General features: G+C 38.6%; 4 protein-coding genes across 4 annotated transcripts; 1 reads left to right on the top strand and 3 right to left on the bottom strand.

Annotated features, from left to right (window-relative positions):
- Positions 1-3,412: 3,412 nt before the first annotated feature.
- Positions 3,413-13,824, bottom strand: LOC134804289 (phosphoglycerate kinase). Its single transcript, XM_063777289.1, has 10 exons — positions 13,648-13,824; positions 13,369-13,572; positions 12,988-13,214; positions 12,576-12,693; positions 12,264-12,402; positions 11,646-11,780; positions 10,699-10,820; positions 9,994-10,094; positions 4,284-4,382; positions 3,413-3,624 (listed from the first exon to the last, which is right to left on the bottom strand). Exons 1-10 carry the CDS (start codon positions 13,707-13,709, stop codon positions 3,584-3,586), a joined length of 1,248 nt encoding a protein of 415 aa, XP_063633359.1. The 5' UTR covers positions 13,710-13,824; the 3' UTR covers positions 3,413-3,583.
- A 1,356-nt stretch (positions 13,825-15,180) lies between these two features.
- LOC134804292 (WD repeat-containing protein 5) lies at positions 15,181-61,958 on the top strand. Its single transcript, XM_063777294.1, has 8 exons — positions 15,181-15,548; positions 15,677-15,773; positions 48,506-48,651; positions 50,244-50,388; positions 51,012-51,114; positions 59,398-59,629; positions 60,579-60,782; positions 61,623-61,958. The coding sequence occupies exons 1-7, from the start codon at positions 15,420-15,422 to the stop codon at positions 60,765-60,767; spliced, it is 1,041 nt and encodes a 346-aa protein (XP_063633364.1). The 5' UTR covers positions 15,181-15,419; the 3' UTR covers positions 60,768-60,782; positions 61,623-61,958.
- Positions 61,959-76,364: 14,406 nt separating this feature from the next.
- On the bottom strand, positions 76,365-78,281 carry LOC134804029 (sodium-dependent noradrenaline transporter-like). The gene has a single exon (XM_063776884.1). It carries the CDS (start codon positions 78,241-78,243, stop codon positions 76,456-76,458), a length of 1,788 nt encoding a protein of 595 aa, XP_063632954.1. The 5' UTR covers positions 78,244-78,281; the 3' UTR covers positions 76,365-76,455.
- A 23,482-nt stretch (positions 78,282-101,763) lies between these two features.
- LOC134805208 (potassium/sodium hyperpolarization-activated cyclic nucleotide-gated channel 3-like) lies at positions 101,764-116,472 on the bottom strand. The gene is made up of 10 exons (XM_063778517.1): positions 116,264-116,472; positions 115,738-115,888; positions 114,553-114,746; positions 110,126-110,254; positions 109,742-109,840; positions 106,093-106,166; positions 105,429-105,570; positions 103,070-103,188; positions 102,484-102,588; positions 101,764-101,901 (listed from the first exon to the last, which is right to left on the bottom strand). The coding sequence occupies exons 1-10, from the start codon at positions 116,439-116,441 to the stop codon at positions 101,770-101,772; spliced, it is 1,323 nt and encodes a 440-aa protein (XP_063634587.1). The 5' UTR covers positions 116,442-116,472; the 3' UTR covers positions 101,764-101,769.
- Positions 116,473-144,179: the final 27,707 nt, after the last annotated feature.

Raw genomic sequence — 144,179 nt, forward strand, 5'->3', positions numbered from 1 at the left:
CCGACACGACGGAAGGGAGGGGCCCAAGCGATATCTTAACGTACAAATAAAAAAATGCCATTTTTTGTGGGGGGAAAGGTGTACACAGTCGCACTTCTCACACACTTACATACAAAATCCTACCTGTAATGACGACACAAATACATAGAAAATGACACACGTCAAAGACAAATCTTGCAAACCTCGATCTCTTTTTGTGTACGGACGAGTCACAGGTGTCACAACACACACACTAACACATTTTCGTTGAAAATTTTTATTGTATTCTGAGAGATGAGAAGTCGGATTTGTCGCTCGACCGATCCGCAATTTGTACTGGGCGAGCAAAATCGATAAATCCAACAATTACATGAAACTAAAATGTAATAATTGTGTTTAAATGTAATTAAACGTATGATATGTAAAAAAAATATTACATGTGAAATGTAACACCTTCTTTTTGTAAATTTGATGTCTCCGACCTCTTTATACAACAAAAAACCGAGCAATTAGGCATTTTTTCTGCTGCTGTGTTCACGCGCGCGTCTGGACTCGGTCTAGTGAAAAATCCGAGCGCAACTAGTTTTATTACCCGCGCTAGATCAGTTGATCTTGTACCTAGGCAGAGGGGAAATAGTGCGAATGCCACCTTCCTTGTTGCTCGAAGTGGTACCCGAGTAGAAGTAGAGACCCGAGTCTCTTGTAGAGACTTGAGTCCTTTTCAGAGAACTCTCGATTTTTTTACAAACAATTTCGAAGTGCATTGTCTTTACTCGTATGTATTATTTGTGGATTAATTACATAAATTATACAATCTTCTTATCGTGTAAAGGTGATCCAATTTCCTAAATTATATTCGTCCAATGTTTTGCCACTTGTATTCCTCGGGGAGTTGCTTTAAGGAGATCGTCGGTAGTGCAGATGACAGGGCATAGACGGCACATTGTCATGTGCTGCATCGTCTGATACGATCCGCAAAAACATTCGGCATTTGAATTCTTGGGTAAGATTCCCCATTTTATGAGATTTTCCTTTGATCGACCGACTCCCACGCGTAAACGGTTCAAAGCCCGCCAAGTTTTCCACGTTTCAATTCCTCCAGGGGGTAAGCGTTTATTTGGAGTCATAAAAGCTGGCGAGCAACCGTGCCACTGGTTCCAGGCGGTGATTCTGGCTTCTTTTGGAGTTTGATTGTCGAGTGGTGGGTTGGTAACAAAGCTTTTCCTAGATTTTAGACGTCTCCGAACTGGACAGTGGGTGTGCAGCAGATGCCGTGCATCGTGAAGCTGTTTTTTTCCGTTCTATTGCAGTTGCCACTTCTCTCCTCACTGCCGGTGGAGCTATTCCTGCGAGGCAGTAAAGTTTCTTGATTGGGGTAGGTTTTAAACACCCAGTCACTAGACGACAGGTTTCATTTAGGGCAGTATCTACCTGGTGGGCGTGAACAGAGTTCTTCCAGGCAGGGCATGCATATTCTGCCGCCGACTAACAGAGCGCAAAGCCAGTTGTGCGTATATAGTGTGTGCGGGTTAGTACCCCATGTGCTACCAGTCATTCGTCGTAGGATGTTGTTCATGGCTGCTACCTTCTGCTTGGTATCCTCGCAGTGCTTCTTGAACGTGAGAGCCCTATCAATTGTTACTCCAAGGTACTTGGGTGTAAATGTGTGGCATAGGCGGTTGCCTTCCCATGTGATGTTTAACTCCCTCATCGCGTTCTTGTTTCGGATATGGAAGGCAGTGACTTGGGTTTTTGTGGGGTTTGGTTTTAATTGATTCTCAGCATAGTAAAGAGAAAGGTTTCCTAAAGCTTTAGACATGTTTTCCTCCACAATTTCAAATGATTTACCCTGTGAGGTTAACGCCAGGTCATCTGCAAATAGAAAGTGTCGGTGGTCCCCCAAGATAGGTTGGTCGTTTGTATAAACATTAAAGAGAATTGGGGCTAAGACACTGCCTTGAGGGAGACCATTTCTTTGATTACGCCATCTGCTTTTATGTCATTGAAAAGGCACGTAAAACCTTAGAGGATATAACCAACGGAGACGCCATGTCTATAATTTTCGGTACAAAATAGTCTGCCGTTTTTTGCGGGGGAGGGGCACATCAAATGTATAGGTACGTCATGTCAGATAAACGTCAGTCCATACATATGGTTGACATGTGGTTGACCATTGGCCGCCTATTTTCGACAGAGGGGAACGCCTGTTAATGGCGGCTCCATTGTTAATTACTCCGAGCGTAAAACCTACGATTCGACATGAGCTCGGGTACCAAGCTCGACAAACGGTAATCTTTTGTCATGCGGTATATAAATTATACAATAAGTCTAATTTCTTTACTGTTATTAAGGATAAACCTCTAAAATTGTTCACGGTGCCTTTGATTTTTTTTTGGCAGTACTTACTGATAAATTCCGCTACATGACGCTAGATGTCGACTACGTAATAACGCGCGTTTTGGTAAGAAAACTCATGTATGGAGATACCACTCTTTCTTTACTTATATTACTCTATGGCTACATCGAAATTATAAACTTCACATTTGCGCCTCGCGCCAAAAATCTGACGGCTCCTGTGCTGCCCCCTAGAGGTTCATGCACGCTCCCTATATAATTGTTTACCTCACTACGACAAAGCAAAAGGAATGTGGTTTGACCTGTTTTTTTGTAAAAACACTAACCCCCTTATTCATAAAACTTTAGATAGATAGATAAAAAATTTTTATTCGTGACGATCACAAAACATGTACGAACATGTACAGACAACAACAGCAAGAACAGAAGAGAACAATAAGTGTGCATCACGAAATGGACCCAACTCAGCATAATGCTAGCTATAAAGCCAGCGCTGGTCTTCCGTAGGGCCCATTCGGTGATGCCACGACAGATAACACAAAAAGATACATATTAAGACATTGTATCTTTACGGGCCCGGCCGCGTAGCCAAGATGTCAATCGCTTACGCTCCGTAGCGATCGAAACGCAACGGTCACTGTCACACTAATATGGAAGAGTGATAGAGATTAGAGAGACATAATGCTTTTCGTTGTCGAAGCGATAGCGATTGTAACCTTGGCTAGGCCGGCTGATTTAATTATATTTTATCCCTTTCTTACAAATACATAAGTCAAAATTACAGATAAAGGCAAACGATTATTAGCTAATTGAGGGTTGTAGCGCGTTTATGAATAAGGGCCAAGGCGGTAAGTCTACTAGTTAATATTGTCTTCGGTTAACGCGTTACTCATGATTCTCATGAAATAAAACTATGTAAACGGATTATGTCGCGAAGTCGCGATAATGAATATAAGTTACACGCAATTTTTTAAATATATGATACCTAACGTGACATACTCTGTTTACACAGTTTTATTTCACGAGTCTACTATTAAGTATTTAATTCTACTGGTGTGGGGCATAATATTAAAAATAATAATTTGTAGTGGAACTTTATTACTCAAAGTAACATATTATGCTATACAAACACGGCCTGCTATCACTTTTACATAACATACAATCAACAACTACTATAAACGTACATATGTATATAATTTCGAAGTGATTACAATACAACATTATATTAAATAATAAATAATTGTAAACTTTATGCGTCGGAGAGAGCGGCTACGCCCGGCAGTACTTTACCTGCAATCATGGAATGAATGAGTTAACTACACAATACACGACAGTTCTACATAATAGTCTACTCCGACCGCTGCCATCACAGACAAAACATCCTCCAGACTTAGCATAGTCGCGCTACCCCCTCTGCCACGCATAGGGTAAGTGTGACGTCCGTGAACTCGTACGTCGTTTGAACGGACCAATCACGGCACGGGACTTCGCTCACCTCGCCCCGCGCACCCCCGCATTTTTGGCATCATCGGTTGCATGAAATAATTGCTCTAAACTCGGTCTAGAGGATTCCTAGTCTATGGCTGCCATACATGAGACGAATGATTCATATGGACAAATGTGGATATCTCAAATGGGTCAACAAGGTTTCTGTGATACTATACAAAAACGGTTTTAGGAGCGGCTTATACCCAGTCACAGCGTCTACCTTCCCGCTTTCTTCTTTGGTCAAATAGGTCCTCATCTCACTTATTAGGGCCCTAGGGCCACAAAACGCGCGCACCAAACGTGCACGCTCACCGATACAGACCGCATACAGTATGCGGTGTCTGTACACCGACTGTCATACATTTGTTAAACCAATGTATATCGTTACGTGGCCTAACCGTTCCACTTCCTTTAGACCAGTGGGACCTCCCTCATTTGGTTATATGGATTTGCCAACTTACCCTCAAGCAGCTCCAGCGAAGCACCGCCACCAGTAGACACGTGGGAGACTTTGTCCTCGGTTCCCCACTTGGCGCAGCAGGTCGCCGTGTCACCTCCACCTTTGAACAAAACAGTTTTATTTATAAAAATACATGTCCATAATGAAAAATGTATAAGCCTGTACTTGAAACGAAGAGGCTTAATGACGTTGTCCAAATTTGATGTACGGAAATTCATCAAGCTAAACATAATAAACATATGGGGCATTATCTATGAAAGGGACCTATTTGCCTATAGCGCCTTCGCCGCACAGCGTTGCGCGGCGTTGTATATATATCGGAGCATCGTTAATAGTCACGTATGCGCCAGTGTATATTAGATACAGGATGGTCCAAACCTTGACGTCCAAAAATTTTTTAGCCCACGACGTGAGGAATCTAAAAAAATATTTTGGACGTCAAGGTTTGGACCACCACATGGGATATATTCTGATAGCCCACGACGTGAGGAATCAAAAAAAATTTTTGGACGTCATGGTTTGGACCACCCTGTATACACTTTCATATTCGATTTGGAACTTTTAGGAACTCTCTTAATTTGGATTACTTACCTGTAACACCGCGAAAATGCGACGAGTGGTACGAGTATATATTAGCATTTCAATGTAGCACTTACTCAATCATTAATAAGCTAGGCGTGTCATCATCAAGTTGTTATACCATATATAATCGATTCCTAGAATATGCAACAAGGTCAGTTCACTAACAATCATTTATCATAACATACCGAAGTATATCTTCAATGTAGGGAGAATGGAGTGTAATATGTTTTCGTTAATTTTTACAGTGCAGCCTAAACACATTGAAGGATTTTTACGCGTAAAGTCATGTTCAGATGAGACATGTAGGTAGTGTAGAGATATCGAGTCGCATTGAGCCTTACGAGGTTATAACGAATGCCGCTTGTTTAAGTAACAAGCTTTCTTAATAAGTTTTTGGCAAAAATTTCATTTTTGGTACAAGCTTTTATCGCTGACTGTACTTTTCTTACGACAGACAACTAATACTCATCGAGACAATTCTAAAAACCCCTAACACAATTAGGTTGCGTTGTTTCATCACGGAGTTCCTATGGCCACCTCCTGTCTCCATCATCAGATCAGTTCGATAGTACCATATTATTGTATTGTCATCAGAACTACATACAGCTGCCAATTTTCATGACGCTACGATCCTTGGAAGATGGTTAAATTAGTTACCTTAGATTCCATTACATGTTAGTTACATACAGGTCGACCTAATAAAAGCTTGTTTTTTTTTTTTTATGAAATAGGAGGCAAACGAGCAGACGGATCACCTGATGGTAAGCGATTACCGCCGCCCATGGACACCCGCAACACCAGAAGGGTTGCAAGCGCGTTGCCGGCCTTTAAGATGGGAGTACGCTCTTTTCTTGAAGGTTTGTAGGTCGTATCGGTCCGGAAATACCGCTGGCGACAGTTCATTCCACAGTTTGGCTGTGCGAGGCAGGAAGTTTCTGGAGAAACGCACAGTTGAGGACTGCCAACCATCCAAGTGATGAAGATGGTAATGTTGTCGCGTAGGGCGATGGCGAAAAGAAGCGGCAGGGATTAATCCGAACAATTCCTCGGAGCACTCCCCGTTATACATGCGATAGAAAATGCAGAGCGAGGCTACATCTCTACGCAGCGCCAAGGAGTCAAGCCGTTCCGAAAGACGCTGGCAGTCAACAATTCTGTTGTTTGTTAAAAAGAGGTCCCAGTTATCAGGTTCAGAATTACTTTTACACTTCAGCGCTTTTGCGAAACATTCATTTCCACCCCTAATTACCTGGCTCTTACCAAAGGCTACGTTTAACCTTAAGATACCTGTTGGACGGGAAATGAGCGCGCATTTTTCTGACTCTCCGAGACTTTCCACTAATAGGGAATATTACTGCAATGTTCTGCCGCCAGAGTGCAGCACTCAACATAGAGTAAAAGCATAGAGTAACTTATACATACTAGGCCTTAAACAGTTTTTTGACAAGTTTTCACTATGACATTGATGCATCAAGGCGGTTTGTTTACAGGTGGCCTACCGCGAAACCCGAAAATCGAAATTTCGTTATCTGCCTCTCTATCGATCGAATAAGCAAGAGTGATAGAGAGGCAGAAACCGAATTTTCGATTTTCGTGTTTTAGCGGTAGGGCCTGTGAGTATGCGAGTGACGCCCTCTACGCAGAGTTTTGCGTAATATTCCCTATTAAGTTGTGAAAGACAGTTTTAATTTAAATACCAACGAGTTTTTACCGCCTGTGGAACGGAGATGGTAGGTAGCTATATGTGTACTCTTTGTTGCATGTTTGTGTATACGAATATCAGCCATTATCTCCAAAACGGATCTAACGGAGTCGCCGTTTTCTGTAGAGTAGTTATTTTATATCAGTAGGCTTAGCACAGGTGCGCCGCGACAGTATCGCCCGCGAAATGTAACCGCCCGGGTAATCTATATCTCGGGCGAGATACTGTCGCGACGCTCCAGTGCTAAGCCAGCTCCGATGGTTCATACATAGGTTTTAACGCAACAGATGGCGTTAGTTATAATTAAATCGGGAGTTTTTTTTTTATTTTGAGCTATAGGTATAGGTTTACTACAAAAGCAGAACTTCTGTACTAAAATGTTTGCAGAAATACGTTTCTCGCAAAAATATTTGGAAATTTGTCATAGGCGGATACGAAGAATTATTAGAATTAATTATAAACCAATCATTTGGCCGATCTAAACCTGAGATTAAACGAGGTCCAAAATATGGGCTGTAACAGTTAAACTGCACCTATCTCAACATCAACTAAGGTAAGGAGGGGTAAGACTAGCATAGTTTATTTTGCTCGGGGCAAGACAAACAGTATGATAATTCCATCAGGATTCCATCCAAACATCAGTAAAAATGGGACAGTCTGACGGGTCTAAAGCATGCAAAGCTCTTTATGCAAGGAGTAGACTCCGGCTGGAGCAAAAAGCTTTGGAAACTTAGCAAAAGACAACCATTACCAACCAAACCATAACGGGGGTGTTTACTGGCCATCACGGGGTCAAAGGAATTCTGGCCAAGAATGGGGGGGAACTCTGACAACACCGATTGTCGTATGTGTGGCGAAGAGGAAGACAGTAAAACACTTAATGTGTGAATGTCACGCCCTCGCCAGACAAAGAATATATGGAGCAGGATATCTGGAACCAAAGGACTTTAAAACGCTACCCATGAGCTCCATCATCCGACACATGGACATGGTGGGAAAAGCTCTTGAGTAGTTGACGGATCTTCTCTAGGGGGTAATTGCACAAAAGATCCCTATGGGTCGAAGTGTATCCGCAAGGGCCCCCGAAAACAATAAGATAAGATAAGAAGATGATTCCATACATGTGATAATTTACCCCGGTGATAGTCTCACCCCACCTTACCTTACTTCGTAGTTTTTTAATTCTAAATTTATGGTCAGGGAGGTTTTTACGAGCGCTTCCAATAGCCAGTTAAAATAAAACATCGCCTGACGTGACCGACATTTATTACTTGCTGGGGTAAGATCCCAGAAGTTACCTACGAGTATTTATGTGCCCCTAAACACACGTGGAAATATAAAAAGCGAAAATAGAAGTTTGTAGCAACTTCTCAACTCGCAGCACTTCAAAATGTTAACTTTTAACTACTCTACGAGTAGTTGTTAGGGGTTTTTGATTTTCCATACTTTTTCCATGAAATCGCTTGACAGGATATCTTGTCGGTAACTTTTTTCGATAACGTGGTGAGTGGTTGAAAAGTTGTATTCGGTGATGATACCCGTACCTCACAACATATTCTATGCGCAATTTTTTAATGCAACTATTACTATACCTATTTATTGTTTGTTATTATTGCCACTTTGAGTTCAATAGTAAATCGACAGAACGATTATTGATCTTACTGTGGGACTGGGTCGATCTGTGTAGAATTGTTCTATATTATTCATATTTATTCAATATTATTAGATTATAGGTCAGGAGATTCGAGGAAATAAATAAAATCAATTACATATGTGTCATAAACATAACCCTGTATATACGCTGCGCGAATATTTGGGCTTTTTAAGTTAAGAGAACTGCGAAGAATACGAATGATGAACGATCGAAATCATACTAATAAATAGTACCTATAATACTTTGACATAGTCATGTGTGAGGCCTGTCTCCAGAGGGCCTACCGCGAACCACTTTGTTCGTTCGTTTATTTGCCTCTATCGCTTGAATAGACAAGAGTGATAGAGAGGCGGTAACGAAGTATCGATACTCGATTTTCACAGGCTAGTAAGTATTAGCATAGTCAGAGGGATTTTTGCATTGGTAGTAGGGCTCAATGTTAGGATTACGGGGTAAAATCAGGATGTGTAGAATAAATCACTTCAGCTTCCTCTTAACTCGCCTGACAAGCTAATAACATAAAATGAACTTCGGAAGAGGAGCGCGATGCTATGCCTCTATAACGATGTTACGAACTAATGTAATATTGGACGCGCCGTGATCGGAATTAAAAAAATTCCTGCGAATCGGTATATATTATGACAATATTATCGAATCAGAACAGAAACATTATGTGGACGAAAAATTGTAGACGAGAGTCAAATAAGAACCCGACATTTAACCCCTGGAACGCCGAACCGACAAACGTACTTGTACAGTCACCTGCAATAATATGTGAAACAACGAAGGCCGCAAAAATATCTGACACGATCTTGTTCGTAGAGCCATAAGAGCGTGTCACATATTTTTGCGGCCTTCGAAGAGGCACATATTATTGCAGGTGACTGTACCCGTCAGATGCCTAGTGCCGGATCCGTCCCATCCCCCTCAAATGCCGGATAGGCTCGCGTACAATTTTGAGATCTAAACACTTACAAATAGAGTTTTATATCATTTGCACTATAGCACTTGCATTTATCGCGGCAGTTGACGGGTGCACCTGCCGTGCAAGTGCAAATGATATAAAACTCTATTTGTAAGTGTTTAGATCTCAAAATTGTAAAAATATAATACAATAAATTTGGTGACTGATAAGGCACAAGGCAGTTGAGACAGTTTGTACAGATCTGGGACTAGGCAGTTGACGGGTACAAAAATTGAAGACCCTCCGGCAGTTGACAGGACTGGTACGGATATGGCACTAGGCGTCCCAAGGGTTAAAAGAAATGAAAAAAATTTATTTGACAACAATCTTAAGATTAACAGATATTAAATACCTATATGACATAGTTTTGTAACTTGTTGTCTCAAAGAGGATACCACTCAGTATGTGTCGGAGCACAATGCAACGACGCTGATTTTCAGTGGACCCTTAAGGTGGAAGGTTTTATGAGTGAGTCAGCCGCTTAAATTGAAATACCATAACATAATACACCTGTATCCAGAATAACATATAGTATAGAGTAACCTGAGAGAGGTTAAAGTAAATATTAAGTATAAAAAAATATAAATAAATATTCCTTCAATTTGCTTTATGTCACAATCTGAGTCTTAAACAGGTAGTACCTACCTCTATATACTGAATTCTTAGGGATTTTTGATCAAAATCGTTTCCAATTATTTTATTAAATCGAAACACCATCGACTCAGATTTTTTGCGCGAGATCTCGAATTGTGAACACCCTATACTAGACACGTGTGTAATGTGTGTATCTATTCTATGGCGGTACTTACCAATGATGGTGGTGGCACCATTGACGGTGGCGTTTACCACGCCGTCCATGATGGCTTTGGTGCCGCCGGCGAACTTCTCGAACTCGAACACGCCCGCGGGCCTGGCAACAAGTGTCCAAGTTTATTATCATTGCAAATATGGCGAGCAGTACCCTCAAGGGTTTATACAACGACTAGTCTGTTTTATGCGACGTTGACGAGATGGTCGCCTCATCATCAGGCGAGCCGTAAGCTAGATTGCCAACGAAGTGGTATAAATTCTAACCCCCTTAACCAATACGCTACAAGCCTCAATTAGCTAATAATCGTTTGTCTTTGTCTGTCATTTTGACTTACGTATTTGAAAGAAAGGGATAAAACATAATTTAACTAAATCAGGCCCGTAAAGTTTTATGAATAAGGGGGTAATACTTTTAGTGTGGTCCACGTAAGCACTATTTCGTATTAAAGATAGCGATCTGTGAGTACCACATATCCCAACAACTAAATAATAAAGTTTAAAAATCTCCATACAAAGTCGCATTAGTCGCATGTAATGCTGTATAGTGCAAATATGTGACGTTATCAACAAAAAGGGACCACATTGTCGGTTGTCGATAAGGTTGATTTCAAATTGAAGCTATACAGAAATAGCGCCTTAATGACAACCGACAATAAGTACCCTTTTGGTTGAGAATGACACATATATTCATATACACAACTCACCCGTTCCACACAATGACCTTGGCCCTAGCAATGGGCCCAGCGAAGAGCTCCCGGGACTGCGGGCCCACGTCCAGGCCCATCCAGCCGTCGGGAATACCTGATTCTACCGTGGCTGTACCAACCTAAAGGATAAATCAACAGGTTAAATCTGGAGCAATAAACATGCCCCATAAAAGCAGGAAAATAGGTCACTGGCATTATTACATTGCTGTACAGGTCGATTCACAAAAAAAAAGAAAAAAAAATCTAAAAAAGTAAATAGTATAATTTTTTTTGAAAACGCTCATATTTAAAATGAACTAAGACATTGTTAATGGTACCTACAAACTCAATCCTTAGATTTAAGAATATTGCCGTGCCCTACCAGGGCCCATGTGAGACAACTATTACCTATGTAACACCTGTGTACTTACTATGGATGCAATAAATATATGAATGAATGAAAGAGCTGGTACGAATGGAATGAGTGAATGAAAATATGTTTGTGTATCACATGAACCATTAAAATGGTGGATCTGACTGTAAATACCATACAGGTGTCACTCATACAATGAAAATTTCGGACATTCTATTCATGCCAGCTTTCGTGAATCAACCTGTACCTATAATATCTTGCACTACAATGCGCGCAAAAGACTATAATACTAATTATTTGTAAAGCTATCATTGCTATCACCAATAAGAGTCTATCGCGGAGCAGGCATGCAACATGTATATGCGGAACTCCGCATAACTATGCAACATACTTTATTGCGCTCGACTGCATTTTCTGATGACAGAATAAGGGCCGATTTAGACGGCGCGCGAACTCGCATGCGATTTTAGTTACATTGCGGACTGTTGGTTAAGTCCAATTCAACCGACCGATCAAAACCCGCAATGTAATAAAACTCGCATGTGAGTTCTCGCATCGTCTAAATGAGAACTAAAATAGAGCAATCACATACCTGGGCATTTTCGTCGAATTTGTCAGCAGTAATGAAGTCGACCGGCAGATGCACTTGCACGTTGTTCTTGGCGGCCTTCTCTAAGAGCTTGGTTACAATTTTCGCACCCTCAGCGTCGTACAGGGAATTTCCGATCTAAAAACAGTTTAGCTTGAGGTGAAAATTGCATAACATTGGTGCAAAATTAAAAGTACTTTTAAAAAACCAACAGCAACACACTACACTTGGACCGCTAAAGAAAGACTGCACTAGATTGTAAAATTGCAAACTTGAATCTATTACAATTAAGTAACGGTTTTTGTAACTAATAGCTCGTGGGTGGGTGGTGGTGGTGGGTACGTGGCATCCTGGGCTCCTTTGCATCTGGAGGGGCTCGGGACGAATTTTGTGAATAATTTTTGTGTTGTTAGTTTAGATTAAGATATTTGTAATTTTTTAAGTAGATTGTAAGATTTTAGAATTGTATATTTTGAAGGCTTATAAAATAAATGGAGTGCTAAAATGATTACTGATTAATACTTCTTGGCAGCTGCCAAGTTTGCAAATGAATGCTACTATGATATCCTTAAGAACTACAAGTATTTTTTTCTATATTTAAACACCTGTGTGCATACTTACAGTCATACCCTTGCTTTCCTTGAGGAAAGTGTAAGCCATGCCCCCACCAATGATCATCTCATTGACTTTGTCCAGGAGGTTCTCGATGAGCTGGATTTTGTCCGCAACTTTAGCTCCACCAAGGATAGCGAGGAAAGGCCTTAATTGAAAATACTTTTATTAGTATTTATGGATAAAACAGAGTCAATTGGCTAAAGTAAGGACATAAATTCTGACATAATTTTTTGCACCATATTAAAAATAGGTGTTTTACATATAATAACATCAATAATAAGACATGAAAATATTATTAGTGCATAATTGATGGATTACCTCTCAGGGTTGTCAAGAGCCTTAGCAAAGTATTGCAGTTCCTTCTTCAGGAGGAATCCAGAGGCGCGCTGTTCAAAGCCTTCACCCATCATAGAGCTGTGAGCTCGGTGAGCAGTTCCTGTCGTAAATAATGAGCAAATACATTTATTGGAAAAGGGACAAAAGATATTAACAGTCTATGTAGATCACAACTTCCAATGATCAAAGGCATTCTTACTTTTATGCAACATCTTCTTCTATCTAGCGTTATCCCAGCCTTTTATGCAACATATTACAACCAAAACAATTTGAAAAAAAAATTACTACAAATAAATTCTGCTGTCAAAAACTTATTGTATTCCAATTAGAAATCAAGGTATTTTTTTAAATTCTGAAATGTTCTACAGCCCTCAGATTATTAGTACCTACTCACCAAATGCATCATTGACATAGACATCACCAAGCTTCCTCAAGCTAGCCCGGAATGCTTTGACCTTCTCAGGGTCAGCCTTAGCCTTCGCCCCACTAGCGTCCAGACCCTTGCCCTCCTCCTCAATGTGGAACCGGAGATTTTCTAGCAAGATAACAGAGCCTGGTGCTGGGTCAGCACAGACATTCTCCACTTCAGGTCCCACACAGTCCTGGAGGAATGTAATTTCCCTATGGCATAACATTTGTTAATAACGAATTATGTAAAAGGAGATAGAAGCTCTTAGCCCAGCAACAACACACCAATGAGTTTTGAAATTATACAATCTAAGATAACAGTTGATACACAGGAGAGATTACTTTTATTTCAATAAGAAATGTTTACCTGTTTAAGAGCTTTTTAAGCTCCTCTGCTACCGGCTTCAGTGTGTATTTGAGGTTGGCCTGGCCATCTGGTCGACCCAAGTGTGACATAAGAACCACGGACTTAGAGCCCTTCTCGAGAGCATATTTGACTGTATCTAAGGCAGCCACAATGCGCTGATTATTGGTGATTATACCCTCCTTTAGCGGCACGTTGAAATCAACCCTAAAATTTCAATTTTATTGAGTACTTTTCAAGTAACTAGCCGGATTAGAATACATTGAGGAAATTGATAAATACCTGATCAAAACTCGTTTCCCTGCCAAATCGAGAGCATCAATACTAAGTTTCTTTAACGACATGATTTATGTGTACTATTTTATAGCGGGATACTATAAAAAATAATTAATTATTTTACTTTTCGGTGACTTCCACTAACAAATTTTAACCTTCAATAATGTCAAAGAGGTCAAAACTGTCAAATCGTTTTTTTTTTTAATTCAAATAAAGTGTTTTTCCCTATTCAACTCATTGTGATATTGCTAACCGTGCTACTTCGCTTGCTTAAAAGATAGGGTACATACTCACTAGAGAAAAAAGCATGGAGCTTAAAAAATTGCGTTTACTTCTATTAATATAAATCACACTGATACTAAAATAAGAGTAAAAATGTAATATGCTATTTACCCAATCATCCTGCTTTTGAACCAATTTTGTAGCCTACAAAAAACAAGGAGTTGTTTGCATTAAAATAAATTTCCGATTCATAATGAATGAAGTAAACCACACGTCACGTGGTACATAAGTAAGTACAGTCACACGTCATATGCACGCACAAACTACTAAGAAGATACTACGTATATGCACGTCATATCTTTTCTTATGCCGAGTACTTATGACCGTACTTCATAATGTACTAAAATTCGCACTATACTCCTTTACAAGAATACAAAATATAAAAGTAAGTATCCCCTTCAAACATGAACGGTAATCCCTTTAATCTTTATCGAATTCTTACAAACGCGTAAGTGTTTCATAAATTTAGCCGTAAGTACCAGTACTGTGGAGCCGCCATTAACAGGCGTTCCCCTCTGTCGAAAATAGGCGGCCAATGGTCAACCACATGTCAACCATATGTATGGACTGACGTTTATCTGACATGACGTACCTATACATTTGATGTGCCCCTCCCCCGCAAAAAACGGCAGACTATTTTGTACCGAAAATTTTAGACATGGCGTCTCCGTTGGTTATATCCTGTAAGGTACTACCAGTCTGTAGAAAATATTAGACCTTATTCCCACGTCACACAAGTCACCATGCCTGTCATTACAATTTATAAAATATTTTATTTATACAGAAAACCAAATATTTTGAATTATTAAGAAGTAATAATTTAAAAAATTCCCTAAAAAAATTTGCCTTACGCAAGAACTTAGGAGTTAGACCAAGAAGAGTCTGCAGCGATTTTGATGCCCACTCAGTGCAAGTGTTATTTTAAACGTCAAACTTCTATGAAAATATGACGTATAAATAACACTTGCACTGCGTGGGCTATCAAAATCGCTGCTGACTTTTTTGGTCTAACTTCTATGCGTATTTTGGTTTTCACTTTAAAATAATAAGAAGAACAAGTCCATCAAATGTGCAGTATATTTACGATAATTGTTAAATAAACATTAGAGCCATTTAATAAAATAATATTATAACCATGCTTGATCTTTAAAATATTCCCACATTTCCCACTCTAAAATCTTTTAGGTACGTGTATACCTTGCCTTACGCGTCCCACGCAGTAGGAGACGTATGTGGGTGGGTGGGTAGACATTTTGAATTTTATTAAGTTGGCACTACTGTTCGCTATTCGCGAAATGAACGCATTGAGACGCTCAGATATACAATTTTCTTTAAAAACTGGCGTGGAAAGAATTATTAAATTGCGATTCGGTAGTCAGCTAAATCGTGTACGTTTTCATAATTTCAAGTTCCGTGGTAATTCAGTGTTTAATAGTGATTGCATTAGGTGTCGAACAAAGAAAATCGTAGTGCGTTGAAAGTCAAGTCGTTGAAACATGGTGCCGCTAGGACCCGGGCCGGGGCATCCAGCTGCACATCAAGCCCACGGAGGGCCCTCTGCTAATCTTTCCGGTCCTAATTCGCTTTCTCAGAGCGCTCCACAGTCCAACAAGTCGTCGGTAGCAGTAAGTTCATCGCATTTCTTTGATTATTTCACGGCTTTGCGTCAGTTGCCGCTTGCACATGTTTATGTAACTCAACTTTTGTATCAGAGCACGTGCGATTTGGCGCTCATTTGTGCATCGGTTTTCAGAAGCCGAACTACACGCTCAAATTTACTCTCGCTGGACACACGAAGGCGGTGTCGTCCGTTAAATTCAGTCCAAATGGCGAATGGTTAGCCAGTTCTTGTAAGTATAATGCATATTAACACGGCATCCGTTATGATGACATTTTGTTGGAAAATTTATTGAGCACTACCCGTTTTATGTTCGTTAAAAAACCTTTTTGTCAACATTTTTGTCAATTACTGTTCTCAATTTAGTTATTCCTGCATTGTTTATGTTTCTTAGGGGTCACAGAACTAATGTTATCTCAAGTAATCCTATGCGCCCTAGTTTCTGATAAGACATTGTGCTACATCACCTATTTTGCAAATTAATATTAAAAACCATTTTTGGCTGATTGTTAAGTTACCCACTGAACATTTAATATTTTATAATGTGTACTACATATTGATTTGAATAATTCACGCATTGAATACAATTAGAATAATAATGTGCTAGGAAAACCATGCTCGTGAAGTTGACCACCCCATATCGTTTGCCCGCAAATGGCATAGCTATATCGTTTGTTCATCGTTAGTTCACGTTTGTTCAGTAGGTAAAATCGTAAGGACCCGATTCTAACATCATTTTTTTTTAAAAACAAAAGGGGGTGGCTGTCTTCACGCTAGCCACCCCAAATCACTTTTTGTAATTTTTTTTGGTCTAGATAGCAAGATATTCGTTAGTTCACGTTTGTTCAGGCATTAAAATCGTTAGGACCCGATTCCTTCATTTTTTTTTTTTTTTTCAAAGTGGGGTGGCTGTCTTCACGCTAGCCACCCCACCCCGAAATCAGCCAAACTAACCATGTGAAGTCATCGAGCGACGTTAGTTCACGTTTGTTCAGGCATTAAAATCGTTAGGATCTCATTAGATTTGCCATAAAAAAATAAAATCGAAAAATTCATATATATGGGACAGCGGAGCCAAGTAATGTGGTCTAGCAAGCAATCGACGCGGATACTAACGATTCTTTAGCTTGAATAAACTTATATGGACGATATTTAAGCGATAAATTATAGTGCCTTGCGGGGGTTCAAAACATAATAAGAGATATCCGTCGTTTTATATTTTTTTATACTATGGGGGTGGCTGTCTTCACACTAGCCACCCCAAATCACTTTTTGTAATTTTTTTTGGTCTAGATAGCAAGACATTCGTTAGTTCACGTTTGTTCAGGCATTTAAATCGTTAGGACCCGATTCCTTCATTTTTTTTTATTTTTTCAAAGTGGGGTGGCTGTCTTCACACTAGCCACCCCACCCCGAAATCAGCCAAACTAACCATGTGAAGTCATCGAGCGACGTTAGTTCACGTTTGTTCAGGCATTAAAATCGTTAGGATCTCATTAGATTTGCCATAAAAAAATAAAATCGAAAAAATCATATATATGGGCCAGCCGAGGCAAGTAATGTGCCTAAGTCGACGGCTGAAAAAAATACTCAGAATCGGGTCCTTACGATCCCACTTGCAGGACAACGTCAGCAGACTATACTGATTCAAGATAGATAGGTCATTTGCGGGCGATCAAAACAGATTTAACGGAAAAAAATAAAACTTGAAAATCTGGATTACTCAACTTACGCTCCTAAGTCGAACGCTGAAAAAAATACTCAGAATCGGGTCCTTACGATGCCACTTTCAGCACAACGTCAGCAGACTATACTGATTCAAGATAGATAGGTCATTTGACGGCGAACAAAACAGATTTAACGGAAAAAAATAAAACTTGAAAATCTGGATTACTCAACTTACGCTCCTAAGTCGAACGCTGAAAAAAATACTCAGATTCGGGTCCTTACGATGCCACTTGCAGGACAATGTCAGCAGACCATACCAATTCAAGATAGTTAGGTCATTTACGGGCGTTCGAAACAGATTTACCAGAAAAAAATAAAACTTGAAAATCTGAATTACTCAAATTATGCTACTAAGTCGCAGGCTGAAAAAAATATTCAGAATCGGGTCCTTACGATGCCACTTGCAGGACAATGTCAGCAGACCATACTGATTCAAGATAGATAGGTCATTTGCGGGCGTTCGAAACAGATTTACCGGAAAAAATTAAAACTTGAAAATCGGAATTACTCAAATTATGCTACTAAGTCGCTGGCTGAAAAAAATACTCAGACTCGGGTCCTTACGATGCCACTTGCAGGACAACGTCAGCAGACTATACTGATTCAAGATAGATAGGTCATTTGCGGACGATCAAAACAGATTTACCGGAAAAAATTAAAACTTGTAAATCGGAATTACTCAAAATATGCTCCTAAGTTGACGGCCGAAAAAAATACTCAGAATCGGGTCCTTACGATGCCCTTTGCAGGACGACGTCAGATGATTATGCTGATTCAAGATAGATAGGTCATTTGCGGGCGATCAAAACAGATTTACCGGAAAAAAATAAAACTTGTAAATCGGAATTACTCAAATTATGCTACTAAGTCGCAGGCTGAAAAAAATACTCTGAATCGGGTCCTTACGATGCCACTTGCAGGACAATGTCAGCAGACCATACCAATTCAAAATAGATAGGACATTTGCGGGCGTTCAAAACAGATTTGCCGGAAAAAATTAAAACATGAAAATCTGAATAACTCAACTTACGCTCCTAAGTCGACGGCTGACAAAAATACTCAGAATCTGGTCCTTACGATGCCACTTGCAGAACAATCTCTGCAGACCATACTGATTCAAGATAGATAGGTCATTTGCGGGCGATCAAAACAGATTTACCGGAAAAAATTAAAACTTGTAAATCGGAATTACTCAAAATATGCTCCTAAGTTGACGGCCGAAAAAAATACTCAGAATCGGGTCCTTACGATGCCCTTTGCAGGACGACGTCAGATGATTATGCTGATTCAAGATAGATAGGTCATTTGCGGGCGATCAAAACAGATTTACCGGAAAAAAATAAAACTTGTAAATCGGAATTACTCAAATTATGCTCCTAAGTTGACGGCCGAAAAAAATACTCAGAATCGGGTCCATACGATGCCCTTTGCAGGACAACGTCAGCAGACTATACTGATTCAAGATAGATAGGTCATTTGCGGGCGTTTGAAACAGATTTACCAGGAAAAAATTAAACTAGAAAATCTGAATTACTCAAATTATGCTCCTAAGTCGCACGCTGAAAAAAATACTCAGAATCGGGTCCTTACGATGCCACTTGCAGGACAACGTCAGCAGACCATACTGATTCAAGATAGATAGGTCATTTGCGGGCGTTCGAAACAGATTTGCCGGAAAAAATTAAAACTTGAAAACCTGAATAACTCAACTTACGCTCCTAAGTCGACGGCTGAAAAAAATAGTCAGAATCGGGTCCTTACGATGCCACTTGCAGGACAATCTCAGCAGACCATACTGATTCAAGACAGATAGGTCATTTGCGGGCGTTCGAAACAGATTTGCCGGAAAAAAGTAAAACTTGAAAATCTGAATAACTCAACTTACGATCCTAAGTCGACGGCTGAAAAAAATATTCACAATCGGGTCCTTACGATGCTACTTGCAAGACAACGTCAGCAGACTATACTGATTCAGGACAGATAGGTCATTTGCGGGCGTTCGAAACAGATTTGCTGGAAAATATTAAAACTTGAAAATCTGAATAACTCAACTTACGCTCCTAAGTCGACGGCTGAAAAAAATATTCAAAATCGGGTCCTTACGATGCCACTTGCAGGACAATCTCAGCAGACCATACTGATTCAAGATAGATAGGTCATTTGCAGGCGTTCGAAACAGATTTGCTGGAAAAAATTAAAACTTGAAAATCTGAATAACTCAACTTACGCTCCTAAGTCGACGGCTGAAAAAAATATTCAAAATCGGGTCCTTACGATGCCACTTGCAGGACAATCTCAGCAGACCATACTGATTCAAGATAGATAGGTCATTTGCAGGCGTTCGAAACAGATTTGCCGGAAAAAATTAAAACTTGAAAACCTGAATAACTCAACTTACGCTCCTAAGTCGACGGCTGAAAAAAATAGTCAGAATCGGGTCCTTACGATGCCACTTGCAGGACAATCTCAGCAGACCATACTGATTCAAGACAGATAGGTCATTTGCGGGCGTTCGAAACAGATTTGCCGGAAAAAAGTAAAACTTGAAAATCTGAATAACTCAACTTACGATCCTAAGTCGACGGCTGAAAAAAATATTCACAATCGGGTCCTTACGATGCTACTTGCAAGACAACGTCAGCAGACTATACTGATTCAGGACAGATAGGTCATTTGCGGGCGTTCGAAACAGATTTGCTGGAAAAAATTAAAACTTGAAAATCTGAATAACTCAACTTACGCTCCTAAGTCGACGGCTGAAAAAAATAGTCAGAATCGGGTCCTTACGATGCCACTTGCAGGACAATCTCACCAGACCATACTAATTCAAGATAGATAGGTTATTTGCGGGCGATCAAAACAGATTTATCGGAAAAAAATAAACTTGTAAATCGGAATTACTCAAATTATGCTCCTAAGTTGACGGCCGAAAAAAATACTCAGAAACGGGTCCTTACGGTGCCCTTTGCAGGACGACGTCAGATGATTATGCTGATTCAAGATAGACAGGTCATTTGCGGGCGATCAAAACAGATTTAACGTAAAAAAATAAAACTTGAAAATCTGAATTACTCAACTTGCGCTCCTAAGTCGCAGGCTGAAAAAAATACTCAGAATCGGGTCCTTACGATGCCACTTGCAGGACAATGTCAGCAGTCCATACTGATTCAAGATAAATAGGTCATTTGCGGGCGTTCGAAACAGATTTGCCGGAAAAAAGTAAAACTTGAAAATCTGAATAACTCAACTTACGATCCTAAGTCGACGGCTGAAAAAAATATTCACAATCGGGTCCTTACGATGCTACTTGCAAGACAACGTCAGCAGACTATACTGATTCAGGACAGATAGGTCATTTGCGGGCGTTCGAAACAGATTTGCTGGAAAATATTAAAACTTGAAAATCTGAATAACTCAACTTACGCTCCTAAGTCGACGGCTGAAAAAAATATTCAAAATCGGGTCCTTACGATGCCACTTGCAGGACAATCTCAGCAGACCATACTGATTCAAGATAGATAGGTCATTTGCAGGCGTTCGAAACAGATTTGCTGGAAAAAATTAAAACTTGAAAATCTGAATAACTCAACTTACGCTCCTAAGTCGACGGCTGAAAAAAATATTCAAAATCGGGTCCTTACGATGCCACTTGCAGGACAATCTCAGCAGACCATACTGATTCAAGATAGATAGGTCATTTGCAGGCGTTCGAAACAGATTTGCCGGAAAAAATTAAAACTTGAAAACCTGAATAACTCAACTTACGCTCCTAAGTCGACGGCTGAAAAAAATAGTCAGAATCGGGTCCTTACGATGCCACTTGCAGGACAATCTCAGCAGACCATACTGATTCAAGACAGATAGGTCATTTGCGGGCGTTCGAAACAGATTTGCCGGAAAAAAGTAAAACTTGAAAATCTGAATAACTCAACTTACGATCCTAAGTCGACGGCTGAAAAAAATATTCACAATCGGGTCCTTACGATGCTACTTGCAAGACAACGTCAGCAGACTATACTGATTCAGGACAGATAGGTCATTTGCGGGCGTTCGAAACAGATTTGCTGGAAAAAATTAAAACTTGAAAATCTGAATAACTCAACTTACGCTCCTAAGTCGACGGCTGAAAAAAATAGTCAGAATCGGGTCCTTACGATGCCACTTGCAGAACAATCTCTGCAGACCATACTGATTCAAGATAGATAGGTCATTTGCGGGCGATCAAAACAGATTTACCGGAAAAAATTAAAACTTGTAAATCGGAATTACTCAAAATATGCTCCTAAGTTGACGGCCGAAAAAAATACTCAGAATCGGGTCCTTACGATGCCCTTTGCAGGACGACGTCAGATGATTATGCTGATTCAAGATAGATAGGTCATTTGCGGGCGATCAAAACAGATTTACCGGAAAAAAATAAAACTTGTAAATCGGAATTACTCAAATTATGCTCCTAAGTTGACGGCCGAAAAAAATACTCAGAATCGGGTCCATACGATGCCCTTTGCAGGACAACGTCAGCAGACTATACTGATTCAAGATAGATAGGTCATTTGCGGGCGTTTGAAACAGATTTACCAGGAAAAAATTAAACTAGAAAATCTGAATTACTCAAATTATGCTCCTAAGTCGCACGCTGAAAAAAATACTCAGAATCGGGTCCTTACGATGCCACTTGCAGGACAACGTCAGCAGACCATACTGATTCAAGATAGATAGGTCATTTGCGGGCGTTCGAAACAGATTTGCCGGAAAAAATTAAAACTTGAAAACCTGAATAACTCAACTTACGCTCCTAAGTCGACGGCTGAAAAAAATAGTCAGAATCGGGTCCTTACGATGCCACTTGCAGGACAATCTCAGCAGACCATACTGATTCAAGACAGATAGGTCATTTGCGGGCGTTCGAAACAGATTTGCCGGAAAAAAGTAAAACTTGAAAATCTGAATAACTCAACTTACGATCCTAAGTCGACGGCTGAAAAAAATATTCACAATCGGGTCCTTACGATGCTACTTGCAAGACAACGTCAGCAGACTATACTGATTCAGGACAGATAGGTCATTTGCGGGCGTTCGAAACAGATTTGCTGGAAAATATTAAAACTTGAAAATCTGAATAACTCAACTTACGCTCCTAAGTCGACGGCTGAAAAAAATATTCAAAATCGGGTCCTTACGATGCCACTTGCAGGACAATCTCAGCAGACCATACTGATTCAAGATAGATAGGTCATTTGCGGGCGTTCGAAACAGATTTGCTGGAAAAAATTAAAACTTGAAAATCTGAATAACTCAACTTACGCTCCTAAGTCGACGGCTGAAAAAAATATTCAAAATCGGGTCCTTACGATGCCACTTGCAGGACAATCTCAGCAGACCATACTGATTCAAGATAGATAGGTCATTTGCAGGCGTTCGAAACAGATTTGCCGGAAAAAATTAAAACTTGAAAACCTGAATAACTCAACTTACGCTCCTAAGTCGACGGCTGAAAAAAATAGTCAGAATCGGGTCCTTACGATGCCACTTGCAGGACAATCTCAGCAGACCATACTGATTCAAGACAGATAGGTCATTTGCGGGCGTTCGAAACAGATTTGCCGGAAAAAAGTAAAACTTGAAAATCTGAATAACTCAACTTACGATCCTAAGTCGACGGCTGAAAAAAATATTCACAATCGGGTCCTTACGATGCTACTTGCAAGACAACGTCAGCAGACTATACTGATTCAGGACAGATAGGTCATTTGCGGGCGTTCGAAACAGATTTGCTGGAAAAAATTAAAACTTGAAAATCTGAATAACTCAACTTACGCTCCTAAGTCGACGGCTGAAAAAAATAGTCAGAATCGGGTCCTTACGATGCCACTTGCAGGACAATCTCACCAGACCATACTAATTCAAGATAGATAGGTTATTTGCGGGCGATCAAAACAGATTTATCGGAAAAAAATAAACTTGTAAATCGGAATTACTCAAATTATGCTCCTAAGTTGACGGCCGAAAAAAATACTCAGAAACGGGTCCTTACGGTGCCCTTTGCAGGACGACGTCAGATGATTATGCTGATTCAAGATAGACAGGTCATTTGCGGGCGATCAAAACAGATTTAACGTAAAAAAATAAAACTTGAAAATCTGAATTACTCAACTTGCGCTCCTAAGTCGCAGGCTGAAAAAAATACTCAGAATCGGGTCCTTACGATGCCACTTGCAGGACAATGTCAGCAGTCCATACTGATTCAAGATAAATAGGTCATTTGCGGGCGTTCGAAACAGATTTGCCGGAAAAAAGTAAAACTTGAAAATCTGAATAACTCAACTTACGATCCTAAGTCGACGGCTGAAAAAAATATTCACAATCGGGTCCTTACGATGCTACTTGCAAGACAACGTCAGCAGACTATACTGATTCAGGACAGATAGGTCATTTGCGGGCGTTCGAAACAGATTTGCTGGAAAATATTAAAACTTGAAAATCTGAATAACTCAACTTACGCTCCTAAGTCGACGGCTGAAAAAAATATTCAAAATCGGGTCCTTACGATGCCACTTGCAGGACAATCTCAGCAGACCATACTGATTCAAGATAGATAGGTCATTTGCAGGCGTTCGAAACAGATTTGCTGGAAAAAATTAAAACTTGAAAATCTGAATAACTCAACTTACGCTCCTAAGTCGACGGCTGAAAAAAATATTCAAAATCGGGTCCTTACGATGCCACTTGCAGGACAATCTCAGCAGACCATACTGATTCAAGATAGATAGGTCATTTGCAGGCGTTCGAAACAGATTTGCCGGAAAAAATTAAAACTTGAAAATCTGAATAACTCAACTTACGCTCCTAAGTCGACGGCTGAAAAAAATAGTCAGAATCGGGTCCTTACGATGCCACTTGCAGGACAATCTCAGCAGACCATACTGATTCAAGACAGATAGGTCATTTGCGGGCGTTCGAAACAGATTTGCCGGAAAAAAGTAAAACTTGAAAATCTGAATAACTCAACTTACGATCCTAAGTCGACGGCTGAAAAAAATATTCACAATCGGGTCCTTACGATGCTACTTGCAAGACAACGTCAGCAGACTATACTGATTCAGGACAGATAGGTCATTTGCGGGCGTTCGAAACAGATTTGCTGGAAAAAATTAAAACTTGAAAATCTGAATAACTCAACTTACGCTCCTAAGTCGACGGCTGAAAAAAATAGTCAGAATCGGGTCCTTACGATGCCACTTGCAGGACAATCTCACCAGACCATACTAATTCAAGATAGATAGGTTATTTGCGGGCGATCAAAACAGATTTATCGGAAAAAAATAAACTTGTAAATCGGAATTACTCAAATTATGCTCCTAAGTTGACGGCCGAAAAAAATACTCAGAAACGGGTCCTTACGATGCCCTTTGCAGGACGACGTCAGATGATTATGCTGATTCAAGATAGACAGGTCATTTGCGGGCGATCAAAACAGATTTAACGTAAAAAAATAAAACTTGAAAATCTGAATTACTCAACTTGCGCTCCTAAGTCGCAGGCTGAAAAAAATACTCAGAATCGGGTCCTTACGATGCCACTTGCAGGACAATCTCAACAGACCAGACTGATTCAAGATAGATAGGTCATTTGCGGGCGATCAAAACAGATTTATCGGAAAAAAATAAACTTGTAAATCGGAATTACTCAAATTATGCTCCTAAATTGACGGCCGAAAAAAATACTCAGAATCGGGTCCTTACGATGCCCTTTGCAGGACGACGTCAGATGATAATGCTGATTCAAGATAGACAGGTCATTTGCGGGCGATCAAAACAGATTTAACGTAAAAAAATAAAACTTGAAAATCTGAATTACTCAACTTGCGCTCCTAAGTCGCAGGCTGAAAAAAATACTCAGAATCGGGTCCTTACGATGCCACTTGCAGGACAATGTCAGCAGTCCATACTGATTCAAGATAAATAGGTAATTTGCGGGCGTTCGAAACAGATTTACCGGAAAAAATTAAAACTTGAAAATCTGAATTAAACAAATTATGCTACTAAGTCGCAGGCTGAAAAAAATACTCTGTATCGGGTCCTTACGATGCCACTTGCAGGACAACGTCAGTAGACCAACCTGATTGAAGATAGATAGGTCATTTGCGGGCGTTCAAAACAGATTTGCCGGAAAAAATTAAAACATGAAAATCTGAATAACTCAACTTACGCTCCTAAGTCGACGGCTGAAAAAAATACTCAGAATCGGGTCCTTACGATGCCACTTGCAGGACAATCTCAGCGGACCATACTGATTCAAGATAGATAGGTCATTTGCGGGCGTTCGAAACAGATTTGCTGGAAAAAATTAAAACTTGAAAATCTGAATAACTCAACTTACGCTCCTAAGTCGACGGCTGAAAAAAATAGTCAGAATCGGGTGTGTGCGATCAGAGAATTTCATCAGATTGCCGAAAAATTGTCTCATCTGGATACAACTAATGCGTGGCAGAGGGGGTAGACTATGCTCAGTCTGGAGGATGTTTTGCGTGCACGATCACAGATTAAGATAATGACTTGGAATTTTCACAACCCTAAATGGCTGAAAGGAATAGTGCCATACATTAGAAAGGGACAGAATGATTCGTCCGGTAGTGACCCTGCCTATGAAGCCGATGGTCCCGGGTTCGAATCCTGGTAAGGGCATTTATTTGTATGATTGATGATACAGATATTTGTTCCTGAGTCATGGTTGTATTCTATGTATTTAAGTATATATACATTATATATATCGTTGTCTGAGTACTCACAACACAAGCTTTCTTGAGCTTACCGTGGGGCTTAGTCAATTTTAATTTTTTCCGGTAAATCTGTTTTGATCGCCCGCAAATGACCTATCTATCTTGAATCAGTATAGTCTGCTGACGTTGTCCTGCAAGTGGCATCGTAAGGACCCGATTCTGAGTATTTTTTTCTGCCTGCGACTTAGGAGCGTAAGTTGAGTTATTCATATTTTCAAGTTTTATTTTTTTTCCGTTAAATCTGTTTCGAACGCCCGCAAATGACCTATCTGTCTTGAATCAGTATGGTCTGCTGACATTGTCCTGCAAGTAGCATCGTAAGGACCCGATTCTAAGTATTTTTTTCAGCTGTCGACCTAGGAGCATAATTTGAGTAATTCAGAATTTCAAGTTTTATTTTTTTCCGGTAAATCTGTTTTGATCGCCCGCAAATGACCTATCTATCTTGAATCAGGTTGGTCTACTGACGTTGTCCTGCAAGTGGCATCGTAAGGACCCGATTCTGAATATTTTTTTCAGCCGTCGACTTAGGAGCGTAAGTTGAGTTATTCAGATTTTAAGTTTTAATTTTTTCCAGCAAATCTGTTTAGAACGCCCGCAAAGGACCTATCTTTCCTGAATCAGTATGGTTTGCTGAGATTGTTCTGCAAGTGGCATCGTAAGGACCCGATTCTGAGTATTTTTTTCAGCCGTCGACTTAGGAGCGTAAGTTGAGTTATTCAGATTTTCAAGTTTTAATTTTTTCCGGCAAATCTGTTTCGAACGCCCGCAAATGACCTATCTATCTTGAATCAGTATGGTCTGCTGAGATTGTCCTGCAAGTGGCATCGTAAGGACCCGATTCTGACTATTTTTTTCAGCGTTTGACTTAGGAGCTTAAGTTGAGTAATCCAGATTTTCAAGTTTTATTTTTTCCGTTAAATCTGTTTTGATCGCCCGCAAAAGACCTATCTATCTTGAATCAGCATAATCATCTGACGTCGTCTTGCAAAGGGCATCGTAAGGACCCGATTCTGAGTATTTTTTTCGGCCGTCAACTTAGGAGCATAATTTGAGTTATTCCGATTTTCAAGTTTTATTTTTTTCCGGTTAATCTGTTTTGATCGCCCGCAAATGACCTATCAATCTTGAATTAGTATAGTCTGCTGACGTTGTCCTGCAAGTGGCATCGTAAGGACCCGATTCTGAGTATTTTTTTCAGCCTGCGACTTAGGAGCGTAAGTTGAGTTATTTATATTTTCAAGTTTTATTTTTTTCCGTTAAATCTGTTTTGATCGCCCGCAAATTACCTATCTATCTTGAATCAGCATGGTCAGCTGACATTGTCCTGCAAGGAGCATCGTTAGGACCCGATTCTGACTAATTTTCAGCCGTCGACTTAGGAGGGTAAGTTGAGTTATTCAGGTTTTCAAGTTTTAATTTTTTCCGGCAATTCTGTTTCGAACGCCCGCAAATGACCTATCTATCTTGAATCAGTATAGTCTGCTGACGTTGTCCTGCAAGTGCAATCGTAAGGACCCGATTCTGAGTATTTTTTTCAGCCGTCGACTTAGTAGCATAATTTGAGTAATTCTGATTTTCAAGTTTTATTTTTTCCCGGCAAATCTGTTTCGAACGCCCGCAAATGACCTATCTGTCTTGAATCAGTATAGTCTGCTGACGTTGTCTTGCAAGTAGCATCGTAAGGACCCGATTGTGAATATTTTTTTCAGCCGTCGACTTAGGATCGTAAGTTGAGTTATTCAGATTTTCAAGTTTTACTTTTTTCCGGCAAATCTGTTTCGAACGCCCGCAAATGACCTATCTGTCTTGAATCAGTATGGTCTGCTGACATTGTCCTGCAAGTGGCATCGTAAGGACCCGATTCTAAGTATTTTTTTCAGCCGTCGACCCAGGAGCATAATTTGAGTAATTCAGATTTTCAAGTTTTATTTTTTTACGTTAAATCTGTTTTGATCGCCCGCAAATGACCTGTCTATCTTGAATCAGCATAATCATCTGACGTCGTCCTGCAAAGGGCATCGTAAGGACCCGATTCTGAGTATTTTTTTCGGCTGTCAACTTAGGAGCATAATTTGAGTAATTCCGATTTACAAGTTTATTTTTTTCCGATAAATCTGTTTTGATCGCCCGCAAATGACCTATCTATCTTGAATCAGTTTGGTCTGGTGAGATTGTCCTGCAAGTGGCATCGTAAGGACCCGATTCTGACTATTTTTTTCAGCCGTCGACTTAGGAGCGTAAGTTGAGTTATTCAGATTTTCAAGTTTTAATTTTTTCCAGCAAATCTGTTTCGAACGCCCGCAAATGGCCTATCTATCTTGACTCAGTATGGTTTGCTGATATTGTCCTGCAAGTGGCATCGTAAGGACCCGATTCTGAGTATTTTTGTCAGCCGTCGACTTAGGAGCGTAAGTTGAGTTATTCAGATTTTCATGTTTTAAAATTTTCCGGCAAATCTGTTTTGAACGCCCGCAAATGACCTATCTATCTTGAATCAGTATAGTCTGCTGACGTTGTCCTGCAAGTGGCATCGTAAGGACCCGATTCTGTGTATTTTTTTCAGCCGTCGACTTAGTAGCATAATTTGAGTAATTCAGATTTTCAAGTTTTATTTTTTCTGGTAAATCTGTTTCGAACGCCCGCAAATGACCTATCTGTCCTGAATCAGTATAGTTTGCTGACATTGTCCTGCAAGTGGCATCGTAAGGACCCGATTCTAAGTATTTTTTTCAGCCGTCGACCCAGGAGCATAATTTGAGTAATTCAGAATTTCAAGTTTTATTTTTTTCCGGTAAATCTGTTTTGATCGCCCGCAAATGACCTATCTATCTTGAATCAGGTTGGTCTACTGACGTTGTCCTGCAAGTGGCATCGTAAGGACCCGATTCTGACTATTTTTTTCAGCCGTCGACTTAGGAGCGTAAGTTGAGTTATTCAGATTTTCAAGTTTTAATTTTTTCCAGCAAATCTGTTTCGAACGCCCGCAAATGACCTATCTATCTTGAATCAGTATGGTCTGCTGAGATTGTCCTGCAAGTGGCATCGTAAGGACCCGATTCTGAGTATTTTTTTCAGCCGTCGACTTAGGAGCGTAAGTTGAGTTATTCAGATTTTCATGTGTTAATTTTTTCCGGCAAATCTGTTTTGAACGCCCCCAAATGACCTATCTATCTTCAATCAGGTTGGTCTACTGACGTTGTCCTGCAAGTGGCATCGTAAGGACCCGATTCTATTTTTTTCAGCCGTCGACTAAGGAGCGTAAGTTGAGTTATTCAGATTTTCAAGTTTTATTTTTTTCCAGCAAATCTGTTTCGAACGCCTGCAAATGACCTATCTATCTTGAATCAGTATGGTCTGCTGAGATTGTCCTGCAAGTGGCATCGTAAGGACACGATTCTGAGTATTTTTTTCAGCCGTCGACTTAGTAGCATAATTTGAGTAATTCTGATTTTCAAGTTTTAATTTTTTCCGGCAAATCTGTTTTGAACGCCCGCAAATGACCTATCTATCTTCAATCAGGTTGGTCTACTGACGTTGTCCTGCAAGTGGCATCGTAAGGACCCGAATCTGACTATTTTCTTCAGCCGTCGACTTAAAAGCGTAAGTTGAGTTATTCAGATTTTCAAGTTTTAATTTTTCCAGCAAATCTGTTTCGAACGCCTGCAAATGACCTATCTATCTTGAATCAGTATGGTCTGCTGAGATTGTCCTGCAAGTGGCATCGTAAGGACCCGATTTTGAATATTTTTTTCAGCCGTCGACTTAGGAGCGTAAGTTGAGTTATTCAGATTTCCAAGTTTTAATTTTTTCCAGCAAATCTGTTTAGAACGCCCGCAAATGACCTATCTATCTTGAATCAGTATGGTCTGCTGAGATTGTCCTGCAAGTGGCATCGTAAGGACCCGATTCTGAGTATTTTTTTCAGCCGTCGACTTAGGAGCGTAAGTTGAGTTATTCAGATTTTCATGTTTTAATTTTTTCCGGCAAATCTGTTTTGAACGCCCGCAAATGACCTATCTATCTTCAATCAGGTTGATCTACTGACGTTGTCCTGCAAGTGGCATCGTAAGGACCCGATTCTGACTATTTTTTTCGCCCGTCGACTTAGGAGCGTAAGTTGAGTTATTCAGATTTTCAAGTTTTAATTTTTTCCAGCAAATCTGTTTCGAACGCCTGCAAATGACCTATATATCTTGAATCAGTATGGTCTGCTGAGATTGTCCTGCAAGTGGCATCGTAAGGACCCGATTTTGAATATTTTTTTCAGCCGTCGACTTAGGAGCGTAAGGTGAGTTATTCAGATTTTCAAGTTTTAATTTTTTCCAGCAAATCTGTTTCGAACGCCCGCAAATGACCTATCTATCTTGAATCAGTATGGTCTGCTGAGATTGTCCTGCAAGTGGTATCGTAAGGACCCGATTCTGACTATTTTTTTCAGCCGTCGACTTAGTAGCGTAAGTTGAGTTATTCAGGTTTTCAAGTTTTAATTTTTTCCGGCAAATCTGTTTCGAACGCCCGCAAATGACCTATCTATCTTGAATCAGTATGGTCTGCTGAGATTGTCCTGCAAGTGGCATCGTAAGGACCCGATTCTGACTATTTTTTTCAGCCGTCGACTTAGGAGCGTAAGTTGAGTTATTCAGGTTTTCAAGTTTTAATTTTTTCCAGCAAATCTGTTTAGAACGCCCGCAAATGACCTATCTATCTTGAATCAGTATGGTCTGCTGAGATTGTCCTGCAAGTGGCATCGTAAGGACCCGATTCTGAGTATTTTTTTCAGCCTGCGACTTAGTAGCATAATTTGAGTAATTCTGATTTTCAAGTTTTAATTTTTTCCGGTAAATCTGTTTCGAACGCCCGCAAATGACCTATCTATCTTGAATCAGTATGGTCTGCAGAGATTGTTCTGCAAGTGGCATCGTAAGGACCCGATTCTGAGTATTTTTGTCAGCCGTCGACTTAGGAGCGTAAGTTGAGTTATTCAGATTTTCATGTTTTAATTTTTTCCGGCAAATCTGTTTTGAACGCCCGCAAATGTCCTATCTATCTTGAATTGGTATGGTCTGCTGACATTGTCCTGCAAGTGGCATCGTAAGGACCCGATTCAGAGTATTTTTTTCAGCCTGCGACTTAGTAGCATAATTTGAGTAATTCAGATTTTCAAGTTTTAATTTTTTCTGGTAAATCTGTTTCGAACGCCCGCAAATGACCTATCTGTCCTGAATCAGTATAGTCTGCTGACGTTGTCTTGCAAGTAGCATCGTAAGGACCCGATTGTGAATATTTTTTTCAGCCGTCGACTTAGGAGCGTAAGTTGAGTTATTCAGATTTCCAAGTTTTAATTTTTTCCAGCAAATCTGTTTAGAACGCCCGCAAATGACCTATCTATCTTGAATCAGTATGGTCTGCTGAGATTGTCCTGCAAGTGGCATCGTAAGGACCCGATTCTGAGTATTTTTTTCAGCCGTCGACTTAGGAGCGTAAGTTGAGTTATTCAGATTTTCATGTTTTAATTTTTTCCGGCAAATCTGTTTTGAACGCCCGCAAATGACCTATCTATCTTCAATCAGGTTGATCTACTGACGTTGTCCTGCAAGTGGCATCGTAAGGACCCGATTCTGACTATTTTTTTCGCCCGTCGACTTAGGAGCGTAAGTTGAGTTATTCAGATTTCCAAATTTTAATTTTTTCCAGCAAATCTGTTTAGAACGCCCGCAAATGACCTATCTATCTTGAATCAGTATGGTCTGCTGAGATTGTCCTGCAAGTGGCATCGTAAGGACCCGATTCTGAGTATTTTTTTCAGCCGTCGACTTAGGAGCGTAAGTTGAGTTATTCAGATTTTCATGTTTTAATTTTTTCCGGCAAATCTGTTTTGAACGCCCGCAAATGACCTATCTATCTTCAATCAGGTTGATCTACTGACGTTGTCCTGCAAGTGGCATCGTAAGGACCCGATTCTGACTATTTTTTTCGCCCGTCGACTTAGGAGCGTAAGTTGAGTTATTCAGATTTTCAAGTTTTAATTTTTTCCAGCAAATCTGTTTCGAACGCCTGCAAATGACCTATATATCTTGAATCAGTATGGTCTGCTGAGATTGTCCTGCAAGTGGCATCGTAAGGACCCGATTTTGAATATTTTTTTCAGCCGTCGACTTAGGAGCGTAAGGTGAGTTATTCAGATTTTCAAGTTTTAATTTTTTCCAGCAAATCTGTTTCGAACGCCCGCAAATGACCTATCTATCTTGAATCAGTATGGTCTGCTGAGATTGTCCTGCAAGTGGTATCGTAAGGACCCGATTCTGACTATTTTTTTCAGCCGTCGACTTAGTAGCGTAAGTTGAGTTATTCAGGTTTTCAAGTTTTAATTTTTTCCGGCAAATCTGTTTCGAACGCCCGCAAATGACCTATCTATCTTGAATCAGTATGGTCTGCTGAGATTGTCCTGCAAGTGGCATCGTAAGGACCCGATTCTGACTATTTTTTTCAGCCGTCGACTTAGGAGCGTAAGTTGAGTTATTCAGGTTTTCAAGTTTTAATTTTTTCCAGCAAATCTGTTTAGAACGCCCGCAAATGACCTATCTATCTTGAATCAGTATGGTCTGCTGAGATTGTCCTGCAAGTGGCATCGTAAGGACCCGATTCTGAGTATTTTTTTCAGCCTGCGACTTAGTAGCATAATTTGAGTAATTCTGATTTTCAAGTTTTAATTTTTTCCGGTAAATCTGTTTCGAACGCCCGCAAATGACCTATCTATCTTGAATCAGTATGGTCTGCAGAGATTGTTCTGCAAGTGGCATCGTAAGGACCCGATTCTGAGTATTTTTGTCAGCCGTCGACTTAGGAGCGTAAGTTGAGTTATTCAGATTTTCATGTTTTAATTTTTTCCGGCAAATCTGTTTTGAACGCCCGCAAATGTCCTATCTATCTTGAATTGGTATGGTCTGCTGACATTGTCCTGCAAGTGGCATCGTAAGGACCCGATTCAGAGTATTTTTTTCAGCCTGCGACTTAGTAGCATAATTTGAGTAATTCAGATTTTCAAGTTTTAATTTTTTCCGGTAAATCTGTTTCAAACGCCCGCAAATGACCTATCTATCTTGAATCAGCATAATCATCTGACGTCGTCCTGCAAAGGGCATCGTAAGGACCCGATTCTGAGTATTTTTTTCAGCCGTCGACTTAGTAGCATAATTTGAGTAATTCTGATTTTCAAGTTTTATTTTTTCCCGGAAAATCTGTTTCGAACGCCCGCAAATGACCTATCTGTCTTGAATCAGTATAGTCTGCTGACGTTGTCTTGCAAGTAGCATCGTAAGGACCCGATTGTGAATATTTTTTTCAGCCGTCGACTTAGGATCGTAAGTTGAGTTATTCAGATTTTCAAGTTTTACTTTTTTCCGGCAAATCTGTTTCGAACGCCCGCAAATGACCTATCTATCTTGAATCAGTATGGTTTGCTGATATTGTCCTGCAAGTGGCATCGTAAGGACCCGATTCTGAGTATTTTTGTCAGCCGTCGACTTAGGAGCGTAAGTTGAGTTATTCAGATTTTCATGTTTTAATAATTTCCGGCAAATCTGTTTTGAACGCCCGCAAATGACCTATCTATCTTGAATCAGTATAGTCTGCTGACGTTGTCCTGCAAGTGGCATCGTAAGGACCCGATTCTGTGTATTTTTTTCAGCCGTCGACTTAGTAGCATAATTTGAGTAATTCAGATTTTCAAGTTTTATTTTTTCTGGTAAATCTGTTTCGAACGCCCGCAAATGACCTATCTGTCCTGAATCAGTATAGTCTGCTGACGTTGTCTTGCAAGTAGCATCGTAAGGACCCGATTGTGAATATTTTTTTCAGCCGTCGACTTAGGAGCGTAAGTTGAGTTATTCAGATTTCCAAGTTTTAATTTTTTCCAGCAAATCTGTTTAGAACGCCCGCAAATGACCTATCTATCTTGAATCAGTATGGTCTGCTGAGATTGTCCTGCAAGTGGCATCGTAAGGACCCGATTCTGAGTATTTTTTTCAGCCGTCGACTTAGGAGCGTAAGTTGAGTTATTCAGATTTTCATGTTTTAATTTTTTCCGGCAAATCTGTTTTGAACGCCCGCAAATGACCTATCTATCTTCAATCAGGTTGATCTACTGACGTTGTCCTGCAAGTGGCATCGTAAGGACCCGATTCTGACTATTTTTTTCGCCCGTCGACTTAGGAGCGTAAGTTGAGTTATTCAGATTTCCAAATTTTAATTTTTTCCAGCAAATCTGTTTAGAACGCCCGCAAATGACCTATCTATCTTGAATCAGTATGGTCTGCTGAGATTGTCCTGCAAGTGGCATCGTAAGGACCCGATTCTGAGTATTTTTTTCAGCCGTCGACTTAGGAGCGTAAGTTGAGTTATTCAGATTTTCATGTTTTAATTTTTTCCGGCAAATCTGTTTTGAACGCCCGCAAATGACCTATCTATCTTCAATCAGGTTGATCTACTGACGTTGTCCTGCAAGTGGCATCGTAAGGACCCGATTCTGACTATTTTTTTCGCCCGTCGACTTAGGAGCGTAAGTTGAGTTATTCAGATTTTCAAGTTTTAATTTTTTCCAGCAAATCTGTTTCGAACGCCTGCAAATGACCTATATATCTTGAATCAGTATGGTCTGCTGAGATTGTCCTGCAAGTGGCATCGTAAGGACCCGATTTTGAATATTTTTTTCAGCCGTCGACTTAGGAGCGTAAGGTGAGTTATTCAGATTTTCAAGTTTTAATTTTTTCCAGCAAATCTGTTTCGAACGCCCGCAAATGACCTATCTATCTTGAATCAGTATGGTCTGCTGAGATTGTCCTGCAAGTGGTATCGTAAGGACCCGATTCTGACTATTTTTTTCAGCCGTCGACTTAGTAGCGTAAGTTGAGTTATTCAGGTTTTCAAGTTTTAATTTTTTCCGGCAAATCTGTTTCGAACGCCCGCAAATGACCTATCTATCTTGAATCAGTATGGTCTGCTGAGATTGTCCTGCAAGTGGCATCGTAAGGACCCGATTCTGACTATTTTTTTCAGCCGTCGACTTAGGAGCGTAAGTTGAGTTATTCAGGTTTTCAAGTTTTAATTTTTTCCAGCAAATCTGTTTAGAACGCCCGCAAATGACCTATCTATCTTGAATCAGTATGGTCTGCTGAGATTGTCCTGCAAGTGGCATCGTAAGGACCCGATTCTGAGTATTTTTTTCAGCCTGCGACTTAGTAGCATAATTTGAGTAATTCTGATTTTCAAGTTTTAATTTTTTCCGGTAAATCTGTTTCGAACGCCCGCAAATGACCTATCTATCTTGAATCAGTATGGTCTGCAGAGATTGTTCTGCAAGTGGCATCGTAAGGACCCGATTCTGAGTATTTTTGTCAGCCGTCGACTTAGGAGCGTAAGTTGAGTTATTCAGATTTTCACGTTTTAATTTTTTCCGGCAAATCTGTTTTGAACGCCCGCAAATGTCCTATCTATCTTGAATTGGTATGGTCTGCTGACATTGTCCTGCAAGTGGCATCGTAAGGACCCGATTCAGAGTATTTTTTTCAGCCTGCGACTTAGTAGCATAATTTGAGTAATTCAGATTTTCAAGTTTTAATTTTTTCCGGTAAATCTGTTTCAAACGCCCGCAAATGACCTATCTATCTTGAATCAGCATAATCATCTGACGTCGTCCTGCAAAGGGCATCGTAAGGACCCGATTCTGAGTATTTTTTTCAGCCGTCGACTTAGTAGCATAATTTGAGTAATTCTGATTTTCAAGTTTTATTTTTTCCCGGAAAATCTGTTTCGAACGCCCGCAAATGACCTATCTGTCTTGAATCAGTATAGTCTGCTGACGTTGTCTTGCAAGTAGCATCGTAAGGACCCGATTGTGAATATTTTTTTCAGCCGTCGACTTAGGATCGTAAGTTGAGTTATTCAGATTTTCAAGTTTTACTTTTTTCCGGCAAATCTGTTTCGAACGCCCGCAAATGACCTATCTATCTTGAATCAGTATGGTTTGCTGATATTGTCCTGCAAGTGGCATCGTAAGGACCCGATTCTGAGTATTTTTGTCAGCCGTCGACTTAGGAGCGTAAGTTGAGTTATTCAGATTTTCATGTTTTAATAATTTCCGGCAAATCTTTTTTGAACGCCCGCAAATGACCTATCTATCTTGAATCAGTATAGTCTGCTGACGTTGTCCTGCAAGTGGCATCGTAAGGACCCGATTCTGTGTATTTTTTTCAGCCGTCGACTTAGTAGCATAATTTGAGTAATTCAGATTTTCAAGTTTTATTTTTTCTGGTAAATCTGTTTCGAACGCCCGCAAATGACCTATCTGTCCTGAATCAGTATAGTCTGCTGACGTTGTCTTGCAAGTAGCATCGTAAGGACCCGATTGTGAATATTTTTTTCAGCCGTCGACTTAGGATCGTAAGTTGAGTTATTCAGATTTTCAAGTTTTACTTTTTTCCGGCAAATCTGTTTCGAACGCCCGCAAATGACCTATCTGTCTTGAATCAGTATGGTCTGCTGACATTGTCCTGCAAGTGGCATCGTAAGGACCCGATTCTAAGTATTTTTTTCAGCCGTCGACCCAGGAGCATAATTTGAGTAATTCAGAATTTCAAGTTTTATTTTTTTCCGGTAAATCTGTTTTGATCGCCCGCAAATGACCTATCTATCTTGAATCAGGTTGGTCTACTGACGTTGTCCTGCAAGTGGCATCGTAAGGACCCGATTCTGACTATTTTTTTCAGCCGTCGACTTAGGAGCGTAAGTTGAGTTATTCAGATTTTCAAGTTTTAATTTTTTCCAGCAAATCTGTTTCGAACGCCCGCAAATGACCTATCTATCTTGAATCAGTATGGTCCGCTGAGATTGTCCTGCAAGTGGCATCGTAAGGACCCGATTCTGAGTATTTTTTTCAGCCGTCGACTTAGGAGCGTAAGTTGAGTTATTCAGATTTTCATGTTTTAATTTTTTCCGGCAAATCTGTTTTGAACGCCCGCAAAAGACCTATCTATCTTCAATCAGGTTGGTCTACTGACGTTGTCCTGCAAGTGGCATCGTAAGGACCCGATTCTATTTTTTTCAGCCGTCGACTTAGGAGCGTAAGTTGAGTTATTCAGATTTTCAAGTTTTAATTTTTTTCAGCAAATCTGTTTCGAACGCCTGCAAATGACCTATCTATCTTGAATCAGTATGGTCTGCTGAGATTGTCCTGCAAGTGGCATCGTAAGGACCCGATTCTGAGTATTTTTTTCAGCCGTCGACTTAGGAGCGTAAGTTGAGTTATTCAGATTTTCATGTGTTAATTTTTTCCGGCAAATCTGTTTTGAACGCCCCCAAATGACCTATCTATCTTCAATCAGGTTGGTCTACTGACGTTGTCCTGCAAGTGGCATCGTAAGGACCCGATTCTATTTTTTTCAGTCGTCGACTTAGGAGCGTAAGTTGAGTTATTCAGATTTTCAAGTTTTAATTTTTTCCAGCAAATCTGTTTCGAACGCCTGCAAATGACCTATCTATCTTGAATCAGTATGGTCTGCTGAGATTGTCCTGCAAGTGGCATCGTAAGGACACGATTCTGAGTATTTTTTTCAGCCGTCGACTTAGTAGCATAATTTGAGTAATTCTGATTTTCAAGTTTTAATTTTTTCCGGCAAATCTGTTTTGAACGCCCGCAAATGACCTATCTATCTTCAATCAAGTTGGTCTACTGACGTTGTCCTGCAAGTGGCATCGTAAGGACCCGAATCTGACTATTTTTTTCAGCCGTCGACTTAGGAGCGTAAGTTGAGTTATTCAGATTTTCAAGTTTTAATTTTTCCAGCAAATCTGTTTCGAACGCCTGCAAATGACCTATCTATCTTGAATCAGTATGGTCTGCTGAGATTGTCCTGCAAGTGGCATCGTAAGGACCCGATTTTGAATATTTTTTTCAGCCGTCGACTTAGGAGCGTAAGTTGAGTTATTCAGTTTTCCAAGTTTTAATTTTTTCCAGCAAATCTGTTTAGAACGCCCGCAAATGACCTATCTATCTTGAATCAGTATGGTCTGCTGAGATTGTCCTGCAAGTGGCATCGTAAGGACCCGATTCTGAGTATTTTTTTCAGCCGTCGACTTAGGAGCGTAAGTTGAGTTATTCAGATTTTCATGTTTTAATTTTTTCCGGCAAATCTGTTTTGAACGCCCGCAAATGACCTATCTATCTTCAATCAGGTTGATCTACTGACGTTGTCCTGCAAGTGGCATCGTAAGGACCCGATTCTGACTATTTTTTTCGCCCGTCGACTTAGGAGCGTAAGTTGAGTTATTCAGATTTTCAAGTTTTAATTTTTTCCAGCAAATCTGTTTCGAACGCCTGCAAATGACCTATCTATCTTGAATCAGTATGGTCTGCTGAGATTGTCCTGCAAGTGGCATCGTAAGGACCCGATTTTGAATATTTTTTTCAGCCGTCGACTTAGGAGCGTAAGGTGAGTTATTCAGATTTTCAAGTTTTAATTTTTTCCAGCAAATCTGTTTCGAACGCCCGCAAATGACCTATCTATCTTGAATCAGTATGGTCTGCTGAGATTGTCCTGCAAGTGGTATCGTAAGGACCCGATTCTGACTATTTTTTTCAGCCGTCGACTTAGTAGCGTAAGTTGAGTTATTCAGGTTTTCAAGTTTTAATTTTTTCCGGCAAATCTGTTTCGAACGCCCGCAAATGACCTATCTATCTTGAATCAGTATGGTCTGCTGAGATTGTCCTGCAAGTGGCATCGTAAGGACCCGATTCTGACTATTTTTTTCAGCCGTCGACTTAGGAGCGTAAGTTGAGTTATTCAGGTTTTCAAGTTTTAATTTTTTCCAGCAAATCTGTTTAGAACGCCCGCAAATGACCTATCTATCTTGAATCAGTATGGTCTGGTGAGATTGTCCTGCAAGTGGCATCGTAAGGTCCCGATTCTGACTATTTTTTTCAGCCGTCGACTTAGGAGCGTAAGTTGAGTTATTCAGATTTTCAAGTTTTAATTTTTTCCAGCAAATCTGTTTCGAACGCCCGCAAATGGCCTATCTATCTTGAATCAGTATGGTTTGCTGATATTGTCCTGCAAGTGGCATCGTAAGGACCCGATTCTGAGTATTTTTTTCGGCCGTCAACTTAGGAGCATAATTTGAGTAATTCCGATTTACAAGTTTTATTTTTTTCCGGTAAATCTGTTTTGATCGCCCGCAAATGACCTATCTATCTTGAATCAGCATAATCATCTGACGTCGTCCTGCAAAGGGCATCGTAAGGACCCGATTCTGAGTATTTTTTTCAGCCTGCGACTTAGTAGCATAATTTGAGTAATTCAGATTTTCAAGTTTTAATTTTTTCCGGTAAATCTGTTTCGAACGCCCGCAAATGACCTATCTATTTTGAATCAGTATGGACTGCTGACATTGTCCTGCAAGTGGCATCGTAAGGACCCGATTCTGAGTATTTTTTTCAGCCTGCGACTTAGGAGCGCAAGTTGAGTAATTCAGATTTTCAAGTTTTATTTTTTTACGTTAAATCTGTTTTGATCGCCCGCAAATGACCTATCTATCTTGAATCAGCATAATCATCTGACGTCGTCCTGCAAAGGGCATCGTAAGGACCCGATTCTGAGTATTTTTTTCGGCCGTCAACTTAGGAGCATAATTTGAGTAATTCCGATTTACAAGTTTATTTTTTTCCGATAAATCTGTTTTGATCGCCCGCAAATGACCTATCTATCTTGAATCAGTATGGTCTGGTGAGATTGTCCTGCAAGTGGCATCGTAAGGACCCGATTCTGACTATTTTTTTCAGCCGTCGACTTAGGAGCGTAAGTTGAGTTATTCAGGTTTTCAAGTTTTAATTTTTTCCGGCAAATCTGTTTCGAACGCCCGCAAATGACCTATCTATCTTGAATCAGTATGGTCTGCTGACGTTGTCCTGCAAGTGGCATCGTAAGGACCCGATTCTGAGTATTTTTTTCAGCGTGCGACTTAGGAGCATAATTTGAGTAATTCAGATTTTCTAGTTTTATTTTTTTCCGATAAATCTGTTTTGATCGCCCGCAAATGACCTATCTATCTTGAATCAGTATGGTCTGGTGAGATTGTCCTGCAAGTGGCATCGTAAGGACCCGATTCTGACTATTTTTTTCAGCCGTCGACTTAGGAGCGTAAGTTGAGTTATTCAGATTTTCAAGTTTTAATTTTTTCCAGCAAATCTGTGTCGAACGCCCGCAAATGACCTATCTATCTTGAATCAGTATGGTCTGCAGAGATTGTTCTGCAAGTGGCATCGTAAGGACCCGATTCTGAGTATTTTTGTCAGCCGTCGACTTAGGAGCGTAAGTTGAGTTATTCAGATTTTCATGTTTTAATTTTTTCCGGCAAATCTGTTTTGAACGCCCGCAAATGTCCTATCTATCTTGAATTGGTATGGTCTGCTGACATTGTCCTGCAAGTGGCATCGTAAGGACCCGATTCAGAGTATTTTTTTCAGCCTGCGACTTAGTAGCATAATTTGAGTAATTCAGATTTTCAAGTTTTAATTTTTTCCGGTAAATCTGTTTCGAACGCCCGCAAATGACCTATCTATCTTGAATCAGTATGGTCTGCTGAGATTGTCCTGCAAGTGGCATCGTAAGGACCCGATTCTGAGTATTTTTTTCAGCCTGCGACTTAGTAGCATAATTTGAGTAATTCTGATTTTCAAGTTTTAATTTTTTCCGGTAAATCTGTTTCGAACGCCCGCAAATGACCTATCTATCTTGAATCAGTATGGTCTGCAGAGATTGTTCTGCAAGTGGCATCGTAAGGACCCGATTCTGAGTATTTTTTTCGGCCGTCAACTTAGGAGCATAATTTGAGTAATTCCGATTTACAATTTTATTTTTTTCCGATAAATCTGTTTTGATCGCCCGCAAATGACCTATCTATCTTGAATCAGTATGGTCTGGTGAGATTGTCCTGCAAGTGGCATCGTAAGGACCCGATTCTGACTATTTTTTTCAGCCGTCGACTTAGGAGCGTAAGTTGAGTTATTCAGGTTTTCAAGTTTTAATTTTTTCCGGCAAATCTGTTTCGAACGCCCGCAAATGACCTATCTATCTTGAATCAGTATGGTCTGCTGACGTTGTCCTGCAAGTGGCATCGTAAGGACCCGATTCTGAGTATTTTTTTCAGCGTGCGACTTAGGAGCATAATTTGAGTAATTCAGATTTTCTAGTTTTATTTTTTTCCGATAAATCTGTTTTGATCGCCCGCAAATGACCTATCTATCTTGAATCAGTATGGTCTGGTGAGATTGTCCTGCAAGTGGCATCGTAAGGTCCCGATTCTGACTATTTTTTTCAGCCGTCTACTTAGGAGCGTAAGTTGAGTTATTCAGATTTTCAAGTTTTAATTTTTTCCAGCAAATCTGTTTCGAACGCCCGCAAATGGCCTATCTATCTTGAATCAGTATGGTTTGCTGATATTGTCCTGCAAGTGGCATCGTAAGGACCCGATTCTGAGTATTTTTTTCGGCCGTCAACTTAGGAGCATAATTTGAGTAATTCCGATTTACAAGTTTTATTTTTTTCCGGTAAATCTGTTTTGATCGCCCGCAAATGACCTATCTATCTTGAATCAGCATAATCATCTGACGTCGTCCTGCAAAGGGCATCGTAAGGACCCGATTCTGAGTATTTTTTTCGGCCGTCAACTTAGGAGCATATTTTGAGTAATTCCGATTTACAAGTTTTAATTTTTTCCGGCAAATCTATTTCGAACGCCCGCAAATGACCTATCTATCTTGAATCAGTATGGTCTGTTGACGTTGTCCTGCAAGTGGCATCGTAAGGACCCGATTCTGAGTATTTTTTGCAGCGTGCGACTTAGGAGCATAATTTGAGTAATTCAGATTTTCTAGTTTTATTTTTTTCTGGTAAATCTGTTTCGAACGCCCGCAAATGACCTATCTATCTTGAATCAGTATAGTCTGCTGACGTTGTCCTGCAAAGGGCATCGTAAGGACCCGATTCTGAGTATTTTTTTCGGCCGTCAACTTAGGAGCATAATTTGAGTAATTCCGATTTACAAGTTTTATTTTTTTCCGGTAAATCTGTTTTGATCGCCCGCAAATGACCTATCTATCTTGAATCAGCATAATCATCTGACGTCGTCCTGCAAAGGGCATCGTAAGGACCCGATTCTGAGTATTTTTTTCGGCCGTCAACTTAGGAGCATATTTTGAGTAATTCCGATTTACAAGTTTTAATTTTTTCCGGTAAATCTGTTTTGATCGTCCGCAAATGACCTATCTATCTTGAATCAGTATAGTCTGCTGACGTTGTCCTGCAAAGGGCATCGTAAGGACCCGATTCTGAGTATTTTTTTCGGCCGTCAACTTAGGAGCATAATTTGAGTAATTCCGATTTACAAGTTTTATTTTTTTCCGGTAAATCTGTTTTGATCGCCCGCAAATGACCTATCTATCTTGAATCAGCATAATCATCTGACGTCGTCCTGCAAAGGGCATCGTAAGGACCCGATTCTGAGTATTTTTTTCGGCCGTCAACTTAGGAGCATATTTTGAGTAATTCCGATTTACAAGTTTTAATTTTTTCCGGTAAATCTGTTTTGATCGCCCGCAAATGACCTATCTATCTTGAATCAGCATAATCATCTGACGTCGTCCTGCAAAGGGCATCGTAAGGACCCGATTCTGAGTATTTTTTTCGGCCGTCAACTTAGGAGCATATTTTGTGTAATTCCGATTTACAAGTTTTAATTTTTTCCGGTAAATCTGTTTTGATCGCCCAAAATGACCTATCTATCTTGAATCAGTATGGTCTGCAGAGATTGTTCTGCAAGTGGCATCGTAAGGACCAGATTCTGAGTATTTTTGTCAGCCGTCGACTTAGGAGCGTAAGTTGAGTTATTCAGATTTTCATGTTTTAATTTTTTCCGGCAAATCTGTTTTGAACGCCCGCAAATGTCCTATCTATTTTGAATTGGTATGGTCTGCTGACATTGTCCTGCAAGTGGCATCGTAAGGACCCGATTCAGAGTATTTTTTTCAGCCTGCGACTTAGTAGCATAATTTGAGTAATTCCGATTTACAAGTTTTATTTTTTTCCGGTAAATCTGTTTTGATCGCCCGCAAATGACCTATCTATCTTGAATCAGCATAATCATCTGACGTCGTCCTGCAAAGGGCATCGTAAGGACCCGATTCTGAGTATTTTTTTCGGCCGTCAACTTAGGAGCATATTTTGAGTAATTCCGATTTACAAGTTTTAATTTTTTCCGGTAAATCTGTTTTGATCGTCCGCAAATGACCTATCTATCTTGAATCAGTATAGTCTGCTGACGTTGTCCTGCAAGTGGCATCGTAAGGACCCGAGTCTGAGTATTTTTTTCAGCCAGCGACTTAGTAGCATAATTTGAGTAATTCCGATTTTCAAGTTTTAATTTTTTCCGGTAAATCTGTTTTGATCGCCCGCAAATGACCTATCTATCTTGAATCAGTATAGTCTGCTGACGTTGTCCTGCAAGTGGGATCGTAAGGACCCGATTCTGAGTATTTTTTTCAGCCGTCGACTTAGGCACATTACTTGCCTCGGCTGGCCCATATATATGATTTTTTCGATTTTATTTTTTTATGGCAAATCTATGAGATCCTAACGATTTTAATGCCTGAACAAACGTGAACTAACGTCGCTCGATGACTTCACATGGTTAGTTTGGCTGATTTCGGGGTGGGGTGGCTAGTGTGAAGACAGCCACCCCACTTTGAAAAAATAAAAAAAAATGAAGGAATCGGGTCCTAACGATTTAAATGCCTGAACAAACGTGAACTAACGAATGTCTTGCTATCTAGACCAAAAAAAATTACAAAAAGTGATTTGGGGTGGCTAGTGTGAAGACAGCCACCCCCATAGTATAAAAAAATATAAAACGACGGATATCTCTTATTATGTTTTGAACCCCCGCAAGGCACTATAATTTATCGCTTAAATATCGTCCATATAAGTTTATTCAAGCTAAAGAATCGTTAGTATCCGCGTCGATTGCTTGCTACACCACATTACTTGGCTCCGCTGTCCCATATATATGAATTTTTCGATTTTATTTTTTTATGGCAAATCTAATGAGATCCTAACGATTTTAATGCCTGAACAAACGTGAACTAACGTCGCTCGATGACTTCACATGGTTAGTTTGGCTGATTTCGGGGTGGGGTGGCTAGCGTGAAGACAGCCACCCCACTTTGAAAAAATAAAAAAAAATGAAGGAATCGGGTCCTAACGATTTTAATGCCTGAACAAACGTGAACTAACGAATATCTTGCTATCTAGCCCAAAAAAAATTACAAAAAGTCGTTTGGGGTGGCTAGCGTGAAGACAGCCACCCCCTTTTGTTTTAAAAAAAAAATGATGTTAGAATCGGGTCCTTACGATTTTACCTACTGAACAAACGTGAACTAACGATGAACAAACGATATAGCTATGCCATTTGCGGGCAAACGATATGGGGTGGTCAACTTCACGAGCATAGGAAAACCAACATTTTGCAACATGACATTGACATGAAGTGATCATCCAAGACTGGCCTTGGCTACGGTTTTGTTAACTAAACCTTCAATTTTATTAGCATAGATAAATATTGTGAGTAATTGTAGTAAAGGACCCCTTGTTTTTAATTTATTTAGTTACATGTAATTATTTTTATTAATATTTAATTTATTTTCTAATATCTAATTTGCCAAGAACAAGTATGGAACTGCATTTGAAATGTTCTTAAAATCTTTCAGTATTAATAGAGCTGTAAAATTGTATAGTTTGTTTTTAGTCTCTACCATGCCACACACTACTACATCTAGTACAAAACACATATTATACCTATTTTTAAATATGGTATTTTATCAATACTGTGTATCTGACAATATTAAATTTTACTGAAGCAGTTGCAACTGCTATATATGTTGCTTTTACACTTTAGTGCAAGTACTATATTTATTATTTAAAAGAACAGTAATTGATAATATCAGTTCACTTTGTTATTAATCTTGAAAAAAGTGCTCTATAAGATTTTTATTTAATGTACCTATTGATTGTTAGTTTTTTTTTCTGGTGAAATTTAATTTAAAGCTATATAAAAGTTAGTATTACACTTGTTGATATTTCTGTTATTTTGTCTACTATACTAAAGGGTCATTTATATGGTGACAGTACTAGGGGATCAGACTGACAGACCCCTTGATCATTAAAGAAAGGATGCTAAGCATGAGGAATTTTGTACATCAACCTCAGACGGTTCTATCTCTATTGCATGTGCATAGTTATATTGCTGTCTTATTGCATTGTGTCATTGAACGCCAGCATCATAGGTGGGATAGAGATAGGAACAGGCAGGTCAATGTACGCATTCCTTGTGCTAAGTGTTCTTTCTTTACACTGACAATTGCCACTTGACTATGACAATTTACCATTATTTGCTGGTCCAATAAGTAAAAGTTGGCACTAGGTACAAGTATCATAATTTCTTACTGATCGAAAAATGAATAGGAAATTCAGTAACAATTGTCAAATTTGTTAAGAGCGCTCTTACAAGAAAAGTCGAAATAACGCAAAATTGATGATACTAGTCGACGAAATTCAGGACTTTGTGCTCATTATTAGAAACAATGAGTACTTGTTCCAGTAAAAGCGTCTTCTTATCTTTTTAAATATCGTTGTAAATATTAGAAAAAGGACTTATTAAATTAGTAATGATTTTTTTTTCTGATGGTCGTTTCCGAAAAACCCCGTGAAGCACTGAATGGCAAGCTCTTATTTGGAAATGTTGAGAAGTTTACTCTACTAAACCTGGCTATTTTGTATTACTAATACCCTGTACTTTAGGCATATCAAACGATATTTTTCCTACACACCTTTGAGAAAGAGAAAATCAAAGTAAAACGAACTCAATTTTCTCTCCGAAACAAGTGTCAATTCCTACGAAAATCTACTTAATATCGAAGTCATTTTCATACTCAAGCAATCTGCAACGTTTGCTTATACTGTTGGTATACATTAGTGTTTATGAAATTCTACTATAATTTTTTGGCAATTTTTTGAAAACTACTCTATATTACCGATGACGCGCGCTGCGCCAGCTCAGTGCCGCGGCAGAGCTTGTAGAGGCAGGACGTGTGTCGGTCGGCTCCGCACATTTTCAACGGCGACAACGAGATTTTTTATCATTGTGTGCGGCGGGCGCCGTGTAAAACGCTATACTGTGTGCGTGTAAACCGCAACGAGAGACTTTGATCCTAGCACGGTTTTTATAGTATTATAATTTATAATGGTACAGTTTAATAAACTACCGGACAGGATTAAAAATATTTGAAACGACCTGACATTCTATATGTATTAATTTTGACTCAAGATAGTACTCAGGGTCTGATGATGGAGCCGGAAGGTGGTCACCGGTACCAATCAACCATGCAACTAAACCACTTCGTGTTTAGGCTCGTTTTATTCATCTCAACAAGATCTTTGACACAAGATAGTACTCAGGGTCTGATGATGGAGCCGGAAGGTGGTCACCGGTATCAATCAACCATGCAACTAAACCACTTCATGTTTGGGCTCGTTTGATTCGTCTCAACAAGATCTTTGACACAAGATAGTACTCAAGGTCTAATGATGGAGCCGGACTGTGGTCACCGGTACCAATCAACCATGCAACTAAACCACTTCGTGTTTGGGCTCGTTTGATTCGTCTCAACAAGATCTTTGACACAAGATAGTACTCAGGGTCTGATGATGGAGCCGGAAAGTGGTCACCGGTACCAATCAACCATGCAACTAAACCGCTTCGTGCTTGGGCTCGTTCGATTCGTCGCAACAAGATCTTTGACCAAAGTTAGTACTCAGAGTCTGATGATGGAGCTGGACTGTGGCCACGGGTACCAGTCTACCATGTAACTGAACCACTTCGTGTTTGGGCTCGTTTGATTCGTCGCAACAAGATCTTTGACACAAGATACTACTCAGGGTCTGATGATGGAGCTCGAAGGTGGCGACGGGTACCAGTCTATCACGTAACTGAACCACTTCGTGTTTGGGCTACGTGTTTGGGCTTCGTGTTTGGGCATCGTGTTTGGGCTTCGTGTTTGGTGTATCACCTAGTGTCAAAGATCTTGTTGAGACGAATCAAACGAGCCTAAACACGATGTGGTTTAGTTGCATGGTTGATTGGTAATGGTGACCACCTTCCAGCTCCATCATCAGACCCTGAGTACTGTCTTGTGTCAAAGATCTTGTTGAGACGAATCAAACGAGCCCAAACACGAAGTTGTTTAGTTACACGATAGACTGGTACCCGTGGCCACCTTCCAGCTCCATCATCAGACCCTGTGTATCTTCAGTGTCAAAGATCTTGTTGAGACGAATCAAACGAGCCCAAACACGAAGTGGTTTAGTTACATGATAGACTGGTACCCGTGGCCACCTTCCAGCTCCATCATCAGACCCTGTGTATCTTCAGTGGCAAAGATCTTGTTGAGACGAATCAAACGAGCCTAATCATGTTACTACATGGTTGATTGGTATCCGTGACCACCTTAATCATCATCATTATCGTCAGATCCTCAATACTAGTTCGTTTTTAAACCCTCGTTGATACAAACTTTACAACCTATAGGTACCAAATGCTATGACGAAACATGTAAATAAGCGAGTACCTATAATTTATTTCGAGTAATACTTATACCTTCATAAGTACGAGTATGGGGCTATTCATAAATTACGTCGTTTCAAATGGAAGGGGGGGGGTCTGGACATCGGATGATGGTAGTATGACGTAGGAGGCAACAGAGTCATCCGAAGCATTATTTTTGGATGATTTGAGGGGTGGGGGGGTCAAAAATCGTCAAAAATAGATGAAAAATTAATTTATGAACACTGCACACACTTACATTTGCACTGCATTTAGTATTTTCGTACTTACCAAATAACAGTTTTAGGACTTTAAAAGTTAAGCACAGTTAGTGTTGTTATGGTTGATTTCAATATGCTTCGCGAAGGATCAAGAATGTTTAATCCATCATTGTAGTGCGAGTGTGGTAGAAGGGATCGGCATACTGAGCTCGCACGGCCTGCCGCAGCGCGTAAAATACCTAAACTCGCTCAACGCCGAAATGTAATAGCGCTCTTAAATAGGCACTAGGTAAAAAAGTTCAATCAACTTCTAGTAAAATTATGTAAAAAATTCATCAGAATTATCTTATTATTATGATGGGAATGTCTTTTTTTTTTATTATATACTACATTAAGAATTTCTATATTTTTAAACATCAAGCTGGCAATGTCAATGTGAATGTGCAATAATATTACTTATTTATTTATCAATGACTTGATGGACACTATTTATTTGATGGTGTCTTCTGTTTATTACCATGTACTTTCCAGCTGCCGATAAAGTAATTAAAGTGTGGGGCGCCTACGATGGCAAGTTTGAGAAGACCATTTCGGGCCACAAGATGGGCATCAGTGATGTGGCATGGTCCTCAGACAGCCGGCTCATCGTCAGTGCTAGTGATGACAAGACTCTGAAGGTAACACTTACATTTACTTTGGAAACTTGGGGTCAGCATCCACCTAAAATGAGCAAAGTAGAGGCAGGATGTAAAAAAAATAAACCAATATTGCATTGCGTTCAACATTCTGCTATCTTGCTTATCTGTGTTGGATACTTATTCGCCCTTAAAGGCTGCTTTTGAACTGTTTGACAATCCACATCTAGTCTAACGTAGATTACTGTATTAAAAAAATACTCATTAATTTCATTATTCCATCATCATCATCATCCTCCTGGCGTTTGTCCCGTACCGTGACGGGGTCCGCTTTCCTACTTTTCTCCTTCCACTTCGCTCTATCCTGGACATCGGTTTCTGCTAACCCAGAGGCGTTTAAATCTTTGGCAGTACGTTACGCCACCGCTGCCTTGGTTTGCCCCTCCTGTTTGGGCCTGGTATTAATTTCATTTTTTAAACTAAAATACTTGGTTATACAAAAATACCTTATCCGAACGCAGCTCACTGAGCGCTGAGCAGACGGCTGGCTGCCGATTTGTTATTTTTAAATAAGTAGTTTTAACAAAAAAAATTGGTAACTTTTTTGCAAAAATATTTACAAATTTTTAATGGTGCGTTTTAGATGTTCGTGATTTTTGTTGTTGTTTAATCAGGTTGAGAACCGATTAAGTCACTAGAGAAAGGCCTTAAGATTGCTATTCATATTTTTTGGCAACCTTATTATGATTAATAAAGTGCTACGATTATTGAAAAACTTTGCTGGCTGAACCCACTAGACCTCAGCATCTCAGGTTTTACTAGTAGGTAGGTACCCATATTGAGATTGAGATATTCATTGATAAAATTATAGATATATAAAAGTATCATGGCATGAAATAAGTTCTAAAATCACGGACGGTGATAAGAAAGTTACGGGAGATGGGAGATAAGGCGATTCTCACGGTTGTCGACCTTTTATTATCACTTCTAAGGTAACATTCCATTTTACTTAAAATATAATAATAATACCACTCCTTAAGCTCAACGCCTAACTCAGTATTTGTATAATTTATAAGTTCTAATAATTGTAATGTTAGAAAAACTATTAACAATTACTTTTATTAAAGAGTTCGGCTTATCATTATTAGCTAGCTACAAACGGTTATGCAAAAATTATACGTAGTTTATAAAAAGTAAAAACTTTAATTAATAACTTTCTTATGCGAGAAAAGACCCACCTCACACCACGAGACCACAGGACCCCACGCAGCTAAATATAACTAAGTTTTTAAGTGACAACTTTGAGATCCCTAAAATATATACACACGCCAAAAGGATTTTTTTTGTCAACTTTCGACTGGAGTTTGCTAAGTATGAAGCGAGTTAAAATTATCTGTACCTAATAAAAGTAATGCCTACAAAATTTCATAAAATGTGTCGTTTTCAAACGAAAGGTTAAACTTATTGTTGGTAGTTAATATGTAGTAAGTTGGTAGTAAGAGACAGTTTTTTCCAAAAATGTATAATTGCCTAAAAACAGCGCGTTTAGTTATAATAAAAGAAATGTTTCATACGTGTTAAGAATGATAGTTGTTATTATTAAAATAACTACTTTCACTTTAATAACTTTGCAGGTGTGGGAGCTAAGTTCCGGCAAATGCCTTAAAACCCTGAAGGGCCACAGCAACTACGTGTTCTGCTGTAACTTCAACCCACAGAGCAATCTCATCGTGTCCGGCAGCTTTGACGAGAGCGTTCGGATATGGGACGTCAGGACGGGTGAGTACAAATTTATTTTAGATTATCTATAACTAACAAACGCCCCGGCTTCGCACGGGTTACATAAAACCTTAACAAATTATACACCTAAACCTTCCTCAAGAATACTCAAATCCGTTCGGTGGTTTGAGTTTATAGCGACATACACACAAACAGACAGACGTGGCGGGGGACTTTGTTTTATAAGGTAGGGATTTGGCTGATTGACGTCTGGACCAGTCTTGGGTAATATGATCCTTACGATACTGTATTTCTTACTGCTTTCAGAAGCTCACTTTACCTAATCAGAACATAACACTGTTTGCAAATAAGTACTAAGTATTTAACTATTTACCTATTCAAATTAGTTTTAAGCTGGAAACATCAACATTCAAATGCACGCTCACTACACAGGGCGCTGCTGCTTTAAGTGTTACTCGGCTTTCATGTTCTACTTTATTGTTTATCATCTCTATCATCATGTACTAAGTACACAGCTTAAGGCGCAACATTTGCGCTTTCAAAATTCACAAATACGAGTGTATGCAAGTTTCATAAAAAAAAAAACAACAAAATCCTCCATTGATATGGGAAAACCTTCTGTACTTGTAACTTGTGATTGATTAGTTTGATGTTTGTCAAAGGTAAATGCTTGAAGACGCTCCCAGCTCACTCGGACCCCGTCTCAGCAGTGCATTTCAACAGGGACGGCAGTCTCATTGTCTCCTCCAGCTACGACGGTCTATGGTGAGTTCTATTCTTATACAAGTTGGGCCCGCTAAGTTAATAGTGCCATTTTCATTCAGTTTTTTTTTCTAGAACAATTAATACATTTTGATGTTTTGTAAATAACAGCGTTAGCGCCCCGTGTACCGTCCCACTAACACGGGTGTGGAGTGTAGACTGTAGCTTTTCGTGATGGGGGTTCGTTGGGAGAAGCGTAGAAACTCGCCGCTGGAACGCGCTGGCCGCTGTGCTGTCTCGAAGTCCGCTATACCTCCATTTACCGGTATATGTGTTGTGTGAAATGAAAACACATATATTTGATTTATTTACTTGGAGAGTGTTCAGGCTGGTATGAGTGAAGCTCTCTTGATGTCTCTGATATCTCTGAATAAGCCACGAAACGGCTCTGCCTTATATAGTAAAACACAAGGCCGTTTGGTACCTTCTTCAACTAGTGGGTGTATCATGCAGAGTCAGTAATGTATATTTTTGCCAATCTCGTTAATTATAAGCACGTATGAAAGGAGCACGAATCCTAGACTTATAAATAGGTACAATATTAAGCACGTATGAAAGGAGCATGAATTTCTAGACTTATAACTAGGTATAAAACATTCCACGCAATTCATTTGACATAATATACGAGCACAAAGTAAAACATGATATACAAAAGTAAAAATAGTAACCTAAACGTAGAGACTAATTAAACACATACATGAACCCTAATAGCTATTTACGACAGTCTCCCCCACGTGTGCCAACACCGTCTTCATGCGCGGAGTAAATGGGGATAAGTCTAGAAACTGGGCGGCGGACGTCACCTGCGCGTGTGCGAACAATGGCCACTCTCACATGACCATCTGGGCCAGGAAATAGCTGGGCGATTACGCCTCTGGGCCACGTTCCTCGTGGCATGGAGCTATCCGCAATGATGACTACGTCACCTTCATGCAGTTTTCTCACGTTTTGATGAGCACCGGGCCTGGGGAGGAGGCTGGGTCGGTATTCCCGTTGCCAGCGCCTCCAAAATTGGTCGGCTAGCGTTTGCGCTGTTTTCCACGAAGAGAGCGACATAATTGCGTCTGTGAAAACACCCAGTGGCGACATGGCACTTGATCGACCGATTAGAAAGTGATTCGGCGTCAGGGCTTCGATGTCTAAATCTGGATTCACTGGTGTCAACGGTCTGGAATTGACTATGTGCTCTGATTCTAGCAGTAAAGTATGTAGAACTTCTTCGTGGGGTGCTCTTTCTTTCAGTACTACTTTTAATGCGGTTTTAACGCTGCCCACGAGCCGTTCCCAGGCACCGCCAGCGGAGGGGTTGCCGGGTGGAATTTTCTTCCATTTTATGGCTCGCTCGGTCAAGAAGGGCTTGAGACTGTCGGGCAGCGTGTTTTTGGCCTCTGCCAGTTCTCTTTCCGCGCCGTGGAAATTGGTGGCGTTGTCGGAATAGAGAACTGTAGGCGTGCCGCGTCGCGCTATCATTCGGCGTAGCGACAGTATCATGGAGGATGCCGAAAGTGAGGTGGCAAGCTCCAGATGTACAGCGCGAGTCGTGAGGCATGTGTATAATACACCCCACCTTTTCTCGCGGCGGCGGCCTATCGTTATGTGCATGGGGCCAAACAGGTCTACGGCTGCAGCGGTAAATGGCGGCTGATTCGCTTTTAGCCTTTCTGGCGGCAAGTCACCTATGGGAACTTTGATTGGCGTTCCCCTATAGGTTCTGCACCATTGGCATTTATGCGTTATATAGCGAATGCTACCGCGCAGCCCGATAATGTAGTACCTTTGTTTCAACTCGTTGATGACGGTCGCGTGGTTGCCGTGATTGTAGAGTGCATGAAAATGCTGTACTAATAACTTGACGAAATCTTCTTTCGCATGTAAAACAGGCATGTGCGTGTTTTTATCGATTCTAGCATTTAGTACGATGATTCCGTTTTTGTCAAGTTGTACAGCGATTTTGTATAGCGGAGATTTCTTCAGGAGTGGCCGCCCAGTTTCCAGAAGCTTGATTTCCTCCGGAAATGCAGCATGTTGACTCCGTCGGATTAGTAATATCTCTGCTAAATCTAAATGCCCCTTATTTATCTCTATGTCTGTTTTCTTAGCGAACAATGCGGCTTTGAAAACCTCGGCGGCAACCAGAATACTAGCGGTGGCGCGAACTAATCGTACGTTATTAATAATGAACGATCGCCACGCGGGTGCGAGTGAGACGGGTATAGGCGAGTCCCAATCGATCCCTGTCCACCAAACGAAACGTAACGTATCGCGATCTTGCTCAATTATTTCGATCTGTAAAGACTCTAACAGGTCGGGGCCAGCCAACAGCGCGCTGTTAAACGAACGTACGTAAGCTGTGGCTGCCGTGTCCCAAACTAATCGCGTTTTCCCGCTTTGCGGCTGAAAAGTTGGGAAGTGCGCCAGAGGCCACGTCCGGGGTGCCTCGGGGGGCGGCGGCGAGTCCATTCTCTCCGCGTAACCTTTGTCGAGCAAGTTGTTCATATGCTTTGCATATTCGGCTTTAAGTTTTGCATCGCGGTCTATCTTTCGTTCTAGACTGTACAGCCGTTTCAATGCTTGCGCTCGGTTATCGGGGAGTTTCTCGTCATCTGACCGCCAAAGTAAGCCCGAGCGATACCTTTGCTCCCCCGGTATCTTCTCGCAGGTGGCTTTTAACAAATCTAGCGCACGTTGGCCGGGGTCGGCCCGAGGTACCTTCTGCGAAACGCCTAATGATTCTGTTTCAGAATGTCGCTTCGCAAGTTGTAAGGCCTCGTCTTCCGCGGTATTAGGCTTTGCGTGCCCAACAAATTGTACCGCAGGTGCGATGCTGTCCGCAGTTTCGTGTATCGTCAAAGCCATTGCCGCGCCTTCGTCAAATAGCGCGAGGGTTTGGACGGTACCTAACGGTTCCGACACCTCTTCAGGAATGACTTTGAGACACGTCTGCGGCAGCCTAACATTGAGTACTGCAGGTGCCGCCGGGACACTATTACCGTTCGCGGATGCGGCCGCGCTTAATCCGTGTAATAGTTTATTATGTCCGGCTTCGCACTGACTCATGCCACACGCGACATATTTACATTTAAAACGCGCACGGTGACTCGCGCCTAAACATCTATAGCACAATCTAGTACCCTTCACTAAGTCCCATTGCTCAGATATAGTCGCGGCTAGAAATTTCGAACACTCGCTAACTTTGTGTTCTTTGCCGTTCTTACATATGGCGCACGCATCGCGCGAGACAGAGACAGACGATATCTCCCGCTGGGGCTTAGCTCCGGTTGACGCTGGCTTTTTTAAATTACCATCGCGGCGCTTTACTTGAGCTATAGTTGATTTACTAGTACGCGATCTATTTCCCGTATCATGTGTATATGACTCGCGGGAATCTGACTCCGAATCCGAAGTATAATCGCGAATGGACGCGGGGGCGCGGGACCCAGCGAGAGCGTGGCTCGATCGACTGGGCTCGCGCACAGAGGAAACCGCGTTTCGTTCATTTCGCGATCTATCATACGTATCACGGTAGAACGCGGGGTCGCGAGACCTAGAGAGAGCTTGGCTCGATCTTCTGGGTTCGCGCGCAGAGGAAACCGCGCTCACTGCATTCCGTGACCCGTTAGACGTATCACGCGTGTACGTTTCGTGGCAATCTGCCTCCGAATCAGAACTAACGTCGCGAGAGTACGCGGGGGCGCCGCCGCCGGACCCAGCGAGAGCGTTGCTCAATCGACTGGGTTCGCGCACAGCGTTTACCGCGTTTCGCGATCTATTAGACGTATCACGCGTGTACGTTTCGTGGTAATCTGACTCCGAATCCGAACTAACATCGCGAGAGTACGCGGGGGCGCCGGACCCAGCGAGAGCGTTGCTCGATCGACTGGGTTCGCGCACAGCGTTTACCGCGTTTCGCGATCTATTAGACGTATCACGGTAGAACGCGGGGGGACGAGACCCAGAGAGAGCTTGGCTCGATCTTCTCGGTTCGTGCACAAAGGAAACCGCATTCACTGCATTCCGTGATCGGTTAGACGGCTTATATCGGTTTATGCGCTTGGCCGCAGTACTAATTTCGTTAAGAAACTCGGAAATTGCTACTAACCCGGGTGATTCTACGTTAGACTGCCTGTATTTGGCCCATTCATAGCGCACTATCAGATTCAATTTATCCACGATTTTATTCACGAGCTCAGGCGCGTGCAAGTATTTCTCTTGACGCAAGGATCTAATGGTGGCGACGGCATTCGCTACATGCGCGGCGAATGAGGCTATATTCGAATTGTCTTCGGATAAACGCGGCATGCGTTTAACATTATGAATTTCCGTAAGAACAATCTCCTCAGGGTCGCCGAACTGCCGTTCCAGCGCTTCCATTATCTCGTACGGATCCTGAACTGTGTACATTATTGATTTTACGGCCGTCCGAGCTTCGCCCTTAAGTGCGCGCCTAATCCGACTGACGTTATTGACGGCACTAAACATGGGCGACGTATCTTCGAACTCTGCCCTAAATGATATCCACTCGGTGATATCTCCGCCGAATGCAGGTAATTCCGGCGGTTTATGGTACATTGGCGCGTAGGTACCGTGCGGTACCTCTAAAACGCGCGGGGGCGGTCTGCTAGCCCGGTCGGCGGCTGCACGCGGCGGCGGCTGCGCGGTCTTTTTCGGCGGCGGGAATTTAACGTTTTCTTTCGCGACCTCGTGCTGTAACCTAGCTTGTCGTTCTACCCAACTTCTAGTACGTTCTTCGACGGTCGCGTCACTGCTGCCGACAGACTGCGCCTTCAGTGGCGCAACCTGCGGCCGCAAATTTGCAGTGACGGACCCTGTCTTAGAAGCTTCGACGGTCGCGTCACTGCCGCCGCGAGACTGCGCCTTCAATTGCGCAATCTGCAGCCGTAAATTGGCAGTGTCGGACTCGGTCTTAGCAACGACTAGACGGGCTTTATGAACCTCGAGCTCGGCCATTAGCACGGACAATTCATTGTCGCGTTCCCTAACCGATTTGCGATTCTTTAATTCGCGATTAGACGGCGCCCGCGGCGCATCGGCGTCTTTATTCACTAGCGTATTCGACCTACTACGATTTACTACGGTGGCGTCTAACATCTCCGAGTGTACCGACTCGGTTCCACCGGTAGCATTCGGGTTGCCACTGGTGCCCTTGCTCCACGTATTAGTCTCGTTGGACGTAGTCTTACCAGACGAGGGGGTAGGGGTATCCATGTTCGGTGCGGGCGCAGGTGGGCCCTTGGTGCGTGGTCGTAGGCTCCTTGCTTCCTTTTCGGACATCTTTCTGGCTGGAACCACTTCACTTAACACACGCGGGGGGTCCCTAACTTGACCTGCCTATGCCTATGACTGACCGTTGCCGTGCGCAACGTCAGTGCCCTAAGCGTGGATCCCTCGTGGCACTGAATCTCCCGCAATGGCAAAGTGCTATGCCTAGAACGTTCGATAGCAGTGTGTGGGTATCAACCATGTGACACTTGCAACGAAAGTTGCCAGGACACGTGAGCGGAGGTGGTCCTACGACGCTGCACGGTCCGTCCGGCAAGCCGGTAAATGGGTTACGGAAAAGGTATAGGGTTTGGGTCTAAACCGAAGCGAACTTCTAGGCTCAGCGCGTCCTTTATTCTTTCTTGCCGTCTGAGTCAAGCAACGTTCGCTTAAAACTCAGCGCGTACTTGTTTCTTTCTTGCTGTCTGAGTTAAGCAATGTCGCTTGAAACTCAGCGCGTACGTTTTTCTATCTTGATGTCTGAGTTAAGCTATGTCGCTTGAAACTCAGCGCGTACGTTTTTCTATCTTCATCCGGCTTCAAAAGGACCAAACTGTGGAGTGTAGACTGTAGCTTTTCGTGATGGGGGTTCGTTGGGAGAAGCGTAGAAACTCGCCGCTGGAACGCGCTGGCCGCTGTGCTGTCTCGAAGTCCGCTATACCTCCATTTACCGGTATATGTGTTGTGTGAAATGAAAACACATATATTTGATTTATTTACTTGGAGAGTGTTCAGGCTGGTATGAGTGAAGCTCTCTTGATGTCTCTGATATCTCTGAATAAGCCACGAAACGGCTCTGCCTTATATAGTAAAACACAAGGCCGTTTGGTACCTTCTTCAACTAGTGGGTGTATCATGCAGAGTCAGTAATGTATATTTTTGCCAATCTCGTTAATTATAAGCACGTATGAAAGGAGCACGAATCCTAGACTTATAAATAGGTACAATATTAAGCACGTATGAAAGGAGCATGAATTTCTAGACTTATAACTAGGTATAAAACATTCCACGCAATTCATTTGACATAATATACGAGCACAAAGTAAAACATGATATACAAAAGTAAAAATAGTAACCTAAACGTAGAGACTAATTAAACACATACATGAACCCTAATAGCTATTTACGACAACGGGGTTAACCAGTTAATACTATAACCCAGGTGTCAAATTTTACTGGTAACCATGGTAACTCCAGGTTTAACCGGTTAACCTCGGGTTAGTGAATGGTGAGTGGGCCTTAGAATCAATTTAAGCTAACTTTGCACTGATTTGAATAGAACAAAGTGAGAGTGTCATTATAAACGTCATATTTTCATAGAAATTTTACATTAATGATGACACTTACCTTGGACCGACTCTATTTTCTCTGATTGATTATGCATTGGAGTCTTTGGAATTATTGAAACTCACGTTCACCGGTACATTGAAAGTAACTTACCAAAAAAAAAAAAACAATGAAGGCTGGTACGCTGGCAGCCGAGCGGCGAAGCGTGCAGCTTGCAAACAGGAACTTGTGAACCCCGTATTAGTTTATATAAACTTACGTACGATTTAAAATGTCAATGTCATTGGATATGCTCTTTGGTGAATAAAATCATAGCGAGGAAACCAGACTAATTACAATATTGCCTAGTATCACTATTTTGGTTGGAAGGTTAGATGGTAATCGTTTATTAGATAAAATAGTGCGTACGCCACTTGGGATGGGATTAGGTTTATAAGTAAGTGGATTCGGAAAAGCGCTAATATGAGAAGCTAAAGGGGCCCACTGATTAACAGTCCGCCGGACGGTATCGGCCTGTCAGTTGTTCGGAACTGTCAAAATTTTGTTCTAACTGACAGGCCGATACCGTCCGGCGGACTGTTAATCAGTGGGCCCCTTTACCATAGTAACGATACTTACCTCGATACCTGTTAGTTGTAATATAATAATAAACAAAAGGATACTTGATATAACTAATAATTTATATTCCCCTATTGTCACGAAACATACAGTATGATATTGGAACCATTAAATAAAACTTGACGCGTATATTCACTTTCCATGTAAGCGTAGGAGACAGATCTGCCTACGCGATTTCATGCTACGCTTATTCCGACATCTTAATCAATGCCTTCACAATCTACACATCTGGGGACTAGTTGGAAATATAAATCTATTTTCAGACGTGCTACAATGTAATGCTATTTGAGATTAGTTAGTATAGGTGTATTTTTTTGGTATTGTAGTGAGAATTCGGAACAAGTGGGCGTAATAAATTTATATTAGCATACTTTTTACATGTTATATGACTTATATTGTGACGTCCCATGGATAAAGGTACCTTATGGCGGTTGGCGCTTACGCTATTATTAACGCTGCTCCAACATTATTCCTCCATAAGCTATCTTTTCCCGTGGAACGTCAAATATGTTAGCAGTGTATGAATGTTTAATGGTGTTTTTGTGTCGTGTGTTCCGCCGTTACGTCAAAATACTAATCAATTTTAAGGGGCCCACTGATTAACAGTCCGCCGCACGGTATCAGCCTGTCAGTTGTTCGGAACTGTCAAAATTTTGTTCTAACTGACAGGCCGATACCGACCGGCGGACTGTTAATCAGTGGGCCCCTTTAGTAAATGAGATATCAACAGATTCGTTTTTATGACGAGGGTGACATAAGCTGCATTTTTAATCGACTCTGATAGGTACTTTTACGAAAAACCGTAGTCGGGTATAAGTTGCGTTTACTTCACTTAAAACGCGTTTGAGAGTGACATACAGCAGGTGCACCCAGAGTTTTATTTGATGTGAGCCCGATTTTTAGCAATTTTTGTACAGATTTTTATTCAAGACCATCACAAAACATGTACAGACAACAACAGCCTTTATTTTAGCAACATTACCTACTCTTATAAATGTAGCATTAAAATCCAGAGATAAATAAGCGGACAAAGTGAGGTATAGCAGTTCCCGAGGCCCCCATGGCATATAATCTAAAATGTCTTTGAAACTTTGTTTCCAGTCGGATCTGGGACACCGCCTCGGGCCAGTGCCTCAAGACCCTGATCGATGACGACAACCCGCCGGTGTCGTTCGTCAAGTTCTCGCCCAACGGGAAGTATATTCTGGCCGCGACGCTCGACAACACGCTCAAACTGTGGGACTACAGCCGGGGCAAGTGTCTCAAGACCTACACCGGACACAAGAACGAGAAGTACTGCATCTTTGCCAACTTCAGTGTTACCGGCGGAAAGGTATGATCTGTTTTATTTATTACATACCGAATGCAAGCATCGTTTACGTGCTTGCTTCTTACCCAAGGCTCTCGTGTAATGCCGGTTGTACACACTCGTCGAGACAGGCCGAGAACGAGTGTGTACATACTGTCCCCTTATCGTCTCGTCTCGCCCTTCTGCGATTGGATCGGAGACTCGGCGAGAGGCTCTCGACGAGTGTGTACAGCCGGCATCAAATATCCCGGCGGTGCCAGAGTGCACCTTAGGTACTTAGTACAGTACTTAGTTTGATATTTCTATACTGTGTAGGAGCTTTAAAACTCATTGTAATTTACTGCCAGGGACCTAGCTAACATGACAATATTACATCGACAAACGCTAAATGAAAAGAGTAAAATGTATCAGAATGACAGATTTTACGACAAGTCACGTGACTCATACATTATATAACAATTATTGCTAATTCCTTTGAAATATGTACAGTACCGGCCAAAAATATATCACCTTCAGGTTTTTACGGCATACTTTTTAGGGTTCTGTAATAGTCAACTAGGAACCCTGAAAAGGTTTGCCGTAAAAATCTGAAGGTGATATGTTTTTGGCCGGTACTGTAACTAATTTAAATTTCATTTCTTTCATATAAGACTCTGCTCGGTTGATAAAACTCATACATCTGTTTTTAACGGTTTGTTTTGTACTGTCTTCTACGCCATTTTGATGGATGTATCAGTTTCCGGATGCAAGCTTGGGCGTGCTTCTTGTGCAAACCAGAATTTCAATTTTTAGCTGAATATAATTTATCTCTTTTTTATGTTTAATTCTGCTCACAATTTAATGTAGAAAGACATGAAGAAATACGTAACGAAAACTATTCATTGAATAAATGAATCAATAGAATGGATGTAGACTAATTGACATCTATATAGCAAAAGTAACATACTATCACAGTTATTTTTTTCTTCCCCAGTGGATAGTATCCGGCTCAGAGGACAACCTAGTTTACATTTGGAATCTGCAATCAAAGGAGATCGTGCAGCGGCTCTCCGGCCACACGGACACCGTGCTCTGCACGACTTGCCACCCGACTGAGAACATCATCGCCTCCGCCGCGCTCGAGAACGACAAGACCATCAAGTTGTGGAAGAGTGACACTTAGATGCTTCCATTATCGGTGAGTGGAACAAACAACTGGACCACAAACGCCTCGGATAACGTCTTTTAGGGGGATCGAAACTCATTTATTAAATAATAAGTGTTATAAAATGAATATAAAACTAAAATTAACTACAATTAAGATAACTAAAGCTAAAAAATTCAAAATACCTATCAAAATTTTGCACCCTTGGTAGGGTGCCCATCACGTAGGCAGCGTTCCCGCGCTGGATTGCTATGGCCAATCTTTGCGCGAGGGTCACCTGTGGCCTGCCTTAGGCGTTTGCTGAGCGCCTTGTGGAGCCCCCAAAGCCCCCTACCCCACGGACCTAGTGTCTCGACGCCGAAAGCTACAAAAAAATGCGTCTTTTATGTTTACCATACAATAAGCACAGAATAAATAATAGTAGTACTACACAGAAAGGAAACTTCGTACAAAACCGAAGTTTGACAGCGGTTCAGGGTCGAATAATGCTGTCCCTTACTAATATATCCCTTTCGGCTATTTAGGGTTGTCAAAATTCAAGCCATTTCTTATCTGTGGTCGTGCACGCAATGGGACGTCAAGTCGTGTCAACCTTAATAATTGCTCGGAACAATGCTGAGCCGAACGGAGCCGAGTTTGCCCGAAGGGAAGAGTTTCGCACCCCTGCAATAAGGTAGAAAGGCCTAAGAAGGCCGACTCCATGTATGAGTGTGGACAATTTTCAATTACCTACTTTACCTAGTATGAAAATTTTGTCCCACAAAATTTTCTCTGTTTTACCATCCTGTAGTTGCCATCGCTTGTATTTCCCCCACCAAGCACTTCGCACAGTTACAGTTGTAGTAAGTAACCGATTCTTTTTTTTGTTCTCAGGCCAAATCGTCAATCAGCAGACAGTGATCTGTGCATCCGCGGCGTCGTGTGGTGATCAGAACCGCGGACTTGTGAATAAATTACATAATAAGATACCGACAGTTTGAGAGTACCTTTTACGTTATGCCGTATTTCGTTTTAGTACTAAGCAATCACAGTTGATATGTGCATTTTCGATCATACTAAGATTATTATTATACATATTTTTTTTAATCTGCGAAATGCATGCGTATGAATTGTTTAAGTGATTATTTAAAATTAAGGATTGAGTTTTTATAGGATTCCGCTTAAGAATAACTTGTTAGATGCGATTAAAATTAATTCTAGTTTTACGAATTATTTGTTTTATTGTTTTTGAATTTAAGACATCCACTACACCACTACTTTTATGTGCAGTCCACGTCATAGTTTACATTTTTGGGGCTTATTATATTTATTTAATTACACAAACGGGTCTACCGCGATATAATTTCATTGTTTTTACCTTTAATTCCGACGTTTCAGCTGAGTTGCACCAGCTGTGGTCACGGAAAGACTTACATTTTTTACATTTTTGACATTTGTTGGGACGGAATTAAAGGTAAAAACAATGAAATTATATCGCGGTAGACCCGTTTGTGTAATTAAATATGTGTACAAAACGCGAGAGTTTAAAGGGCTTATTATATTAGTAAGGAATAAGGTGCAAAACTAATCATATCTTTGACGTCGACTGTACCGATTGCGCCGCAGATTGTGCATTAAAATATAACAGGACTGTGCCAGGGTAGGTAGTTTGCGTTATCGCAAAATTGTACCTTTAACGTATTCTTTTTGGATTTTTGTGTAGTATCCAGGGTAAACTATCCAATGATCGGGGCCTTTTTTAAGTACTACTAAACTACGTAATTAAAAATGGACCAGAAATAATTGTAAATGAAGAAAATATATAAATTGGCCATGTTATCGTCTAGTGCTAATAATACGATGTGAGACTATGTTTCCCATCCTGTTTATGTGTAGACTGATAGAATAAATACTTGAGGCTTCACTTTTCCAATTTAAATTTTCACTGTACGTGTACTTATCCCCTTTCTGCCATATTATGAGAGGTCCTAAGGGTTGGTTGCACCAAACCTTCTGTCACCGTTAAAGCGTTCACTAAATGTTATTGTATGGGAAGTTTCATAGTTGACTGCTGCGTAACGTTGATCAGTCTGCTAAATGTGGTTGGTGCAACTGACCCTTAGCCTCCTAATTATAAGTATTCCTGTGGTTTGAACATTCAACTGGCGCAGAAACATCCGTAGTAAACTGTCATCGTAAATACTAGTCTTGTAAAATATAGGGCAGTGCCTCTACACGTGCTGTGAACGATTTTTTCCCTCCTGGTGTGGAGTGTCGTCGGGTAGGTATTTTTGGGGTTCCGTACCCAAAGGGTAAAACGGGACCCTATTACTAAGACTCCGCTGTCCGTCCGTCCGTCCGTCCGTCCGTCCGTCTGTCACCAGGCTGTATCTCACGAACCGTGATAGCTAGACAGTTGAAATTTTCACAGATGATTTATTTCTGTTGCCGCTATAACAACAAATACTAAAAACAAAATAAAATAAAGATTTAAGTGGGGCTCCCATACAACAAACGTGATTTTTGACCGAAGTTAAGCAACGTCGGGCGGGGTCAGTACTTGGATGGGTGACCGTTTTTTTTTGCCGTTTTTTGCATTATGGCACGGAACCCTTCGTGCGCGAGTCCGACTCGCACTTGCCCGGTTTTTTCTTTTTATCGTCGCTGCGTCCACTGAGACCGTGGCGTGGAACAATGGCTGTTTGATTAAACACCGTCCAAACAAGAAAACTGGGCTAGTAGGGGACAGTGGGGTACAGTAGATCACAGGCAACATTTGAGTAAATCTATTGAAAACACACCACTAATATAAGTATACGTCTTCACCCAAAGAGATGCCTTTTATTCTAAACTACATGACGAAAATACATGATGAAAAAACCTTAAAAAATCATAATGAACATATTTTAACGGCTAAAGTCGGGACTTTAGCCGTGACACTCTAGTTAGCCGTCATCGGGATCAATGTAGCACCCGGAAGACCCCGGAGAACATCTTGCTTCTCTTTTTTTTAAAGCCCCATTTTTTTATGTTACCTGGAATAAATCCCTTAAAGGGATAAGTTCGCCTTTGTACTGCCTATCCTGTGCCATAAATTTGTATTTTGTGTTTTGTACAATAAAGAGTTTATACATACCTACATACATACTTATTCCTAAGCTTCTTTACAGCAATTTTTGTTATTGGGCTTAAGACTTATTTATATATAGATACAGATACTTTATGTTTAGATAAGAAAACGATACAATTCGAAGTTCAAGTGCATGGTATAATAAAAAGGGATCCATTGGACCCCGCTCTCCCCTAATTAATCAGCTAAAGATACGTTTGCACCTTAGTCTACAGCAGCGGTCGGCAACCTTTTAGCAGCCAAGGGCCACATAGTAGTTAACGGAGGTGACGCGGGTCGTACTTTGTTAATATTTATGACTTTATGAGACATAGTCGTTTGTCACTATTACATACAAAATAAATAGCCAAGGCGCCTCTCGGGCCGCAAGTGACAGATTCGCGAGCCGCATGCGGCCCGCGGGCCGCAGGTTACCGACCGCTGGTCTACAGTAATAGGGAAGTAAACGTATACTTAGTTTTGTGGTCGACTGTGCCTACTTATAGTAATTACATTGTCCCTTTTCAACGTTTACGAAGCATTTGTCTAAGTGCGCGCACTTTTTACTTGAGCTGTTTTGAGCAAAGCAAGGAAGTTCACTACCATAAACCCTTAGAGTCTGTGCGGAAAGAGAAGAGTCGTGGCAGAAACGGGAACTAACATTTTAAATTTTATATGGCAATCAAACCTTTGACACCTGTCTTGTAAAAAGTAAACAAACTTCTGTCATTGTATATTTTTATTAACAGAAACCGCAAGTTTTATGTATAAAATATTTTCAAAACACGATAAAACCGTACATAAAACCACAAGGAAAATTATTTTTAACATTGTTCGGTTTTGTCAGCGGGAAGAAAACGGCTAAAAGCCGACTATCGACTTACAAAATGTCGCGGAACGTGTTTCCGCTATTCACGGGTATTGATGTTGTATTTAATATTAAATAATTACCTATTTAATAAGCCCCCTAAGTAACTTGTCTACGGTACATAATCGGTAAGTATATTCATTCAAAATATATTAATTTTCATAAATATGCAGGTCATTCATGATCTTTAAAATAACTGACAAATAGTCTTGATACTTGCCATTTTATGCATTTATATGTAATTTTTATTTCAGGATTGTGTAAAAGTACCTACGGTATCTCGAATAAAACACCGCTAAGTAGGTGATATGCAAGAATTCGTAATCTACGTGCCGGATTCAAGCACATCCAGTTCAGATGAAGATAGTTCTATGAGTGTCCCTGGTTGTTCTGAAGCTAGCTCAAACATAAGTGACATTGAATATTTTAATTCAGACTTCGATTACAAAGAATAAAACTTTTTCTAATAAAATATTTCTTTATTTGTAAGTTTGTTTACTAGGTTCTGAATAAAACTTTTTCTAATAAAATATTTCTTTATTTGTAAGTTCGTTAACTAGGTTCTGTTAGTTACGAAATTATATTTCATATTTAGCAGTGACTTTTCGGCAAAGTAAAATATTGTGAGATGAGAGAACCGGACATATCCCAATAAGGCCTACCTACTTATGCACTATTTTTATTCATATTCATATTTATTATTAATAATGTACACATACATTACAAGTCAAGTTTACAATGGGTGAAATATATCCCAGATAGTAAAATTACAGTTCTATTGCCCAATTTCTACCCGATCTACCCGGTTTTGTATAAAAATAACTGTAGTACTGCACAGATTAGGCAGTACATAAATGAGACTCTATCTTGTTTCGTACTAAAATTACAGTTGTATTAGGCAGATTCTTAACTAGTTTTAGCAGTTTTGTCACTTTTTAGTATCTGAGACATAAAAACAAGAATGTGTTTTAAAATGAAAACTTGTGCCTGCGCTCGTCAACTCAATCCTCTGATTAGCCGACGAGTAAATGAGCCGACACCACCACCAGGCTCCGTTTAGTAAGCCGTGGTAAAAAACCGGAACAAAAGGGATTCAAGTATCATGACCTTTAGTGTCGTATTATAATCACGTGACCAGTGTTGTCAGCATAGCAAAAAACATAAAATAGCACTGGCGCGCCCTCAAATCCCACGACTCTTCTCTTTCCGCACAGACTCTAAGAAAAACTAGTTTTAACTAGTGAAAACGTGTTTTAACGGGGACTATACACACAAACGTAACGTATGCGGAGTTTGTATATATAAAATATAAAAACACAAAAATCTAAATAAAAAATATGTCTTGTCAATGTAAAGCCAATATATCTGACAATCAGTTTGGTAAGTCTCATAAAGATTGGGTGTTTAATTTTGTAATTATGGTAAATCAACAAGAACGCCGTCGTCAAACAGTATGTAATTTCTATAGTAGCCATCCCCTATGGCCGAAATCAAAGGTGGTGGAACATTTTGTGCAAATGGGTGAGAGTCGAAGCACTATTTACAATATTCGTCCTTAATAGGCGTCCGTAATAGGCGTCCTTTGCCTTGAAGAAAACCACTGCTAGAAAGCCTGGTTCTGGAAACTATTCCAGCTTGAGCAAGGTTTCTGAGAGAGCTCGATTAAAGAAAATTACGGCCGGCCGTGTCGCAAAATCTTATAGAGAGCTCGGAAGAAAATTTAAAACTGACGGCAAAACTGTTACAAAATATCTTTAAGACATGGGCATCGATAAGCGATGTAGAAAAGTTAAGCCCGCTGTCTCTGAAAACCAAGAAATCACTCAGAAAGTACGGCTGTGTAAATTAACCCTTTATAAGGCAGAGACGATTTGGAAACCACTTAGTTAATAAACATTTACGGAGAAGAACATCCTCTTTATTATTTAACTATAATGGTATTATATAGCGAATATATCAGGCTTTCTTTCCTCGTTCATACTTTTTCGGTCAATATTTAATTTTTGTGTAATTAATTAATCTATAGTATGTGGTCAATTTATGCACTATGCCTGTCAAGGGAAGCAAGCTATCGTCATTGTTTCCATTATACTATTAAAAATATACACGTCGCTGTATCTAATAATTTGAATTATAGCTCTTGCAATTCACGATGGCGAGTAGCGAGACTCTTATTGGTATGATGACAAGGTCTAATTTTGATAAATCCACGCTCCATCGTGAATTGCAAGAGCTTATAATTTTTTCAGTGATATTCGTATATTAATCCTACCCACTACAAGATACACAATAATGTTCGATTTACCGTATGTAGTCAATTAAACGCCAGTCTGTACAGAGCACCTTATGTTTGTTATGTCAATGTCAATGAATAGGGGTATTGGAAACAGATCATCTGAAAACTCAAGTGCACTAACAGGCTGAGTGCATATATTGACCACATGTTTTTCTTAATGATTTCGTTTTTTTTTTGGCGTAGATGTGTTCCCCAGTGCATTAGAAACATGGTAGTGTATTTAACTTTCACGTAGCATATCTGTATAAATGGGGCCTTATAAAGGGTTAAGTCAAAGAAATATTTTACGCTAAAAACAATGTCACTTGCGTTATGGATGACGAGTCATATTTCACGTTAGATGGAAACGAGTGGCAAGGCAATTACTATTTTGAGAACACCAATGGTCCAACCGATGAGAACGTGAAATATGTTGAGCATACAAAATTTCCTAAAAAAGCTTTGCTATGCTTGCCATCAGTCGACGCGGAATGTCTAAGCCTGTATTCTTTGAGTCAGGTTTAGCTGTGAACGCCGACCGCTGCATAGAGCGTTGTTTGCCATTAGTGCGGGATTTCATAAATACGAGTCATAGAGGAGAAAATGTAGTGTTTTGGCCAGACTTAGCCTCAAGCCATTATTCCAAAAAAACCCTTAGCAAAATGGCGGAGTTAAACATCCCATACGTACCGAAGACATCAAATCCACCTAATGTTCCGCAACTTCGCCCTATAGAAGATTTTTGGGCAAATCTAAAGTGGGCAAAAAAATACTCGTATATTGCAATAATTTTCGTCCCAAAAATGTACAGTTTGATTCGAAAAATAAAATCAGAGCTGAATAAAATGCCGCCATCTGTGTTTTCGACAGCGATGGACAAAGAACCACAGAACTGCCGTAAAGCATCTCGCGCATGGGAGTAAACTATTTTTTACATTAAGCCTTGATATATACTTACATTATTATAAGAACATAATTATTTTAAAAAAGAATGGTGTTTTTTTATTTAAAACAATATTGAACTTTGTCCAAATTTCACTCCGCATACGTTACCTAGTGATTAAGTATATTCTCTTTGTATAGGTACACACTAGATTCGTATTTCCTTAGCAAAACAATTTGGTGGACGGCATGAGGATACGCAGGAGGTTGGTAATGTATGGTATTACAACTGACTAATAAAAAAAATCGGAGAGTTAGCGCAGGACATGAGTAGTTAGTATAAAAAAATAATGGAAAATCAGTAGGTAGGTATGACAAGTTTTTGGACAAGGAAAATTCCCTCAACGATTTCTTTCTAAGCATTGTAGCGAGACTCCTCATTTTTTGCATTTACAAAGCTTCGACATTCCGAAAGTAGCTATTATATTGTGAATACCCGTTTGAAGTATTATCGCTACGGTACACAAAGGGCCTATCGCAAAGTCCCAAATCCTTTTCATACGGCTTTAAAATGGACTTTATTTAGGGCTGTACCTGGGCTTATTTGAGTACTAGCTTTTGCCCGCGACTTCCTCTGCGTAGAGTTAGTAAATTGGATAGCTTATTTTTTATCCAATCTGCCTTTTATCGATCCCCCATACAAACTTCCAACCCCCTTTTCACCCCCTTAAAGGGGGATTAGGGGAGAGGGGGTATGACGGGGTACTTAAGGTTTCAAGTCCTATAAAACTGAAAATGCAACTATTTTTAAGGTTTTGTTATTTTTATTCTTTTCTTTGGTTATTAATATTATATTAGTCTTTCATACTCAACGCTTAGTAGGAACTCAAGTTCGTTAATAAAATTAAAAAAAATAAAAATGTCAAAAGGTCCCTTCCCTCCATCTTGTCCCCGGGTAAGATGGGGTACCCCTATGGGGCAAGATGGAGTTGTAGGAATGATTCATATAAGCAGTATCTTTAGGGCCTAAACAAAACTTCAATTGATGGCTATTGGAATCGTCGTCTAATAACTTCTCACGAACTGGTTTTACTTTTATTTCTTAGTCTTTTGCGGGACAGAAAATGTTTTTGCAGCTAAGATGTACCGCATCTTCCCTTCTATAACACCATCCACCGCTTTTTTCATGTCCTCCGCTGACCATTCTCCTCTATTTGACTTTCTTTTCATGCGTTTTCACCATTCTACGAGAGTAGAAATAAATACATTCAAATCTGCAATTTCATCACTTTAAAACTACGGGGGGGGGGGGGGGGGAATGTACCCCATCTTGCCCTCCTGTGGCTGATGAAATTTAATATTTCTTTTTGTAAAAAAGTCCTTAGTTGCTGGCGCGATTGCTAGTCCATAGGAATAAATTAACACTGTATTTGTGCTGGTGATATTAAGGCAACAAACACAAACCAAAAAAAACATTAAAATAACAAGGAATATGACAAAAACCGTTTTTTTGATAATACTAATTAACGACACCTTTTGTCTAGACGGTCACTGTGCGAACTGATTACCATGATGGCGACGCATCGTCATGCACTAACGGGATTCTGGTTGGTCAGTCGTATCGCCAAATAAAGCCCCTACCCCGTCTTACCCGCCACCCCGTCTTTCCCCGCTCTCCTAATAGTACGTATGGATTAAGCATTGTAAACATTTCGGTTATTACCTTTACAATCTATTACAATAAGCAATTAAAATATTTTTTATTCAAATTTATCTGCATTATTTATCTCTCGAAGAAAATAAATACCCATAAAGTGTCATTCTATGGAATTTGCTAACTATGTACCTAAACAAAATTCACTGGAACTATAGGTCTAATTGTATATCTACAAGTTTAAACATATTTGTATGTGACTGTTTGTTTCCTAAATAAAATTAAAAAATTAACTCGCTCCGGAATTTAACTTCTCAAGTTTACTTTATGTCAAGTTAGCTCAGTCTTCTCTAACTAATTTTATATAGCGTCATATAGCGTCCCGCCCCGGCTTCGCTCGGGTTACCCTTAACAAATTATACACCTAAACTTTCCTCAAGAATCACGCTATTGATTGGTGAAAACTGCATGAAAATCGGTTCAGTGGTTTTTAAGTTTATCGCGAACATAGGTACATACAGACAGACACGGCGGGGGACTTTGTTTTATAACATTTACCAATAGATACTCGTCGAGGCAGAGGGGAGGGAAAAAGTCCGTCACTTTAGTTTATAAGTTGCCAGAGACTTGATTTTATAGTCTCTTAAAAACTTTAATTACGTTTATTCTGAACGTTAGCGCCCTTTAAAGCGCCAAAGCAAAAAGAAGATAGACGATACGTTCATATTCTATTCAAAATCAAAGCTCAAAGGCATTAATTAAGTCCCTACAAAAAAAACTAAAATTACTTAGGTATTTATTTATTATAAGATAAGAGTTTGGCTGGTTAATGCCTATAAAGATGTAGGTATGTATATGTTGCAGTCAAAAGTGTGAACTGGTCAAAAGAACTTTTAATCGACAAAAACAGGCAAAACTGCTTTTGACTGAGCATGTTGGTCAAAAGTAGTTTTACCTGAAAATCATACCTATTTCTGGCAGCAGTTTCGTTTTTAGGGCGTAGCAAAAAAAATAACCCTAACCTACCTATATCTGGGAACAGTTTCGTTTTTAGGGCGTAGCAAAAAAAAAATAACCCTAACCTACCTATTTCTGCGAGTACTTTTGACTGATAGTAACAGTCACAATTACTATTAACCAATGATTTTCAGGTAAAACTACTTTTGACCAACATGCTCAGTCAAAAGCAGTTTTGCCTGTTTTTGTCGGTTAAAAGTTCTTTTGACCAGTTCACACTTTTGACTGCGACATATATATTTATCCATTAATGAGGTACCTATTATTAATATTTTATCAAAATATTTTTGAAAAAAAAATATTAGTAATTTTATAACCCAAAACTGATTAGGAAAGAAAATTACACGAATAAAAATGATTATTGTTCCAAAAACTTGTTATTTAACTGTACAGCGAATTAAAGAATTTAAATACATTAAAGTGACGTCACAAAGTCCCCCTCCCTCCTGTCACATTTTCTTGAAACCCCTCCCCCCCCTAAACGTGTGATGTAATTAATGGATGACCCCTTATATTGTTCCGTCATATCATTTAGCTTAGCGGCAAAGTGTTGGCAAGGCGTGGCGCCTGTGTCCTCTGTGTAAATAATTTTGAATCTTTGTCTCGCGCTGCCTAAGAGTTTGGGTCAGCAAATTAATGAGGTTTCCGCGTCATTAAGACGAATCGATGAATATCTCATTTATCAAAATCCGGCGCCTGATTCTGCCACCTATACCTTGTATTTCTCTATCGTCATTCGCTACACAATGAGCTCTTCGCTACTGTACTACAACGATAATGGAGATCATCTTACATCGGTACATCTTAGCTGCAAAAACATTTTCTGTCCCGCAAACGACTGAGAAATAAAAGTAAAACCAGTTCGTGAGAAGTTATTAGACGACGATTCCAATAGCCATCAATTGAAGTTTTGTTTAGGCCCTAAAGATACTGCTTATATGAATCATTCCTACAACCCCATCTTGCCCCATAGGGGTACCCCATCTTACCCGGGGACAAGATGGAGGGAAGGGACCTTTTGATATTTTTATTTTTTTTAATTTTATTAACAAACTAGAGTTCCTACTAAGTGTTGAGTATGAAATACTAATATAATATTAATAACCAAAGAACGGAATAAAAATAACAAAACCTTAAAAATAGTTGCATTTTCAGTTTTATAGGACTTGAAACCTTAAGTACCCCGTCATACCCCCCTCTCCCCTAATCCCCCTTTAAGGGGGTGAAAAGGGGGTTGGAAGTTTGTATGGGGGATCGATAAAAGGCAGATTGGATAAAAAATAAGCTATCCAATTTACTAACTCTACGCAGAGGAAGTCGCGGGCAAAAGCTAGTACTCAAATAAGCCCAGGTACAGCCCTAAATAAAGTCCATTTTAAAGCCGTATGAAAAGGATTTGGGACTTTGCGATAGGCCCTTTGTGTACTGTAGCGATAATACTTCAAACGGGTATTCACAATATAATAGCTACTTTCGGAATGTCGAAGCTTTGTAAATGCAAAAAATGAGGAGTCTCGCTACAATGCTTTATTAGAAAGAAATCGTTGAGGGAATTTTCGTTGTCCAAAAACTTGTCATCATGTCTATAATGATAATGAGTATGTAACGTTTGCCATCTCCGTTTTCGTTCTTGCTCAGTCTATAAATATAACCGAGATTAAATCCCTTATTATTCTTTACACGAGTTTGTAAAGTCTGCATAAAGTCTAGTTAAAAACATCTTTAAACTTGGAGGTTCAAATATTAATTTAATCAGATTACCTGTTTAACATTCAAGGTGAGACTAAGCTTGGCTCTCGTCGCGCGCCGTACTTTAATTGGATCGCTATAGGCTAAGGTGCACTCTGATGCACAATATGCACATCTTATTATGGCGTTAAAGCAATCAGGCGGAGATGCAATTAGGTCTCGTCTCCGTCTTGTGTCAAACGAGAGAAAATTTATTCTGAGGCGAGATATATGTCAACGTTTATTCGAACCGATTTAGGTACCTAGCTAGTCGCTACTATGTCTAACAAAAAGTACAGTCGCCATCAGAAATATCGGAGCGGCCGGAGTGGTCACAAATATCTGATCACGCCTCTATTGTCAAGGTGCTAGATTAGGTACTTGTTCAGATATTTTTGAATACTTCGGCCGCTCCGATATATCTGATGGTGGCTGTACGTGAAATCCTAAAAAAAATCATTCGGTGTGTTGTTTTTATCCGACTATCCTCTATACAAGTTGCAATTACTACTATAGTAACGTTTCTTATTAATCTTATTATAGGCACCTACTTAATTACTTATCATCATCATCATATATATAAAATCGAAAAACGAAATATAAAATCGAGAAACGGGATAAAAAACGAGCGAAGAAGCGAGATGGCGCCTTACAAATTTCTAAAAAAGTTTTTGACACGTATCTAGAATACGACGCACGTATGATAAGAAAAAACTGTTTAAATCTATTATCTAGACATGAGAATAGAACTAGAGCATAAAAACTATCGCTTTCGATGCGTATTTAATTTACAATAAGCAAAAGAAAATTTCATAACAATCTTCATTTTACGATGATCGACCATTTTCGGCAACTCTCGGTTAGTTTCGTTTCGGTGGTGGTACAGACAAAATTATTTGATGTGGTGCTACAGATGAGACATACCCAATGTTTATGTTTGTCATGTTGGTATACAGTTATTGCGGCGTTTTATTACACGAAGTAAAATAAAAAGTGCTGTCAACCTCAACCTTAGTCTATTTATAACCACACGAGTGACTTAATTGCCATAAATGACTTATCAATCAAATTAGTATTATCGTATGATTATCGTGTTAATAATTTGTATTTTATTATTTTAAATTTCTTTTTGAGTTATATTATTCAGATTGACTTTCACGGCTTCGGCAAACATTGCCATTCGTCCGGGGAACGGGCTGCCGAGATGGGCCAAAAATATCAGTTCAAGGGATGGTGCCCGTAATAATGTGTATGTGTGGTAATTATACTTTAATGACTTTACAGATATAACCAATTCGGGAACTGTTTTCTCGCGTAATACGATACGACTCGACCAGGTAGGATTTTTTCTTCTTGCTGAACAGTCCCCATCAGATATATCGGAACGGCCGAGGTATTCACAAATATCTGAACAATATAAATTATAATGTAGTTAAAGTGCATGCTCAGATATTTTGGAGCTCAAGGGTTGCTCAAGATCTGCTCAACCTCGGCCATGGTGACTGGCGAGAGCTATCGCAAGACCGGGAAGCGAATTTACAAAGCCTATACTGATAAGGTCCAGATGCGAACTGAATTGGATTAGCTTTTGTTTGGACAAAACTTGATCAAACCCTAATCCATTACAGTACAGAAATTTACTGAAATCGTATAGACTTTGTTGGCTAAATTAATATGGATATTGTTGCTACAAATGCTAGTTTGTTGCGATCTAAACTTGAATAATATTTTAGTAATGACTCCGATTGTATTATATTAATTACCGTTCGTGCTAATTACTTAAAAATGCCTAATTTTTTTTTCATTTAAGAACTAGATCAGTTGAGATTTCTTATTAGGACATGTTTAATGTGAAATCGTAATACAATTATAAGTCATACATAACGAAGTAGATGATTTATTTAAGGACCAAGATTTACTACGGTGTTCTGACTTTTCTCCGAAGTTTTATTGTCCGAATTTCACTTGCCAGACAACTTTTCGCAGATGATTTACTTTGGCAACCAACATTCGCCAAATTTTCATCATGACAACGTTTTACTTTATAGAATTATTGTTAAGTAGATTATTACTATGTGTACAACGTTTGGAGTACATTTCTTTGGTCAAATCATTCAACTTGCTAGATATTTATTAATACGATATCGTCTAGTCATTTGACAGATTTCACTGAGTCAAGATAGGTGAGACGACGAGCGAAGCGAGGAAGAGTGTGTTAGGTGAACTACGACCAAACAGCGAATCGACTTTTTTTTTACATAGAACGACTTTTCTGGCAACAGTACATTTTCCTGGGGGTTGCAGTTCTAACCTAACCTAAGCCACTTTTCTGGCAACAGTTTATTTTCTTGAGGGTCGCAGTTCTAACTTAACCTAACCCACATTTTTGGTAACAGTTCGTTTTCTTGGGGGTCGCAGTTCTAACCTAACCTAACCCACTTTTCCAGCAACATTTCGTTTTCTTGGAGGTTGCAGATCAAACTAACCTAAACTACTTTTTTGGCAATTTACATGAATACTAGGTGAAAAGTAATTTGGTAAAAAAATAATTGTTGAAATCAATATTCAGTGAACTTTATTGTCGTACAAATAATACTCGATGAATAATATTGAATAATTACGGCGAGACTCTGCTCGACTAGGTATTGTGAGAGCATTAATGTTTAAATATATCGCGACAAAATCTAAACCATTTGAGTAAATGAGTATTATTAAAATTTAGATATCACATTCAAACGTGCCTGAACTTACTAAACTCGACTAGGTTTTGGCGTGAATAATATTTGAAAATATGTATGCAAAAAGCTAATCCATTTCAGTGACTACTTTTTATCGAAACGGTATAGATATTGTCAAGTAATGTGCATAAACAAAAGCTCACCTATTAAAATCTGAGTCGTGACTGAAATAGTATAGCTTTTGTAAATTCGCGACCGGGAAACATGGCGTGATCTGGTGTCGGAAGCCAGGACTCATTTTCGGTCGTTGCGTCACCGTAGCCGTCGTAAGTAATATCAATATCCAGACTATTTACGTTTGTATGAAAATGCGATTTATGGGCGGTGGTCGTACATATTCGTCTTAAGGCGGAAATTAATCTAATGAACGTTTTTGCAATTGGGCTTATAAAAATAAATAATAATTTTGGGTTAGCATTTGAATCACGCATTATAGGGAGGGGCGGGGGGAAGGGTGGCATTTTATAGGGGTTGGTCACCCCTTTCAAACGACACCCGATTTGTGTCTAGGAGACGCGTAGTTTTTTTTATAAGTGTTTGAAATTACGTGTGACGGAAGTGACGGAACGAAATACAGTGCCAGAGTCACCGTTAGGTACGACGACGAGCGAAGCGAGGAGGAGTGTTAGGTATTTTGCGTTCACAACCGGGTGTGTTGTGAACGCAAACTCGCTGTCAAAAAGAAATACAGTGGTCAAAAACATGTATACGGACAAAGTGCTCAAAAACATGTGTACGGACAAAGTCCAAATTGGTTATCCTTTCGTACGCTTTGGTTGTTTTATTGAACATAACCTCAAAAAATAAAAAAAATGTTTTCGTGGTAACTATTGATTTCCTAACTTTGGGGATGGGTTCGGGGGGGTTCCTACTCCCTCCCCCCTGCCTATAATGCGTAATTCAAATGCAACCCCATAATTTTATGTTGAAACAAGTTTTAAATAAATTAATACCTAGGTAGATGAAAAAATACAATCTTGCCTTTTATCAAATCACATAATTTTTTGAGAAATTTGCGAATTAAGTTATCCAAATATCGGTTACAAATAAGAAGTCCCTATCACAGTTATAAACCCTGGCAGGGTTCAATACATAATAATATCGGTATTTAACTAAACATAAGACAAACTCTTTATTTCATTTACGCGAGCGGAGCTGCGGGCCCGTCTAGTCTAATAATAAAAGTCTGTTGAGTCGAGACCAATTTTGATAGTCTCATTTTTTCAGCTTGATTGACATGGACTACGTTTTATACCTATCAAAAATACCAGCTACTGCTAGTACTATGGTCCCAAAATAAGCTTGGTAATCAAACACATCATTTGACTTCCATGAAAATGTATAATCTCTTAAACATTATTTTTCATAATGTACCTACGACTTATTTGAACAAAAGTGAATACATATATAAAATGTATAAAGCGTTTAAACATATTTAAGGTATTATTTTCAGCTCTCAAATTTCAGTGTTAACAATACGTGTCCGGTTAGCCCTCTGCTGGCGAGCGAGTATGCCGGCTTGCAGATGGTACTGGCGGTAGAGGTACTCCTTGGTCATGGCCTGCGCAGTGAACATGGCGCGGCTGCGCTGCAGCAGCTCGCTCCGCGGCCGCCACGCCCCGCTCAGCCGCAGCGTCGCACTCGGCTGCTTTCTACACCATCCCACCAAAACATTTACCACCGCCAGACCCACTCCGTATAAAGCTACTACACAAAATATCGACACCCCTACAATAAACTCCACCGAACTCGAATAACATATAAGATCACTCAGTTCGTGAATGCAAACGTACAATAACAGGATACTTGACACGGTCCATGATAACTTCATCCAATTACTAGGGCGAAAGCCTTGCATAAAATGCACATCCTCGCAAAATCTTTCTAAACCGTAGCATATAATAAAAACAAAACATTCAATTGCAACAACTAGCATAGGTACCAGCTGAATGCAACGCCTGTATGATTTAGACATAAATATTTTTATCATGTTACCTAAAAAAGGCATCGTTACAACAAATAAAATAACACTAGCACCAAATGTCACTATGCCGGGATACTTTGCAGCATTCGAGAATTTTTTACTAAAAACTTCTAATAAGTTGTAGTAAATTACGATTGAGGTCCTTAATGACAAACAAGCGTAGGAACTGAACGCTATGATGGACCAAAAAGAATTATTGTCGTATTCCCGGAGCAATGCCGGGATTCGTTCAAATATATGTGCTAGTCGAAGGTTTGCTGTTCGTTCCGGAGTCATGGCATGTGCAAAAGAGAAAGGGCAGACCATCATAGCCATCGTGAGCACTACAACTAAGTGAAAGGCGATGTTAGCGGCCATGGTGATGATCGCATTCGAGTAGCAGGGGGCGCGAAAAGAGCAGCTCGCACCCACGTTCACGACCAGCCCCGTTCCCAACGACAGGGCGTAGATCGTCGTTGTTAGGACATCAATAAAACTAAATTTAGAGTTAAACTGTTCAAAAGTGATATCCATAGCATTTTCATATTGTAAAAGAATACCCTTCTGCACCATGGAGCCCAGCATGAGTAATACGAAACTAAATCCAGGGTAAAATGTAAGAATTCCTAAAAACCATTGCATAGAATATCTTCTCTTGAAACAGCTAAAGTATATCAATAAGCAGGATATCGCAGACGGCAGGCACAGGCGCCAGTCGACGCGGAGTTGGTTAAAGTGGGCTCCAACAATTTTTCCGTAATACTGAGTTTCCGGAAACGTCTTATACAGGTCATCACAATAGCCATACTTGGGGCCCGATCTTATGCAATCTTGATTGATCGTGAAGTTGGTAACCGTGATGCCGCAGCTGAGGTTCGCCCACGGTCCGCAGGTGTAGTACGGCTTAGGGTTTTCAAAAGACAAAAACAAATAGTGAATTACAAATGTGCAAGTTATGTGGTTAGTAATTAAAATCAATAATTGCCAGAATATGACTATGTGTCCCATGTGAGAGAGAAAAGGTCGAACCTTCCATATTTCGAGTGAGTTGAGAGCCGTGAATTGGCCGATAATCAATTCCATGTAAAGCAAAGGTATCCCCAGTACTATGCAGGTGACCACATGACAGATCACGCTGGCCAATGGGCCGCATTTTATAGCGTTTCTTGGAATAGTCGATGCCGCTGTTATACCAATAGTTTGACTTATTAGTATCATTAAATGAAAGTTTCGTGATTGAAAGTTAGGTTTTTCCTGAGATTCTATTGACATTTTTATCATTAAGATTTTGGTGCAAATCGAAATATGTCAAGTCACGACCATACTGATTACATCTGTGTAATGCTCGGTAAGTTCGAGGAGTGTAAGTATAATACTTAATATTTTATGACTCCAGTGTTTATTATGTAATAATACATCACCATTAATGTTGCTTTTAAAGACTTTTTAAAATATTTTTTTTAAGTACTCATCTGTTGACCTAAGGTTTGAATTAGAAAGTAGTAATACGTACCTACTTATTGTCTCCAAAAAGGTGTAGGTTCTTAATTTGTGGGAAGCTTCGATTTTTTATGTATATTTATTGGACCGATAAAAGTGGCGATGTATTGTGTGTGGAGGCAAACTCTCATTTTGGGTCACTGAGCCAACGAAGTGAATATGATTGTTTACCTATTTTACGAGGACGGTCGACAAGGTTTTTTTTTTGTTTATAATGATATTTCAGAGTTGGTGCAACTGCCACGACATTGGTACACCGAGACCTTCTTCGGGATCCCGGATAAATCAAGGGAAATCATCAAATATTATAGGCATAAATAATTTTACAATAACTCGAGAATCGCTCACCACGGTACTTAATACTTGTAGATTCCTTGGTTATTGATCGACAAAAATATTCAGCCGATAGATATTCGTAATATACCTACGATAGCGGTAAATAATCTATCATATTGTTCATGATACATTAATTTCTCAAAAATGGCTTCAGCGATTTCGATGAAATTTACAATAAAGGAGCGTACGAAAACGACATTTCGTTTCGATTACGCTAGGGTTAATTTTGAAAATAATTAGATTACCCGAATTTTCGCGGTAGCCCGGTGGGTACTAAATTGTAAGGTAATGATGCGATTTAAGTTTTAAACGAGGCAGAAACATCGATCCATCTAGGATGTATTGTTGGTAAGATTTGATTTTGATTGTTTTTTTAAATAATAAATACAATATTTATAAGTTTTATAAAATACCTAAATTAATTTGGGTGTGTAAAGTCCCCAATCCGCGTCGTGCTAACGTGGTTGCCCACGTTGCCATATGCACAGTGAGACGTAAGTACATAATATTCGTCGGGTGACAAGCAAAAGTCACTAACTAACACCATTGAAATTATTGGACAATAAACAGTGTTACAAGTGTAATAAAGTGCATTGTTACTTTAGTTTTTTGATAGTACTTAGTGAGTTTTACTTGTCACCCGACGAATTATATGGTCGCGATTATGATATAAGCATTATTTATATGATATATACATATAGTCTAATTTCATGAATTTGAGTGACTATAATAGTAGTAGGTATTATAGATGTTTAGCCCCTACTGTATTAATGAGACAGTATTTACTGTTTACCACTGTACGTAGACCGTAATTTAATAACGACATGACCATTAGTGATAAAACGTGGCACTATAATAATTTAGTCCAGGCAAAACAAATCATAGCAGCAACGCTCGTAAACGAAACACCATCGCCATAATTATGTACTAAACTAAGCTACGACATACGATACATTACATACGATAGTAAATATGTGACGCGGGAACGGTTTATACTCGGAAGGAGAAAAGGCGCCTGCGTTGAATGCGCCCAGAGAGGACAGGACATCTACGTTCTTTCTATGACACATGACACATGATCAGATATTTTAGAAATGTAGAACCTTTCATCATTAGAATAAATTCAAATAATCAGTGACCACACAAATTATTCAACACCTACAAAAATACTTACTCCATAATAGACTAGTAGGTAAGTAGTTCGCCTCGAAAAAGGCCACACATTAGACACTGCAATTTGACCCTAATGCCACTCCCTAACTCTAACCTAACTAAACAATATGTTTTTTTGAACTATGGTTTTGTCAAATTTCCTGATATTTGATATAAAGTGCTTTAAGGGCCGCCATACACGGACTGCTTTGAGCAGTTAGTGCCAACAGCTTCAAGCGGTCGCCGTTGGGTGATCTGCAGTTTCAATACAAAATCGTCATTCGCAATACACGAACCGCTCAAGCAGTTGAACTGCTTCGGGCGGTTGACTGCGCAGTGAAATATCATCATGCGGTCAAGCTGCAAAAGCAGTCCGTGTATGTTGATCACTGGGTTACTGCTCGAGCAGTCCGTGTATGGCCGCTCTAAAACCAAGGAAATTACAAACATGAAAAGTGCACCCCTGGTTGTTCTGAAAACCTTAATTTTGGTTCAAAAGACTTTACAAAACTATTTGGTAAAGATTGTAACCATTTATGGCCACACCCTTGTCCAAGCACTGGTCAATGTTATGGCCCCTGTACACAATGGGCCAGCGCCGGCCATTCCAAGGGACGCAGCCATGCGGTAGAATGAGATAGCAATATCACTTGCTCCCTCTAACGCATAAATGCGTCCCTTGGAGTGGCCGGCGCTGGCCCATTGTGTACAGGGGCCTTTACGGCTTTAAAGTCAGTAAAAAAAAGGAAATCACTAAAGTTGCAAAGAGACTGTTCTCTCTGACCTGTTGCTGAGAAACAGAAGTGCTTGGGGTTTTTATCGTCTTATAGCCCAGATACATATACGAGGGTAACACTTAACGGCAATTAACAACGATAAGTATGATTAATATACCTACGTCTGCAATATACATATCAATAAATAAATACATTTATGTCGCAGGAAAATGACTAAAACCGGAATGAAACTGCATACTTATCTACGATTGCCAAGAATACCAAGCTGGATCCGGATGAACCTATGCTCTATTTAAAATAGGCAGGTAATTCAAACTGTTCGGCATCGTCATGCATGACCTTTTGCGTTACATTACGAATGCATATTATACTTAGACTTTGAAAAGCATTAATCCTTCTAGTTGTTTTGTTAAACTCGTTCTTATCAATGGTAGATAGGAGCTAATATATTCTGCGTCATGCTTTTTATTTACGTGTCATTTTGCTTAGGCAAGGTGAGATGGAACGGTACACGTTGTGGTGTTTACACTTGACTCGTGTCGTCGTACGAGTACGGCCCCTAATAAATTATTCTGAAAGCCGGGATTATTTTGTTATTTAAATATATATGTGTCGCTTAACTTCAAACTCGGGTAAATCCATTCGACCCTCAGCAAATATCTACCCTATTACCTTTTCTTAATACCAAAATCGTATAATCTGACAGATGGATTTACCCGAGTTTGAAGTTAAGCGACTCATATGTAGGTAGTGTTTGCAACTAAGTGCCGTTTTATGTTCCAGGAAATATCTCTACGGCCAGTTACTATAAATTCGTCCTCTGTTTACCGGATTGCCGAAGGAAGGATTATGCTTTATGTATTGATTAGAAAATAAATTAATACAATAAATCACGTAACTTATGATATTAGGTACTGATTCTAACCTACCTGTAGACCTGTACCTATGATGTACCTTAAAAGGAAAAAAACGGAACCCTTATAGGATCACTCGTGCGTCTGTCTGTCTGTCCGACCATTCCCCCCCCCGCCCCCTTTATCTCCAAAACTACTGGGTCTACAATAAAAAAAAAATACACATAGTTCTTTACCTATAGATGACAGGAAAATCTATTAGAAATGTGCAGTCAAGCGTGAGTCGGACTTACATTGTTAAAAATTAGGTAATGCCGTAATGCACAGAACGCGAGTCCGACTCGCACTTGACCGGTTTTTAATAAAAGGTATTTAAGAAATGAGACTATCGATTATTAGCTACAAGCTTGCGTGAAACGGGCCCCTACCACCATCATCCACCATAATGTTATCGGTTGTAGGTACTTATATAAACTTGAATAATTTCACACTTATGTTATGTTTTTAGGGTCCTGTACTCGAGAGGCAATTATTCGGAACTCTGTTAAGTATGAAACTTACGCTGTTCGTTTGTTTGTCAGCGCCTCAGCGGGCTCTGTCTCAAGTACGGCTACCACCAGTTTGACGTTGACATAACGCTCACGTCTACGTAATTTACTTTCTGTACATCTCGCTTGCACTAATATGCCTGTACGAGCGAGATGCATAGAAAGTAAGTTACGTAGACGTGAGCGAATATGTCAATGTCAAAACTGGTGGTAGCCGTAAAGGTAAGCAATAATTTTAGTTGGTAGGTGTAGACAATTATACATAGGTACTCAATTTATTCCATTCCTAATGCTCCACAAGAATGATGAGCTGACTGACGACTTACTGTCAAGGTAGCTGTCACGCCGAAGTTAAATATCATCTATATTATACTGTTTTACATAAACTAAAGCAAACCTTTTACTACTCATATCTGTGTTAGTTCACTAAAGTTAAACAAATGTTTTATTACTATCTGAGGAACTAAAATATGAAGTGAGTTCTGATTTATTAATATCGAGTTCAGTAAGCGAGAAGTTGGAAAAGTGTATTTCATTTATTGTACCGCGGTATGCGCGGTTAAGTCCCTTTTTAGGGTTCCGTACCCAAAGGGTAAAACGGGACCCTATTACTAAGACTTCGCTGTCCGTCCGTCTGTCACCAGGCTGTATCTCACGAACCGTGATAGCTTGAATTGGATGAAAAATTTTCACAGATGATGTATTTCTGTTGCCGCTATAACAACAAATACTAAAAACAGAATAAAATAAAGATTTAAATGGGGCTCCCATACAACAAACGTGATTTTTGACCAAAGTTAAGCAACGTCGGGAGTGGTCAGTACTTGGATGGGTGACCGTTTTTTTTTGTTCGTTTTTTTTGCATTATGGTACGGAACCCTTCGTGCGCGAGTCCGACTCGCACTTGCCCGGTTTTTCGTAAATAATAATGTGTAAAAAATGGTGAAAGTTTAAATCTGTACTTTTAGACTAGTTTAGTTATCTATCTTACAATGCTAAAACCTTTCTGTTCTTCCTTTTTGCTAGGCTCGGTTTTGCGCTAGCCTTCGAGCAACACGGAAGGGAGGCGGCATTCGCACTATTTCCCCTCTGCCGAGGTACAAGATTAGCGCGTCAATCTAATCTAGCGCGGGTAATAAAACTAGTTGCACTTGGATTTTTCACTAGACCGAGTCCAGACGCGCGCGTGAACACTGCTTCACAAAAATGACTGTTTGCTCGGTTTTTTGTTATAAAAAGAGGTCGGGGACATCAAATTTACAAAAAGAAAGTGTTATATTTCACATGTAATATTTTTTTTACATATCATACGTTTAATTACATTCAAACACAATTATTATATTTTAGTCTCATGTAATTGTTGGATTTATCGATTTTGCTCGCTCAGTACAAATTGCGGATCGGTCGAGCGACAAATCCGACTTCTCATCTCTCAGAATACAATAACATACTTCAAAGAAAATGTGTTAGTGTGCGTGTTGTGACACTTGTCACTCGTCCGTACACAAAAAGAGATCGAGGTTTGCAAGATTTGTCTTCGACGCGTGTCATTTTCTATGTATTTGTGTCGTCATTACAGATTGGATTTTGTATGTAAGTGTGTGAGAAGTGCGACTGTGTGCACCTTTCCCCCCGCGAAAAATGGCAGAAAGATTTGTACGGTGAGATATCGCTTGGGCCCCTCCCTTCCGATGTGTCGGAAGCCGGTGTTGCTCGAAGGCGCTAGCCGAGTAAAAATAAAATACTAAAACGCGTTACCTAGGTTTTCTTTTCGCTCTAAGCTTTTCTGCGCTAGAAATTGATTTATACAGGGAGCTAGGATTGTTCATTTTTTTTTAATGTTCTATTTCGAAAACCATTTCGAGATATGAGGTTTTCAAACAGTTTCCGACATTTGCTGCGATATAATAATTGAGGATTGAAGATATTTCAACAAATATCCTTATGACCTTAGTTTGACCTTTCTCGTTGGCTGAATGTAAAGTCATCGCATAATAAAAGTTATCGGACCATAGTAAATCAATCCGTCACTCACGTAATTGTCAAAGTTATCATTGTCATAATGATATTTTTCAGTTAAACCGCTGCGCTGGTTTGTTATGATTTGATTTATAATTGATACCTAAACAGTAGTTTTCGTTGCTTAATATATCAAAGACCTTGTTCCTACGTGTGGGAATGATTCACAAAAATAATTGTTCGAATCCGCGAAGACCTACGACGTGAAACATGGTGCCGTGAATTGAACTTGGAATACCTACCTACTTACACACAGTATTGCTGTGAGGATCACGTCGATGTAAGTATAAAATACATATTATTTTACTACAATTATTTAAAAGCTCACTTTGTAGGTAGGGTCGCGGGGACCTATGTGTTTTCTGTGGTAATGTAGCCAGAGTATATAAAGGCAAACCGTTAAACAGAGATGGTGCCTACTAGAAAGAAACACTATACAAGAATACATAGTCATACTCAAAATTCAGCCTGAAACTGCTTTAAAAAGATATAATTTCTAATTTCCAGGTACATGTTGCAGTTCAAGCTGCTGATATCATGGTGGACAAGACTTAAGTTAATAGTTGTGAATAATAAAACATGTTTTTGTTTACCTACTTTTTTATTAATTTAGGAAATATATGTATATATGTTTCCCAAAAAAAAAGTAACTATACATATATGTATGTTCATCATGTTCTGCACGAGCAGCTGACAATGATGGCTTCTTGTTGACGAACCAGAAGAGAAGTGTATGGTTTGTTATTTACTCTGTTCCCAGGCATTATTTACTGTCGTAAAGTATTATGCCGATTAATATGACGTTCGTTTCGATACAAAATGCTCAACTTTGTTCAGGGCCCAAGTGCCTTAACAAAATCAATCTCCTTCGTACATTACGTATCCCACAGCCGTATCTAAATAGGAATCACATGATGACCTGAAATTATAGGATATAATTAGCAAAATTGGCATGTACCTAATATAGTACAATATGCAAACAATGGTGACAAGCCGGTAGAACCCACTGGGTGCTAAGCTACCTTATAACGATTTTATGAATCCAATCATCTTACGAATCGAATCAGTAAAAAAATATATGATGTAACTTAGATTTGTATTTTTGCTCCCCTGATTTCAGCCAAGTTATGGTTGGAGTTGGATGCTATATGGATACATACTCCAATAAAACTAAGTTATATTATATAACTGAGGCAGATTTCTGGAATCGGCTTTCACAAATTTATAGCGTAGGTATTTTGAAATTATTGATTTAGGGATTCAAAATAAACGAGTTTTCCAGACGATATTATTTATAGAAACGCGTGACACTGACATTGTAGACAGGTGACATTACAATCAATTGACAATTACAACTATTTTTTTAATGTTTGTTATTGCTTGTGCTTTATCAAATCAGCCACTACATGTAATTTACGAGAAGTCGTATCTCATATTTTCAATAAATTATAAATATTCAACCGAGCCGTGAATTAATAAATCATTCAAATTGGTATCTTAAATTAACCTATATTTTCAGAAAATAAAATAAAAATGGGGGTCTAAAAAAAATGAACAATCCTAATATGTAACCGAGAAAACCTTTTAGGAGTCGGCTTAAAATTATCAAAAGCAGTTTCATGCAAAAAAGAGTGAATCGTGGTCAAACTCCCATCGACAGTAGTCATTAATCATGGAGTAATCCGGAGCCCCACCTGGGGTCGAGTACTGACAGAGAAAAATGTGTTATAAAGACAGTTAATCTTCATAAAAAGTTTTGAATAAATTGTAAGAGGTGCACCGTAGACCACGAGGGACTGCCACGATTATGAATATTATGATATGCAATGGCGCGAGTTTCTGTGGCAAGGCCTGCAATCGTGTGGGTGGGACTGACGCGCTCTGAATGCGTTAAAGGGCCATGCTCCAGATTTGTGCCTGCGTCTAAACTCCGTCAAATCATACTAAATGTATGAAAAGTTTTATGGAGTTGAGGCTGACATATAATTTGAGATCGACCCTAAAACTAGCCCCGATGCAGTGGAGTTCATCTAGTCACCTAGTGAAAAACAAATATTTTCTACAATTTAATAAATTTGAGGCATGCAATGTACTCGCATTTATTTATTTGTGTTTTGTGAGTATTGGCAGAGCCGTGTCGTTGCTTTAGCCCTCTCTACCTATATTTATCTCTTACATTCCTATCCGAAATCATTTAAACAAGAAAATCGTTTTAATTCGCTCCGTACATTTGGTATTGTTTGACTAAGTTCTTATTTGTGGTTTTGTTTTTCATACATTTACCAATATCATACGTTTTAATAGATAATTCAGAGGAAAGGGAACTCTATTTATCCACCAAAACTTATCGAAATGACAAAAAAATGACAACAAAATAAAAATCGGCCCTACAAAGTTTATTTGTCTCTAGTTCCAATGTTCCAAATACCCTAGTAGATCCCGGGAAAAGACGTTTTTGAACTGGGAGTTAAGTCGGCTCCGAACATTTATGAACGGGTAAAACAACGTGGTTTTAAAGCAGCAATCGAACAAGTGTACCGAGTATCAGGCAATAAATGAGAATAAATAAGATTTCTTAAACTCTTTTAATACGAGAGGTAGTGTTGTTAAAAGACTAGTCTTGAAGACTTTTAAACCTTAAAGACTTGCAAACCTTGAAGGTTCAAGCTTTGAAGACTCAAGCGTTAAAAGTTTGAGCTCAGAAACGGTTCAGAACCTTAACCCTTTATAAGGCCCCAGTTATACAGATATGCTACGTGAAAGTTAAATACTCTACCATGTTTGTAATGCACTGGGGAACACATCTACGGCAAAAAAAAAACGAAATCATTAAGAAAAACATGTGGCCAATATATGCACTCAGCCTGTTAGTGCCCTTGAGTTTTCAGATGGATCTGTTTCCAATACACCTATTCATTGACATTGACATAACAAACATAAGGTGCTTTGTCATAACTGCCATGTACGTAATACCATGCTAAAAGTTCTAATTACAATACTTATTGATATAGCATGTAACCTTTTATAATTTTATTAATCTTAAGTGGCAAATGATACACTTTCCTGACACTACAAACAATAGTACAGTTATTGCAATTCACGACGGAGAGTGGATTTATCAAAATGAGACCTTGTCATCATACCAATAAGAGTCTCGCCACTCGCCATCGTGAATTGCAAGAGCTATAATTCAAATTATTAGATACAGCGACGTGTATATTTTTAATAGTATAATGGAAACAATGACGATAGCTTGCTTCCCTTGACAGGCATAGTGCATAAATTGACCACATACTATAGATTAATTAATTACACTAAAATTAAATACTGACCGAAAAAGTATGAATGAGGAAAGAAAGCCTGATATATTCGCTATATAATACCATTATAGTTAAATAAAAAAGAGGATGTTCTTCTCCGAAAATGTTTATTAACTAAGTGGTTTTCAAATCGTCTCTGCCTTATAAAGGGTTAACGACTCAAGCTTTTTATGAGCTCTTAAGAGTAAGTCTTTAAGAGTCGGGCTTCATAGAGAGCTCAAGCTTTAAAAATTCGGGTCTATTGAAAGCTCAAGCCCCCGAACCTCGAAAGCCTGAGTCAAGCGCTAAGAGCTCAAACAACGAGCGTTATAGGCAGAAAGTAGCCGGTGTCCGGTGTGGTGGTCTACCTAGTTTATAGGGTTCCGTACCCAAAGGGTATAAACGGGACTCTATTACTAAGACTCCGCTGTCCGTCCGTCCGTCCGTCACGTCACCAGGCTGTATCTCATGAACCGAAATAAATATAAATTAATATTTTAATAGATGAAATTTTAACAGATGATGTATTTCTTTTGTCGCTACAATAAAAAATACTAAAAAGTACGGAACCCTCAGTGGGCGAGTCCGACTCGCACTTGGCCGGTTTTTTTACTTCTAATGACCTCAGAATTATGCTGTTAAAATCTCTCGGGTTCCTCACGGGCACCCTGTATAACTATGAAATATGGCATAGATTAATCTAATTTATTAAAAGCTTTTAAGACTTAAATGCTACAAACCTTATAGACTTACCTTCAAAGCTTAGGAGGCTTTAAAGCTTGAGGCCTAAAAACTCGAGGTTTCTGTGCTCGTAAGCAGCAACGCGAACTTATTAAGTTGAGGCTTATATGGTCGAGGCTTTAAGGTTCGAGGCTTCTAGACTCAGAAGTCGCGACTCGATTCTTGTAGTTTACACCTCGAAGCTTCAATTCGCAACACTAACGAGAGGGCGTTGAGGAATGTTACACTCAAAGTGTCTTAGAGCAGGTTTTTTTAATTGAATTTAATTGTGTTATAACCTGTGTGTGTGTTTATACCTATAGAAATTGAAAGAAAAAACCTCAGTGTATATTTAATGGCAATTTATTCTAAGTAGGTATATTTATTAGAGCCTGTGCGGAAAGAGAATAGTCGTGGAATGTAAGGGAGCCCATAGGTACATTTCACAACTCTTCTCTTTCCGCACTCTATACGAAATTATGTTATTTTATGAATATAAATATATATCAAAGTTTTATTCACATCTTAATTGGATTCTATTCTATTGATAAGCGAATAAGAGAACTTTGATCCACTCCACTCAGCTACTTCTGCTGCTGACTGTACTTTATTGTATTGATTTTTAAATAAAATATAAGGAAGTTCGCTAAGAATGAAGCATTAAAAGTACGACGCTAAATAAAAAGAGAAATCGAGCCGGCTTACCTTATTCGGTTTCGATATAATGTGAGTTGTGTTTCCGCCAATTAAGCTTGTTTATGTAACTCGAACCAGACGAGTAAGTGTTTATTTACTTGTTTACTTGTATAATCGAACGAGCGAGCGAAGCGAACGAAGTTCTTATCGAACGAGCGAGCGAAGCGAACGAAGTTCTTATCGAACGAGCGAGCGAAGCGAACGAAGTTCTTATCGAACGAGCGAGCGAAGCGAACGAAGTTCTTACATTCGACTTGGGACTCGCGGCTGGCTAGGGGCACGTCCCGACATTTCAATGTTAATAGCTGAACTATCAGAGGATAGTTTGATACTCAAGAACTTAAGTAAATTTGTTCTAATTTAAATGAAATTGGGTAAACGTGTAGTGTATTTACGTGTATTTTAGTCATTAAATTATGAGCAGGCTCGATCAAGGGGTTATTGAGCTAGAAGAGCTTAGAAGGCTAAAAAGCGATTTGTGAGGGGTCTTGCTATTCTGGTCATCTTTTTGCAAGAAAGTATGGTCGAGTTTGGTATCAAATGAAAGTGCTCGGCTTGCACTTTTATAATATCGTTTTTAAATTTACCATTTTGAAATAATTAGCAAGATAAAAAATAAACATAAAATAGGTATTTGACATTTGACAGTAAATATTTCGGCTTACCACAGATACAGTATCAGTTAAGGGCTCCACAGACCCTGTAATATATCCACGCGATTTTTGATCCATTGCCGCCTATAGTGGGACATAAAATAGTAGAAATTAAATAAAATGGAACTCTAAAATTTCCATACTATAGTCGGTCAAACAAGTTTAATTGTCAGTAGAAAAAGGCGCGATATTCAAATTTTCTATGGGACGATAACCCTTCGCGCCTACATTTTTTAGCCGCTTTTTTCTACTGACGGAAATGGCTTGACAGACTATAAATTATTGCCATGTGTAAGCATTTTAGGTCAACAATGTGACAGCTACGTAGAAAGTGGCGCCCTCATTTATTAACCGACTTCCAAATCTCAAAAGGAGGAGATTCGATTGTGATTTTTAGGGTTCCGTACCCAAAGGGTAAACCGGGGGTCCCAAGTTACTAAGACTCCGCTGTCCGTCCGTCCGTCCGTCCGTCCGTCTGACACCAGGCTGTATCTCACGAACGGTGATAAATGAAATGATAATTTTGGTGCCGCTATAACAACAAATACTAAAAACAGAATAAAATAAAGATTTAAGTGGGGCTCCCATACAACAAACGTGTACTACTTACTATTTGTGTATAGAACCCTAATATGCATTAGGTAAGATTGCGAAAACAATTACTATTATACTGATGTTATTCAAAACTTGTTGTTCTAAAACCATTATTATCTAGCATGTAGCTTAGTAACGCGAATAATGTGAATGCTTATTCAGAAATTTAGCACAATAATAGCTGTGGCAGCAGCTTATATTCAGCACAGCCGGACGCCATTACGGTTGCTCATATTCTAACCTCTACAATTATATAGGAATTGAAAATGAACTAAAAATCCCATTTTTATTCATTTATAAAACTAGTTTTACCGTAGCATAACTTGTTAAAGTACATTTTCTATCACTAAAACATCTAAACACCGCAAAAAAATTACAAATTTAAAAGTGGAGTAGTAAATTTTCTATATTTACTTTTTAAACAGTGCATTATTTACGCGGCGCTTTAAAATTTTAATTAAAATGTATATATATATATTAACAGTAAAGTCGCATGCGCAATGAAATTGAAGTTATACGAGTAAGTAGGTGCAACAAAGTCAATCGCTCTATATAATTTTTGGCAAACCGCGAGTTCTCAGTTCGGGGCGAACTACTAGTTTTAAACTAATATACAGGATGATTCATGAGACGTGAGCAGGACTAATCCTGCACACTCAGTAACTGATAATTAATCGATCACCGTCGTATTTAGGTGAAACAACCACACTTTTCCCAATTTTTTAACTTTTTGGTGAGGGCAAATTTAATTCTCTACAATCATGTTCACCCTACAAGACCAACCTAAACATAAAACCTCTTTGACCGTAATGACAGCATTTTGATTACGAAATAAACTGTCAAACTTGAGTGAGATACGAGTTTTCAAAAGTAACCAGACCCATCTTTTTTTGCTATGGGTTACAGTGCTGAGTAAAAACGAGACAGATATATATTTATGTGTGTGCCGTCAAAATGGGTGCTATTTCTATTATATCTGTCTCGTTTTTACTCAGCACTGTAACCCATAGCAAAAAAAGATGACAGTATTTCAGTACGTACATAAAGTGTTCCATGAAAATACGTAAATACCTAATGCGGCCGAAAATCCGCCATGTTTAGTTCCCCAAATGTCATTGTCTGTCAGTTCAGCCGGTACTTGTCCTGTCAAAAAGTCGTGGTGAAAATTAAAATTATTAATTATCTTTCAATATTTTGCTTGTGATTGAAAATAATTGAAGCCAAATGTGAATAATTACGTCGCGAATATGCCAGTGTATAGTGTATTAGGGTGCGGCATAAGAAAACCACCAAATCAGCCATCTTTAACCTTACACAGGTACGCTATCATTTACATGAAAAATATTGGTTATTGTTAATGTTCCTGGGAAATGTAAGGATGTTTCACATTATAAATAGCAAGGTTCTTCTGTGCAGTTATAGATCATGAAGTGATTGGATTTATTTAACTATATTTTTACGCTTAAATAATGTAAACATTTCAGCTAGGGTTGTACTTTATTTATCGACTTTGATATCGATATATTATGATTGCCTATTTATATTTTCTTATTTTATCATGCTACCCCGCTTCAAACCAACTAAATTATCTTAATTTAATAATTAAATCATTTTTTATAGGTTACCAAGAAATGAACATAAAAAGAAAGTGTCTGGAGATGGAGATCCTGACCGACTCTCGGGAGCACTAGGGTAACTAGGGGCCGTGGGGTCGTTACTCCACAAGCTGCCCTGCGGGCTTTTTTATATCATTATTATATTTTTTGTATATAATTCGACATTAAGAGACCATATACTTACATATAGTTGTAATTTATAAAATGGTTAATGTATTGTTATTATTTTTGCTTGTATGTAAATTCAATGTTGACGTATAAAAATGCCCTTGTGGCCTATTTGCTGAATAAATGTTGAAGAAGTTGAAGAGCGGAAGTCATTCCTTATTTTTGTAATAAAAAAAATGTTCTGAAGGTGTTTTGTTTTTTTTTTCACCTGTCGCTTAATAAGCTTGAATTTTGTATCGCTCTCACTTATAGATACGGCGCACCAAGGTCGAGGTGCAGTGCGGTAGTGTGTTACAGACTTTAGGGTTAGCAACACAACAAAATTGATTGTAATGGAGAGGTAAAGTCCAAGAAAAACACGTACACTTATTCTGACATCCAAAACAGATGGCGCTGTACTGCGCCATGTGTTTTGCGGTCACTAAGTTGTCAAACGTCAACTTTTGAAAATCAGAGTTACCGCAAAAATCGCAATATGTATTGCGTAGTACAGCGTCATCTCGTTTACCTGTCAAATTTGAAGCACGAAATTGTCCTAGACTCCACACATCTTACTCAATCAAAGTATCTTTTCACATAACAATATACTAATAAAGAATTTTTATTTATTTACTTACTTCCTATTAAAACATAAACTCCACAAATAATACATACTTAGTATTTTAAATAAAATGAGCCGAGAACGTTAAAAAGTTATCGATGTATCGATAAAACCTAGTAACAGTAAAAATCTTCTGGGCAGCACTAAAACCGCCATGTTTAGTTCTAAGATGACGTCACAGTGGCACGCATTATTCGTTGACGTTTCACTTCCATAGGTTTCATATTTCAGTGCCAGACCGTGATGACAGTGATGACATTCAATTAGACACAGAATATCAGTAGTTTAGCATTCTAATTTTAGGGTGACCATGCATGTCGTTCATAAATTAATAACTTTTTTTTCAACACGATTAGAAAATTAACGTTAACCTCACTAATACTGATACGAAACAGTTGATTATAATTTACGAAATGCGCAGTGTTAGTCCTGCTCACGTCTCCCGAATCACCCTACCTACTTTTCAGGATTTCGTAACCCAAAGACTAAAAACGGGACCCTATTACTAAGACTCCACTGTCCGTCTGTCTGTCACCAGGCTGTATCTTATGAACCGAGCGGCAACAGAAATTTTCAACTGCCTGGCTATCACGGTTCATGAGATACAGCCTGGTGACAGACAGACAGACGGACAGCGGAATCTTAGTAATAGAGTCCCGTTTTTACCCTTTGGGTACGGAACCCTAAAAAGAACGGAACCCTCGGTGGACGAGTCCGACTAGCACTTGTCCGGTTTTTTTTGTTTAGTTTCCTCTTACGTCATGCAAGTGCAGACATATTCCATCAATCAAGAGGAATCTAAAGATACGTCGTTTGTAGAGATCCTTCTAGTAGGTATACTAGGATAGGCTACAGGTTGTCCGAAATCATCAGTTCTTAAAATCCCTTAGGTACCCATCTTTTTCCTTTAAGCACGGTTGAGTAAAACGTTGATATTGGAGTATAAAGTGGGTTTCGTGATCGTCCAACTATCATATTAAGAAAAAGAGATTGACGAAACACCTCGCTTGTTCAAAGTTTTCTCTATGAGAGTGATTTTTTTCCAAAAAGGTATTGCAGTAGGTACTTTCTTGTGTAAAAATTAATGTTGCCCTTGACCATATTTTCATAGAGTGCGTAGTATATAGATTCAGAGTACCGCTGTACCGTGGTAGCTTAAAGGCGAATTTATAAAGGAAAACACATTTTAAAAGTTGAAATTTGGTATAGAGATAGTCTGGTATAGAGAAACGTTGCTAATAATGCTTTAATCGTTGATCCATTTAAGGTTCAAGCATGGTATAATAATATACTCCGCCTGGTACTCTATTCCGAGATTCGCGTATGACCTAACTGACACGGGCCTACGTCATCATGCGCTGTTTACAGGTTCTCAAACTTTAAAATGTGGGAGAATTTTAACCAACGGTGAAAATTATTTTAACAGCATTAATTTTAAGTTATTCATGTAGAAACATAGTAAAATAAAACAAATCTAATGTATTAAATTAAACTTTATTTATCTATACAAGACAAACGTTTGAAAAACTAATTCACAGTTACACATTAATTACCAAGCTTACGACGTGAAAAGTTTGGAAAACACTGCGACTACTGACACTGAGCGAGAAGGAAATAACAATTAACACGCGTTCGACAAGGATGACGGTCAGGGCATGAAGTTATCTAGATCCGAATTGTCAAATGTGACAGCGCTATCCTGTGTTGCCAGTAATGTAAACAGAATTACCCGAACGTCTGAAATTTCTTTCGTGAATCGGAAGATATTGCTAACGAATAATTAAAAAAGACGTGTTATTGTAAAATTTAAAATACATATAAATGAAAATTATAAAGATATATGTTAACTTATTAACCATAGGTATAATGTACCCATGTAACATGTTATGTTGAAATAAAGTGGCAATGTTATTGTGACGTAGGCCCGTGTCACTCTGGGAAGAGAAGACCATGTTTTATTAGACCATGGGTTCAAGCTAATTTAATTGTCAATACTAACGCGTAACGGAATAAAATTTCCAATGTAAAGTAAGTAATCCCTAAATGGCTTAACAATTATAGCCCGTGACTGTGCTTATTAAATGACATTACTTATTGATTGACGTAATGATATAGGGTAATTCGCCCGTAACTGGCCACTTTTAGTAACTGGCTGCCCTAAACTAAAAATGAATTCTATTCACCAATGAACAGAATTCATTTTAGTACTTATAAGGTGGCCAGTTATTGAAACCTTATAGTTTATACTATAATTATATATGACGTAAAATTTGCTCTATTAAGAACCATTTTTCCTTCTGTACTCATCTGGAATGGAATATAGTAGGAACTTCCTACTAGGATGTGTAAACCAAGCGATACGATACTCATGTATTTTTACTTGTATTAAGCACTGGACTCTTCAGTTTAAATAGCAACCTTCATCTAAATATTTATAAACAAAACAAGACCACTAATACCACTATATGACATCTATCCGCCATTAGCGCCTCGCAGAGTCAAACCCGGTGTCAATCGAACTTTTCCGATTAAATACCCATCGTAATAAAATGAGACGCTCGTTTTCAAAAAGGTAATTGCATTGGAAACTTGCACTCCAAATTCAACTTTATGTTTATATCAATAACGTTCCACGTCCAGAAACTAAAATATGACATATAAGCTTTTTGGGAACGATGAGTCACAAATGGAAAATGGTCGGCACGCCCGGTGAGCGTCGTGTTGGCGACTAGTGTTGTGATGAGTATTGAGGGTCATTTCACGTACTGGAATTTTAGTGGAGTCGAAGGGAACGGCACACTTTATTATTTATTAACTAATAATACAGTAAAATTATACATTTTGCGTTTGCGTCAAATCCGGTAGTTCTGATTTTTTGCAGACTTGTTTATGATGTTGGCCCAATGAATAATCCAAGTTTGTGACCTCGAGCGCCGAACGCAACTTTGTCAAAAATCGTATAATTTTAGATTTGGGCGATTATGACCCTTAAGTACTAGTTTTTGATAGTAACTTCCTAGGGCGTTTTTAAAGTAGACTAAATTAGCTACAATAAGACATGAGAATTGTCTCTGTACATCTAATATTTTCCGAGAAAATGATTCCAAAATGTATAATGTTTTCGAACTTGTATTCGTAGGCTAAGTAAGTGCAGTGAGTATACACTTTTACTTTTGTCTCAGGCGATGCCGGTTGGCACAATTGTTTCTAAGGTCAATCAAAGCTGATTTGGCCCGGTAGCAACAAGATCGTACCCCCCCCCCCCTCAAAACAGGGTTGACAAAGTTGCGTTCGGCGCTCGAAGTCACAAACTTGGATTATTCATTGGGCCAACATCATAAACATGTCTGCAAAAAATCAGAACTACCGGATTTGACGCAAAAGAGCCAGGTTACAAAATTCGACAAAGTTACTGGATTATAAGTTAGAGGGTAGTATTTGATCGAGGCAAAATAATTATTGGGGAATAAATTTTGTAGTAGAGCAACACTATGTGTTGCAGTGCTACATAGGTAAGTCGATAGACCTTATTTTTTCAATGCAGGTACCTCAAGGTTTGTGTAGCGTTTTCTCTCCGTTCTCGAATTTATCAATCACTATGGTGACAAATATAGATAAATATTAGTGACGCCACAGCGCTCATTCAGAACGAAATTATATGTAGGATGTACATATGTAGGTATCAAAAACCATTACTTGTTTTTGCTGTTTCTTTATTGATATAAGTTAATGATAGAATTTGATATTAGAAAGCTGTTGCTCTTCTCGCCGCGTTCATCAGTGGACCTCATACATCCTAATATTATAACTCTGGCTGGTTGTTACCTCTTCACGCTTAAACAGCTAAACCGGTTTAGATGAAATATATGGTATGGAGCTAGTCAGAGGCCCGGGGAAGGACATAGGATAATTTGTTTTATCGATAGGTACATCACAATATCGACTGTTCCAAGGGGTCTATTCAGATTTCGCTCTTCCCTATTCCGACCGGATATGGCGACAGAATTGGGCCTGTCCACTAGCCGCTACTCGTATATTACAGCCGACTTTTTTATCTTGGTATCGGAGGCAAAACTCATAAAGCCCGCTTGATGGTAAACTTACGGTATTCATACACTTGGAATTCCAGACGGACGCTTGCAATTCTGCAGATGAATTTCTGATGGGTTAATAAGCAGATCTTTGTCAACCGTTTATAATCCTGTTAAAGTAGTCTCCTATTATTTATTTATTTTTAAAGAAGGTTTATTGAAGAGTCTAATATAGTTATATTGTAACTATTAGTCTCTTGAGATTAAAAAAACTGGCTGCAAAATTTTATGCCATTTCTACCTGCACAAAATTTTTCATTTTCTATTTTTAAAGGAACAATTTAACTATAGTCTGTCAAGAAATTTCCGTCAGTAGATAAAAGCGGCAAATTCAATAAATGTAGCCGCGAAGGGTAATCGTCCCATAGAAAATTTCAATTTCGCGCCTTTTGCTACTGACAAACTTGTTTGACCGGCTATATGTTTATTTGTAGGTATAGAAAGCTTCGAGTAGGCGAGGATAGTTTGGTGACATTTCAAATTCGTATGAATGGAACGTTCTGTTGATTTTGCTTTCATTGATATGATGATGTTTCCCTTTGACATAAATCTATTTGGTTTGAACTTTTTCATGTTTTTGTTTGTAAAGCACTTGTGTGCTCCGGAATTAATGATAGTTTGGAAACGTTCGTCGAATGACTGAATGTTGTGTGCGTTAGTTTACCTACCCGAGTTCCATGTACGATAATAAAATAACAAACAATTTAAACCGTACTTTTAGTGCCATGTAATTGAGTAACATACCCAGGATATTAGATTTTTGACACTACGTCATGCAAGATAAGGAGGTTCTGAGTACATTTTTTTACTTTGCTTAAAATATAAGAAACCACTCTATTAATAAGGCATCATCTTTAGTCGGTCCCTCAATACTGAGGATCGTGACATCATATCCTTCTGTTGAAGACCAGGTTCCTCCATAGGGTTCTGTTCCCCGCCAAGCGCATGGCCACGTGCAGTTTTAATTGCATAGGTGCCGTAATTTGAGCACACCATCTAGTAGGAGGAGGGCCCTGAGGTCTCGTGCCTTCAACTTTGCCCGTCATTATAACTCTTTCCAGGCTGTCCGGATAGCGACGTGAGAGGTAATAAGGCATATCTAAACATAAAATTATCCGGTTAAATTGAAAATATCGAAGCGAGATAGAACGAGTAAGTATTGCTATCTCTTTCACGTATGACAACGAGTTTAACCGAGAGTCTCCGAAAGCCAAGAGTAACCGGTATTATATCGTTCCCTGCGAACCATAAAATTCCGTTCCCTCTTCTGACCGGTTAGGTGAGAGAAAGTATTTTTTTAGTTCGCGTTCCATCAATTAACCGGTTTTTCAATGAACGAAATAATATAACGGTTTTGGAACGATATTAACAGGTATTTCAATACCGGTTCCGAGCCCTGCTTTTGAATCTAAATTTGAACACGACTCGTTTTTCCGAGACTCAATGCTTAAAAACTTCAGAGTCTTTTAGGTCCGAGTCGAGCCTTTTATAGCGTCTTTTTTAAACGCAACTCAAAAGGACGCGAGCCTCCGAACAAAGACTCCGGTGAGACGGGTCTATAAAAGTTGAAAAGAACTAGAGTTTCGTCTTAATTATAAGAGTCTGCAAAACTGAGTCGAGTCTTAAAGCAGAGGGCTCAAAGGACTTGAGTCTTAACCAACACTAGTGGAAGGTTTCCGAAAGTACTCGAGCTTATGCAGCGAAGGTGTGATTATTTGATCAAGAGCGGGTCGAGGTGGGGCAGCCTTGGCGACGCCCGTGGATGTGATGATGGCGTAAGATATCCTTTGTGTAGGTACGTTGTATCTCATTGGCAGGTCTCAAGGAAACATCTAGGAGGGAAAAATAAATAGAAATATTAGGTATCTATACATATACCTGGAATTTTTTATGAATTAACGTTACATTTACATATTTATTTACGTTGCGTTCATGATTTTCCACATAAATCTGTCTAAATCAAATATGTTCTTTCAAACTACTGTCATTTTACTCTTAATTATGTTAGTAAAGGTTAGGAGAGATAAGTATATAAATAACCCGCATGTTTATATATGATAATTTAAGTTTGATATTTATAGAGCCATAAATAAGACACGAAAGCCTGGTCAAAGGTTCCTGGCTGACCTATGGTGCCCTTGATCTATTATGTGGATAGGTACAGTCGAGGACATAAATATGTATACATTTCTTCACCTTAACCCATTGAAATAAGGTGAAAAAATGTAGGTATACATATTTATGTCCTCGACTGTACACTTCATAACATAAATAAATATTGTAATTGTATGGCTATCACCACGAATTTATTATGGCTCAGTTCTACTTTTGTGCACTATAAAACTCATTGCATGCCCCCGCAGCTTACCTACTACATACTCATATATTTACGGCTGATTACACAAAAACCGTTTATCAAAGTCATCGTCATCCTTAAAATGTACTTGTGTGAAAAGTTTGACAGTTACGTATAACATGGGATGACAGCTGCCGCCGCCATATTTGACGTAGATCAGTTTGTAGATTGTGAGTATTGCAACCCGCTTTTAGTACCTAGTATACATAATGTGTTCATGGATAAGGTCAATGTGGCTAATTTCGTCATAGGGACTATTCCGTCCACTAGCGTTTTTCTCGAACAACGAACAACATTGAAAATTTCGTCGACAAAGCAGCGATTACTTTTAGTTTCAGCAATCAAAATCAAATCGTTTTTCCCCTACGATTGAAAATCAAAGAAATATAAGTGGACGGAATAGTCCCTATGACGGAATTAGCCACATTGACTTTACATCAATTATCATACCTATATGTTGGGCTGGCTTAGATCAAAAATCACAATTTCGATAATCAGAGCCACAAGCATGTGCATCCGCGGCACACGGCACAGATTTAAATCCACAAAAAAATTCCTTAGGCTTTGACGACGGGTCAGCCCTACCGCAGCCCTAGCCCTAACCAACCACTACCAACCAACTCTCTTCATATAAGTATTTTTATTTCCTTGTTTCATTTTAAATAAACTTGTTGTTACATATATGTTGTGACGCCCTAGGGTCCATGTCTGTATTCTGATTAAATATTAATATCTGGGAGACCGAGCTTTGGTCGGTAAACATATAGAAACTCAAAAATGCGCGTTTTCCAAGAGATAAGACCTAGCTAGATCGATTTATCGCCCCTGAAAACCCCATATAGGAAATTACATCGAAATCGTTAGAGCCGTTTCTGAGATCACCGAAATATATATATAAATAAAGAAGAATTGCTCGTTTAAAGGTATTAGATGTTGTCGCGCCCTAGTAAGGGCCATGTCTGTACTGACTAAATATAAGAACATCTTGTAATACCATAGTCGTAACGAAAACCTAAATGGTTATGATTACATTAAAATCACTCGTTTTTCATCTCTCTTATAACCGTTCTTTAATCTCATTTCACATCAATAGGTATACATTTTTTATAATAAACTGATCGGCGATTGGCCCTAATCACATCTGATGGAAAGTGAAAACAGCGCCTAAAGTCCCCTGTATACAATGGGCCAGCGCCGGCCAGTCCAAGGGGCCAGCCATGCGGTAGACTGAGATAGCAATATCACTTGCTCCCTCTAACGCATAAATGCGTCCCCCAGAATGGCCCCCGCTGGCCCATTGTGTACAGGGGCCTTAAGATGAAGCTCGCTGGTTCAGTAATAGACTAGTACATATAATATTCAAATTTAATCTCAATTGAAAATAAGATACCAGACCAAACTGGCATCCTACGTATAGGTAAAGTATTAAGTAACCAGTCTAGTCTAACCGACATTGTTTTTAATGTTAAGGATCCTTTCAATTTAAGGAATGGTCGGAGGCTGGACACCCGGATTTGTCGAAGGTAATCCAGATGGGACTCCCGGCTAATTGGTATACACTCAATTTTACTAAATGTCAGGGTCAGGTCGCAGTTTATCCCCTGCTGTACGGGCTTGGAGTTAGGGTCTCATCACATTTATAATTTTAATTGAAACACCTGACACCACACTATCAGTGGTTAATATCTAGGAAAACATATAAAAAACTTACAAGTGCGCGTTTTCTCAGAGATAAGACCTAGCTAGAACGAATTTTCGCCCCCGAAAACCCCCATATAGCGAAACGTTAGAGCCGTTTCCGAGATCCCCGAAATATATAAATAAATTATACAAGAATTGCACGATGAAAGGTATAAGATACAGTTACAATTTGACACTGGGTTGAAGGTTTAAAGGGTTAACCCCTGGTTAGTAGGATGGTGCAAGTGGCGATAAAGAAGTATACATTTGTATGGTGATGCATTAGGTAGGTACTTCCATCCTAATGTTTGTCCACGGGAGGTCCTTCCCGGAGGATTAGGTCGTCGATGTGCGTGATGTGTGTGAAGCGCTTGTACGTCTCCTTCTTGATACGGTCCAGCAACGCCGTGTTCAGCTTGGCGAGCTCTCTGTAATATTGGTACTTAACTATTAACTGTACATCACACACGTACCTACTTAGATATCCGAATTATAGATTCAGTATAGTTAAGTAAGTGTTGTCATTATTTGATGCGTGGAATGACCTAATAATCGATGATGATACCTACCTATTTCGTTATTCATAGAACTGTTTCAAATGTATTTGCTTTTCTATATGAGAACACAAACAACATTGAAACCAATTATTGCTATAGCTCTGGGTTTATTAGTCATATACCGTAAAGTCGGGTTACTTTAGCCCTGGAGGGTAACTTTGGCCATTGGGATTTACTCGGTCCAGGTCATATTAATGCACTGAAATTAGGGAAAAATGACATGAGGTTAGTTTTAGCCATAGACTAGGAATCCTCGAGTTTAGAGCGATTATTTCATGCAACCGATGATGCCAAAATTGCGGGGGTGCGCGGGACGAGGTGAGCGAGATCCCGTGCCGTGATTGGTCCGTTCAAATACACGGACGTCACACAAAGACACTTTCGACTCGAACATGGAGTAAAATTACCGTATGCGTGGCAGAGGGGGTAGCGCGACTATGCTAAGTCTGGAGGATGTTTTGTCTGTGGTTTTAGCTCACTTTTGACGTTTTAATGTTTTTACTAGACCCTTTTAAATAAGGTTTTCTTGTGGGTCAAAGTTACCCTCCTTTGGATCAAAGTAACACGAGTTTACGGTATATTATGTCCTAAATAGACAAACTACGAATGAAACTATGAGCATTTCAGTAATCACCTCATATGCTCGAAGCTCAGTCGATAGGTGTGCGTGATTTCAATGGCTACCAGTGTAGTGACGCGCCTGGTGCTCAACGTCAGCAGCGACACCCCGCCGACAAAGTCGCCGTCTTCAAAGTGCATTGCCTACACGAATATGTCCATTTTCAACAAAAAGGGTACTTATTGTCGGTTGTCAATAAGGCGCTATTTCCATATAGCTTCAATTTGAAATCAACCTTATCGACAGCCGACAATGTGGTACCTTTTAGTTGAAAACGTCACATATAGTGACAAGATATAGCTAACTACACAAACTACAGTGACTGAGTGTGGATGTTCTACCATTACAATCAAATCCCTACGAAAGTATAACAAGCGGAGTTAGCTTTTCTCTCTCTCTCTTTTTTGTCGGTCTAGCTCTCTCTTAACTCGTCTTAACTTTTCTCTCTCTCTCTCTAAAACGCCATATACAAGGTGCCCACAAGAGAGAGAGAGAGAAAGAGATTTTAACAGTATATTCCTGATCATATTTAAAGACTAAAATGTTCTATAAACTTTTTTCCTATATGTACACGGACAAGCTGCCCAAAAAGGCGACTAGTTGTAGTAGGTAAGTGATATTTTTTCTTGATGTTTAAATATTTCCAGTAGCTAGTTTCAGTTGTTATTTAAGATAGACCTTTTAGCGGCCACATTTAATGTATATGCATGTGCTTTTAAACTAACCTCAACTCCTTTCACGGTATAAAGAGCCAGGGTCCCCGTGCAAATGAAGTACACGTGCTTGCATAAGTCCCCAACATGGTAGACAAGGTCGTCAGGTAAGAATATCTTAAAAAAAGACATAAAATTCTATTAGCGATAATTTGACACGTGGCAATGAAACAGGCGTCGGTGAATCACCAGGGAGCAAAGCGGTGCGAGAGGGAAAATAGATATTAATTAACAAGAAAGAGCATCCTCGAACCACTTGGCGACCTCGCATTGCTCTGATGGATGCTTGCTGTAGAGACAAACTATGCACCATGCCCCTTAGTCGACTCATAGGGTAATTCGCCAGTAACTGGCCATCGGCCAATAACTGGCCACCCTAAACTAAAAATGAATTCGTTTCACCTATAAACAGATTTTTTTTAGTATAAGGTTTCAATAACTGGCCAGCCTTCAATAACTAGCCACCTTAATTATACTAAAATGAATTCTGTTTATAGTTTTCTAGGTGGCCAGTTACTAACAGGTGGCCAATTACCTTATCTTCCAAATTGAATATAAGAGTAAGTTGGTACGGTAAGTGATTTGAGTACTTACTTACCTCATGTTCAAGATAGCCCATGACTCTGCCCAAGAATGCCGGCGGAAGATTCTGAAGGACCGCCACTTTGTCCACCAAAATCTGGTAAGTATTGAGACGTATCTCATCCCGAAGTTGTGCTGGAATAACATTTATGGTTAAGTTTTAGACAAAATCATCGTTTCAGCTACAAGTTTCTAATGCAGACCAACACTGTCTATTAACTGAACATTCTTGGTAAGGTAAGCGGAGCGGAAAATACGAAAAGCTGGATTCAGGAGATACAATGAATGATTGTATCTTAGAATAAACTGTTGTAAAAGCAAATAATTTACGCAATCATTATATTAATATTATATTTGAATTCAATACTTCCAATGACATTTGACATCATTCCGATTTAGGGGTCAATCGCAGATGGTCTACAACACAAAACTACTAGTGTAATATTTTGTCTATATCGCAATTAGTCTACATTAGTTGAGTATGCTCAGAGCATAAAAAGGTCAACCACGGCGTTGCATGAACAAGAGATTGCCTTTGGCAGGATTGGTCCTTAGGACCCAAGGATGGATTTAAGAAGTGGAGCTACCCAGACTTCTGCGACGTCTGAGGTTAATAATTCGTTAAGTTTGGGTTCTAAGTCAAGTTTAGTATCATTTTCAACTAAATCAAAGATGTAGACATAGATTTCATCCAAATCGGTTCAGCGTTTATTGATTTCCCATACAATCCTACACCTTACATTTCATTTTTAAGGGATTTTTTTTTGGAATAAAAACTATCCTATGTTCTTCCCCGGGACTCAAACTATGTCTATACAAAATTTTATCTTAATCGGTTCAGCGGTTATTGAATCCCCATACAAATTTCCACCTCCCTTTTTACACCATTTAGGGATTATTTTTGACATTAAAAGTATCCTATGTTCTTCCCTGGGACTCAAACCATCTCTATACCAAATTTCAACTAAATTGGTTCAGCAGTTTAAGCGTGACGAAGAATTAAAAAAAAAGTGTTTTTTTCATATTTTATGTGTTTTTACTTCGGAATGGTGCCGGAATGATATCATAAATGAATTCGGCATCCCCGATTTATACGAAAACGATACCAACTTGGCCTAGTAACTAAAATGATATAGATATCAAGAGCCCCCCCCCCCACCCCTAAAAATTTACATCAAAAATCTCGGTGGCTCCACTTCTTAAATCCATCCTTGGGTCTTAAGGACCAATCCTGCCAAAGGAAATCTTTTGTTCATGCAACGCCGTCGTTTAGGGCTTCCACCCTCGACTACATCGCAAACGGTCTAGAACGCAAAATGCCCACTTTTTATATCACCACATTTTACATAGATAGGTTAGGTTCGTTAGGTATCTTCAAATGGCCGAAGGCTAAACAGCACAGAATAGTTAGGAGCTTTTCCGTCGACATCGCTTTAAAGTTAAGATAAAACGGAAAAAATAATGTGGGCATTTTGCGTTCTAGACCGTTTGCGATGTAGACTAATTGCGATATAGACAAAATATTACACCAGTCATTTTGCGTTCTAGACCATCCGCGAATAACCCCGATTTAGTATGCACTTTAGACATTTGACATGCAATCTCTAACATTGTACAGTCACCTGTAAAAATATGGGTGTAGACGACTTACTCAAAAATGTGTCCCATAGTTCTTAATTCACTGACATAAGAGTTATGGGACATATTTTTGAGATTATTTGTACACCCATATTTTTACAGTTGACTGTACATGGTTACGGCCGGTACTTTACACACATACAATCAATATGCGGAGTCATCAACAACTGTAAATACTCTGTATATTTAGGTATTTAAATAAAAGTAAACAAAATCTACCCTCAAATGGCTCTTTAAGCCAGTTGAGGGTAGATGAAAACTTTACATGATCAAATAATGTAGGTTGGACTTTGACCTGACGGTCGTTCAGTCACAGAAGAAATAATAGTACTACCGTACAGAAAGGACACTTCCTACAAACCCGAAGTTTGACAGCGGTTCAGGGTCGAATCATGCTATCCCTTTCTAATATATGGCACTATCCCTTTCGGCTATTTAGGGTTGTCAAAATTCAAGTGATTATCTTATCTGTGGTCGTGCACGCAAAATGAAGTCAAGTGGTGCCAACCCTAATAATTGCTCGGAGCAATGCAGAGCCGAACGGAACCGAGTTCGACCGAAGTCAGGAGTGTCTCCCCACTGGTTCAGTGACTGATCCAGGCGGTTTTGTATTTGGTTGGTTAACCAATAAATGTTATAACTATTTGTATTTGGTTGGTTAACCAATAAATGTTATAACTACCCGAAAATGCCTAAAGATACAGATATAAGTGGACGCCTGTAAAAATGTCATTTTCTACGATCAGTCACGACGGACGCACCTGAGAGGTAGCCGAGAGCTACTGAGTCCTTATAATAGTGGTCTTGGAAGCGATATTCGTAGTAGTCACGCAAACGCCTCATTAGTGGCCCAGGAAACTGGTGGTGACTCATGAATTTCTGTACAAGATAGTGTAGTTATTACAATGATTGTACGCATTTTTCTTGCTCTTCGTATACATATATGTATACGGATGGTTAGGGTCTTATATATATTTGTGTGTTATTGAAACCGTATTCTATAAAGATTATGAGTATTATGACTAGCTAAATGGTTGGCTAACTCAGCCAGCTGTTAATTTTACAACATTCACCTACTTATTGCATCGGGTTTTTCAATTTACCTATTAAATGTACAACACCTACACAATATCCGACGTCAAATTATTTAATTATTTAACAACTATTTAATTATTTACATTTATCGCCTCCCATATAAAAGTTGAACAGGGTGCGTAGCCAACGTGCAATCGTTAACGCCTCGTAGCGAACGAAACGCAACTGTCACTGTCGCACTATAATGGAAGAGTGATAGAGAGAGATGACTACGCTACGGAGCGTTGACGATTGGCACGTTGGTTACGCGTCCTATCTACTATTGACCGATTAGCAGATGTTTAAGTGCTTCGTTTTTGGACTAACCTCAACTTGATCCGCTAACTCCTGGTACCGCAAAGTCGAGTTGTACACGGTCATGTACGTTTTCAGCCAGTACACTATAAAAATTCTATATTTGTAGGTATTAGCTTTAGTAGTCAGTTGACTATACTTCGCGAGAACTGGCCCGTAGGTAACCGTAGTTCCAATTTATCAGGAAAAGTTACATGCCATTGATGCTATGCTGGTAAGCACTACCACGGTTCGTAAGTACTAAGTACGGTCACTGTGCTTTCATGGTATGTGTATGGTGCATGGAGTTATAAGGAGTGAACTGTCACTTTTTTTACCATACTAAATTGAACCTTATCACAGAGCCAGAAAGACGTTCGTACCAGTACAGAGAAAACGGTCCACTTGAGATAGCAAAGGTGGGCCGCGGTGTCTCACTCGCACATGTTGCCAATGTTAAAAATATACCATTGTGGTAGTATTTATATCAATATACTACTAAAATTAAATATCTTCTTATATTATTTAAGTGCTATATTCAGAGTACGGTTCTGATATCTTTTAGGAAATTTGTAAATAATTATGATGTCAATATTATTAACTGATTTAACCAAGCATGTGCACAACAATAAAAAACACTAATTTTGATATGGTAGACATTGTAGTAGTAAGTTTGAATATTAATTGGTATCCCTAACCTGATGACATATTTACAAAACACGTGAATGCAAAATTTCTTAAAAATGGTGAAGAAATGTTGCGTTAAAGGTTGTGGGAGTGAAATAATTTCTAATTGTGTAATATCGTTTCACAAGGAAGCCACAATTATTACATTTTACGATAAAAATACAAGTTAGACATTTAGTGTAGTAAATGAAGCAAGTTGTTGTATGGAGACCCATGCATTAATTTCTCAGTCGATGAAATTTAGCTTGGTTATTGTATAGTATGAGCCGAGACTAACATTATAAATATCCAAAAAAAAAATACTCCTAAGTTAGGTAAAAATACAAATCTGATTATATATTGAACCGAGTAATTCCTCAGTCCAAAATTATTTTACAAAATAATTTATTTGTATCAGTATGTGATACTAGAAAAAAATCTAAAAGTTTTGTCAAACATGAGAATATTTTTTTATGATACTTCCTTTTTTTGACGCTCATTTTCATCGGAAAATTGCTCTGTCAGTTTTTTCTTCTTATATGATCTTAGAATATAATTTGGCGTAGTGGGTAAAAAAATCCAAAATAAAATGCGTATCGAAATGTATGTATTATAGAACTATTAAAAACTGAGAGTGGAAAATTTTTAGATTTTCATTTTGTAGGTATAAAACGGCAATAAAATGGCATTCCAGTGAAAAAATTAGACTGAGCAATTTTCCGGTCCAAGACACGCCAAAAAATTTTATTTTATTAATACTGGTATTTCTGCAGGGATTTTTTTTGATATTTCATATATTGTTGCAATAAGTTACATGAATATGTCTGGTGAAGAAAGTTTGAACGGAGCATTTTTCCGTAAAAAGATATTAACGATTTAAGACTTTAGGTATTTACTTTAATTCTATTATTATTATTCTTTGGAAATTTATACATTACTTTTTATTTATTGATACTTTATCATACTGTAAAGTTTTTTCTGGCTGAGGAATTACTGCGGGGTCCACTACCTTTATTTACTACACTAATTGTCAAACTCATTAGGGTGACCATGATGTCGGCACGATGAGAACCAGTTTTACCACTTCCTTTATGGTTTTACACAATTCTTATTACGTACTTAAACGTAAGTTTTCATAAATAGGTATGTATTTATTTCGGCATGTTTAAATTGGTGAAATGAGAGCCAATACAGAATAAATAATTGCAATAATTGAAATCCAAAGTCCTTAAACATTACAGACACATTTATAAATTGTTATATATAATAATAAAAAAACACATAGACAATAAAAGAAAAATAGAAGTTTATCGTAATTTACTGAGTTTTGGGACGATACCAGAAACGTTACTGGGAATTTAGCCCTCATAAGCACGAGCGCTTTTTCAACGCGCGTAAAGCCCCCTCCAGACTATCCGCGTGAATCGCGGGCGAAGCGCACTCACTCGCGTTCGCGGTTTCGCCCGCGATTCACGCGCATAGTCTGGAGGGGGCTTTACAAAAGGGGTTGAATCCGTTCACACGCTAAATTCGATTTAACGACCAACGCTTAAAGTCGAAAAAAAAAACAAGGCTTGATAAAAAGCGCCACCACCATCGTGTGAACAAATACACATGTTTCCATTTGTTTCATTCTAACGCGCTTTTTTAACGCGCGTTGAAAAAGCGCTCGTGCGTATGAGGGCTTACCCTCTTTGGAAAATTTACTGGGAACGGCACATTTCTTTCACAGTTTCTTTACATTTCACGACTCTTCTCTTTTCGCACAGATGGCCTACCACCGTGAACACCGAAGTTCGCAAATTACGGGCATCTTTCTCTTTTACTCCTATAAAGAAGTAATTACAGTGACAGAGAAAGATGCTCGCAATTTGCGAACTTCGGTGTTTATGGTTTTCGGTGACGCCGAAATAATTTTTAGCTTGTAAGATTTTTACTATTGTACGTATGTTAGTTTGTAAGGTATGTATCTATGGGCCTTAGTCGCCTGATAATAAATGATATTTATTTTTTTAATTTAATTTATGCTCCAGTGACAAGCGTCCTAGTTAAAAACTATAACAAACGGACGTAGCGGATCCACGCGACCCTGAGGCAGTGGCGGATTTGCTCTAAGGCCGAGTAGGCCCGGGCCTAGGGTGGCAGTCTATATGATGGGTGCTGAGAAAGGGGCGTCTAGTGCTTGCTACAGGGCCTGGGGCCTAGGACGGCAAATACTGTAAATCCCCCACTGCCCTGAGGGCCTACCCCAAACCACTTTCGACATTTTGTCTCTCTGTCGCACTTGTAAATTCGTACGTAAGTGTGACAGAGAGGCAACACGTCGAACTTGGTTCGCGGTAGACCCTCTGGTTCTGTCACCATATCTGTCTCTCTATCTCTCTCACTCATACCCGTGTTCTTGACAGACGTTACGGCGGACCACATTCCAGACGATCCACCATGTTCGTGGTCCAGTGCGCCTATTAGCAACAGCTTTTAGAACAACTAAATTAAGTGCCTAAGGTTGTGTGAAGCGTTTTACAGAAGAGAAAAAAAACTATATCCATCCCTTTTCAGGCCACAATACTAGTACAGCGAAAATACAGTATGATTCTCTATAACTATGCACGAATAAGAAAAGATCCTGGCCAAACTATATATTCAATGTTATCCTAATATCCCACATACATATGACTTATGGTCACCCTAATTAGAAAGAGATGCAACGGCCCACCTTGACTTCTCATGTGGACACACTTTTTGGCTAATGTACTCTGTCCGGTTTACTCTCTAGGTCCGTGGTATGGTGACATTCGTATGAAATGAAATTAATATGGAAGTAGTTTTGTGCTTCTATGTAGGAGTATAACTTATCTTTAGTTTTATAATGTCTTTGGAAAGGGGGCACAGTCTACTCGTAAGGACTCGTGTCGGAGGCCAAATTTAATTTAGGATTACTGAACCAATGAAAGTAATTACCTAGCCGTACCGGGAACGGCCTAAATAGGACAAAACAGTAACGTCATTTGTTTACCAATTGAGTACATCTTGAACATGGCTCCCAATAACATTATAAATGAGTTGACTACTATCTCGGTCTCATAATAGGTCTTGAACATGTTGAACCCAGTACCTGTAGACGAAATTAGTTTCATAATCTTATGTACTTTAAGGACTGATCAATGACCGTTGGCAGAAGTGGCAGGCGTGAAGGCAGATTTTGGTTCAGGATTCAGAGATGCATTTTGATTCTATATAATTTTGAAATATGTCGGACGTACGCATTATATTCTTTTTATTTACCTACTCATATACCTAAGTATGTTCAGTATGTCAAACTCTACCTCAAATTAAATACAGACAAATATTTTTTCAACAAACACGATACAATTAAAAACGTTTGTAAAAATGAACTTACTACAAAACGCAGACGCAGCTACAAACATGGCTTTTATGTAGCGTTCCTTGCTCGAGACGTCATAGAAAGCACGCGAAACGTTGAGTGTATCGAGGAACCCCGTGAATCCCTTTGGAACATGCCCGGAAACTGCCAAGAAAGTGTTAAATTAGCTTTAAAAGTATCTCTTATTGCTGGGATGTTGCTTGGTAACCAAGGACGTGATTAAATAACACCTTACCATAATGTTCCAAACACGAGGGTATATAGAAAAAGCAGGTAAAGCAATGTATAGCAAGCATGACAAGAAATACGTGCCGGATAACTCGGTACCAGAGGTGCGAAGTAGTCACTATCTGCCAAAGAAACACAGTTTAATTAGGTACAGTCACCTGCAATAATATGTTACACAACGAAGCTCGCAAAAATATCTGACATGATCTTCGAAGAGTAACATATTTCTTCTAAACTCACGGGTATATACATCCCGGTCATTTGATAGGCGTGCGTGGGGATACAGATCCAACACGTAGAGGCCCTTTGGAGAAGTTTGCTGTTATGTACAGTACAATTAATTATGTACAGTTAATTAGGTACAGTCACCTGCAATAATATAAGTTACACAACGAAGCTCGCAAAAATATCTGACATGATCTTCGAAGAGTAACATATTATTATTATTGTAGGTGACTGTACCTATAATCATACTGAATCACTGACTTTTGAGTTGATTCACAAAAGGTGGCGCGTGAGAGTGAGTGAAATACGAGTAAGTCGTAAATATAATTTGAATTTAGTGCTTTATTCAATAAAACTAAATGAAATAAACAAAAACAAACATTAGACTGGTCATATTTTTGTAAAAATAGATTTCGACTGGCAAATCATATAACTTTTTGGAAACCGGGTTTTTTAAACTAATTAGACCCCGCTGAACCCGATTATTTGTTGTCCAGTTGCTTGATCGAATTCGTGACCGGAAGTGAGACATTTGATATTAAAGGTCCCTTTTTAGGGTTCCGTACCTCAAAAGGAAAAAACGGAACCCTTATAGGATCACTCGTGCGTCTGTCTGTCTGTCTGTCTGTCTGTCTGTCTGTCTGTCTGTCCGTCTGTCACAGCCCATTTTCTCCAAAAGTACTAGACCAATTAAGTTGAAATTTGGTACACACATGTAAATTTGACGGACATCTTACGTAAACAAATGAATTTTAAACACGGAGGCCACTTTAGGGGGGTAAATGAGAAAATTAAAAAATAATGTTTTTTAAACTATATCGTGTTACATATCAAATGAAAGCTTCGAGCAACACGGAAGGGAGGCGGCATTCGCACTATTTCCCCTCTGCCGAGGTACAAGATTAGCGCGTCAATCTAATCTAGCGCGGGTAATAAAACTAGTTGCACTTGGATTTTTCACTAGACCGAGTCCAGACGCGCGCGTGAACACTGCTGCACAAAAATGCCTGTTTGCTCGGTTTTTGGTTATAAAAAGAGGTTGGGGACATCAAATTTACAAAAAGAAAGTGTTACATTTCACATGTAATATTTTTTTTTACATATCATACGTTTAATTACATTCAAACACAATTATTATATTTTAGTCTCATGTAATTGTTGGATTTATCGATTTTGCTCGCTCAGTACAAATTGCGGATCGGTCGAGCGACAAATCCGACTTCTCATCTCTCAGAATACAATAACATACTTCAACGAAAATGTGTTAGTGTGCGTGTTGTGACACTTGTCACTCGTCCGTACACAAAAAGAGATCGAGGTTTGCAAGATTTGTCTTTGACGTGTGTCATTTTCTATGTTTTTGTGTCGTCATTACAGATTGGATTTTGTATGTAAGTGTGTGAGAAGTGCGACTGTGTCCACCTTTCCCCCCGCGAAAAATGGCAGAAAGATTTGTACGGTGAGATATCGCTTGGGCCCCTCCCTTCCGATGTGTCGGAAGCCGGTGTTGCTCGAAGAATGAAAGAGCTCATTTTGAGAAACTCAAATATATTTTTTTGTAATATAACACTTTAAACTCTCGCGTTTTGTACACATATTTAATTACACAAACGACCAGTGACCAGACGACTTGGGGACCAGTGATTCAAATGTTGAAACCAGCGGATATATCTTCGGACCAGTGTACGGATACTGTGAGTGTTGCGTGTCGTGCCGTGGACAATAAACATTAAACTTTAACGGGTAGCTACAATTTCTTTGTCTACCCCGAACATTTTTATAAACAAATTTCGGGTAGTTTAGTGGTGTTTTATTAATATCTCCGTTGACATTTGTTGGGACGTCAGTCTTTCCGTGACCACAGCTGGTGCAACTCAGCTGAAACGTCGGAATTAAAGGTAAAAACAATGAAATTATATCGCGGTAGACCCGTTTGTGTAATTAAATATATTTTTTTGTAATTTTAAAATGAATAGTTTAGAAATTATTTATGAAAATAGCCAAAAAATGACCATTCCCCCCCCCCCCTTTATCTCCGAATCTACTCGATCTAAAATTATGAAATAAATGTACGAAATACTTCGTTACCTATAGATGACAGAAAAACCTATCAGAAATATGCAGTCAAGCGTGAGTCGGACTAATTACTTAATTTTTGATCCGACCCCTACGGGTTTATTACAGGCAATTCAATCGCGTTTCACATACAAGGTGGTCCAAACCTTGACGTAAAATTTTTTTTTAGATTCCGCGCGTCGTGGGCTGTCAGAATATATCCCAGGTATGTTAACCGACATTTCGTAGTTTTCGAGTTTTGAATTTTTTAACTTTTAACTTTTGTTAAGAAATTCCGGGGTGAAGCTTTGCTTTGCTTTTATGCCTACTAGGTATTTATTGTTTGTGGTATTTGCACTGATAACACGAAATAGCGATGGGGAAGTGACTCCATAAAATAACAGTAGGTATTGGAGCAGGTAAAAATGAACCCTTTGTAGATAACAACCCGTTGCGACGCGGGTCCAGTTAAGATAATGATTAATTAAGCAAAATGAAATGATGCTTGGTCAATTACATCCGGCAACCATTACGAGTTATTTACGACAAAACTAAAAAAAGGACATGTGAACTGATTGTAATTAGCTTTCTTCTTTTAATATCGTTTTAAATATTGATCCTAGAGAAAAGTGTTCAAAATGTTTTTTGGAGGAAATTTTATGTAGATTATTTATTCTTAAAAACCAATTTTGCTATGGGACACCGTTTACGAGTTATTTACAAAAAAAAAACTAAAAAGGGACTTTAAAATTGATCATAATTAACTTACCCGCTGCTTTATCTTTTTAAATATTGATCATAGCGAAAAGTGTTCTACATGTTTCTTGTAGGAAATTTTATGTTTATTATTTATGTGCAAGATCTATTTTTGCTTTGAGTCATACTTTTCAATTTATTAACGAAAAAATAAAAACAAGGAATCTTAGAATTTATTTTAATTAACTTTCCCTCTTTATTATCTTTTTAAATATTTATCCCTGCGAAAAGTGTACACAATAATAATGTTGTGCAAATTATTAACGTTTAACAATTTTTTTTGATATTGTCCACCGTTTACGAGTTATTTAGGAAAAACTAAAAAAAGGGACCTTAGAAGTGAATATAATTAAAACCCGCGTAATATCTCTTTGAATATTGATACTAGCGAAAAATTGTACGGAATCTTTCTTGTAGGCAATTTTATGCAGATTACTTATGTGTAAGAACATTTTTTGCTATGCGCCACCGTTTAAGAGTTATTTACGAAAAACTAAAAAAAGGGACCTTTAATATCAAATATCTCATTTCCGGTCAAGAATTCGATCAAGCAACCGGCAAATTCTGGGCTATAACCGCGAAAATCGAAGTTCGCAAATTGCGGGCATTTTTCTCTGTCACTCTAATTACGCCTTCATTGGAGTAAAAGAGAAAGAGCCCCGCAATTTGTGAATTTCGGTTTTCGCGGTAGCCCCTCTATTTCAGCGGGGTCTAATTAGGTTAAAAAACCCAGTTGCCAAAAAGTAATATGATTTGCCAGTCGCATCAAGAACGAGAGCGATTTTGAATTTTTTTGTCTAGTCTACATGAAAAAACTTACTACTTACTACTAACCTAACCTATAGGTTCATTACAACAATGTAGTTCATTAAATTGGCATAGTCTAAGCTACATTGCCGGTTGTTGACAAGGTCTATTATATAAAAAAAAAAAAATTGTTACCAGGTAACAACCGTAAATTTTATTACTTATTTAAAAACATTTACCCTACCTATTTATTTATTTACTGCCGGTCTAGCCAAGGTTACAATCGCTATCGCTTCGACAACGAAAAGCATTACGAGTATGTCTCTCTATCACTCTTCCATATTAGTGTGATAGTGACAGTTGCGTTTTGATCGCTACGGAGCGTAAGCGATTGGCATCTTGGCTACGCGGCCTGCTCGAAAATTACATACATGGATCTTTATAGCGCACCTGTATGAGAGTCCTAAGGTCATTCAGAATAGTGAATATCCGCACGCCCCGAACTAAAGGTAGGAAGTCTGGGATCAACATATCCTTGCGCCCCCTTTTTCTTATCATAAGCAAAACGTAGGAAACCGGAATGGATGATATCAGATCTGGTAATAAGTAGCTAAAAATGTATGCCCTGTGAAATAGAATAGCGGTCAGCGCCCGTATCCTGATGAATGCTGATTCGTCGTAACTTACAGGTAGGTACATTAATAGGGGGCTAGGCGGTAGGTACATTGAAGGGGATACATTAAAAAGACTAAAGGATTTCGAAGGTTAGCTGGAAGAGATCCCTTAGGGATAAGTTCGCCTTTATACTTCCATTACTGTAATTTATTTTTGTAAACCTGTGTTGTGTAATAAAGTGATTACTATTACTACTACTACATTAGACATTAGACTCCAACCAAAACCTTAGAATATTAAAGTTGGCTTGATTTTTCACACATTTTCATCTGTATATCGTTACTCTGCATACCGTAGCAGTATACTTACTTTTCGTATAAAAAAACCGGGCAAGTGCGACTCGGACTCGCGCACGAAGGGTTCCGTACCATAATGCAAAAAAACCACTCCAGACGTTGCTTAACTTTGGTCAAAAATCACGTTTGTTGTATGGGAGCCCCATTTAAATCTTTATTTTATTCTGTTTTTAGTATTTGTTGTTATAGCGGCAACAGAAATACATCATCTGTGAAAATTTCAACTGTCTAGCTATCACGGTTCGTGAGATACAGCCTGGTGACAGACGGACGGACGGACGGACGGACGGACGGACGGACGGACAGCGAAGTCTTAGTAATAGGGTCCCGTTTTACCCTTTGGGTACGGAACCCTAAAAAGCTAGTGATATAGGTAGCTAAGGCATCAGACGAGCATAATTCTACACAAAAATATATTTTCAGAATAAGTAGATGAGATAAAACCGCGCGATGGTCATTTTTTCCGTCGAAATTTTTTGCGACAAGAGTTGGGGAAAAAGTAGGACAGCAATATTATTATACTGATTTATACAGAATTTAATTGGTTTATTACAAAATAATTCCCCTAACGTGGGCGCCACTGGATAGTTCGACGCTGTGTTAACAATATTAATTATTAAGTAGGTATGATAAGTAAAATCTCACCTCGCAATTCTTCTACGGTCAAGTACAATCAACGCTGATTCGCTCTTCAAAATACCGATGTTAAAACATATTATTATGTCGATTAGGCATATAATTTGGATACCCATGAGAATTACGTCGCAGTCTTCAAGATATAACATGTTGAAAGGATCTGTTATGATACAAAATCGCAGGGTCGCCGTTACAATATGAGCAAGGTTAACGAATATCATTAAGCTTTTCCAAAAAAGGCTGCAATGAAAAAAGCGGCATTATAATTAAAGATTCTTGAGTAGTCATAAAATAACATATATTATACCTACCTATATTTCTAACTTCTAAATATAAATAAAAATATTTACAGACAATGCACAGCGTAAGCTGCTGAGCTAAGATGGTTGCACATCTACCAAGGGTTTTGAAAGAACAGAAGAATGAAAGGGTAGACTCTATGAGGGTGGAAATGGGGTTGAAAGTTCTGACGACTTCCACGCGGAACAATTAGCGAGCGGAGGCTAGTACAATGTAGTTCCAAACCTGAACATGCTAAGCGGATGGATGACACTCCTGCCTTCCAGAAAGTAACGCCTGCGCTCTTCCAGCAGAGCGAGGTAGCTCCGTAAATAATCAGAGATGAGTGGGTGGCGTTCGGATATCAAAAACTGCTTGTGTACCTCTCTGCACACGCGACTACGCCAGCTCGCGTTCGGTTTTTTGATAAGCATACTCTCAGACCCTGAATATTATGTCAACAACAATTACCTACATTTTAAAAGGTGCGCATATTATATATAGTAGATCGTTAAATAAATTAATCTTACCGAGCCCTAAGGCGCACTTATGATTTCTTTTCAAGGACATACTTGCTAGAAGAAAATAGACCCGCAGCTTGTAAAGCTTTTTGGACGAATGTAACCAATTGTCAAGTAACGTCATTCATTATTTTTTCACATTGTCAAAGAATAGTTTTAAAATTATGAGTGAAAAACTCTGTGGTTCGGTTATCAGTGATCGCTCCTCTCTCATAAATAAAAGTGTTGGAATGAGCCCTTAAGCAAAGAGGATCTTGAATTACTCTATGCCCTTGGCTTAAAGGGCTCGTATTCAGGTCAATAATGTAAAAAAAAACTCTCTGCGCATTTGCGCATGTGTTGTGTCAGTGAGTTTGAAAAATGTTTTTAGCACTGAAATATGAAACCTACAGGTCCTATGGTTTTTAGTGAAATTAAAGGTTTCATAATGGTTTCATATAATAAAAATTCTTTGTTTTAAATGAGTGATTACGACAAAACAGTAAGTCAATTTTGTTTTTATTTATTTTGATAATATGTCATATATAGGTACCCATGTTACCAAGCAGGTGCTTAAATTGACCAGATCACCTGGATGAAGAAAATCTGATAATGATACGCGAGATGATTGTACCCTTCCTCCAAACTTTGTGTTGGCAAGTACATATACGCGACGCATGTTACGAGCATAGGACATTACATACATTAGTTTTAATTTTAGGTTATCTTTTATTGTAATAAGTTTGATATTAATTATGTTTATGGTTTTAAATATTCTTATGAAAGCAAAAGAATGTAAATAATAGTACATATTACTTGTATGACATGTATACACATAATTGTATATTAGTATGCTCTGGCTGCGGCGTAGTCACCAATGGTAAGCATTTGACCTACTTAAAGGAATCATCAAAGGTCTACCAAATTGACCTAAAATTGATTGTATTTACCTACCGCTGGCGAAATATTATTAATAAAATTACTAAATTGATCTAATACTTGCCACTTCGATATTGCGATGTAAAAATGGAGCTTTAGTGGTGAATCAGTTGTACAATATAAAGACCCTGTACTTTATCAAATAACCATAGATATTCTCCCTTAGAGTCCACATTATGAAGAATACTCGACGAGTAAATACGTTTACAACGAGATGTCATACGTATACAGAAGTAATACTCCACCTTCTCACCTCACCTCGCGCGAAATTTTTCATGTAGCGCGAATGCACATTAGCGCAACTAAACCTCAGAATAAGTAATATTATTTCATACCAATGGCCACGCCCAACATTTAACACCGTCAAGGTTAGTGATTTATGATTAAGGCGCAGGTTTATTCATTCAGGGATTAGATCACAGGCACCGTTTACGAAGGGTGCTCACGCTTGTATACATATGTGTACTGTGTAGGTACGTTTTTATTTCTGTAATATTACGTCGCGAGCAGCACTACTGTATTAAATCGTTTTATACTACAACAGCCCGTTCTTCCCCAAGATCTCAGTTTTTGTATTTTCATATGTGTGTGTATCGTGAACAGGAGCACCTACGTCACCGTGAGTTGTATTACTCTATACTCGTATATGCTACATCCAGTAGTTGACATCCATAACGCCATCTGTGTTACAGCCTACAGGTATACCGTGTATACGGAACTTGCGTGATAAAGCGCATTAGCTATGGTAATTGGTGCCTACGATATGATCTGAATGATGATTGATTTACATTTATTTTTGCTATGCTCGTAACATGCGTCGCGTATATGTACTTGAATTCCCCGAATGTCTTAAATATTGTGTAATAGTCAGACCTTGAATTTGAATGCAACATTGATTTTTTTATTGAAAAGAGGTAAGTATTTGACTCATCTGGGTGCGTAGCCAACGTGCAATCGTTAACGCTCCGTAGCGAACGAAACATAACTGTCACTGTCGCACTAGTTTGGAAGAGTGAGATGACCACAATATGCTTAAGAGCGATAACGATTCGTACGTTGGCTACGCGCCCTGATGGTAAGTGCCGATGCAGTCTAGGATGGAACATGACCTAAAAGCTATCTAGATACACTCTCGATTTAAAAAAAATCTAGTTGTAATGGACTGGGAATTGATTTGCAGGAAGTGAATTCCACTCCTTATCGCACGTTAAAGCTGGATTCATAGCGTTTAGCGCGAATCAGTGGCAGAGTACAGACGCAATGGTAAAACGAAAGTCCGCGTCTAGTCCCACGTGCCACCGTGGGACTAGAGGGAGGCGGGAACGGAGAGGGGGATAGGTTATGTAATCCCATCGCATACTCCCCGAAATTTTTATCAGAGTGTGAACGTGATGCCTTCTGACTCGAATTGTAGCGCACCAATAAGCTCGAGCAACCGTATCACAACGATAACAAAAAACCATAACAGATATGAAATCTGAATACCGCTTCATAGCAGGTGGACTGGACATATCAGGATATGTCACGGAGCTCCCTAAAGTCTATATAATTCAGAGAGATTCAGCTTTGATCACACGAACTCAAAGCCAGCTGCTGGATTATCTCAGATGAAACGTTGCAATTCCCATGTTGCATATTACATTCCAATATGCTATTGCACGGGTTGGTCAAAGGCGTAAAGCTCAATCAAATATTAATAAGTGAATTGGATATTGCAACAAAAGTACTTACTTACTGACACTAAACGTGGCCATCGGTATATCGCGCATGTATTATATTTATGTTAGAGTCGTGGGGTCCTTATCTTCGAGATTTACTAAAGAAAAAATATGAAATTTTCACATAACATTAACATTCTCGAAAATATTTCACAAAAAATCACCTCTTACCTATTTATAATTTTTGTCTTAATCTAAATGGGAGGATCTTTTTTATTTGGTTTAACTAGCTAGCCTTGGCAATGTAACGTTTAAAGTATGTAAAGTACGTAAAACGTATAACGCAATAACAACGAAGCCGACAAATGCTAATTTTATAGGTGTCATTTATTCGGAGTTTGTAATTGTAACGACGGCGCCCATTATAGAAGTTGGCAGCCGGTAGATACTTGGTTGATTGGCTGGCGCACGCTATCAATGCACAGATTACTTCACTCATTCAATTGCCAATTTTTTATACCATGTCATTGGCAAACAAACATACGGCCCCCCTAATGATAAGCGACCACATTAGCTTACGGCGGCCTGCAATTCCAGGGGTGTTACAATACGCATTGTCGACCCTTTAAAATCATGTAAAGTCAATTTTTGAAGAAGCCCGTACCTACTGTAGACCTCAAGGGAACCTCGACATCCCTATCTCATTTCATAGTGCACCATTTAGGTTCCAGGATGTGAGAGTAATAACATAGGAATCCTGGTATGTGTCGAATGTATGTTTCGTAGGTAAAATGACAATGTGTGGTGATTAGCGCTGAATAGTTTAATCCGTCAGTAGGTAAGGCTGCAGCCTCAACAGCAGTGCTTGTGGATGAACATGTAAGTGGTACAGTCCTCATAAAAGGGCTTGCCACTGGGTTTGAAGATTCTTGAGTGTCGACATCACACTCGAACTCATCTCAATAAGGTAGACCGCCGACGATGATGATGAAAATTTCGTGAGCATTTGACCATGTGGCCCGGCGTGAGCTTTATACAGTGAGACTCGTCGAGTTAAGTAAGGATATATTATGTGATGAGTGAAGTATCGACTATAATAGTGTCAAGTAATCTATGCTAGAGAGTGTTGTGATATTTGTAGTCATAACAAGTGTTTAATTTTGAGTGAAATAGGGCTTAATTTTTCGTTCTGACTTTAATTAATAGGGTGGTTATTGTGGTTTTCTTGCACCTATAAGGGATTTCTTCCAGTTAACTTTTGAGCAATTGATTGGTGTAAGCGTAGTTAAATTCGTACCTGACTCCTTTCAGGTTCGGGCATTACATCTAAAAACGAGTATAAATCCTCCTTTTTAGATTAAGACAAAAATTAGAAGAAGTAAAAAATCGAGCTAATTTTAAAGGCATATCGATCTCAAACTTTTAAAAAGTTTAAAACAACGCGAAGAAAGAGAAAGTGAGGGCGAAGTTATCAGTGGATGGTGCTAATGATCGGAGCGAGCCCACACGCAAGGGCTAGATTAGAATCGCCCCCTCTTGGGGTGCAATTTCCGCCCCTTGGCCTATACTGACTTTTCACCTAGCGACGGATAAGTTAAAGGCCTTTATTGTTACCAATAGGCATTATGATAGGTTTTTCACTGATTTGCTGTGCTTATATTCCAAGAACCATACAACCATAGCAAAAGTTCAAGTATAACCTAGAATTACAAATGTTTGTTGCTCGTAAGTAACTACTTTTCATGATTAAAACTGTAACAAATTTGTAAAAAATAATGAAAGTAAAAAATACCTTCTCACTTACTTACTCCGTTGGCTCAGCGACCCAAAATGAGACTTGGCCTCCGACACAAGACAGCGCCACTTTTCTCGGTCCTGTGCGACCTCTCGCCAATTGCTGACTCGAAGTTCGCGCATGAGAGAATGGATGAAGATCGGAACGTGAAAAGAGCATACCTAGGCCGTCCAGCAGGAAGACGTCCTATCGGACGCCCCAGATATCGCTGGTGCGACATGGTGGAGGCGGACCTGCGCGAAAATAAAAAATAATAAAATTTAATTTGTACGTAACTCTCGGTTGGCGAGTCCGACTCGCACCTCTTTATTATTTTGATATAAGGCCAATATGACTAATTCCGTCAAAGGGGCTATTCCGTCCACAAGCGTATATTTCTTTGATTTTCAATCGTAGGAAAAAAACCATTTGCTTTTGATTGCTGAAAATAAAAGCAATCGCTGCTTTGTCGACAAAATTAAATGTTGTTTATCACAGGGAGGCTGATTATGATTTACAAATGTGTTATGGTTTTGATATTGACAGTTTTATGATACAACTTTGACACGATTCACAGTGCATCTCATGCCCATAAACGCGAGCGAGATGTCTAATGATACGAAACAGCAACAAATTGTTAAACTAAAATGGGCCTTCCGGGTCATTAATATATATACAAACACCAATCAATTAACATGTTTCGTTCATAAAAGGATGCGTATATTAATTATAGATTGATTAAATTCCTACACATCTTCTTTCCTCGCGTTATCCCGGCATTTTGCCACGGCTCATGGGAGCCTAGGGTCCGCTTGACAACTAATCCCATGATTTGACGTAGGCACTAGTTTTTACGAAAGCGACTGCCATCTGACCTTCCAACCCAGAGGGGAAACTAGGCCTAATTGGGATTAGGCCGGTTATTAAATTCCTACACATACACTGCTAAAATCCTTTTGGAATTATTTTTGACTTTATCCTGAACAAGTAAAAATAAGAACAACCTTAGTACACCTAACGTTCAGCATTTCAACAAGTTGTCACCGCAGTTCAGCGAGCTAATTACCTACATTTTGAAAGCGAAGCTTAGAAAGCTACAAACTGAACCGTATGATTAAGTGAGCTCGTACAGTTCATGCCTTTAATGCACATCTAGAGTGCCTGAATCCACTTTCTACCTTAATAAAAACATATTTTCACCTCAGCAGCTCGAACAAGGGTACTTTGCTTCTTAAAAACAGTGAGCAAAATGCGATTTTGCTCACTGAGTGAGACAAAATGACATTCAAGTGACCTTTATAGTCAAATGTCATTTCAACATGCGGGGTCTAATACAAGTTCGATACTTGGGTTCTATTACCTCTGTCCCTCTAGGTATGTTCTCACTGCTTAGGGTGAAAAATTTTGTGTACTACACGAGATCAAAGTTATTTACATCTCGTGCGCTTTTGAATCCCTTACTACGCTCAAGATTCTAAATTAGATTCACTCGCTACGCTCGTGAATCTATTATAGAATCTTTCGCTTGCACGGGACTCAAAATAAGCACTCGAAGAAATATCAAACTTTGATCTCTTGTTGTACAAATAACTATTTTCTTATAGTAAGAGATACGATTTAAGAAATACCTATATACCCTCATTTGTTATTTATTTGTGATTAAAAATAATTTAAAGATAATATATATGTCGTAGTCAGATCGTATAATCCGCCGTATTACATTACGGCTAGCCGTTATCAAAAACAGGGGCGTTTTGAAATGCGGCGGTTCGACGATTAGCCGGATTGTCATTGCGATACGTTCTTCAATAAGGCGGCCAACGTTTAGCCGCATCGTACTACTATTTTAGATTGTAGAGTGACCAGTTCTTTCGGTCGCCTACGTAACCGGAGTTTGACAATGTTTGCAATTTAATTTATTTTTACCATGGTCCCACCGCACTACATGTGTTTATTTTTCAAAACATTTCCTTCGCAACTTAAATAGACGGAGCCCCGCAAGCGGGGCTCCTATTTCTGGGCGGTTTGCCCTTCGGGCATCTGAAGCTACCTAACGAACCTAACCTACTTACCTACCTACGCTTTTTTCCCCAAAGTGTAATGTTTTCACGGACGTCTCACTAAATCAATAGGTAGGTAGGTTAGGTTCGTTAGGTAGCTTCAGATGCCCGAAGGGCAAACCGCTCAGAAATAGGAGCCCCGCGAAGCGGGGCTCCGTCTAGTTAAGTTGCGAAAGAGATGTTTTTTGAAAAGAAACAGTCCGACGAACTCCAGATTTGATGGACACCCCAGCGTTTGTCAGGCAGCGCCACGGGTGTTAAAAATGGGAACTAAAAACTGTCAAAGCGGCGGCTAATGACTCGCTGTATTACATTACGGCTAGCCGTGTTGAAGAACGTATGGCGCCGAATACATTCCGGCGGATTCTCATTCAGCCGCATTCAATCCGGCTAATCGTTAAACCGCCGCATTTCAAAACGCCCCTGTTTTTGAAAACGGCTAGCCGTAATGTAATACGGCGGATTATACGATCCGACTGCGACATATACATTAATACATTCCAAATAGGTTGCCTAGTTAAATTACCTACGTACGGACAAAAATCGGTTAAAGGCGTCGAAACTAGTCGATTTAATGGGCGTGGTGGGGCGTAAAATGTTAGATATTCTAGTGCGGGCACTAATTCCGGGGAATTGGGTATCCATGTCCGTGTTTATCCCACCTTCCCCTTATGGCATTTCTTTTAATTTTTACTTGATGAAATATCAATACGATGCTATAATATGTAAAACTCTTCAACTTAAAAAGAAAAAAAAATCCTGCCAATATTATTTCAAATAACTGAAATAACCTTTACGGTACTTAATGCATTCATTGTTCCTGGAATAAATTAATGCAATTAGAGTCAGTACGTGATCGTGTGGGTTCTGTGCGAGTATGTGCACATCATAGTTCCCATCTATTGAAATTCGAAATCGGCTTAGTCTTGCAGCTTGTTAAATGACTAATTGCCTTTACAGGTAGTTTACAGATTTCTCCGAATGCGTGAGTATACATAGCTTCGGAAAAGGTATTAAATTTTGAAATTGGATGTGCCTTTACCATAGCGCGGTTCACAGAATTCCAATCAGTAAAAACCAGGAGTTAACAAAGCCTTCTACTATAGGCGAACTCCCTTGACATGCTGGAATTTTTGCAACTTCCTTGTAAATTAAGTTTACCCGGGCTTTGAATCCGGAGAGCGGCTGGTGAAGTAAGCTTAGCGGGTAACGACGCCCCTGAGACAGCGCCGCGACGCCGCACAGTTTGGGGACTCCTGGGCCCTATTTCACCAACGTGACAGGTCCGACAATTGTCCACATAACTGTTACTGACGTCACAGGCCTCCATAGGCTACGGTAACCGCTTACCATCAGACGGGCGGTGTGGTTGTTTGCCACCAACATGTTAATTTAAAAAAATCTCCACTATATCGCCAGTTAATAAGTATTTATTTTGCGAAGCTAATGACAATTGTCACAAGAAATAGGTACGACAATTGTCACGAAATTCCGACATAGAACTCATTTGCTGTCAAGAATTACTGAAAGTTCTTTGAAATCTTGTGACAATTGTCATCATTGTCATCATAAACATCGCAAGAGAAATACCTGTTTTTGCCAATATAATAGTTTTTTTTAATAATACAATGATGGTGACAAACAGGAATACGGCCCGCCCGATAAGCGATAACCGTAGCCCATAGATGCCTGTGACGTCAGCAACTATGAGACTTGTCGAATTGTCGCACCTGTCACGTTGGTGAAATAGGGGCCTGGTAATACATTGCAAAGAGTACGAGGTATAAAACAACCATTCAAATATTTGTTACAAACTGCTTTTCGGTTTAGGAAAATATCGTAAGGAAGTTTTATCTCTTGATCGGTAGGTCACATTGTGGTTGCTTTCTGAAAAACTCTTGCTTGTGCCAATTCGTGCAGTAGATTGATAAAGCACTGTCTTTGAATGCAACGCGGTATGCTAAGATGTGGAGATCCTACGTTCAAAAATTGATTTCGGTGTTAAGGAGTCACAAATCACAATTATAATACATATATAATTGACGTACATACTGATAGTCTAGTGGCTAGCGAACGAAAAGTTTTCCAGTAATCGATTTTCGCTCATGTCATCTCGGATATGGGTGAATACGGTATCGATGCATTCAGTGTAATGCCCTGAACTCAAATATATGAGATGACAAGCGCGAAAGTGGTGGGGGTAGTTGCTGTGACGTCATAAAGTCGGCAGTACAAACTTTATTTTTATTTTCTTTTAAACATACCATGTGGTGTACCAAATGAAAGGGCTTTGTGAGTAGATCACATATATATAACATACTGTAACATATTAAATACTTGGTCTAACACATTATTAGAAAAACTTCTAAAATTTCACAACCCACAGTTGACTTTCAAGTGCTCAAAATTGAAAATGGTTGAATTCCTTCTTTATTGAAAACGAAAAAAATTTTTATAAATAACTACTGTAAAATTTCTTCGCTTTCTGGAGCCCTTCTCAAATACATGCTTTAAGATCACGTTATAAAAGTTCTGAAAAAGTTAATAGTTTGGTTATAATATTGTTTTATATTTCACAATTTTACCTTGATTTTTCGTTTTTCGTAAATTTTCTGTTATTCTAAAACTTATTTTAAGCAAAGTATTAACTTTATTAAAACTTTTATAATGTGACATTATTAAGCATGTATATGAGAAGGGCTCTAGAAAGCGACAAAATTTTACAATAGTAATTTATAAATTTTTTTTCGTTTTCAATAAAGAAGGATGTTCGAGAAAATTTTGTTGATTAACAATTGCATAACTTTTTGAAAAAATAACTTTAAGATAAATTTATACAAGTAGTACATTTGATAACATGTTTTAAATACACCATAAATAAAAAAAAAATCAATCAATATTTAATATCTTTAAAATTATATTTCATGTTACGTAATCGTTTTTTCACGCCGCGCGCGTTTCTCGAAAACGAGGCGCGGAGGGCTGTGTTCAGCGTTGAATAAAAAGTATAAATAATGGAGATACAGTTCTGCAAGTATGGAATGTTTGATTGGAAATATCCTGTACTAATATTGGTTTCTTAAATATTAATACTTTTTGAGATATTAGGGAAATAAACGATATCTACTTTTTTCCCCCTTTTTTGTTTATAACTTTTGATATTTTTTGTGTGCTAATAACACGCTTCGAATACATTTTTCTAGACATCATTACGAATCTAATGAGGTATCACACGTATTTTTAGGAGTATTATCTCTATTTTTCACCGTTTTCCGTTTCTCGAACAGACTATAATGCAGATGTTGCAAAACGTGATTATTTGCATAAATAGCTTTAGCCATTTCCGTTTTTTCCTTTTGAGGTACGAAACCCTAAAAAGTTGGTACTTAACCTTGTATAATTATTAATTATCCAAATGGATTAAGAAAGAAATAACATATATTAATGGTTTATTAACAAAATTCAAATTGTAACGGCATATATTTGCAACTTTTTTAGGTGTTTGGTTTCTAATCTTAGGTACAGATGTTTATATTGTGGTATCGCATAATTGAGTACCTACTTATATTTAGTTTAATAATGTTAGTGTACTAATAAAACAAATCGTCAGGTGACAAGCAAAACTCACTAATTACTACCACAAGTTAATAGCCATAGTGAACCATATTAATACCTAAATAAGGTTGATTTTTGTTAAATATTTGTTTAGTATATCGCGAGTTTTGCTTGTCACCTGACAAAATATAACACCTACTCGCAGTGTCTTTGCGAATTCTCAAACAAATACAGCTAGGGACCAAATGTTTTGAGTAGTCCTTGTTTTTTTACGGAATGTTTTGGAATGGAACAAATCAATGTAGCTTAAGAGAGCTCTGACAATGGAAAACCAACGGATGCCATTTTCCGATGGAGGCACGGTCATTGAAAATGCCCTGCGATTATTTTTGGCGCGTGCGGAAGGGATGGGGCGGAGGGCTGGGCCCGGCCCGCGTTCAGTGTGGGATGCGACCTGTTGAAGGACGGTTGCCAGCGTGGCCCCGCACTATTACTTAAGTTGTACCGAGTCTTACTAGAAAGCAAATAAATCACAATACCAGTTAAAACAATATTTCAGACAAAAACAAGTCGTTCAAAAAACTTTGAGTTGATTTTTGGAATGTGATTTGTTTCCTAATTGAAATATGACTCGATGCGCGCGTTGTCTAAAGTTTTTATTATATTTTTTAGCTAGCACTGCCAAGAAAAGTAATAATTAATTATAGTGTAATTAAAATTCAATCTTCGAGTGTGGAGCGACTTTACAATAATATACGTAAGTATATCTTGTAATTGAATGTCGCTATGCCTATAATTATTGTTGTTTTATTTTACTCGTATTATTCTTCTACTGTTTAGAATACCTTATAATATTACCTTTACTTATTGAGCGTAATTTCAAAATATAATCTATTATACTTATATTTTTTTAAATAATTATATTTTTTGTGTTTTTATTTCAATATCCAAATTTATAAATAACTACATATGTAAGAAGTATGGAGATAATATTTAAGTTACATATATAAAATTGAGTTAAAATGGTCTGAAATTGAAACAAAATGAAAAAAAGCATCATATACTATAAATAAACATTTTTCACTATAAAAAAAAAACAAAGAACCACATCTCTGCCGAATTATAAATTGATTGAAATAACTTTTGTTTTATAAATATATGGCAATTAGTTATATATGTATTAATAAAAATAGCAAGTGCCTTTTAAAATTTAAAACATCATTCCGGCGAACATTTAATATATAATGTTTCTATGTATGTAAATTCTATGTATATAAGTATGTATTTATCTATATAAGTATGTTTATCGTCGCCTAGTACCCATAGTACAAGCTATGCTTAGTTTGGGGCTAGGTCGAGCTGTGTACGATGTCCCGAATATTTATTTATTTATTTATTTATAAGTAGGTACCTATACTTAACAACACAACAAAAGCTAAACTTTAAACTTGAAAATAATAACTATTTTGTTTTCTCGATGATATAAAAAGAGTTTTAGATTTTTAGTATTTATATTAAAATAAAAAAACTATGACATTTATAATAAATAAGCACCAAAGCATTAAAAATATTGTTAGTAATGTTAGTATACAATGGAGTAATAGCGGATTGAATTTTCAAACCAACTAAAAGCATTGTAAATAAAATAAATGTACTGTAGCGCTCGCCGACGGCACTTTACAAAGTGCTCGCGTTGAAATCTTTTCAAAAGCCACACTAACCGCTTAGAGCCAAAATCAAATTTTCGCCATTTTGTCATCATAAGTTAGAACAACAATGCTGCTCTAAAATTTTAATTCTCTTCACAAGACCGAAAACAAAAGATCACTCAATCTCAAGTACGGCTTAAGAGGATAAAACGGTTTTCATTGAATTTTCCGAAAACGCTGACTTTTTGTAATGAAAATTAATATAGCAAAGGTCTTTAGAAGGTTTTTGAGAACAGATGGGTGCAAAAACAAGCTTTATTTTTATAAGGTGATTTAAAAATGTACGACGCCAGTGATATAAATCTCTCGACGACGGAACGATATCAAGGAGCTTCAAGACGTTTTAGAACATCGTTGCCTATGTCTGTACAAGTAACGCAGCCTAAACGCAAGTACCTATACTGTTTTAGACTGTTAATGTTCGAAGTAACATTGCGATTTCATAGTTTTCAATTGTTTGGTTGAGTTCATTAACACAACAATTCAACTATGTTACTAATTATGCGACTTAGTTTTCTTAAATGTAAGTACTTACTTAGTCATACGTCGAAGTTAACGAAATTCAATAAAGACACCGTGCTGTATATTTTGTTGATGTTTACCTTATGCCGCCATGCTTATTTTAGTTTGTAGTCTTTAGTTTTTATTTTTAAACCTGGGTTTTATTTTACGCTGAGCAAGTTTAACGTATCCGGTCAATACTTTGTTATTAGGGATCTGGCAAAAACACTATTTTTAAAAGAACGGCTCTTTTCAGGTATAAGTATGTAAAAAAGTAATAAATTTCAGTATTCTCTTTATTTATTCATTCATTGAATTTTTGTAAGAGTTTAGTTCCTTGATAAAAACACACGGATATGATTTTATTGTTACAATTCGTGTTATATAATAGGCACTTCAGTAATGATTTACGCTTTATTAATAGATGCGTCATTGCTCATCCTTATTTTGTGATACAAAAAGTAAAAAAAAAATATTATATGTCGACGATGAATGAAAAAAATAATTGGCTTTGTCGACTTTTAATTGGCCTGTATTAATAGTTGCATATTTTAGAGAACCTACTGCGAACTGTGAACCTTTGCAAAGCGAACTGGAGTTAATTGCGAATTTCGTTAGTTTATTACGAATAAATAATAATATAATAATTCAGCCTATATACGTCCCACTGCTGGGCACAGGCATCCTCTCATGCGCGAGAGGGCTTGGGCTATAGTCCCCACGCTAGCCCAATGCGGATTGGGGACTTCACATACTCCTTTGAATTTCTTCGCAGATGTATGTAGGTTTCCTCGCGATGATTATTTATTACGAAACGATGACGATGGTTTATTACGAAATTCCAAGTAATTGACAGAGGACCTAATAATTATAATAACTTAATAACACTCGTAAGCAAGCTAGTCTTTGTACCCTAAATGCGTGTTTTTATAAATACATGTGTATTCTAGATTTTCTATCATGCCTCTTTTACATTCAAGAAATTTAATTACTGAAGCATATTGCCGTTTAACACCGTATTACTTTTTTCGACTATTCTTGTGTCTTTATACAAGCTTATTATAGGTATATTTATACAAGCTTTTATACAACTTGTGTGTAATGTTACTTAGTATGTACATTATACAATGTTTGTGTAGATAAAATCTTCCCATAGGTCAATGTGATTCTGACCAAAACCTTACTAAATTAAAGTTAGAAACTCGATAGAAAAATAATGCGGAAACATGACAATGTCTATTTTCTATGTACGTAAGTAAGTATTTTCCGTCGCAAGTTCGCGCGGTGTGCCATATCTTTTGTTCTCTTCTAATTTCCAGGCTTTACGTCCACTCTTGTGGAAGAACCTTTAGGGTGCGAGGTTGGACAACTCGCACTTGGCCAGTTATTGAGTTTTATTTAAATATAATATTTATTGAATTAATCGGCTGCCAACTGACCGCCAAAGTTATCTAAATGATTATAATAAAAAATAAATAAAATACATACAACGTTTACAAACTTTACAATAAAACATATAAATAAAAATTATAAAAAATCTATTAGGTACCTAAATACCTACAGTCATTCTCATTTACAGCCATAAATATACCTTAAATTCAGGCAACATTTACGTTGAAAATAAAAACGAACTTCCTAGGCACTGACAGTCGCTACACCATAAACCCCATTTACATACTATCAACTGTAAGCACTCCAGCGATAGCTTATCGTAGATTAACAGCAAGATTTATTGATATACTTGCGTCATTATTTAACTTTACTGATTGTGGAAAAACTGGCAACTAAAATATTCTGTTAGGGGAAAATGTGTTGAAAATTCTGTATTGTTAGTGTAATAATTTGAATTACGCTCAACAGAATTTTTAGCAGCAGTCCTAAAATATAAATAAACGCCGAATGAAACATAGCTTAAAAAATTGTTTATAATTGTATTATTATTTCTTAATCTGTATGCCTCTTTTTGTTATATGATATCTGGAGTCCGAAGTGCTTTCTGTGTTACTTTTGTTAAAAATTGCAATAAACCCTTGCGTGTTTTTTGTTTGTAAATCTCCTGCAGTGCATTATTAAACATTTTTCTACTTTAAGGCACCGTAGGTTCCTGTTCTTCCCTCACTCTCATTGAACGTATAGATGTGACTGCGGATATATTGTGTTTGAATTTTAATTTGTTATTAAATTTAACAATGAGTCTCCACAAACATTTTTAGTAATAATTTTATATTTATTGACCGAATGTCAAAAACTCAGGGTTCGAATCGATGAAGTCACTAGAGAAAATCCTCAACCGTATTGTGATCTAAAAAAGCTGTACGATTTTTCAAAAACTCCGTCCTTGCTCCGTCCTCTGAACCTAAGGCACCTTAATATGTACTTACGTTTATTATTTAATGCTTATTTAAGTCATTAAAAATGGAGTGCGCCAACCACTGAAGTGCAGTGAATTTATCATGAAATTTTCCCATTTCACATAATTAAATTTTGTCAGCGTCAAACCAATTTCGTCGCTATGAAATCTGTTTAGTAGTGTAACTGATGAGCTCTGACAATTTTCACAGCATTTACAAGTTAATTTAATAGTTTTCTTCTTGATATATTTTGACATTACATTTTTATTAAAATGGGGCAACGTTTTCATATTTATTATTTTAACTTAGGCGTGGTTTAGGTACAGTCAGCATCATATACATACATAGATAGTGACGGCCAAAGTGGCCAAATATATCGCAACACACCTTTGTTAGTATAATATTAATTGACATACTTATCCGGTTCGAAGGACAAAAAATGAAGTGGATTATGTATAAATATGTATATTTAATTAAACACATATATTTCTCAATGGTTCCTTATTATTTTATACTAGACGGGCCCGCACCTCCGCTCGCGTAAATGAAATAAATAGTTTGTCTTATGTTTAGTTAACTACCGACATAATGTATTCAACCCTGCCAGGGTTTATAACAGTGATAGGGATTTCTTATTTGTAGCCGTTATTTGGATAACTTAATTCGCAAATTTTTCAAAAAATGATGTGATTTGATAAAAGGCAAGATTGTATTTTTTCACCTACGTAGGTATTTATTTAAAACTTGTTTCAACATAAAATTATTATTTATTTTTATAAGCTTAAGTTGCAAAAACGTGAATTAAATTTATTTCCGCCATAAGACGAATATGGACGACCACCGCCCATAAATGGCCTTATCATACAAACGTAGGTAGTCCCCATTTCCGTTTCTGGATATTAACATTAGTTACTACGGCTACGGTGACGCAACGACCCAAAGTGAGTCCTGGCCTCCGACACCAGATCACGCCATGTTTCTCGGTCTTGCGATAGCTCTCGCCAGTCGCCATGGCAGAGGTTGAGCAGGTCTTGAGCAACTACGTCGTTTCAGCGGCACCTAGGACGTGTGGACGCACGGGCGTCTCCCATTTTGTTGTCCCAAGTACGCTATCTTCACGGCACGATCCTCTCCCATTCTCTCCAAGTGTCCGAGCCACTGTAGCTTAGCCGCTTTAGTCTCTCAATATTTCGCCACTATATCGGAACACATCCTTATTTCTATGGCAACAAAGTTATATTAAGATATTTGGCTGACTGCTGACTGTACATTTGCTTATATTCATCAGGTCGCTCAAAAATATCTGAAAATGCACTTTATCTACCTACATTCTAACTTACTATCAACTTTGTATTTTTGGCCCATCTCGGCAGCCCCTTTCCCGGCCGAATGGCAATGTTTGCCGAAGCCGTGAAAGTCTATCTGAATAATATAACTCAAAAAGAAATTTAAAACAACAAAATAACAATTATTAATAATATGATAGTATTAATTTGATTGATAAGAATGATAAGTCATATATGACATAAGTCACTCGTAAATATGGGCTATATAATAAGGTTGAGGTTGACAGCACTTTTTATTTTACTTCGTGTAAAAGAAACGCCGAAATAACTGTATACCAACAAGACAAACATAATTTACGTTACTTTATCTTACGAATAATTTGGTCTAGTCTGTAGCACCACCGAAACGAAACCAACCGAGAGTTGCCGAGAAATGGCCGATCGTCGTAAAATAAAGATGGATATGAAAATTTATTTTGCCTATTGTAAATTAAATACGCACCGAGAGCGATAGTTTTTATGCTCTAGTTCTATTCTCATTATTAGATAATGGATTGGAGCAGTTATTCGAGAAAGATGTCAAAAACTTTTTTAGAAAATTGTAAGGCGCCATCTCGCTTCTTCCCTCGTTTATTAGCCCGTTCTGGTTTTGCAATTTTATATATATGAATGAATATATATGATAAGAATATCTGGGAGACCGAGCTTTGCTCGGAAAACATATAAAAACTCAAAAATGCGCGTTTTCGCAGAGATAAGACCTAGCTAGATCGATTTATCGCCCTCGAAAATTTCAACGAAATCTTTAGAGCCGTTTCCGAGATTCCCGAAATATATAAATATACATATAAATAAATAAAAAATAATAGCTCGTCTAAAGGTATTAGATAGATAGATACATACGTATTTCTGGTACAAATCTAAATCGAAATGGCACATTATTTTTATATGTCATTGTTTAAATCTAGAAATAGTATTTCATACAATCGTGATATAATAGAGAGCTTTTCAGTCCAGTACCGTGTTTAGGCAACGAAGCTTGCTGAGTTGCCTAAGTGAGGTACGAGATTGAAAAGCTTGATTATATCACTATTGTATACAATACTTTTTCTACAAGTCAACAAAAATAATACTTTAAACTAGTAGAATCATACAAACAAACTAAACCAAAAGTATACCGCTAAGATACGCGAGCAGCCGCGATACCTTCATACTATACGCGCCCCCGCCGCCGCGGCCCGGCGCGTTGGTCAACGACACCTTCTCGTAACTCATGAGGCCCTGGTACTTGCTCCGCGCTAAATTCAATTTTTAGACTGTTGTTTTCTCGATTTTGGCCACCGTAGCCTATGGAGACTAACAAGCAACGCTAAGTGGTTTCGTAGTCTATGGATGTTGCTATATTAAGGGTGTCACATGCGCGTTTCTGACTTATGAAGCAATTGTTTCTACTATACAACCTAAAATAAACTATTGTAAGGGGTCGCGGAGTTTCTATACCTAAACGTACCGGACCGCGATTTTGTCCAATCCGAGGCTTGTTTCATGTTCGATCGAGTGGGTGCGTAATAAGTTAATAACGCAGCTATAAGTGAGAGCAAGAAAGAAATATACCTACCTACTAACCGGACCCCGCTTGCTGTCCGGTACGCCTGTCTGTTAGTGTTACAGCTTTTACTTTATCAATTGAAAACGTGTCCAGACGACAAAATCAAATTGCCAATATCATCCACACGATTACGTGTGGATGATTACCGCCAGTAGGTGTCCAGACGGGGTAGTTTTTCGCTCAATTGTGTGGAGTGGACGCAAACATAAATTCAAGGACATTGGCTCGCTGACCCAACATTATGTAGGAAAGCCAGTTGGCTTCCTTACAAAAAGTACTGGGCGACCGTGTAGGATGTAATAAGCACTTATAAAATTGTATATTAATACCGTGTAGGATGTAATAAGCACTTATAAAATTGTATATTAATACAATTATCACGCTGCTCCGCACATAAACAAATACACACAGTTCCACTAGGTACAGCCAGGATTCAGCATCAGCTCTATCTTGGATACTGCCCTTCCAAGTGCTCATTAAGACGTGTCAGATGACCAAAACAGCGTGTTATGTTGCACCAAACCTGAGTTCCACTAGGTACAGCCAGGGTTTAGCATCAGCTCTATCTTGGGTATTAATCTCCTAAGTGCTCATCAAGACGAGTTGGATGACCAAAACAGCGTGTGCCTATATTGCACCAAACCTGAGTTCCACTAGGTACAGCCAGGGTTCAGCATCAGCTCTATCTTGGGTACTACTTTCCTAAGTAATCATCAAGACGAGTTGCATGACCAAAACAGCGTGTGCCTATGTTGTATAAAACCCGAGCTCCATTAGGCACTGTCAGGGTTCAGCGTCAGATATCTTGGGTACTGGTCTACCCAGTGATCATCATGACGAGTCGGATGTCCAAAACAGCGTGTGTCTATGTATGTTGCACCAAACCCGAGCTCCACTAGGTACTGCCAGGGTTCGGCATCAGCTCTATCTTGGGTACTACTCTCCTGAGAGTAGTACCCAAGATGAGTCGGATGACCAAACCATAATGTGCCTTTGTTACACCAAACCTGAGTTCCACTAGGTACTGCCAGGGTTCTGGGTCATTTTGCTGAACTACACGCCGGCGTTGCGATTGGCGTGCAGTTCCCATACAAGTTGAAGTCGGGTTGTAGTCCGTCTGTATCGGCCCTAAGTCACTGAAGTTTGTATTAATATGCTTATCTTTATTTATAATTTTAGCAGTTCCAAGCAATGGTAACACTAAAGGCGCCATTCATTAATTACGTACGTATTATGTAAGAAATAATAAGAAAAGGCTGACCCCCTCCCTCTCCCACCAATATAATTTATTTTCAAAAAAATATTTTTATGAATGTTTATTCGTACCTGTACAAAGGTAGGTACTTGAGCTCGTTTAAGCTAACTCTGCACCGTGTTTGATAGCATAGAGTGTCGAAGTATTATTTTAAACGTCATAATTTCATAGAAATTAAAAAAAAATATCGTATCTTTGTGATCTTACGTAAGAACTATGAAAACCCCCTCCCACCCCCTTGTAAGAAAAAATAAGATATGTTCGACCCCAAAATCGTCTTACGTAATAAATGAATGGCGCCAAAACTGTTTCTCGAACTGAAAATACCTACCCGATTTAAGTTTGCTAACACAACATGACTGATCAGTTCATCAGCGTCACAGAACATACGAGTAAATTGACCTCAGCAGTGAATATATATCTACTATGATAGTTCTACTAGGTATTCACAGAAACTTAATTGCTAAATTGGGAATCAAACCAAGCGAAGCGAGGTGGGTTGAATCCAAAATTTTAACCCACTTTTGTATGTATCGTTGTTAATGGCGTAAGGACCATCGACATTATTGAAATTGAAAACACCACATAGGTATCGTATTGTCTGAGTATCCACAACACAAGCCTTCTTGAGCTTACTGTGGGACTTAGTCAATTTGTATAAGAATGTCCAATATTTATTTATTTATTTACTACTAACGCCATCTGTTAGAGAAATAAATAATTGACATTAGCACGAATGTCAATTCATTATTTTGCCAACAGGTGGCGCTAGTAGTAATACAAAGTGTTATACTTTATTTTATTTTTTTAGGTTTATAAAATGATATTTTTAAGTTTGCTAACACAACATGACTGATCAGTTCATCAGCGTCACAGAACATACGAGTAAATTGACCTCAGCAGTGAATATATATCTACTATGATAGTTCTACTAGGTATTCACAGAAACTTAATTGCTAAATTGGGAATCAAACCAAGCGAAGCGAGGTGGGTTGAATCCAAAATTTTAACCCACTTTTGTATGTATCGTTGTTAATGGCGTAAGGACCATCGACATTATTGAAATTGAAAACACCACATAGGTATCGTATTGTCTGAGTATCCACAACACAAGCCTTCTTGAGCTTACTGTGGGACTTAGTCAATTTGTATAAGAATGTCCAATATTTATTTATTTATTTACTACTGACGCCATCTGTTAGAGAAATAAATAATTGACATTAGCACGAATGTCAATTCATTATTTTGCCAACAGGTGGCGCTAGTAGTAATACAAAGTGTTATACTTTATTTTATTTTTTTAGGTTTATAAAATGATATTTTTATGTTTGATAACACATCTAGACATTAATTTAAATTACTATGTTAAATCTCAAACCTAACAGTGCGATAGTTTTTCCGTAAAGTGTACCACAAGAATGCATAGTTTGTTGAATAGTAATAGGGCTCGCTTCGCTCGCCCTAATAATTATTTTGAGCTATGGCTTTGTTTCGTCCTCTTGATCGCGGCGAGCTGTGATTGGTCAATTTCATTATAGTTGACTAAACCGTATCGAAATATTATAGTTGAGTTGGTAGCCCATACATTAAAAATTCCTAATTGCAGTTTGGTATATAAAATCTTAATTCAAGAATTGCAGTCGACGAGTAGAAAAATTAATAAATTAAATCGAAGAAGGTTTTAATACCGAACAATAAGGTTCAGTTCTTTATATCTTGTACGTACCTACCATGGGTGTATAAGATTTACCGGTAAAACCTAGGTTTTACCGATGCCGATCGGTAAAAGCCCGAAATGTTAAATCTTACTAGTTTACTTCGGGCTTTTACCAACACCGACATGGTAAATCCTAGGTCTTACCACGGCGACCGGTAAAGTTTGAATCATGCACTGATTCTCAACCCCTCCCGCTCAAACCCCCGTACACCGCACCGCATGCGCCGTTAAGTGGGTTAGGTTAGGTTTGAACTGCGATCCTCACAGAACCGAACAAAAGTGGGTTAGGTTAGGTTAGAACTGCGAGCCTTACAGAAACGAAATGCTACTAGAAAAGTGGGTGGTTTTACCTCCTTTTCTACATAGGTGCACCATCTACCATAATCTTTCATCGGGCCCCATAGAAGTCTGTTTTTTTTTCTTAAATATTATTATCTAATAGTCTCAAGAATCAGTGCATGATTCAAACTTTACCGGTCGCCGTGGTAAGACCTAGGATTTACCATATTGGTGTTGGTAAAAGCCCGAAGTAAACTAGTAAGATTTAACATTTCGGGCTTTTACCGATCGGCATCGGTAAAAACTAGGATTTACCGGTAAAACCTAGGTTTTGCCGTACTTCAGGCTTTTACAGTAACATATACATATATACATATAGGGAGAGTGTGTTCTTTTTAATCACAGATTTTACACCATGCTTTCTGGCAACCCAACACTGGTTTTTAGCATTTTTTATTATATGAGGATCGTCGCTTTCCTCTAAAAACGGAAAAACGCTGGCATCGACTACGAACGCAGCGCTACATAATCGTTTGGTCGTTGGCAGTGTGTTAACTTTACGTATGTCCATGGGACCCTAATTGCTGTGTATTAAAAAACCATTAAGATTCTATTTATTATCCTCGCAATCGTAGTGGAACACAGAATGCATAATATACCTTCAGAATAAGTTCCACACATTCTGTTGACGCGGATAAAATGTTTTCCGTGATAAACGTATGCTCAGTGTCCTAGAAAATGTGCAGGTAAGTTACAGGGGGCCGATTTTTGAATTTCGACCGCTTGATTTCGTGTATTTCGTTCAATAATATCTCCAGTACCCGGCATTTAAATTCTACTAATAGAATTGAAAACGAGTGGTCAATACCACTCAATTCCCAATTTCTATCGCTCGTATTTCAAAAATTAGCATTTCACTGTTTTCCGCCGATTTTCGAGTGACAAAATCGAGCACTCGAATTTCAAAAATCGGCCCCCTGGGTAGAAAGTTGCTTCGCCACGTTTTAAAAGGTTTGATAAGGTTGTGTCTAGATACTCTAGATTAAATAAACACCTCGCTTCAGGGTTATTTGCAATTTTTTTGTACCTTTGTCAATATTTTTCTTAACTTTCTCAGTTTCGTTACGAAAATTAACCAAACAAAAATGCAAATTTTTATAGCTAACATTCGTAACGAAACTGAGAAAATTAAGAAAACTTAATCTCATCTTTTCTTAATTTTCTCAGTTTCGTTACGAATGTTAAAAAATTAGACAAAGGTACAAAAAAATTGCAAATGACCCTTCACTGTTCCAGTGAATTAAAGTACGAAATATTCTGCACTTATTTAAACAATATGCTCCAAGTTACTCTATTCATGCAATTTAGCGTGCGTATTTATTTAGATTTTTTTATATATAATAACGCGTATACAATACAAATATTTTTTTATCAGATACCAAAAAATACACAAAACTCAAATACTTATAAAATCTGGGGGCACGGCAGTGCCCCCGCCAAGTCGAGCAATACAAAGAGGCACGGCCGTACCATCCTTTTCTCGAAGCAATTCAGGCCATTTTCGACGTCCTGTAATTTTGTGCTGGCTAAAGCTAGAACCCTGAATTTTCAGTGACATATAGGGGTTAACATGCTTTACATATAATCTCAAAATATAAGCGTCTGGTTGACGTAACTGGTGACCGAAGAGCTGGCGGCTACCTCGCACAACGTATCAGCATTGCGATACAGCGAGGAAATGCCGCCAGCATCCTTGGTACAATGCCTCAAGGGCCTATTTTAGATTTAAGCTAGTTATTAATTTCGTTTAGTAGTACCACTGTATATATATTGTATGTAAATAAATGTTTTAAAAATCTCAAAAACATTCAATTTGAACTTGTAGTTTAAAAATTATTTTACGTCAAAGTTCCTTAATTTCGACACTGACACACTCACCGATCATCATAATTCTAAGGTACTTCTAGCATACCCACAAGCTTTAAAATTTAAACATAGGTAGTTTTCAGTGTATCAAGCCATACAAAACCTAAAAATATTGCAATATCAGTCACGTTTTAAAGATCTAAGAACTGCATAAGTAAGTTTGTAATTCCATATAAATATATGCTATTACAAAGTTACTGTTGCAGTTAATACAAATAGTAGGTAAAGTAAAGGTACACTACGATGTACGTGTGAGTATGAATGAAGATGTGTTTAGTTATGATATGTGTATACATAGTATAGGTGTGAGTACCCGAAAACAAGGACTGCTTTCAAAAAGAGATGAGATCCCATCAAAAACATTACATGTAAAAAGGTGCAAGTCTCGCAACACTTCTACTACAAAAAAGTTTTGAGAAGTAATGTGAAACCAAGTCGGTTATTTTAATCAGTACCAGTAATACATATAATGGCAATCGCACATAATGCTTTACTCGTACCGTACTCGTAAATATGTGTAATGCTCAAACTGCAATTTTATTAGCGCTAGCGTTATGTTCAATTAGAAGAATTTTTAATAGGTGACGATGATCCTTATGTCATTATGCAGCCGTGCGATTGCCAGGTCATTATATGTATTACTGGCACTGATTAAAATAACCGACTTGGTTTCACATTACATCTCAAAACTTTTTTGTAGTAGAAGTGTTGCGAGACTTGCACCTTTTTACATGTAATGTTTTTGATGGGATAGAATATTTTTCAATTGAAAGGTAAATTTCAACGTGTGGAACCAAAAAGCTCCGATCAATCCTGGTTTATTGTCCGTACTTCACCGCGCTCATAACCGATAAGAATATTTATTTTAATCGTGGTTTTTCCTCTGGGCCTATTTTGTTGATTACGTTGTTTGTGATAGAAAATACGGATAAAATGTGAATGTGAACACGAAAACAAAAAAGTGGCTTGGGAGGGGTTTTAATATTTTAGGTCGTACATATGTAAATTTTGCTACGTACCAAGAGTTTCCTACCAATATAATTACTGACGATCGGCAACTTAAAAGAAGAGGTGCAAACACAATTCGTTAAGAATTTGACTACCATGATCTTTCAACCCAATTTGGAATAAATGTTTCAATAAGATTCCTTCACCAAAGAACAAAATTAGTAATATCAATCTAAATATATTTTGTATATAGCTACTCGCCGGCATTTCAACCTACGACCTGTGGTTTTGATTCTGTTTGGCCTGCTGTTCAGTTCTAAGTTAGGCAAGGCGTTCAGCGAACTATTTAATTTCTCACATAATCCTACATATAATAAAGCACATTAGACAAATTAATGGAGGTTGGAGGTTTTACCCGCCCCGTCGCCGATATGTTCCACACATATTAGTCCTGCGGTCCGTTTATCTGCTAGGGTTGGCCAAGTATTTGTCCCGGTCTGAACCTTCGAAGTTTCTTATTACCGCAAATTCCTTTGTGTCGCTTCCATGAGGGTTACATAATGATTAACTAACAAGTGGGGCAATGTACCATGTCACATGGTCCATGTGCCAGCCGGATTGTAAAATAATCACTTGCATTTTATTCTGACGGGTTTTTTTTAAGCTAAAATAAAACTAACCATTTAAAAATCCAGCTTCTAAAAGGATAAAATAAAATATTATGCCTTTTATATGCGCTAGCAACTGATATGTTTGAAGGCGGTGGCGGCAATTGCTATGTTTACCATGAAAAAATGTTTTTTAAAAAGTAAATGTTATGCTCTTCAATTCTTGCCTAGATGAAAACAACACTGGAGCTACCTATACTTATAGAAACTTTCAGATCCGTGACAAAACCATTTTTTATGACGTATGACCTGGAATAATTTCCGACGCGCACACGTTATACTTATTCGTCGACTTTTAAGAGAACCTTAATAACGCCACAATGAAGGTGTATACGTGTTCTCAGGTTATTATCTCTCATTCCGAGGTTGATACCGTTTTTATTGACCAGATACCGACTTAAAACGGGTTTATATTGTTTCCCATAAAGTTTTAAGTCATAATGTATTATTTGACCACATTTTCATTAGTCATAAATTTAGGGACCGTTAATTTTCCAGAAATTTTGGTGCAGCATAGTAAAAATAAAGGATTTTCTTCAATTTTTTTTCTAGGGAGAGGATTGGTTAAGGTTAATATCACTGTTATTAACCCTAATTATCTATTCCACCTAGAGTAGGGCATACAGATGCTTTTAACCAACAATACTGCACCAAAATTGCTGGAAATTTTAACGATCACCATAATTTGGTTTGTTCTCAGAAACGAGTAACTTTTCAGGATTACCATAAAACAAACCTAAACTAACCTATCTATAGGATAACCCTACGGAAATCCTGAAAAGTTAACGGTTTCAGAATTACATATGACTAATGCTAGGTAATCTGACAATCATTACATTTTCGGCTCGATTCGGAAAATGAATTAGATTTCGACTAGACTTCAACAAGTTACGATACGGATAATTTAAAGATATATGTAAGATAGATATGTCAAATTTGACGTTTCCGCGATTCTGGAGGTCCTCTTGAACGATTTCGACAAGGATATCCAAGTCACTTAGATATCCAAGTCACATCTAGTCGATATCTAATGTAGATCTACTTGATCTCTAAATCGTCTCAAGATCTTGTGATTATCTCGAAATCCGAATAGGCCTGTACGACTTTCAATAATTATGTCAAACAAAGGGACCCCACTTAAAACATATCAGTTGTTAGCGCATACATACATAGGTATAAAAAGGATAGTATTATATGTTATCATTTTTGAAGTCGGTTTTCTTTTTTATTTATCAATTTTCATTATTCATTCTTTGTTATGAGTGTTTGTGAATATTTGAAAATAACTAAAAGTTTCTAGCTTTGGGTACGTTTCAAGTTTCGAGGTCTGGACCTGATCCATCAAGATTTGAGGTGTTCCTTCAATTCATCATGGTTTGTTGGTGAAAATACAACACCCATATAACGTAGCTATTTTATGCCACATTTCCCCTAATAATTTACTGGCTGTAGATTTTGCAACTCAATTAGCAATAGAATATTGTTATGCCTTCCGTTCCGTTGCATAAAGGATGCCTCTGAGCATTTGGTGTAAATATTATTCACCCTACTCATCAAACCGGAACAATTTTGCCTGTGAATAAATATTCTATAAGAACTAGAAAGATATTTTCCTTGGATTTATAAAAATAAAAATATACATATTTGTCAAACAGTTGTAATTTTTAATTTAATGAATCCAAGAGAACGTTTTAAAATATTTATCATTCAAAATCATAATTTCAAAGTCAATTCTACCAGCCAACAGGAACAGGGAACAACTCAAAATTGGCCTCAAACTACTTTTCCAGTCTAGTGGATAAAATGCATCTAAATCAAAATCAGCTTTTGAATACCCAAGCTGGTGTGGTGAAAATATATTATCACAAACATACAATTTAAATGCAATTGGTAACAATGCCCAATATGTCCACACTCGTATTAAAGTACAATATTTTTATAGATTTATCAAATAAAAACTATATTTTATTTATACTGGATGGTGTTGCTCTAAGCCCTAAGGGTTTCAATCAATTTTGTAATGAAAAAACAATACTTATATGTTCAAACACAAAGAGAATAAGTATGATTTATTTTATTTATTTTATTTTATTAGAAGACCAACAGCGTTAACAAACAATATAAACTTATAACTAGGATACAATCATAAAGCCAATAACAGGTCTCCCTAACAGATACAAAAGAAAATATTACGGATTTGCTTAGGTACTGGGTATAGTAGGTATTACAAATTTTGTGTGTGTGTGCGTGTGTGTGTGTGTGTGTGTGTGTGTGCGTGTGTGTGTGTGTGTGTGTGTGTGTGTGTGTGTGTGTGTGTGTGTGTGTGTGTGTGTGTGTACGTATGCGTGTGTTTGTTATTCATTCCTCCACTTGATTGTTATGAATTTTTTTCGCAATCGCATTTTTAAATGTTTTTTTATTATTGTGCACAAATGGATCGACATCGCTAAACTGATTGTTGTACGTTTTTGAAATTCTATATAATACTGAATTCCTGCCATAATTAGTATGATAGTTAGGTAAACTAAGAAGACGTTGGTGCCTAGTATTTACCTTAGGTGTGAAGTATTTGATCTCAGCTATAAGGTTAGGACAATCCACATCACCTTTGACTATATCAAATAGTAAACCCATATCGAGCAATACCCTCCTATCCTCTAGGCTCATTATATTATACCGCTTGCAATTAATCTTATAACTTATGGATGGCTGTTTAGTACGGTAATTCAGGTATCGTAAGAACCTCTGTTGCAGTCTTTCAATTCTTGATTTGTAGGTAATGTAATTAGGAGACCATACATTGGATGCGTACTCCAGAACACTACGTACATAGGTAAAATAAACCATTTTTATACAGTCAGGGTCGTTAAATGCCTTACAGACTCTCATCACGAAACCCAGGTTCTTGTAAGCTTTGTTTATTATATTATCAATGTGATCTGACATCAACATTTTACTATCTAATAAGACTCCTAGGTCTCTTATTGATTGAACTCTTTCTAAGCTGGTTTTGTTTATAGTGTAGCAAGCATGAATTGGTGATGGCTTTCTAGAAAAAGTGATTACTTGACATTTAGATGCATTAACCGTTATTTTGTTTCTGTTGTAGTATTGTGAGAGAGAATCTAATGTTTTTTGTAAAATATTACAGTCAGAGGCATCTTTGATTTTAATAAATATCTTTTTATCATCTGCATATAACAGATGTTGAACAGGTGAGTCTATACAAGTGTAAATATCAAATATATATGCATTATAAAATAAGGGTCCTAAATGTGATCCCTGAGGGACGCCAGATGGGACATAAATATGATTTGATCTGTAACCACCAATAGTGACGAACTGTGACCTGTTAGAGAGGTACGATTTTATCCATCTTAGTAGGCAGCCATGTATGCCTAATTTTTCTAACTTGGCCAACAGGATGACGTGGTCTA

The sequence above is a fragment of the Cydia splendana genome, chromosome Z, assembly GCF_910591565.1.
Source record: "Cydia splendana chromosome Z, ilCydSple1.2, whole genome shotgun sequence".
Lineage (NCBI taxonomy): Eukaryota > Metazoa > Arthropoda > Insecta > Lepidoptera > Tortricidae > Cydia > Cydia splendana.

What these genes read in the sequence shown, in the direction of transcription:
- LOC134804289 (XM_063777289.1), bottom strand. Translation starts at nt 13,709, where the DNA reads ATGTCGTTAAAGAAACTTAGTATTGATGCTCTCGATTTGGCAGGGAAA. An exon ending in GGGAAACGAGTTTTGATCAG is followed by an intron (nt 13,573 to 13,647) that starts GTATTTATCAAT and finishes TTGAAATTTTAG; the next exon opens with GGTTGATTTCAACGTGCCGC. An exon ending in TGGTGCCACCACCATCATTG is followed by an intron (nt 4,383 to 9,993) that starts GTAAGTACCGCC and finishes TTTTGTTCAAAG; the next exon opens with GTGGAGGTGACACGGCGACC.
- LOC134804292 (XM_063777294.1), top strand. Translation starts at nt 15,420, where the DNA reads ATGGTGCCGCTAGGACCCGGGCCGGGGCATCCAGCTGCACATCAAGCC. An exon ending in GATATGGGACGTCAGGACGG is followed by an intron (nt 50,389 to 51,011) that starts GTGAGTACAAAT and finishes TGTTTGTCAAAG; the next exon opens with GTAAATGCTTGAAGACGCTC. An exon ending in TCAGTGTTACCGGCGGAAAG is followed by an intron (nt 59,630 to 60,578) that starts GTATGATCTGTT and finishes TTTCTTCCCCAG; the next exon opens with TGGATAGTATCCGGCTCAGA.
- LOC134804029 (XM_063776884.1), bottom strand. Translation starts at nt 78,243, where the DNA reads ATGATAAAAATGTCAATAGAATCTCAGGAAAAACCTAACTTTCAATCA.
- LOC134805208 (XM_063778517.1), bottom strand. Translation starts at nt 116,441, where the DNA reads ATGCTTATCAAAAAACCGAACGCGAGCTGGCGTAGTCGCGTGTGCAGA. An exon ending in GACCGTAGAAGAATTGCGAG is followed by an intron (nt 114,747 to 115,737) that starts GTGAGATTTTAC and finishes TCTATTTCACAG; the next exon opens with GGCATACATTTTTAGCTACT. An exon ending in TGGGCTATCTTGAACATGAG is followed by an intron (nt 102,589 to 103,069) that starts GTAAGTAAGTAC and finishes TCTTTTTTTAAG; the next exon opens with ATATTCTTACCTGACGACCT.